The sequence below is a fragment of the Corvus hawaiiensis genome, chromosome 4 (assembly GCF_020740725.1).
Source record: "Corvus hawaiiensis isolate bCorHaw1 chromosome 4, bCorHaw1.pri.cur, whole genome shotgun sequence".
NCBI classification, from domain to species: domain Eukaryota; kingdom Metazoa; phylum Chordata; class Aves; order Passeriformes; family Corvidae; genus Corvus; species Corvus hawaiiensis.
The window spans coordinates 58049755-58173426 of record NC_063216.1 but is presented as its reverse complement, the minus strand read 5'-3'; the positions used below and the strand labels follow the sequence as shown (position 1 = coordinate 58173426).

Below are 123672 nucleotides of genomic sequence, written 5' to 3'. Positions count from 1 at the left end.
GTAAGGTTATGCAACTGCTCCAAGCTTTGCTCCTGCCAGGCAGAAAAGAAAGCCTCACACCCCTCAGAACTGTTCTGCTGCATTACAGTATGAACATGCATGCTCTCATTTGCACCTAGATATCTCTGGATATCTACACACATACACATATCCCCTTCTTCTCTTATTACAGCTTAAACAAAGCATTCCTTGAATCAGAAAAATGCTACCGTAGAATTACTCTGTTGACATTCAACAAGGGATAACCTGGTATGTTGTAACTGTTAAAAGCAGCAAAGTTAACTCCCAAAGTTAAATCAAACTTAGTTTGGGAAGCCACCAGAGGAGTTCTCCCCTCTTTCCTTATGGGACCTCTAGATGCTCCTTACTGCCTCTTGCTGTGGTATGTGGAGGGCACACGGCTGAGTAAGAACAACTCAGGGGCTTTAAACTCATTAAGCAATATGCAACAGCATTGGTTTTCCTTAGGGTTTTAGAAGGGTAGAACTTTTGTATCTGAGAAGCTGCACTGTTCCCAGTCAGTATGGTTCTTTGAAGTGTCCAGAATTATCATTTCCAACTTGTTTTTAGAGTAACCTGTGTTTTCAAACACTCCCACGCTCTGAGTCTGGCACAGATTGACAGGATTTTCCTGAAAGGTGAAAAAACAGAGAAGTTGTGGCTGCCACAGCGTCTTAAGCATATCAAAGTTTCTTTGGCAAAAAACTTTCATATGTATCCTTATCATGCATGGCGTGCGAATTTAATTCATTATCTACAACAAATGGTTTCAGTGCAAAACTGATACAATTTTTAATTTAGGAGGAGTTTTAAAAGAAGATTTGTACACAAAAAGGTGTTTATGTGCAGCATTATGAATCCAAACTGCTCTTCTGAGCAGAATGAGATTCCATTCTGTTGGTTTCGTTGGTGAGAGCTGATTGCTCCTTTTTAAACAATCCTATCACTCCCATTTGTACAAAGCCACTGACCCTAGCCGAGAACACCGCGTTTGGAAAAAGCTGATGAAACACAAAAATGCCATAGGACAACATTCAGCCAGGAAGCCTTTCTCATCCTTTTTCAACCTTAAGACTCAGTGGCAAAAGGGTGCTTCAGAAAACACGTTAAATATCCATGTTCCTGATTTGGGCCATGCCAGGAGAGTTTTACTTATCCTGACTTTGGCATCTGGTGAGGCACCAAGATGGCACTGGCATGATAACTGCAAGGAGCCCTGAGTTTTGGGGGAGTCCAGCAGGTGCCCTGACATGGCAGTATCCCCATCCTTGGACGGATGCGCTGTCGCCCATGGAGGCAGGCAGAAGGGCAGAGGCTGCCAGGCACTGCCCCTCCCCTGCCACACAGACCCCAGGGGACAGGCTGGGTGAGACATGACTGATGCTGCCAACTGCGTACCAAGACTGCTCACTCACAATATATTGTCTTGAGTGACAATTCTCAGCTTATGGCTTTGCTACCACTTCCTTGTGGTTTTTGTCCACTTCCTTAGCCCTGGCTCAATATTATGGGCAGAACAATGTGAGTCAGATAGACTAATTAATCTGAGTTTCGGGAAAAAAAGCATTGTGGGAAAGCACCTTTATTTTAACAAGGGAACTCTTGACCTGCATGGTTTCCCAATCCAGATCAGGTCAAGGGCCTCTGAGCAGCTGTGCCAGCACAAGCAGGGAACAGCACGCCATGATGGAGGGATGGGAGTGAGAGGAAAGGTTGGGAGTGGAAAGAAGATGCCAGTGGCACCTAAAGCTGGTCAAGTCGGAACCACAACCCCACACATTTACCAGTCAGATGGAAGTGGAACAAAATGAGTCCCAGCTTTTCTATATATTTATGAGTTGTGTGGAACATACATTTTATTAGGTGCAACACCCAGCTGTGCTGAGAGAGAAATAGGAAGTGAGCGTAATATTTCCCCAAATTTCAAAGGTTTTGAGTGCAAAACCAGAAAACTTGATAAAAGCTGAAAGCCTGTCAGTCTGTTGGTATTGTTTATCCTCAGCTAATTAGAGGACCCTACATCTCATCATTTAGGAAGAACTAGGGTCTAGGTCCATGATCATCTTGAAGCAGAAGTGGTTCAGATAAAATTAAACTCTTATTTCTGTTGTCTCTGGAAATCAATATCTATTTCCCAGGATCAACTATGGTTTAAGAACTGGTTCTAGCTAAGGACATCATTGTAAATGTTCTCTGCTGCTTCAAACTCTTCCTTCTCCAGGTAGCTGTACTACATATACAAGCTGGGTCCTAAGACTGGACCATAAAACCTGTATTAAGTGAACCAATTAGTTCATAGTTTAAGAGTAGTATTAATTTAAGTGTAACTGAAGGTAAAAAACTGCTTGTTACCAAGGCTTTGACTGTATTTCATGTTTCTCCATGTGGTGCATGCTCTGTGGTCCTGTCCAGCGTTGGTTTCCAGCCAACCTGGCATGATCCCACCCTGTATTCTGCCTGGTAAAGGGCACTAATGCAGCACCACGTAGAGAACTCCTCCTGGTAGGTGACCCATCTATGGAGCTAAGGAATCAAATACATCCTGACTTTGGTAGTGGCTGGTATAGCTGGTGGTCCCACATGGGAACACTCATGACATAAGAGACCTTGCATTCATCAGTGCAACTTCTGCCTGTCCTCAGTCAGCAGAAGAGCTACATCCAACTCTACCTCTTCCAGGGATATTGTCTTATGGTAATTATTGTTTTCTTCACAAAAGAAAGGGCTCTAACTTGGTGAAATAGAAAAGAAATTGTAAAATTACATTCATTTAGATGCTTGATTCGTTCAATAATTATTAAGAACCCCAGACCAAATACTGATTTTGCTCTTTTACCTAAGACAACATAGTGATGTAGATGCAGAACTGGACTAGCAGTTCTTCACAGAAATATATGATTCAAATTCAAAAACCTTCGTATCCAGATGGATGTACTACCACAGATACTCATACGCTCTTCTGTGTGAAATTGTACCCTAGGCTAAAGAAGAACCACTGGATGAATTCAGACCTGACATAAACTGACAGAGCCTTATGCACTTGTACAAGTCTCTACCAGTGTTTCCTGATACAGAATATACACCACAGACTGAGTCAGGAACACAGACACTTTATCCACAGCATTTGTTTAGTTTGCATAAATTTCCCACAAATTACCAGAACTTTAGCTGATGAAGACCTTATGTCAGTTTAATTGAATTATGCTACCCAAATAAATTGTCTATTTAAGTCTCAACATCATTTATTCTTACAAGCATACAGAAATAATGAAAACACATTATGAAGTGACACAGAACATTTTATAAACATATTTCACTGACACAGTGCATAAGCATTAAAACATTTTCACTTCAGCTCTACAGGACAGCATTGCACAAACCAGGAGCACCCAGTTTAAATACAGACCAGCATTGGTGACAGGTATTTAGCAAAACTGGGCTAATAGTTTCTGTGCTCTCAAGATACTAAAGTATATGTAGATTCCCTTGGAGTTTAACAAACTCTGAACTGAGTAAAGAGGCTGAAGCAGAATTTTTTTTTTTTAATATTTTATAAGGTAAACACAATAACTTCAATTTAAAAGCTTAGCTCTTAATAGCTGTAAATTTTTCTAAACTTTAATTTTAATCCTTTCTCTCCCCCACCAAAATGAGGAAGTTTTTTACCTTTATTTTTGCTGTCATCCATTGCTGTTACACAGTACAAAGCAAAAGGTCAGTGGCAAAGCTCTCCTGGGGCTTCTCAGCACATGACATTACCATGACCCACTATAGTGCCTAAGTCACTCAGTCTCTGCTTAACTCAAGTCTGTTCAATTTCAGTGCCTAGATTTAAAGGCAGCCTTAACATCCACTGCACATCTGTTAGGAGCTGGATCTTTGTCTCAAGTGAATCTGAGTATCACCTTTCACACCAGCTGTGAATCTGGTCTGGGCAAAGCAAAGATAGTTTTTGTTATGTGTGGTTACCATGAAGAAATGTTCAGAGATAAGAAGATTACATAGAATACAGCAGATTATAATTCATGGAGACATGTTAATGTTTACAGTAATTTAGGACAGTCTTAAGAAGGGGCCTGGGTAAGAGCCAGATTCAGACCTCCTTGCACAGCTGAGTATCTTCTCCGAATAGCCTTGCTGATTTTAATCAAACTGCTGGCAAAAAAGAAGTCTTAGACCCACATGTGGGTTTCTTATCAATGCCTGTGTCCATGATCTGGAACAATACTCAGTTCAATGCATCATACAAAAACCTCAAATGAAATTATTTTAGTAAGTCAGAGTGGTGTAGGGAATTTCTTGGGCTTGTCTTCAGTTCAGTGAAGGCATCCATTGTTTGTTACATTGAAAAGCTATGTGGAAGACAGATAGGTCTTTGATGAAATAAATTTGGTTCACACATGAACGTGAACCAATGAATAACTGCAAATGGACATGGCACAGCCTGACAGGACAGCGTGTTATGGACACTAAATTAACCAGTAATCAGTAGATCATTAAGCTATACCACCTTCAGAGAGGTCCCCATCTGAAGCCAAATATTTTGGCTGCAAGCCAAAAATATTTCAGTAAATAGAGTTCTTAATTTTCTCCTGACCTGCTGAGGGAAACACACACTGACAAGTAGGATCTGTCAGCCTGTTCTCATTTCCCACTCACTAACCAGCCAGCAGAAAGCAAAGACCTGCAGCAGCTCCAAAGGCAGCAGGGTTGCCTCCTTCCCAAGGGTTGGGGTGAGCAAAGAAGCGCTTCCCTATTTCCTGCTCAGGCAGGAGTGCTGCTGGGTGCCAGCTGCCAGTGCTGCTCTCAGAGCTCAGAATCCCCTCCCCTAAAAGTAATTGCAGGGATGTTCAGTCAAACACTATCTTGGCAAAGATGGCACAACACTAGTTCTGGAAATACCGATATCTCTAGAAGTAACATGAATCAAATTAGGCCTTGGAATACTGAAATGTATATTTTTTAAAGTGTTTGCTGGTGTATAACTCTGTACTCTTCACATTGCTTATGCAGAAGCAGTAGGATCAGTGGTTGTGGCTCTGGGCACAGTGCAGCTTCTCATACAATGTACCACTTGATTTCAGCAAGAGCTGCAGAGAACAGTTCCCAATCCCTGGTCCACAAGACTCTCCTCATCACCATGTTAAATCACCCAGCCCTGAAACAAAGAGGTTCTGTGTTCTTTTTTTTAAACTTCTACATGGTTGACTCTTTGTACAAGTTCATTCAACTTTTTTATTCAGGTAAAACTTCCACTGCAACAACAGAATCTTTATCTGTTGAACACATAAGTGAAGCACAAGGTAGGAGTAAAGGAGCTGGTAAGAAAATGCTTTCAAAATTTAAGTGTCTAAAAAAGTTCCAGGATGGGGAAATTATTAAACAGAATAAAATTATTTCATCAACAGTGCCTTTTCCCTTTGCAATAAAAATTTGCTAAGGAACAGAACTCTTAGAGGTACCGTTTTTTATTCCCTTGCACTGCCTTAGAAGACCTTAGTGTGCAGAACAAAGCAGAAGAAGCTGTATGACTCCTAAGAGGAAGACAAAAAGGTTTTCTTTTCTTGATCTACTAAACACTACATGAACCCAGTGCTCCAATAGCCTTTGGTCAGGCAATTCACAAAATATTCCTGTCCAGCCCTGGTAACACTGACAAATGAATCTCTGCTTCATGGCTTCAATACTCTCCAGGCTGGGTTCACCAGTCACCTGGAACCTGGGGCCACTCTCTGAGTGATGGTCATGGATCTTAAAATCAGTGGGTGACAAATGGAGGTAAGCAGAGGAATCGCTGTTTTTGCGGATACATCTTCCATTCTTCTTGCACAGGACTTTGCTACAGAGTTTGGCTGCTGAGGTCACATTAATGACATAGTGTCCTAAAGGTCCGTCAATGTACTGCTTCACGGTTAGGCAGCTCTCCTGTGAATAATAGAAGACCATGACACATTTCTCAGTATCTAGCACCATGTCCAAGTTTATTATATGTAAAAAGATGCCAGTACTAAACTGTTCTTGCCTAAAGTAATACATTGAGATAAATCTTGTTGGATGTACATACTGGAGTGATCTATTAGGTTTCAATGAACTTATTTCCATGGGTAAGATTAGAAAAGTATTGACCTCTACTATAGTTTCTATTTGAGTTCCTGCTAGGGCCATACAGTATGAGACAAGGGAGGAGTCCCAGGAAGCAGGAAGAGAGCTGATACGGTAATCTGAGACTAACAGGTTCCTTAAGTAGACATTTCTGGTGACTGCTTACTAAGAGAAGTTCATGGGACTAACAGGTTTTAAAGCACAAATTAAGTCACCACTTTGGCCCTGATCACTCCAATACCTTCAGTTTACCAGGGGCCACATAATTTTCATAAACCAGCACAGAAGTTGCTGCAATTGCAGCTAGAAAGTTCCAGTTCAGATTTCCTGTACCAAGGAAAGTACCAAGGAAAGTACCAAGCCAGTGGTACTTTGCCAGGGATTTCAGGAGTACAAGAGCAGACTGCATGAAACACACAGTGGGCACCAAAGGCCAGCCCAGGTTTAGGAATGGGGGCTAGCCTGCCATGCCTCCTGGGAAACTCCAGTGCTGCCTCCCATCTCCTCAAGAAGGTTTATTTGTGAAAGTCTGAGGAACCTGGGAAAAGTAACTAGGGCTTTTCTCGTGACATTATTTTCCATGTGACATTTCAACATTAGCAACCAGAGAAAACACCTCATGTCCAGACTCCATCCCTTCCCAGTGGATCTGGACAACTGCCATAGTTACGAAGAAGAACACAGTAAAACAAGCTGTGCTTATATTTGTACGGCATCTTTTGGAAACCTGTCTTTCTCCTCACCTGGACTCATTATTCCACCAAGCTACAAATGACGTGCCCAAAACAATGTGCTCTGAAGCAATGGGACTTCTCAGCCTAACAAAACTAATGAGACCTGAAAGTAGTACTGAGCCATCATCCTCAGTTGTTGGCTGATGACATTGACAAAGGTAGATAGGTGCTATGGAGGGTGTGGTGTCAGAGAAGAGGTATTGAGGTGATTCCTAAGAACTGATAAATTGGCACAACATACCTCTGAGCTGGCGTATTGCATACTGCCCCAGAGAACAACTCCAGCTGCTCCCAAAGCCGCGCTTTCCCCAATGGTATTGACCAGATCCCTCTGAAAAAGAAGGCCAAATCCACACATGAGAAAAACAAAGATACAAAAGCAAAAAAGCACTGGGATATGGGAATCACTTCTTTTTTTTCCCAGAAGCAACATTGGTCCTGTGGTATATTCTTCACAACAAAATCACTGTTTAGTTTAGAAAGCTCTGCTGTGTCTCTCCAAAAGTTTACATAGGTGGCATTCATCAGTGTGCCTACCAAATAATAAAATCCTTATAGTTTATGCACAAGGGTTCCTCCAACCAAGCTGGTGGAGTAAGAATTGAGTGATCTGTTTTATCTACCAGTCTTTGAATGATTACGAAACCTACAGAGGCAACATTTTTGGCAAGTGATGGTAAGTATCATCACACATCACAGGATCACCCTTGCAGCATCTAATTGCAGTTGATAGGCTTTAGGCAGGGGTCTAACTCATGCTGCTTTAGCCGTGCCAACTGAGTTACAGGGCTGCTGTTTCTACCAGCATGAAAGCTAGTCGTCCAGGAAACACATCTTTGAAAAATTAACCTCTCTCCTTTCTACAAGTACCAAGTGGGGGGAAAAACCCAAAAGCACACACGTTTGCATACTGATTTAACCATGTCCACTTTTAGAATTGAATCAGTAAGGAGCTGAGTTGTAGCAATAGCAACAATACAACTCTACCAGAGCAGCCTGAGTGTAGAACAGGGGTCACCAGTGCCTTGCCAACAGCATGGCAATGTATCTTGCAAGTGTCTTAAAGCCATTCTCTGAGATTATGAATTTTGTGTCTAGAAGAATGCAATTAAATCTTCAAAAATACATGGGAAGGAACTTCTTCCTCCAGATTTCAAGGCATAATCAATTACATCTAAAACCATTTCTGTCTACAATAATTGATTAAAAAGTAATTACTGATCAGTATTTGTAGTGACAGACATTAAAATATTTCTCAATTTGACAAAGAGAAAATTCCTTTAAAAAGATAGGGATGGTCTTTTATATAGTCTTCGCAAATCTTTAATGAGAGAACAATCCAAAATACCAAGCAAATTATCTCAGTATGGTGGTGGAACCTTAGAAAAGCAAAATTATAGAATGGAAGAACCATGTTATTATTGTTAATTACTACTAAATAATATATTTCTCTGTGTAAGTGGGCCTGTTGATTTATCAATGCATAGTTATGGAGTTCCCATTCCCAAAATATTTGCGGCCTGAGAGATATTAAAAAAAAGCACAAATAAATGTCGTGGGAAAGGGAGAATCCACTGAAGAGTTGAAGACAATTACAGAGAATTCAGAGCAAGCAGGGGCTTTGACCCTTAACTAAAGGTTGGACAAAACAGTGCAGGAGAACCTGGAAAAATCGGGAAGAGCAGAGCTTGCCTACTGGCTCTTAGTGCAGAGTTCAGAGTGATATAAAGTATAGCTGGTCTTGCCTGAAGCTCCTGTTGCTGCTGATCACCCAGTCTTCTAGAGACTGTCATTACTCTTGAAAGTATATAGGCCAGTAGTACTTTTTAAAGGATAGTGGTGTGGGCTGCAGGTATTCTTTTCAAGGGGGAAATAAGGAGGAGGGGTATTTCTTATGGGAATTAATTAATTAATCAGTTTAAAAAAAAAGGTATGTTAATTAAAGATCAAAATATCAAATATTAAAAGAATGTGAAATACAGTCTGATGTGTTGGTAATGAGGGTTCCCAGGCCTTCATCATCTGCAACACATTTTATGATGTTTACCCAGATACAAAGGCCAGACTGTGGTTCTACATTACTCACATGACAGTTGAGTGATTTCACACTAACACATATCAGATTTCATTAACAAATTAATTAAAACTTATCAGACATCCAGAACAAATATTCAATAAATATTTAGCATTGCTCGATGAACTAAGACCTGAGCAAACACTTACTTTTTGCAAGTAATATGCTCTGGGAATTAGACTGCTTGACCAGAAGTCAGTAAATCTAGTTTTTATAACCCCATATTCCACATCTTTCTTTTGTTATTTTTATCAGATCCACAAAAAGATTACAGTACTTCATGTCTAATTCATATGCATGTAAAACTGACAAAACTAACCCTTAAAGCCATCAACACAGAAGGGCTCTTCCCTAAATGACCTATGGACAGGAGGTTGCACCTTTGCTTTTACTTCTGCTCTCTGATCACTTGTTGTTTTTGGTCTGATGATTCCTTAACTCTTTTCTGATGCCTGACACAGGGTGCTGGATTCATCCTGAGCAGGTTGGGAAGAGAACAGAGCCAAGAGCTTCTGCACCAGAGGTAGGTGCTCTGACCAGTTGATGGTCATACAAAGAGGGAGGCACCACCACCTTCTTCCTCCTCCTGCGCTACAGACAGGGTTAGAAAATAAAGGTTTTGTTCCTCGTTTGGGTATTTTGAGAAAAGGAAAGATATGTCCCTCTCCTAATAGGTGAGAGTGGCAAATTGAGGCCAGAGATAAGGAGGTGCCTCCATGAAGAACTGAGTGAGGCACATGAGCTCCAGCAGCAGCCTCAGATACAGCAGTCCTGGTGTTGGGATGGAACCAAGTGCCTCTCCTCACACAGGACAGCTTGGCATTGGTGGGGGCTCACTGGCATGGCTCTTCTGTGAGAGTGTAAAAAATGCCTCATATGGAAGAGAACATGCAATTTAAAAAAAATTAGATATTTTAAATATTAATATCTTGGCATCTGTCTAGGTGGAGAATCCTAATTTTTTCCTTGTATCAGACATGGGCGACTGGTATTTCTCCAAATGATTAACAAGTCGACAAAGCCTCTTCCCTTTTGATGCTCATTCTTGTTCAAGCTTTTGGGGGCAGTGTGCAACTGCCTAAGGTCCTCAAGACTAGGCTGGACTATCTCCAAAGACAGCTGATTTGGCAGGCTATAATGTCTGTCAGTGTTTCTTTGTATTTAGATCACCCAAGTCACTGCATTGGACATTAAAAAAATAGGAGGTGAACTAAACCATTTCAGTTTTGGAGCTCAAGACAAAGCAAGACAGTCAGTTCTAGTCACATGTTGAGGAAAGAAAAATAAGTATGTCTGTAATCTTGAAGAGCCTTTGTTGCAGACAAGAGTTTTCTGTATTCAGCAATGGTAGTGCAAGCCTGGCATGTTTGCAGGGAGTGGTCTCTATACACATGCACACCTGGTCATCAGAGAAGACTATCTGTAGGGGAAGAATAGGATTGTTATCCATTATTAATCATTTGTCAGTTGTCATCCTGCTTTATTAATGACTTCAGCCATCTAGTCAGGAAGCACAGATTCTACTGTGTGACTTCCCTCTCCCACACACTTAGTAGTGAATTGTCTAGGCAGAAAGTTCCTAAATAACCCACACATGGCAAATTGCTTATACACATGCGTAGCAAATACAGAAACCTTTCATAATGACTTGGATCTCAATTCAGAATTTATAAATTGTTTCCATGACAAAAAGCAGGATTCATTTCTCAGACACCTTATGCACAACTCACCTGATTTCTAGATGCAGTCAGGGTGAAAGGTACAGCACACACAGCTACAGCATCTGTCTGGGACCTGGGCCTTTCATCTTTCTGAAGGTTTGATAGACCTGTGTCTCTCCCTCAGTGACTCTGACTCACAAGCATTTTTTCTGACTCCACTGTGCGATTTTACACAAGCCCTGTGTACAGAAGGGCTTGCACACAAGCCCTTGAATGAGTCAGTCTTGTTTCTGTTGGAACATAAATTACAGCTCTCGCACAGCTCAATGGAGCAAGGCTGTGGTTCTCCTGGCCCAGCCCCTGACAGAGGTCAGGTAACTATCCCAACTGCCTACTGTTCCAGTTTTTCTATGGCCATTTAGCCTGCATGTCATTGTCCTACACTGGTACCTTTCCTTGTCACCTTGATGCACATAGTTTCTGGAGCTCAGAGGTTTCATGCCTTGTTTGTAACTTTGTGAGTGTCACTTAGGGGCATGGCATGGGTCAAATGAGAAGCACCAATCTAATCTAAAACCTGAGCATACAAAACCACATTTAAATTATCCTGGTGGCTCCAGGACTATGAAAGAACACAAGAACACTATTTGCTGGATCATTCCTATATAGAAGGTTTTTAAATGCAACCCTGCAAGTTCCTGTCAGACCCCAAGCTGTTCTCACAGATGATGTGTGTAGCCTGGACACATGTTAAACCCTGTCCCATGCTGAGTATCCTGCCCATGCTGTCCTTATGAGAAAATACGAGGTGGAGCATAATCCAAATATGTTTCTCTGGCTATGCAAAGATCTTTCCTGGCTGCAGAGTTATAAAGTGATCTTTAAAGCATCCAAAAGTAAATGGCTGCATGCAAGTGGAAAACAGGCTGGTGAGTTAAAGAATGTAACCTGAGAGGAGCATCACTCTAAATTACCAGTGTACTGTTGGGAAAACAGCTTAAGGTAAAACAGTAACTATGTACCACCACAGATCTTGAACTCACACATAACTGATAACAGCATGCTAGTTTTCATAACTTTCAGTAACATTCATGGTATTTTTATACTGCTCAAGGGACTAATTAATTTTATAAAAATGTATTATCGCAGACTGCATTTGAAGAATTCTTATGTATTTCCTAGCCTGAGCTCTTCAGTGAAGGTGTTCCGGGTGACATCCTGCCTGTACTGACCCCAGTGACTCCTTGCCTTCAGGACCGGACTGGCCTATCTGCCCACAATTTCTGAGTCAGCTAGCACCTGTGATTTCCACAGACAAAATGGCTCCAGAGAGTTCCTGGTTGCTGAAAATGAACCAGACCAAATTCCTAATTACTTCTATGTAAAATATGCTTCCTGAAACATTTCTCAGGTTCTCAGGGGTCTGCTGTACCTCCTCAGCTCCAGCTCCAGGCTGAAGCCCCCCACAGCCTGTGGTTTACTGGACTGAATTTGCCTTTTACCTTGACACTTCTCTCCCTTTTTTTTGTTCTGGTTTGAGTCAAGAACTTGTCTCTGGCAGCAGTAGAAGGAATCTCCCATGCAGCTCTCCAGAAAATAAAGGGATGGAGCACCCCCAGATGCCCTTTGTCATCAAGGGGTTATTTCCATGAGTTCCCTGCCCCGGATTTTCTCCTTTCTCGTGGAATTGATAGAAACTGAAGAAAAACTTTTGGCACTTGAGACAACTACCAGAGAAATGAGTAAGTGTCTGTGTGTCTCTATCATGTGCATAAAGAAAGTCAGAGCAACAATCATCATTACAAATCCAGAAAGTCTGAGATTTACATGTATATAATTTACCACCAGTGTTGTGGCCACTACATATTTATTGCACTTGATCACTGATTGATGGAACATTGCAGAACTCAAAAACTGTGTTTCTTTGATAAAATGACTCCACAGTTTAGCACTAAATGTTGGACATGAAGATGTTGTACTTCTGAAAAGTGAGATAGGTGGCCAATACTCATCATGGAGTTAGGAACTCCAGGACAGATTACTTTGCTTGACTAGTTTATTTCTATACTGAATGAATTTACATTTGCATAAAGAAACAAAAAAGCCCTGAGGCTCCTTTCTCATGAAAGTTTATCTTTCCATTGCACTAATTAGTTTTAAACATCACAAAATTTGTCAAGTTCATTTCACAAGCTGCCCATAAGAATTAAAATATCAGAATGAATTATTTCCTTAAGGAAATTATTTCTTTGTACTTTCTTTCTAAATTACCCTCATTAAAAATATACAATGTTATCTCACAGAGGTAGACCAAACCACTGCAATATTAACCCCTGAAAGGCATAGAGTTTTGTACTGTGACTACAGTACTTCCTCTCAGGGGGCTGCCTTAAATTTGAAAAACAAAAGCGTACGTGCTTTTATACAGAAAAAGCTTTTAGAACATACTTTTTCTAAGAGGCTATTTCTAACTTCTAAATTTTGAAAGAAGTCTGTCTGCTTACCTCTGTTAACACATGAAAAGTATAGGCATAAAATGGTCTGGAGTAAACAAACACAGGCAAAATATAGTCTTTTCTAGCAATTGAGGCAACACGTATTGCCTCTTTAACCCGATAGTGAACAAATTTTAGTGCATTTGGACTTGACTTCAGCATATAATCCAGGTATATAGAAGGGTAGAGAGCAGTGCTTTCCTTCCACAGCCAAAGCAGGAGGTCATTGCGGAAAGACTCAATGGGCGGGCATTTCCCTGTGTATGTTTGGGGGTGTTCTTTGTAATCGTAATTGTAGCAATCTGGGTAAAGATAGTAACCCCACAAACCGTTTGGTCTCATATGCTCAGCCAGAAGGATGGTGTTATTCATAAAACTCCTGCCAGCATTTTCAAATTCCTCTTTAGCCACTTTCCTAATTTTGTCCTCTGACCACCGAGGATGCCGTCTCCTAACAATCTCGAGAGATTTGTTTCTATAAATGCTTTTATTGCCCCAGTTCCTATCCCACTGGGGCCTCCAGTTTTCCCAGTCAATGACTGCAAGTCCCTGAAATTTCTTCATGGGTATGCAATAGTCAATGTCAGACTTTGCTTTGCTAAGGTGTTTGATAAGACTTTCGTTCTGGGGCACCCCTCCATTAACGGGATCTCCGTTATCTGAGTAGTAGGGATAGTATCCCAAATGAGTGTGATAGAAGATTGTCACATTGGATCCACTCAGAGTCTCATTGATGTTGGATGCAATGTCAAAAACAGCAAGATCCAGGTCCACCTTGTACCGCAGCCTGCACTGCTCGGTTGGTGCATTCCAGACAACCATGAAAGGCTTGTGCAGAACCAGAGGGGCCCGTGCCGGCTTCGGCAGATGAGCATCAGCCAGAGTAAGCAGTGCCACCACTGCCAACTGTTTGACCCAAACATCCATGGTATGTTTTTTTTCTGGGAAATTGCTATGATGTGCCTTTGAAAACAAAACCAAGATAAGATGTTAGCAGGGCAGCATGGAAGCAGGTTTTATGATAAGGGAATGTCTTTTGGTTTTATTTGCTTTTGATAACATTAAACTCAGTGCAAACAGTCCAAAACTGATCTTGTAAAAGTTAAAATGAATTTCAAATGCTTTGAAAAACTTTATTATAGACTACGCTGTCTGGAAACTTCACTTCCTTTTCACCCCAACTCCTCACACAGTTGATTCAGACCTTTCCTTAACATTTATTAGCTCCCCCACGTCTACTAAACTAGATAATAAAGTAATAACCTAAAATGATAGTATAAAAAAAGAATGTGCGCTCATTTGAAATTTCAGCTTCCAAACAAGCTCTGCTGTAGTCAGTCTGACTTGCCTAGAAGATCATCACAGTGGGGTTGCAGTCTTTGCTATCTGTATATTCTAATGGTCACAACAGGAAAGGTAGTTTAAAAAAAAGTCAGACACTTCTACCTCACACAGATTAATGGAGACAACTCAGAAACTCTGCAATTTTCAGGATATGAAAAAATTATATTGTTATCTACCCCTGAATTTCATTTTCATTTTCTAAATGAATAGATGCAAGAATGATAATCAATCCTCAGGTTAGAAGAGGGATACTATTAATGACTTACTGGTCTAAGCTACTTATTCTGAAGACAAATTAAATATTCATATGTTAAAGAAAATAAATTACATTAAGCAGATCTGACCTAGCTGGAAAAACCTGCTGTATCTTTGAAAAAAGGGCTAGTTTGTAGAAATGAGGGGTATTCATGTCAATTTTTCCTTTCAGAGTCCGATGTTTTCCCTGGTAGTCACACTGGCTTGGGACTGCAGTAGTTTGGGAACTGCCAGTGCTGCAAGGCTGCTGGTACCCTGGACACACCCCCACTTTGCACCCCATGGGGCAGCTGTTCGCCCACTGTCCACAGGTCGCTGCTCCAGAATCTGCCTCTGCTCCAAAATCTGTCTCTGCTCCAAAATCTGTCTCTGCTCCAGTCTCTTCACCAAGAAGCACAACTCAGCTCTGTCCTGGGTTTGTTATTCGGGTCTCTTTGCTGACCTTTTTATGATGCAGAGGTCATTAAAATGGTTTCCCTATGAATATATATAGTATGACATAGTTCATCAACTCAGCTGTTATTTTTTATCATTCGCTGTTTTAGGCACATGTTAAATCACTGCAATCACTGTGTGCACTGCAGGTTCAATTCATGCACCAGACATGTGAATTTTAAATGCCCTGAACCTGGATGTTTCCCTATTTTTACATCCATTTTAGTGATTTCTTTCCTTGCCTGTGAAGTCTAGTTTTACTTGTCCCTTGTATTTTCTCAGTTAACATCAGTTAATCACTGAATTCCTCTTCTAGACTAGGAGAGCTCTTCACACCTACTCATGCATTAGCTCATAGCCAGGATTCTTACATTTCTTGCTTTCCAAACCAGTATGGCCAACACACCACCCTAAATACTAGATCTTGTAGTACTCCTCTCATATTTCCTTTTAATCTGTAATGGGATGCCAAATCTACAGGAAGGCTGCAGGCACCACTATCCAAATTTGTTGGCAGACTTGTTCAAGAGAAAAACTTTCCCCTGTTTGAAAATATGTTGGCTCTAATAAATTACATAATCCAGGATTTCTTCCTCTGTCATTTGTTCTTCCATGCCATTCTTCCATGCTCTGGGTTTGATGGCTCTTCTCCTGTCTGCAACTGCTGTCCTAATTTTCTCCCTTTCCCTTAAACTCTACTTTGTCCTTATGTCTCCTACAGAACAGCCCTTCTCTCCTCTATCCTCAGTTTTGTGTTTTTTCATCCTCAGTCCCAGAAAAGCATTGAGTCCCCCCACATGTGGTCTGATATGAGAGCACCTTCCCAAGATCAGAAGGAGGCAGTTTGCATGAAACAGTGGCTGGGGCAGGGAGTTAAGGGCAGGACTGCAAGAAGCCACAATGCAGGATTCCCCAGGAGCAAGCCCTCATTACCAAGCTAGAGTTATACTCCATTGTTTCCCCACTCACTCTCTGAATGCTTGTTTTGTAAACCTAAATATAGATTTAGCACCCAAGTTTTAAAATTTTGTTCACAATCCTTTAGACCCTATTAAAGATAACATCCTTGAGTGAAATGGGCCATTGCCACCAAGCTGATATTACTTAAACCCCTGCCTGCTGAAAAAGGATGCCAGGTTACTGTCACTCCACTGATCTGTTGAAGGGAGGTCTTATGCTTGCAACCGGTATATTTTTCTCCATTTTCATGCAATCTTGCATAATCATGTAAGTAATGGCATGGGCTGAGAAAAACAAACAAACAAACAAACAAGCCAGAAAAATTGCCTTTCCCTTCCTGTTTTATACAAACTGAGGAATGCACCACAGTGCTCTGCATTTTTTCTTTGATGTAGCAAATGATCTCACTACATTGCTAAGTGATTTTTCATGATTTGGACTGGATGGCTTTGCAGTACATGTGAACAAATCCATAAGATAAACAGAAATTTTCTCAAAAAGTGGTAGCTCAGATGAAATGGGAAGAGCACCAGGAAAGAAGAAAAGACCTTTAGTGAATTTCTGTGTAAGAAAAGATCTGGGAAAAGATCCCAGCTGCCTATTCCCACAATCCAAATGCTAGATTGTTCAGCCTTGTGTTATTATGTACATATAATTAGACATTAATGACTAATACAGTACAGTTCTTTCTAGATCTGAGAGCCCTAGACATTAGAACATTGCAGATAATAAATCATAACAGAGTTAGGTCAGGAGATAATATTGCAGGGTAATTTTTAGTTGTGTATTTTTAGTTCTTGGGCAATTCTTGTTACTCTTCCTGACAAGACTTTAAATAACAGAGTAGTTGGGGTTGGAAGGGACCTCTGGAGGTCACCTGGCTCACCCCCAGATCTGGTCACTCAGGACAAAACACCACAAGTGACAAAATGAAAATGTTTATCTCAGGAAATATCAAATAATTCTCAAGGGTCTTTTGGCTGAATTTACCAAATCTTTGAAATTATGAAGAATGCTGGACATGTTGCTTAATTCTAGACATGCAGATTTCTGTACCTGCAAGATGAATCCCACAAAAAAAGGCAGAAATCAGTCTAATCCTGCTCAAGCTGTTTAGAAGTTAGGGTCTGGTCAAGGACAGTCATTCAGGATCCTCTAGTGAATACTTGATACCTCCGAAAGTTGCTGTAAATTCCTTATTTAAAGCTGTGTGGAATTAGTCACCGGGATATCTCTATCAATCTAAGTAAGCTGGTAAGTGCATAGACAACATGCCTACCTTCTAGAAGGCTAAAGCACCTCATTGCAATTAAAGCACTGTATTTCATTGCAAAGCATTTCACTTTTCACATAGGAGACATTATCATACACAATTCTGATGTTATTTGCAGATGGGAATTTAATTACAGATACTTTTTCTTTAAAAATTCTTCTGAAGGCAAGTGAAACGAGTTTTCAAAGCAGACAAGCCTATAGGTCTGAATGATGAGAAAATAAATTATCTGTTGTTTCAAAAATGCATGAAAGAACCTCTAAACATGAACAAAACATCTTTTATTACAATTTCCATTGCTCTATCTTTGGACTTCATCCTTTTTATTCTCATGCATGGGCACTAATTGGACTGCTTTAATCCCTGTTTTTTAATGAGCACAGACACTAACAATTCCTCCTTGAAGCTCATTATCAACTTTGATTCGAATTCTCCTTTCTTTTTCTTTTTTTTTTTATTCAATGACACATTATCACGGTCAGTTTAACTTCTCAAAGATGCAGAGAGCTTTATGTGGCACTACAGTGTTTTCAGAGCAGAATATGCTCTCAGAGTTTCTGCTCTATATTCTAAAAACAAAAATGAATTCTTCATAAATGAAGAAAATGGGGTCTGATCACAAATCTCTTGGGGTTGATGAAAATTTTTTTTATTGTATTCAGGAAATTCTGGATCACATTTTCACTGCAAGAAATAACATGTAGTTTTTTATTTGCCTCAGTTTCTGGTATGCAGTTTATGATGAAACAGGCTATGGCTGGATTTCAATATATCCTTTAGTAAGTGTGAATTTTGCCATTTCTTGAATAGGAAAAATCAGTTAATTTCTGCATATTCCTTTCATAATCTTTGTAAAAATTAAAAACATTTACTTTTCCCAAGCAACTGCTGTTAACTTAGTCCAACCTGTATTCAACTGTGTTTATTATTCCACTCTATTTTGATTTCCAAATAGCTGAAAACAACTGAACTAGCCATCTTAATTTCACACTTTGGTTACAAAATACACCACTTAAAATTCATAAAAATATAGACTCTCATGCTAAATAAACCTGTTGGCACACCATGTGTTCCAATGCAGACTGATGGTGTTCTCTAGATGGACAGTTCTTCTTCTCTAATGGTTTTTATTGATTATTCCAGCATTTTTTGCACTGCAGCACATGACATTACACCTGCTGCTTATTATGATATTTATATTGGTCATAGAACCAGACAACACAATTTCATAACAGCCAGCAAATTCATCCTCTCATTTTATGCTCATTGATGTGCTGACTTGAAGTGTTGTCCATACAATTAGCTACAACACAACTGGTTTAATCTGTGAAGTATGGGTTATACTGCACATCTGTCATTGAACTCAATAATTACTTCAGAATTCTGAAACAAACTTAAAAAAAAAAGGCTAGTTGCTATGGTAACAGCCACTTATGATTCCCTCATTAAGCAGTATCTGACTAACATAATTTAAAATCCAGAACAGGAAAGAGTACAGTTGACTTACAGACGAAAGGTGATTTTTCCAACAAAAAAGAGTCACGTTTTGTGATCTAAACCAGATTTACAACATTTTTCCAAGTTTGTTTTCAGCCTCTCAAATGTGCTATTGACTCCTGTCTTGCAACTGCTGAGTATACTTTGCACTTTGTTCCATGGCAAATATATTCTTTTTAACTAGTGTTTCTCATATCTGTAGGAAATAATTTTGCTTGGAAAAGAAATAAAATTGATGACACCTAAAAAGGGAAATAATGAAACTGAATTGTTTGAATTCCACTGAGGAACGTATAAAATTGGCAGCTAGAAGAACTGTTCTTTTTTGAATGTAGGTTGACCACATTTGATGTAGAAGTTATTATTATGGCTAAGAAATACAGACATCTCAACTGTATTTAAGCTTTTTTTTTTTTTTTGGCCACACAATCACATTTCAAAGTTGCTTGCAAATAATTTGAAAATCTTGTGCATGGATACATTATTCTCTCAATTTGAAAATCTTGTGCATGGATACATTATTCTCTATGAGGTATGATTTATATGCATATAATATGTATTTACAGTGTGTTTATCTACACATGTATGTATATTTCTCTGTGTTCTTAGGAAATAAAGGAATGACCAAATCTGTCCAGCCTGCCTCTGTCTTGGTCCCACTCTGTTGTTGTTTTTCTGTTTCAAAATGATGCAAAAAGTCTTGCTTTTCCTGTTTATGTTTAATAATGGCTTGCATTAGTAAGCTGGTAAAATGGACAGAGAATACCTGAGTCCATCTCAGCAGAAGTATTCTATACTGAAACCTTCTGTGGGCCAAAAATGTAAAACTGCATTAGAGAGAGATTAAGCATCCACTGTATCCTCACAACTACCAGTTTTCAGTCTCTTGACTCACATATCTTTGTAATTCTCCAGTTATATTTCTCAGATTAGATCCCAAGTTAACAAAAAAAGTGAACAGAAGAACCATAATATCCTGAGGAGAAGGACTTGGGGGTGTTGGTTGATGAGAAGCTCAACATGACCCAGCATCCTGAGTTTGCAGCCCAGAAAGGCAGCCGTACCCTGGGCTGCACGAAAAGAATAATGACCAGCAGTCCAGGGGAGCTGATTCTGCCTCTCTGCTCTGCCCTCCTGAGACCCACCTGGAGTGCTGCACCCAGCTCCAGGACCCTCGATGTAAGAAGGACATGGACTTGTTGCAGTGTGTCCAGAAAAAGGTTATGAAGATGCTTGGATGCTCAGAGCACCTCTTCTATAAAGACAAGCTTAGAGAGTTGGGATTGTTCAGCTTGGAGAACAGAAGGCTCTGGGGAGACCTGAGAGCAGCCTTCTGGTACCTAATGGGGGCCTACAAGAGAGATGGAGAAGGACTGTTTACAAGGCCATGTAGTGAAAGGGTGAGGGGGAATGGCTTCAAACTGAAAGAGGGTAAGTTTAGATTAGATGCAGGAAACAAATTCTTCACTATGAGAGTGGTGAGGCTCTGGCACAGATTGCCCTAAGAAGTTGCGGATGCCCAATCCCTGGAAGTGTTCAGGGCCACGTTGGATGTGGCTTTGAGAAACCTGATCTAGTGGGTGGCATCCCTGCCCATGACAGGGGGGCTGGAACTGGATGATATTTAAGGTCTTTTCCAACCCAAACCATTCTATAATTCTGTGATTCTATGGTTCTATGTTTATAATCTCCCTTAAAGATCAAAGTTCAGAAATGAACATATGATTGACATATTACAGTTCACTTCCAGTAGGTGAGCATAAATACCAGGTTGCAAAGCATGGAGAAGCATCCCTTTATTTTCATGTAAATATATGAAAAGAAATTCAAAGACCAAGGAGATGGGGATCCAGGCATATGCTGTCGTTGCTGATGTTTTTGTGAACTGTGGATTATTCATGTAAAAGCAAATGCAAAATGCCAGAGGACATTCTTTGGTGCATGTCACAGACTTACATTAAGTCACTTTTGGGGCAGCGATCTGCTTAGGCATTTCCTGTTTGGCTTTATTGTTTCTGCTATGTACAGCTTGTGTCATGCCTTAAACTGAGAGAAAAGACTGCAAGGAAGCATGGGAATGAAAGGGGAAAGAACTGGTATCGACAAGATATTTTTCCCATGAAGCCTGCAATTCTCCTATTAAAGATAACCATTTTCATACTTCGTATGTCCTGGTCTATCCTCATCTACCTGTAATGCCTCTGTCTCTAATTATTAGAGGCCAGACTCTGACATGTTCACACACTGTTTCTTATGCCAAGTCACTGCATTAGTACCAGCAAGACTGAGGGCTACTCAACACAATGACAGAGGGAAAATAAAGATACAGGTCCCCAGTATTATTCCAGTTAAAAGATTGTGCTGCCATTTTAAATCTCTGCAGATTATTGATGACACTTTGAACACCAGGGGAAGATAAGGTAATATGGTCTAAATCTGTCTGGGCAGTAGAGGGAGATTAAACATATATGTGCCACAAGCAATTTTTCAATTGCTGAAGGATTGAGTAAAAAAAAGTATTTTGTGAGTGGAAGAAACCATGTAACATCAGCAGTATTATACCATTTTATATATCAAATACATTAATTTAGCTTGCATCTAATACATGAAGAACCAATCTAATTTTTTTATGTAAAAGCCTGATGCATTGTTATTTTCAATTCCAGTCCATTTGCTTCTGTTGCATTATAAACTGAAGACAAAGGTATTCTAAGAAAAATATATTCCAATATTTGAAGTTGCAAAATCTATGTCGAAAGTATGAACTTTTATATGCAATTTAATATTTATTTCTTCTCCACATGCAAAGAATAAAGGGGAAAAATAAATTGGTGGCTTATACATTTTAGAGGAGCCTTATTGATTTTCAGAACTGCTAAAGCCTTAATTCCCTGAATAATTAAGACTAACATCCTCAACATTGTTCAGTACACTCTTCTGGCTCTGACCTTCAATGGGTGAAAATTAAAGTGCCAACCACGAGCACTCTGTAAAGAAGTTCTCAGTTTTTTATAGATTTTCCTTCTAATTTTATTACTAAATATTCTTAGCTGAAGACCATGAACATTAATTGGCACTAATAGAACACATCCTACCTTCTGGTGTGGAATTTTAATAGCTTATAAGAATGTATGAATGAGAAATACTGTTCAATAAATAATACATGAGTTTACATTGTTGCAAAGCATTTAAAATAGTTTAGCTTCTTTCACACCATCTGCTAAATTCACACATTCATTTTCTGAAAGGTTTATTGTTATTAGAGGCACTTATAAGAGAGAAAATTAAATCAAATTGATAACAGAGAGAATGCCTACAATCAGGCCTTGGCTTATTCCTGAGAAAATGCTCTAAGCTAAATTAACTTTAGCTGACACAATGATAAATTATGCTTTCAGATAGTGTAATTCAAGAAAATTCAATTGAAATTAATTGAGGGATATAAATCTGGAAATATTCCAGTTGAATTCATGGAGTTATTAAGCATTTATAATCTTGTGAGAGAAAAATGTGTCCTTTAGTCAGCTAAAAAACCCTAATATTTTGGCAAACTCTTAAAACATTTGTATATTTCCACCATGAATCTCTACTTGCAGTAAATAATTCCTTTTCTTTGGATAGTACAAAAGGGAATATCACACTTTGGCTGCAGAAACTCAAGACAATTTGGAAAATATGCATAAAGCATTTGAGGTGAAATTAACTTTGCACTTTATTTGCATGCCAATACACAGCTTAGTCTGTTGTCTACATTGTTTCAAATAAAGAATTTAAAGTACTCTAGCTCTACAAAAACCCAGCTCAATACATTGACACAAAATATTAACGAATAGAACTTATTTTCAAACAACTAACTGCATCTTCCTTTGGGCTCCTCTTGAGATTATTTTAAAATGCACTGTTTGTAGGTGTGACTGCCATTTTGAAACAATTATCCTGAATGTTTTGCTTCTAATGAAAGAAGTATTTTTTTATTATTCATATGGGATTAAATATGTGAACAGCATATGATTAGCTGCCCCCTGGGTGAGCAGTGTGGCATGCACAGCCCAGTGCATTTAAGTACTAAATTGATAAATCAAATTCTGAAATATCCCAAAAGTCAAAACATTACTTTTTTTTTTTTTAATGTGAATTTTATTTACAAACACCATTTCAATATCACTTTTCTAGCCTAAAATTGCTGATGCACATTGGAGTGTTAAGCACCAAATAGCTATTTGACAGATAAAACTACAAACCAAGAAATAAAATATAGTCCAGAATTGACATGATACAGAAAACAACACAGAAATCCTTCCTAACTGGTAGACTACAAGCAGAAGTGAAAACTTTGTCTTTACTGATTGTTAATTGAGTAAATAACATGGCACTTACCTCTATAAAATCAAGGAATAGCAGCAAACTTTGCTGAAACAATTTACAACAGCTGATGTGTTTGTCCCAGGAATGTGCTCCTCCTAATGAGTGGGCTTTTAACTAATGAGAAACTGACGGCATTCAAAGATGAGGGCAGAATTTTACCTAAACACACACTCATCATCTAATTGTAAAATAAGTAGATAAGTTAATTTAAAAGGTAGATGTATTACTTGTAAGCATCTGGGCTTGTTCTGTAATAATTTTGTATTGCCTCCTTTTATGACTGATAAGGGATCAACTGGACTGGTATTCGAGAGGAATTAAGTTGTGTTTTGAGAGTTACACACTCTGGACTCAGCAGCACCAGGCATTTGCAGAAGGGACATCTAGGTCACTGCAGCACGGGGAGAAGCAGGGATGCTGGCAAAACCAAGCAAACAAAATAGTTCAGGAAGAGTTATTTTAAAAACTGTCTGGATGGCTGAGTCCAAAGATTGGTGGTGAATAGACTCAAGTCCAGTCGGCAGCTAGTCATCAGTGGTGTTCCCCAGGGCTCAGCATCGGGGACAGTCCTGTTTAATGTCTTTGTCAGTAACATGAACAGGGTGATCAAGGGCACCCTCACTTTGCACACAACACCAAGCTGAGCAGGAGTGTTAATATCCTGGAGGGTAGAAAGGCTCTGTAGAGGGATATGGACAGGCTTGACTGATGGCCAAGGCCAAGTATATGAGGTTCAACAAGGTGAAGCGCAATTGGGTCGCAGCAACCCTATGCAGCGCTAGAGTCTGGGGGCAGAGTGGCTGGAAAGTGGCCCTGTGGAAAAGGACCTGGGGGTGCTGGTCAACAACAGCTGAACATGAGCCAGCGTGTGCTCAGAGGGCCAATGGCATCCTGGCTTGGATCAGAAATTGTTATCCTTGGCCAACAGGACAAGGGCAGTGATAATCCCCCAGTACTTGGCACTGGTGAAGCTGCACTTCAAATCTTGTGTTCAGTTTTGGTCCCCTCACTGCAAGAAACACAATGAAGTGCTGGAGGATGTCCAGAGAAGGACAGCTAAACTGATGAAGGATCTGGAGAACAAGTCTGATTAGGAGTGGATGAGGGAACTGAGATTGCTGAGCCTGGAGAAAAGGAAAATGAGCAGAGACTTTATTGCTCTCTACAGTTACCTCAAAAATTTCTTCATGGAAAGGGTTGTCAAGAACTAGAATAGGCTGCCTGAGGAAGTGGTTGAGTCACCATCCCTGGAGATATTTATAAGATATCTTATAAATGTGGCACTTAGGGATGTGGTTTAATGCTGGACTTCGGTCAGTGCTGAGTTAACAGTGGAACTCAATAACCGCCAATGGTCTTTTCCAAACGGATTCCATGATTCTATCATTTGTTCATAATCTTCCCTAAAACTACATATGGAGTGCTCTAGTCTTTGCTATTCCTTGAATGTGACACCTGCAAGCAGACCCCAGGGACCACCGTTTCCTGATCCCAGTGTCTGCATGCCATGGGATGGTGTGAGTGACCGAAGAAGGGCAGAAGGGACCAGCCATATCACAGCTCCATAAAGAGCCTTTTAAAGTGGTTCAGCATGAAAAGAGCTTCAACAGCTACATGCCACCTCCATGACCAGTCAAACCCCCATCAGATGTATAGGAACGGACAGAAGGAGTCCCTGTGTACAGAGCTATGATGGTCAAGGGCATTTGTGTATCCTAACAATGCAGACCAAGGGGTCAAAAACGTCCCTATCTCCATGTGGGAATTGTGAAGTGTAAAAGACGGAAACCCTGGATTTCCTCATCTTGTCAAGTATGACTGTTGTCATTTAAGTATTAAATTTGAAACAAATACAGGAAACAAGTACAAAGAATTATTGGAACAACTACAGACATTTTTGTTATTTTTGTTGCCACATTTGTCTCCAAATCTGCAGAGCTATTTGAATTAAATAGGAAAGAAGTAGCTCCCTGAGTCTTGGAAATAATAACAGCAAGTTTCCTATGGGCCTGCGTCTCATCCTTGACTGAGGTCCAAACTAAGATTTCCCAAGGCTAAGGCATGTACAGAAGACCTCTCCTGCACTGGTGCTCCAGCTTGCAGCATGACTCCCGTTTTTCTTGCCTTTTACTCAGCAGGTTGTTTCCATCAATCAGTAGACCTGAGACGGTTTCTGAAACCTGAGCCACTCTCAAGCGTCTGGCTGATATTTGCTGTCAGGGAAGGACAGGCAATCGCACAGACAAACAGACAGGGTTTTGCTCATATCTGTATGGTCAGCAAGGGCTTGAATGTCACTCCTACAATGGGAAATGCTGAAAAATCTGTTTACTGACTGTAACCCACCATCATCAGTAGTTCTGCTAGAGGGTGCATTTAGCAGCTGTCCCAGCCGTGCCACAGTGCAGCCCTGCAGCCCTGTTGGGGTAGGTGCCCCCCAGCACCTGACTGCAGCCTGGCAGCGCTGTGCCGCAGCCCTGCTCTCAGGGTCCCCTCGCAGAGCACAGCCAGCAGCATCACCCAGCAAGCATTGCTCTTCCTGACCACCTGCCAGATCTCAGCAACACCACATGCAAAACAAAAGGTGATTTATCTGCCTAAAATAGATTATAGGATAAAGGGTAAAACTAAACAGATAGCTTTTCATATTTGGCCTTACATCCATCTCTTTTCTTAAGCCAAATATTATCTCAGCCTGCAGGCTCGGGAGTGGAGGCCAATCTGACACGTGTTTGAAATGCCTCTTTGTCCACGTGTTTCTAGACGGATTTTTCCTTTGGGGAGTGGCTGCTAATGCAGGTACTGCCCACCTCCTCCTTAATACATACTTACCCTTTTTGCAAAGGTTAGCATCCCCTTGGACCCTCAGCTCTGTGCAGCTCAGCCTTGCCAGATCTGCAGTGAACCCTCTCCCTTACTTTCATTGTTTTTCTGGGTCTTATTTCACTTCACTTCAACATTTCCCTTTTTTCTTATCTGCACTCAGAATATGAAGCAAACTAAGGCATAATTTGTGAGGAATTTTTTCCCATTAATCTCTTTGTTCTATCCATTCAAAAATACCATAACTTCTCAATTAAATGTTAATAAAAATATCAGTATGTAAGAGTAAAATATGCATATGCTGTCCACATGTATTTAGGTTATATACGTATGTAGGTAAAATCTTTGCTATAGTAAAAAAATAGAGCTGAACACATTTAAAATAGAGTGGAAGGGTGGAAGAAACAACTGACTAAAGTGGTAAAGAACAACAAATTTGAAATATTGTTTGTTTTACTTGATATTGCAGTTTCACTTGATAGTTGGGAAATGGAGATCACAGGAGAGGTGCAACAATTGCCATGAGTCAGCAGCTGTTGATTCCCAGCATCTGACAAAGGATGCCTGTGTGTGTATATATATAATTCTGACGGAGAGGAGAATGACACCAGGATTTGCAGTCTAGCTCCTGCCAACCTTCTTCTGTGCCATACTAAACTTCTGCTAAAAATAAAAGCCCAGAGCAGCCTTGCTCTGTTGCCCTGAGCTCAGGGGGTGAGCATCTACATCAGGAGCCTTCCCAGGTCCTGCTCCTTCTTGGCAGCCAAGCCTCATCCCCAGCCACGCAGAAAATGTTCTGGGGGACAGAAGGAATGATGGGCTGCATCAGAAGAGGGGAAATTATAAGGAGACACATTTGGGTAAATAATTCAGAGAGATGCTTGTGCTTTGGTTTTATTTGAATTAAAAAGGAAACCAAGTCCTTCGTAGGAATTTGAGGGAGAGTGCTGTATTTTATGTAAAGCAGCATTTGCTTAGAGGTGGAGAGAAAGCTCAGCTGTCCCCAGCTTCTTATTACGTATCTAATAATAATAGTTTTATTTCAAATTTTATTCCTGATAAATATAATTCAGTTTCCAATGCATCAAGAAAGAAATGTCTCAGGAAATCCCAACAGGTATGTGGGTTGAAACTTGAATAAAATGTAGTACGTTCTCAGATACAGAACTGATCTGATTTGGGATTTATTTTCAAACTATTGACAAAATAATTTGAATGCATATTTCCTAATTAATTACCAAGTAGTTATTAACATCAGTGTTTAAAGACTTTAAGAAAAAGAAGAAGTCCTAATATATATTAAAACCCAGGTTTTATGCCATGTCACAAATGCATTTGAAACAATAAATATCTAAAAAACTCACGTTATTTAACAACTTGGGTAGCATAACAATTCTATCCAGAATATGCATTTATTAACAAAATTACTTTTAAGAGTTTTAGAAAAAAAAAATTCAACACTGCCTACAGAATAACTTCTTCTGCTTCACAGCTAGGAAAAAAAGGGTGAGAAGGAGTATGGGAATAATTTAGTATTACTCTGACTTTTAATAACCATTTTTAAAATAAATGTTGTCAGGTTAATTAGACGTGTGGACTGTGGGTTTCATTTCAAGGTCATACATGTATCTAGAACTGAATTTTGCTCCTGAGTCCAATTTATTTAAAGTTCATGTGAAGTAAGAGGGTTTATCAGAGTTCCAAGTCACATCATTGCCTAAAAATGCAAACAGGCACTTAACTGTTAAAAGCAGTTGAACTGATTTGGCCTCGTAGGACTAAGGGTTCATATCTGTAAAATTATGCAAATATTTAATTCTAATTTATTGGTTATTTCAGTGCAATGAGGCATCTAGATATCATTGGGCATAAGACTGATGGCACTGAACCAGGTCTACTACTTTTGAAAGTATTAGATAGTTCATTAAGCCCTTATGAACTTTCATAGAGCTGTCCCTTCAAGGGTTAAAGGATTAGGTCCCTCTCTTGCCTTTCTGAACACGATTAATCATAAATACTACATGTTTGATTTTATGGCTAGATAAACTACAAGTAAAACATACCTTGAACATATCTAGTTAACCATGAGACAGAATAAGCTGCCTCTCCCAGTTTTCTGTTTGGACAGGGACAAGTTGGGGGTGCTGGTACTGATTGTTAGATGCCTTTTTGTCAACGCTTATTACCAACACCTTTTTGGGGAACAGCACCCTGTTGTGGCAGGCTTTTGGTGAAGTCTGGCTGAAGCTAAGGATGCTCAGGTCCCCTCTGCCAGAAAAGTATTTGGTCCCTGTTGCCAGCACTCAGCCTCCAATCCAGAGTCATATCCACCTCCCTCAACCTGCCGGACCAAATCCAACATAACCCATGTATTTTGTTCAGAGACAACTGCAAACACAACCCCCAAATGCCAAAGAACACACACACACACAAATATATATATATATATACAAACTCTTTCAAGTAGGAGTGTCTCTGAAAAACATATGCACAACCTACGTGTGAGTGGCACTTCTGCTATGCAGGAAAGGACAGTGGGTGTGCACAGCTTTAGTGTGAAAAAAAGGTCATACCTGTGTATACCAGGGCAGTTACAAATCAGTCAACACCAATGTGAAGTTTGGGCGAGCAATCTGACCTCATCAGGAGAAAGATCAGGGGTTTAACAGTGTTACAAGGAAATTTTGCAATATGGTTAGAAGTTCTGTCCAAGGAACAGCTGATGCTTACTCTTAGTCTAACACAAATCATGAGAAATTCAAGACAACCCCCCTTCACTTTCCTTATGTTTTCTAAAGAACCCAAAAATCCACTTAAGACTGAACCTCCTACATCAATGCCTCTGCATTTCCACAAACGTTTAATTCCATAGGTAAATGTAAGGAGCCTGCCCCTCAGTAACATTCTCTGGATCTATCCAGTGGTTTGGCCAATCTTAGTTTCTAGGTATTCTTGCAAGGAGCTCCTGAGAACACATTTGGCATGCTGGGCCTTTGCACTCTGGGACCTTACTCTGGCGATGGTCATTTACAATAAAAACATAGAAGATGTGTTTAAACCTCGAAGCCTGAAAACATTTATAAGCTTATGACACTCAGAACATAGTTTTGCAGAAATAAATGCTTTATTAACAACTCTCACAAAATCAGCTGTGGTGTCTCAGCTCTTTGGACATCTATCAAACAGAGAAAAGTCGGGTCTGAGGATACAAGTTACCAGGTCTGAGATACTGATGTCTGAAGAGACACTTTACTCAAAGTTTTCCTCCTTTTTTTCTGTGATATTGCCATTATTTTGGCACTAGTTTAGAAAAAAATGTGTGGATTCACTTTTTTTATGAACACAGATTAATTTTCCTTGACACACTAAAGAGAGTTGGTAACCCAATCACACAGGAAGAGAATAAGGAACAGACCTTGCCCCAGTGAAACAGAGGAATGAAGCTATATTTAAAGTGCAAGGAAGAAGAAATGGAATTTATTGTTCAGCTTCATGCAGAGAGGTGGCTGACTCATAGGCCTGTGCGACTGACGGTACTTTCAGGCAACAGCAGGAGATAAATGAATAAGGAGAAAAAAAATGTCAATTTATATTGACTAAAGAGGAAGCTAAAGAACAGCCATGACTTCCCACATACTTCTGCATGGCACCTTTCTTCTGCTTCTATTGTATAGCCAGAAAGCAGAAGCTGAGGCCTGTGGCTAAGTCACATCTCATCAATTTTCATGTATTTTCTCATATGATAAGGAAGCAAGCAGGATCATTAAAAAACCTCAGGAGAGCAAGTTATTTCTTCATATTGAAATAGAAGATTTTTAACTGCACTAATAAGTACTTTTGAATGCTAATAGAAAATAATAAGACAGCAGTTAAGAAAAAACTTTTTTTTGTGAAAAATAAGTCTGCTTTTCTCTCTCTGTGTGTGTGTGTATGTGTGCATACAGAAGTGACAGTCAGAAACACACCGCTCACAAAATGCACCTCACATTTTAGACTCATTTTCTCAAGCCTGTGCTGTTACTTGGGTAAGAAGGGAGGGTAACAGTAATCTACTGATAAAACCAAGAATCTTGGTTTTTTGAAATTATTCAGTCCTTTTCTTTGTTGAACATTCACGTTCATGAAATCTTGTGAAGAGCTTGCTTGTCAGCTAGTAGAAATATCATAAATATAAATATTTGCAGAAGTGTTCACTTTGGTCATGCCCCCTGGCCTTTTAAAAGCTCTCTGTGTAGGAGAACTGAAAGAGGAAGGATTCTAAAAAGTGCTGAAGATGAAACAGGGATGGAGGAACAGAGAACCAGCACCCAGACCCCACTGGCAGTGCACACCTTTGCTACACCACCCTACAACAGATAGCAAACAGGTCATGTTCCTGGCACCACCAGACTGCTTGGGCTCAGCAGCCCTTTGCTCCAAAGAGGCATTCCCCACCGCAATCAGTGGTGGGGAAAAAGCCTCCTCAAGCCTCTGACACAAGCCCTTTCTAATAACCATCCTTCTAAAGTATGAACTTCCTTTCCAGCTTTTTTTTCTTCTTTGCAATGTTTTTTTCTCAATCCTTTCTGCTTTCTGTCTGATTGAGACTCCATCTTCACCAGGCAGATCACCTTAACCCTTCTACATTTAGCTTAGCGCAGCAAGATAAAAACTTACCCCAAACAATCAGATCTAGGTTAAAAAGAAAAAAACAACAAGTTTTCCATGAATTGTAGAGAGGAAAATAAGAGCAAAAACGCAAATGTTTTTCCTGGCTTGAAGGCCACAGTTTGGATCATGTACTCCTAAGGCTATCCAGATACAGAAGCTGTATTTTCCTGCCTTTGCTATGCCTTCCTCCTTTCCCTTCCTAACAGAGGGCTTTATTTTGATTTACAAGGAAGTATGATTCAATTTTAACTGTGAAATACAAAAGAAATTGTCTCAAATTAATACTTTCTTTTTTTTCACAGAAGAAGCATTAATTATGACTTTAAAGAATACCAAGAGAGGTTATTTCCTCTAAAATATGGTATAATATAAAAAACATGGTATTATAGAATTGAAATATTTAGAAATATGGTGTACTGATGTTTTTAATAAGATTTAACTCAAATTCAATTAAACACTCCTTTAAAAATCTTAATTTCAAAGCTTTTTCTGTTTCCTTTTTCCCTTCCCTCTATTTACCTCCTCTTTGTTACCATTTTAGTAAAAACGAAATGCCATTTTACTTCTTACATAACTAGTAAAATCTAAGGGCCTTGCCACATAAGCTCGACTCCAGATTTCAAGGAAGTAGTACAGTCATTTTCCATGAAATGTCGTGCCTCATCTTTAAAATAATTTTTGTTTTTCAAGGATAGGCGGCATATGCATGTGGGGAACTCCCATAAGGAACAGGAGAATCAACGTGCATGACGTAGGCTGGAACACATCCTCAGGCTTGCAGCTTGCCTAAACAAATGAGGTACGGAGTCATCAGACTGCTGTGAGTCACCAAGAATCCCACACTAATCCAACTTGAATTGAAGGATATCTTTTGACACCCACTGGGATGGTGACATGCTCCAGGTGGTGAATAACTTGTTCCCTCCGGAACGTGGGGTTACCACACGGATGACACTGTATCACCTGGCCAGGGTGCGAGCGCAGAACTACCTTGGGACAATGATTTGCTTCCCGGGTCAGAGGTGGAGTCATGCTTTGACACGGGCTGCTCATATTAGGGTTTCTACATTTCAGAAGAGTTTGTCAGGCAATAAAAATGCTTGAAAGCATTTCAGTTATTCACACTGCTGTTCGTACCCATGTGAAGGGAAGCAGTCTTGGCTTACACTCTCAAATAAGTCTTACAAGACTGCCTGAGAGATGTAGGAGGCTACATGTTTTGACTTTCAGTAGGAATCACTCACACAACTCATTTGAATGAAAGGTTGGGTTTTCCACCTTAAATAAAGACTAGGACTTCCATGATAAAACACAACATTACACCTCTATTCTTAGCAAAATAAAACATAGTCTCATCATGTGTTGTACTAGTAATGATGCACATGGTCAAGTTTGTCCAACATTTTTGCATCATTACACATTATTTTTAGGGTACTTGAACCCCAAATAAAAGCAGGGAGACACTCTATGCTCTTTTGCTCCCCTGCACTTTTTTGGGGTGACCACAGAGGAAGCAGCTACCAAGTGAGTGTGAGGGGAAGCAGACAGGGCAAACAACCAGAGCAAACAACCAGAAGATTCATGGAGAAGGTCGGGGCAAAGGCCAGGGCCTCCAGAGGGACCAGTGGAGATGAGCAAAGTGGAGCCAAGCATGGGGGCAGACAACTGCCAAGGGATTGCCCCTTTTCCCATTTCCTACTCTTTCAGCATCTGACTTCAAGATAATTTTATAGACAAAGTACTGCACAAACCATAGATATTTTTCTTTCCCTTTTATGTTTTCACCCATATAAGGTGAAAAGAATAATAAACCACAGTTACTATCTCAAAAGGTCATCTTCTGAAATGGCTCTAAAAAGAATCTTGTGAATGGGTCAGATGCGTTCTCAGCCACACACTGGCAGCCCCACTCTTCCTAAATTTCAGTTGTATCTGTGCAGATCACCAATCTTCAGTACACTTCCACAGATATAAAGGTTTGAAATTTGTTAACAATTGTTTTTATGGTACACAGAAAGAATGAGAAACCCACTCAGATGGAGCACCATGACTTGCTGAAGAGCTGGCAGTGACCATATGCACTAAAAGGCTATTTCTGTCACACAAATTAGCAAATACGTCCCTGAATTCAGGCAGGATGTGTCCTAGTCTTGTGCAGAGGGCCAACACAAGGACCATATGTCATTTAAATGCCATTTAAATGCTATTTTAAAGGCACTAGTAGGACTTCTCTGCTCCTTCACTCTTTCCATGTGGATTAATTTGGTAAAAGTCATTTTGATACCGTTTTCAAAGGAAAATTGTACTTTAAATTGAGGAAGTGGCACCATCTGGTGGGTGAAAATTAAAGTGTAACTCCTTTAGCAAGTGTAGTTGTTTTTCACTTTTCTTTCAATTCCCTGCCCGCCCGCCCCCCCCTTTGTTTTTTGGGTTTTTTTAGGTTCTCATAATTCTACAGAGTAGCCCTCTGAGTCTGAAAAATAATCATTGTTTCAGAAGACTTTAGCGCAAAACTGAGATCTATTATGCAAAAAATGCACACTATTATGATTACCTACCATGCTATACAGATTTCTAACACATTGGCTAATGTCACAGAAAGATTTTTGAAAAATCCTTTTGAGGTCAGCTCCATAAAATTAGAAAAAAAACATGTTCATCAAGAAAATAATGCTACATTTGCAGTGGCAATGTGTTATTCCAAGGAGTCAAAATTCTTCATATCCACATACAGATTTGTTTACAGATTTAAGCCTATAATTTAAGCTTCAATTAAATTATCCAAACTAGATTTAAGCATAATGTGTGGATTTGCCTTTACTCACGTGTTTTCAGGACCATTAGTAAAGTTCCTAAGAGTTTAAAGATAATAATATAGCTATATAGCAATTTACTTAAAAACAGATACCCCTGCCTTCACTCTTAGAATTTACAAATCGCAGAATTTTTTTTTTTAATACCTAAATTTCTTCTTCTAAAGAACTAGTCAGAATTGTCAGCAATCTACTGTGAAGATAGAAAAAAAGGATACTGTGGAAGCTGTTACCAGATTGTTTAATACGCAAACAGCTGCACAGCTAAGAGTAAATGTGTAGTGCTCAAGCTCATTTAAAGGAGTGCTCATAATTGCTGTCAGTCACCTCAGTGGGATTCACCTCTCTTTAGATATCACCAGTGCAAATGTCTATACCTGAGCAGGTCACCAAAGCTTGTTTTGAAGTATATAGGGAGTAAGAGTTGCTTTTAAGGTGCAGTTCATCTCATCCTGTACCAGACATCAGAAGTAGATCAGCTGACTCATACTTATTTCTCTTCTTTGGTTATAAAGGGAAAATAATGTGATTAGCATAGGTGCAGATAACTCCTGCAGTGATCTGCACACAGTCAAATGAATACTACCCCTTGTGCCTCACAGAAGGAACATTATCAAGATTTGTTGAGCTCTGTGGATATTTAATTCAGAACTCCAAATTATTTTAAACAGAGAATCTTAAATACATATTTCAAGAACAAGCTCTAAAAATAAAAAACAAATTAAGAGCCATTAAAAAAGCTTTATATAGGGCTACACATGCTGTGTCAGGAGGTTGGCATGATCCTCTGTGGTGAACCTACAAGGGGAACTGTATATTATACCACCAGTTGCTTTGCATTTAGAGGCACTTTCAATTCATTTTGCCTTTGCTAAGCATATGTAGAAAGCAACATTTAACAAAAGTTAATGGGTGAAGTAACAATAAGTGCTGTTTTTAATCACTGAAATACAACAGCACCATTTAAAAATGAAGCAGCGAAAGAATATAAAGAGATATACATATAGATATATAGATATCTATATACATATATATATGTATAAAGTTGTAAAGGCAAATCATAAGACAATGCTTCCACAAAAACTTATTTAGCAAGACCATAATTACCTAGAAAGGAGGCAACATAGATTAAAAGTGTTTATTGCAAACCAGCCCAATTATACAACTGTTGAGAAAAGATACCAGAACTTTGTGCAAAAAAACCATAATTTGGCAAGATAAACTTTGTAATTACATGTCCAGTGTTTAAGGAAAGTACAATTCCTAGGCCAGCACAAAGCCCTCTAAGAATTAAGGAGTTTGCCTGGGCTCTCTGGCTCCATGTTTGTATGGAAGCAATTGCACAGACCAAAACCATTATGGAAATACTGCCTTAGGCAAGGCAAGAACCTGGTTGACCCTTTGGCCAGTTATTGAACTGAAGCTCTTTTGATGTTAGAAGCAGTCTGGCTCATCTAAATGCCAGCCACTCCACCCACCTTTTCATCTCCTGCTGTGCTTCTTCAGTTGAAAATGTCACCAAGATTACAAACTGTTCCTGCACTATCATGGGCCTGACAGCAAGTGTGATGCCTTTCCCCAAATCTCTGTTCCTGCCATTGGCATCCCATCCTCACAGAATTAAGGGCATAACTTCAGTGGAAAATCCTCTGAACATTAAACTTTGCCTCATCAATTTGAACACAATTTCGAGTGAGCCTGAGAGAACCCAGAGCCTTTTCTGTAACTGCAGAAGGCATTGCCACCATCAGTTGGTATACTGATTGCCATGCTAATTGTCACATTCTCTACACTTCCTTGATGTGCCTGTACTAGAATGAGCAACACCTTATTATAGTTTCTCTTTCTCAGTATTTTTGTTCGGACAAAGTGAGAGACCAGTAGAAACACTGGAAACAAACATATTATTATGAAAGGGAAGCCATCAGAAGATTTATCCAGATTTATTTCATCAAGATTTATCAATCAAGAATGATTTTTGTAAACATTCTAATATGGCACAAAAAAAGCAGAATAATTTGAAATTTCTTCATTAAATAATCATACATTTAAAAAATCTTAATGATCAAGTCTCTGTATCTTCACTGTCTGTAATTAAACTCAAGAGAAGCGTAAGACTTCTTGCTAATAAACTAAAAAGAGATTTCATAGAATAATTTAGAATTTTAAGTCAGCGGTGGCTGAAAAGAGAATACAAAAGAGTTGAGTACTGAGCCATGGCTGGTTTTGGGTCTGGAAATATTCCCACACCTTTTCTTAGTAAAAACCTCATCTACCTTGCTGCAGGTAAGACTACACACTGGAGAACCAGCCATGTTTGCAGTGCCCTTGAATTCCCATACATCTGTTGAACTCAACATGCACCCACTACAATCTCTTTGATTCATTGTAAATGTTTACCATAGGAAGAGATTTACATTTATAGGCTAACTGCTTACAAAACTCGCAAATACATCAGGACTTTGAGAGTGGGAGGTTTTCCACATGACTTTGGATTCAAATTATCTTGCATGACCAGCAGTTATTTCAAAAATCAATGTGAAGAAGCAGAGCTATTCAAAACTTTCCAGTAAAATGCATCTTGGAAATCCTGCCTGTCCTGAGGCCCCGGGCTATAAAACCTCATGCAGACAGAAAAGCCACATTAAAAGTTCAATTATAGCCTTTGCTGCTGTAGAAGTTCCAGTATAAAATGCATTGGAAAGGCCAAAGACAAATGATGCTCTACAAGACTGTTGAATGTAAATGGTTCTTCTCTCACGAGAGTTTTCCTCTACCCAAGTGGTCAGGTTGCATCCTTGTTGGAATAGAACTGCAGGATAAAAAAAATCTGTGACTCTATATGAACAAATAATGCACACATATATATATATATATAAAATACATACATACATATACACACATGAATGCTCCCATCTCTGCAATACATGGCAATTTTAATGAAACCAACTGTAAATAACTGTGCTGCTCTCTGGATTGTGGGCTGCCATGAGACATAGAGTGATAGAGACCTGTAAAGTGCATGTTTTGCTGGAGGGAGGGAGCTTACAGCTGGTGGGAAATTATTGCTAATCTTAGAGAGTATATTATGGTTGATTAACTTTATGGACTGCATTGGTTAATTGATGGTTTTGTTTCCAAATACTTGGAATCTCTGATTCCTGGCTCAGAAGAATGTGTTTAAACACAGCTCTCTTGTGTAGATTGTTTACTGGGTTTTGTTCATTTGCTTGTTCAAACTTTTGGCATAACTTTAGCTATTCAGTTTTACTGAGAGAAAAACATATGTACAGCAAAGCACAGACTTTGATCTTTTATTAGTGGCTGCTTTTGAGGAAGAAGATAAAGTTAGAGCAGCTGATCACTAGCAGTAAACAGTAATTTGCTTTAAATTAACAAACAAGAAATAGCATGTAGAAGTGGATGTTGACAAAAATTATTGCTACAAGACAGAAAATGTTAATAGTAACACTCTTGAACAGTGGCAGGGCCTCACTGCATTTCTCCTTCGGCACTCCTGTCTTCTGAGAAGCACAGTGCTGAGCTGCATGGGGTTTGTGTCCACACACGTAGCTTGCAACCACCTTGCAATGCCCTTCCCCAGGAAGTTACTACCAGTGCCAGATCTTAAGCAATCTAGAGGTTGTGATAGCAGGAGGCTGAAAACAAGATATAACTTGCACAGCACCATGTGCCTGACCTGATGTCACAAAGGATTATACTGGGAGTGGTGGTTTTTAAGCTCACGTAGCTGTGTAGGCTTTGAGAACCGCTCTGAGAATTGCCACCATCAAGAAGCATCTGTGTCCAAAAACCTCACCATGAGCCCAGCCCAGCAACCAGGGGCAGCTTCACAAAATTGTGATCACACACTGGCATTTATGAGTGCTCGGATTCAAGGAGAACAGGGATGCTACAAACTCCCAAAACACCTGCTGGTGATGCCTTCTCTGTTGTTCCAGAAAGCTGTCCAACATCTTTACATATCCTCTTTTTAGAATTCTTCCTTTGCATCATTACAATATCATCTGTGATCTCCCTAGTTTTCTCTTTCATGTGTATGCTCAGCATTCCAAGTGGGTTGACTGGCATTACACTTGCAAATTACTTTAGATATGGGAAACAGTTATTTCCCCTATGCATTATTTTTTTTGTGACAAGAGTGGTGTTTGAATTTTTTAATAATTTTGAACACATTTACATTTTCCACTTATAGGTTACCCAGAGGTTATAAGGGTAAAAACTCAAAATGAAGCCAAACTAATAGTTATGGGAGACAAAGTTGATGAAACCACAAAGTAAGTTTAGAGGACATTATTTTTTTGTAAATCTTGGACATTCAGAATACAGGCCAGGAAGTATTGTGATAGGTATTTTCATTTTACTAAAATACTTGTTTCAAGTGATATTTGCAAGAGCAATATCCAGCTCTAATGAGATATTGAAATAAACCCAACCATTTTTATTTACGTGGCCATTGCTTTATTCCTGTGGGAAAACATCATTTAGGTAATTGCTGCTGGCTGATGGGCTCTGCACCATTAGATATCCTGTCCTCCTGATGGAATACTACAGGTGTTCCAGCCACGCAGTTCCCAACCATATAGGTTCTCACAGCTACATAGACTCTCTACAAGCCATTCTCTGAGATACTGCACCTTAGTGCCCCCACACCCAGTGAAGGAAATTCATCCCTCAGCGTTTATAGAAGTGTATTGTTTAATAGGATTGCATTTAAATTTCTATAAAGGTTGTCAATCCAATGCTTATGACTCACAATGGAAAATTCCTCCCAGAGAGACTTTATTTAACCACTGACTTCTAGATTCAGAGAATAAGCAGTGTACTGCAAAGAGAGGTTATAAACTTTTCTTTCTTTTAAATTAACCAGCAATCAGTTCTGGCTTCAGAAGTTTTATTACTTTTTATTAAATGCAGTAGAGATTGTCTGTTATTGGAAAATGCTAAATAGAATGAAAAAGCTTTTTGACGAAACCCATTACACATATTTTATCATGTGTTTTCTATTCAAAGCAATTTCACTGCTGTAGACAAAACAGAGACTTAAATTAATATTTGACAGATTTGTTTAGAAGCTACTCTTCTTCAACAGACCCCAAAACATTATTAGTTTTAGACAACCTCAGACAGAAGGATTTAAAACTCCTTCCATAGCAGTGATTGGGTTTATTATTACTTTTTAGACAGCAAGATATCTAAAAGACAAAGATGAACAGAAACACTAAAGGGATTTTCTGAATTATTGAGTCCTGTCCTTTGGTGTTAAAAGCAGCACTGTATAGAATCACTTTGTCTTGAGCTCCAGCTTTAAAGCAGTGTAATCTTTTTGTCTCCACTTAATTCTGTTGGAGATATGTTACAGACTGTCCTCATAATTAGGAATCTGTAAATGTCTCTAGAAGTGTATCTTATTATATTCTAAACACTTTTCTGGAACTAACATCACCCTTTACTTTAAAAAATATATATTTCCTCCCTGTTGCTTATAAAGTCCTTCAGCGCCTGAAAAATGACAATGCAGTCACTGTTGATTGATAAGAAACTACAATTTCTGTTCTGTAGGAACAGAAATTATATCAAGTCAACAGAAATTATACCTATTCATTGATCACGAAGTATACTGTACTTAAATTGTTACATCTTTTCTTTGGTCTTCTGCCATTTTGTTTTACCAAGATACCTCATCTCCTCTTTCCTATTCTCCCAGACATGCTATCTGTCCTCTGAACCTGTCCCAATCTAAATAATTCTTCCAGGAAATAGGCAGAGAGAATCATACACATTATTCCTAATTAGTGCTTTAGGGCCTTGCACAATGGCACTGATGCCTCCCCAGCTTTAGAGGGAATCTCTCACCAGGAGTGCCAGGGACCTGCATTCACCTTTCCAAGGCAACATTGCCAGGGCAACTCCCAACCACTCCCATATCTCCCCTTCAGTCATGCTCAACTCAGACACTTAAGCACAGCTGCTTTTACTACTCAGTTTCATCTCATTTCTGAAACTCATCCTCAAAGCCACTGTGCTCTTTCTGTCTAATGTTCTAATCCTCCTCATATCTGAACACGATAAATAATGGATAAAAACAGCTCATACTGCAAAATTAAGCAGAATGCAGGTTATGGGTTGCATCATATTTGAAGTAAACCACAAATGGTTATAGACTTTGGCAAATACCCTGTATATTCAAGAACAATTGAGTGAGTTATTATTTCATTTTAAAAAAACCCAACAGTGTAAATATGAATTGATTTTTGTCTTCTCTTATGAAAGTTTAGAGTTCATGCTTTTGTTTTAGTCCATCTTCTTTATACTATTCCTTAGACAAACACTGGGTTATTTCAGTGTGAAGGAAGTCTCTGCATGACACAGGCCTGGGTAATATTCTCTTTTCAGCCTTGACCTTGCACATGGAAAGAACCAGAGAAAGGAGAAGCATAGATGCAGTGCAGCAGTTGAATACACCTAAACCTGCTCTGGAGATTGGAACTATGATTCAGTTATACTTGAACAGAGATTTTGGGTTACAGAACACCATAAAGCTTAAAAGACCATTCATATTCCCACAGAGTTATGCTACATTTAGAACAATGAGTTATGCTATATATATAACTATATAGAAAAGCAGGTTAATTCATTTCCTGTTACATGTTGCTAATCTAGATGACATTCAAAAGCAGAACAGAATATCTAAAGGCTGCCTCTTCTGCCATTAAATGTTTCTCATGTTTTCTTGTTCTTATCGTTCTAATTAGTAGAAATAAAACCACCTATCAAAAATAATAGTCATAATGTATCTTCATGGGAATAATCTTATATTGCCTATATGTGAAATATACCTCAGCCTACTGCAATGTGTAGGCAGAGTCAAAATAGCATAAAAATCTTACGGAGCTTTATTCCATCTGAATTGAACAAATTACTTTCTACCACAGTTAAAAATGGCTTAGCTTTTAGAAGTTTAGTGAAAAATTAAACCCCCCCACCTTAAGCAAACACTGCAGGCTATGCTTATGGAAAATTATCCTCACGTTAATCAGCTGTACATGCTGACAAACTTGTTCTTTTCTGGTTGCCTAGCTGTGTACCAACCTCCTCTGGCTCCCCGCCATGACCTCTGCTATAGCAGTAGCAAGTATGTTCTCAGAAAGCCTTATTAGCTGTGCTGTAGTTTTCTAGTTATTGAACAGCAACTCATTGTACTTTAATTTTTGTGAGAGTATTTTAAATAAAAATGCTTCATTTCATCTTTTAAATAGACACAAGAAAATTCAAGGTCAAGAAAGCTAACTGGACAAAACAGGTCAGCGTTACATGTTATGCTGTTGCAGCAAACACTACAAAACCAAATCTACATTTCAAAATGGTAGGTCGGAAGCTGTCTCATATATACACATATAATTTTAACACATGTAATGATAGGCTTGGAGAACTATGACATCTACAAAGAAAACTTACACATCTTCCAACATTTACTGTCACAAAGTAAAAACTGAACTAAATTTCACTACTTCAGGCTGTAGCACACAGAATCAGTATTTATTAAAGACTGGTTAGTTTTAGGAGGGGGACTGCTGTGGATATTCTTCAAGTTTAACATTTCCTCCCTCCAGATCAGCCACTGGGTTCTCATACATGTTTAAAAGGCAGTTGGGTACCAAAACTATACAGGGCTTCAAGCAATGCTATGCTACACATATACCAGTATTTTAGTTATAAAAGAAAAAATCAGGTAAGTTTGTTCTTATTGGACAACTTCTCCTTCAGGCAGAGTTGGCGACCATGAGCAAAGTATATATCCACATAATGCAATGACGTAATTTGTATGTGCAATCCTAACATACCATGGGAAGAGTCCTTAATTGAAAGTAATAATAGGGTCCTCACGAATATACCAATTAAAATAACTTGGTTGTCTGTGCTAAATTCCAGATAGTCCTAAGGTCTTAATGAAATTTAACTGTCTTTACTTACTAGAATGCAAGTAAAAAAAAAAAAGAAGTACTTTTAGACTTAATTCTCTCAGAGATGAAACAACTGGACAGACTACAGATTTTCTTACTGATGGATCATATGCACTAAGCAACATAGTTTTGAATAAACAATTAATTAATAGTTTTCATCCATCTTCTCAAGACAGTTTGAAGCATGTTCAATTTTATTTTGATTATATGTTAGAACTCCTACAGCATACATTTGTTAAGATTTTAGATTTTTTAAGTATATTATCTTTTTCCTATAAAAACAATATAATTCACTGTACCAGTTGCTCTAGTTGGCCTGCAGCTTATATAAGTAACCTCCCCAAACACAAAAATCAGGCTGATCAAGATATGCATGTTCTCAATCTTGCTTTATGAGGTGGAGCCATGCACCTGCAAGAACACTGATGCATAAAGACTGTTCTCTTTTCCCCCTCCCCCCCAAATATTTGCTTCAACTGGCAAAACCCACACAGAAGCAAGACAATTAAAGAAGTACCAGAGAGAGTATGATGCAACAGAGAAGCACCAGGTCTGGACTCAAATCTGCCCTTTGACAGGATCTCAGTCTTTGGCCTCCAGGAGAGCAGCAGCAGCAGAGCAGGACTGGCAGGCCACGGCCAGCCCTGACACACCACAGGGCTGCAGTAAGGAATTGCTGGTGTGAGCCCCAGCACAACCTCAACACAGAACAAAGGTGTAGTTCATGCCTATTCCTTAAGGTTGTTATGTGCCAGAGAGAGAATTAAAGAAAAAAAAGAAAATCTAAAAAAAAAGAAATAAAAACTATGTAAAAGTTATTAAGTCATCCATCAGGATCCAAAAAGCAATTGTTGCTGAGTGGCATTACATATTTGCCAGTTGCTCATTGACCTGTTGGGAGTAAACTATTGACCTCAAGGCAGATTTTAGAGGGCAAGTATGTACTTTGTTCTTAGCACTTACAGTAAAAAGGGTGGATTTTGAATGCACTTGCCTGTGCTTCCCTCCTCTCAGTAAGATGAGGCTTCCTGGTCAGAACCATGCTGATCAGGGTGGGAGGTCAGTCACGCTGCAAATAAGAACCGACGTTTCAAAGCCAGAGCAAGATTTTTGTTGTTAAGGAAATGTGCTCTAACAACGGATTTGCAGATCACAGTAAGGAAAGAACATGTTTTTCTTTTGCTTTTTTTTAACTGGTGAAGTTCTTGAGCTCCATGGTGGCTGACTAATGGCTGAAGGGGGGTTTCATTATACTGAATTCAAAAATTGTCAGGAAACTTACAGGAAGGAATAAATATTCCTTGTAATACCTGTGAATAAAACAAGACTGACTTACTTACTCCACTCATGGTCATTGCTGAGTGTAAAACTCAAGAAGTCATACCTCTGCTGAGGTATAAACCAAGCAAAGAGAATAAAAAGAGTGTTTCAACCAACCGTGCGCCATACAATTTTGAAGACAAGCTCTAATGCAAGGCTAGATGCTACCTGGACTGGGGAAAGAAAAATGTTTTCCTCTAATTTGCAGAGCACCTACAGAACTGTTGCACAGTTGCTGTAGGCAATGATGAATAAGTAAGAGGAGAGAAAGGATGCCTCAAATTCCAGCATGTCCATCTTCCTCATAGTCTTGAAAAGGAGAGCGATACAGTCTGATGCTTCAGGCCACAAAGGAATTGCTGAGGAGCTCTTGAAAAGAGCGAGATCTCCCCATAACTCAAAAGTACAATTCTATATCCAAAGCAAAATCAGTATTATCCTTTGTTGAGTAAAATGGAAGGGCACAAATTACTTTTCAAGTAAGCAGTATGATGTCCAAAATGAGGGCTAGAAAAGATTCAGCAAACAAAAAGATATATACAATGGGCACTACAGGAAAAGTTCTAGCTGGCACCTAAGACAGGATTCGTGCAAGAAATGAAAGAACTTACTGTCCCACAGCACTGGTTCTCAGGCTGCAGTCTGCTCACTCTTGCGGCAAGGACACACTGCTGCACGGCCTGCCCACCAAGGGGGAAGCTTCTTCCTACATCTGCATGGAATCAGCAGAGGCTTTACTGACCAATTAATATAAAACTTGTCATCTTTTGTTGCTAATTCATGTCCTTCTGTTATTGAAACCTACAGCATACAAATTCAATACAGAGAAAATAAAACACCATAGGTTTGATCCTCTTTCTTCCAGACTATTCCTCACCTGAAACAGATAATGCAAAATCTCTGAGAAAGGAAATGCAGTGACTGAATCTGAAACCAACCCTACATGATTCAGTTACCTCCAGAGGGGGTACCTCTCAGGGCTGTGATTCCTAAACTTTTAAAGGCTCAGAACACAGAGAGTAGAAGTGAACGAGGTTATTATCAGTGAAATAACTAATATGTTATTTGACATCAATTCAGTAACAGTGCAAATCCAATCCTCTTCAATGGAGTCTCTTGAGAAAAATGCGATTTACTCAAAAAAGAGAACTTGTGTCTTCACAGCTGCAAACCCACTTCCAACCACAAAGACACTTCCTTATTTTCAGTTACCACAAGCGGTTTTGCAGTGAGCAGACTGGTATTTTCTACAGGCCCAACCGAAAAGGGTATTGAGGGAAAGACGCTTTTCTTCCCTTTTCTTCATTCCCAGGCTGCCCTGTTGACATACCCCTCCTGTGTGGTCACAGTAATCACAGCTCTCACTCCTGAGCTCCCCCGGCCATGCTCTTGTGGTCGCTACAGCGAGGTTTGCCCTTGTCCCAGACCATTCCACTTGTCACTGTGAATGTCATGAGATGGAAGAGATGGTAGGAATTTTTTTTTTCCCTATGGAAAGGCATATTCTCTGTTACCCTTGCTTGTTCTTTGGTGTAATCAACTGTCTCTTCATTTTATGGAAAACAAGAAAACCAAACCATGACCTAAAATCAGGACTGTGACAAGATCAAGATTTGGGAAACGCAGTGATGCTACTAAAAAAAAATAAATCCTTGGATAACTATTTCTTTTTTCATTTATATAGTTCAGTCATTAATAAAATCTTGAATTATGATTCATAGCACTAGAAAAATGAACTTTAGATAGAAAGTTTTCCTCACATTCTTACTCCATTTTCAATTGTAGAATGTTACTTCTGAAATTGTGTGAATATTTAAACTGTGAAACTCAAAGTATGAACTACTACTGTAGAGGTTCACATTTAAAGACAAAATTCGATTTTCTGTCAAAGGTAACTGACAAGGATAATAAAATCTATTTATTGAGTAAGTATTTATAATACAGATCTTTAAAATCATGGCACTTGCTTATATTGATACAGATTATGCAATTTCCAATGTATTTTAGTACCCAGGTGCTATGAGCTGGTATCCTGAAATGGAAAAATATGAAAGAAGAACATACTCCCAAGAAGATCATAGACATCAGCAATGGGTATCACAATTTGAACCCTAAGGAGCACAGTGAAAAATTCAGAGGACTGCCTCCAATAAACAGCAATTGCCCTAAGTCAGCAAGAGCAGTCCAATTCCTTTAAAATACAGACAGGTAACTCTACTTGGTGGCTTTCCTTGAGAGAACTTTGCTTCAAACTGAGTGTTGTATGCAGAAATAGCAGGGTTTTGCTGAAATTACTGCAAACATAAATATCAAAGGCAAAGATCTATTTTTCAGTGGATCCCTTGGATGTATTGACAAATACTGGTATTTCCCTTTCCCTTCAGGACTTGCTGCTTAGCCATGACACAAAAACAGAAACAGCTTTTGCATAATTAATGAAACACAGGGGCTGAAAATAGACCTCTTTTCTTCCCTTTCCTGGCTACCCTTATTAAAAAAGCAAACAAAATCCTAAGAATAGAGCCTGAAGATTAAAAGGCCCTTAAGAATAGCTACCAGCCTACTGGTCTGAAAAGAACAGTATGAAGCAAAATGCATCACCTGTAACACCCAGGCAATATGGCAAGATCTACACAGGAACAATCATCAAAAATTTTTAGAGAGAAAAAATAATCAAGGAATACAAGTGATTAAAAGATGAGGACAGTACCCATTGAAGGCATACTATATTTTTGGTTATTTACACCACCAGCAAGAGGCATGTAAATTTCCTCAAAATCGCTTCGGCTATACAATAATTGTTTGGTTTATGTAGTACAAAAACCCCAAACAAACAAACAAACCTCAAAAAAACCAAAACCCACAAGAAACCTCACCAAAAATCCCACAAAATACCTTCTTGCAAAGTGCTGCCAAGTGTTTCATCTTTTTACGTATATTTGCAATGAAAGAAATGCTGCCAATATTCTATAGCTAAAATATTTCCCATTCTGCTAAAAATACACACATACTTACACAGAAAGTGTATATTTTACAGGAAGTGCGTAAAACTGAAGAACCTAGGATTGCTGAGAAGTACTTTGGAAGCACTTGGTTCCTACTGGTTTTCCTTTACACTGAGACTCACGCCACTTCTGAGAGACCTGCAGATTTAGGAATCCTGCATATGCATGCATTTTAAACTATTTTTATGGTGTAAAATCAGGATTTTCTTCCATATTCTTCCTTGCTTACACTTTTGGACACAGTTACAAGCTCTTAAGTACAGGCAAAAGGGCCTGCAAGTAGAGCAGAAGGGGCTGCCATCTGTCCTCGCCTGATCTTCATATAAAGACTTGTGTTCCCAGGTTTTCCTCCAGTCTTCCCTAGTTCCTTTCCTTTTGTACTTCTTCAGTTCTCCTCCACAATGCACAGTAAACTACAATGCAGGGATTGCTTTAGCACCTTCCACATGGACAATTAATTTATCAGAGGATGAGACGCCAACACATTCTCCACCTAAAACCACAGAAAACTAGCAAGGTGCTCACTTTGATATCTGTTTTTCACCTTTGCACGTGAGAAACACGAACATTTCTTTTGTGCAGCTGAAAGCTGGGTATAAGCAGCAGTGCTCTGGGTCTTTGGGTTTTGAAAGGTCTTCAACCTTCATCGCAGCTAGTTGCCTTCACATGGAGAGAAGCAGGGGGAAGCAAAATCTAGCTGACAAAGGCTGTTGATTGTATACCTGATTTCTCCTAAGCAGCTGGCCTCTGGAGAGCCTGAAATATCTACTATTTTGAGGTGTTTCACCTCAGACTGTGGCAGGCAATGTTTGGCCGGGTTTGCCCGGCCTCCCCGCTGACTGAGAACAGTGACACCCCGGCCGGGCAATCTGCGCGGCCAACAAGCTTCCTTTCTGCTACAAAACGAGAAAAGACTTTTTGAGTTACAAATTACATCGGGTTCTACTGACAGCTGAAGGGCTTCCAGCACACGCTGGTTCCCGCATCCCCGCGGGCGGCCCGGATACCCCGCGCTCAGGCGATGTTGTCGGGGCCCCTTCGCGCTCCGGGCGATTCCCTCACAGACCCGGGCTCCCCACGACCTCGGCCCGCAGCACCGGGCGGCACCGCCCCTCGCGGCGCTCCAGCGGTTCCCACGGCTCCGGGACAGCGGCCGCGTCCCTACGGCAGCGACCGCTTCTCCTTTTCGTCATCTTGTCTTTTTTTTTTTCTTCGTGCTCTGATCATCCTTCCCCTCCTCCTCTCGCCCCCGCTGGCCGCCCCTGCCCAGCACCGCCCGGCCCGGCAGGTACCGAGGGGGCGGGCGCGGAAGGCGACGCCCTCCCCTCCCCCCCGCACGGCGCATGGTCGCGGCGGCCGCGCGCTCGCTGGGCTCCCCCTTGGCTGCCGCGCGCCGTGGTCTCGCCCGCCCCCGCTGCCATGTTGGATCGCGCGGCCGCCGGGGCCGGGCCGGAGTTGGAAGTTTAGGGGCGGGAGCGATCGAGATCGGCCCCGGCGCGGAGCGGCTCCGGCGCGGCTGCACCGCCGCCCGGCATCCCCTTTCTCGGCCGCCCCCTCCCCGGCACCCTCCCCGCCGCCCCTGTCCTCCTCCCTCCTTGCCCGGCCCCGCGAGGGAGGCTCCGCGATGCGGCTGCTGTGAGGCCGCGGCGGCGGCGGCGGAGGAAGGGGCCGCGGGCGCCATCGGTCGCAGGGCGGCGAGGGCAGCGCCGGGCCGACCCTGGCCATGAGCGGCGCCCCGCAGCAGCAGCCCCCGCGGCGGGTTACCAACGTGGGCTCGCTGCTGCTCACCCCGCAGGAGAACGAGAGCCTCTTCGGCTTCCTCGGCAAGAAATGCGTGGTGAGTCCCTGCCAGGGGGGCGAGGGGACTGGGGCACCCCCAGCCGCCCCACCCGGACGCGGCGGGCCGGGGCCCGGGGCGGACCGGGGGCGTGTGAGGACAGCCCGGCCGGGCGCTGGGAAGTTGAGGCTACGGAAGTTTCGTCCTGCTCCGCTGCCCTGTCCCGGCGTCGGGAGCGGGGCGGCCCTCGCAGGCCTCGCCGCTCGCCCGCAGCGCAGGGCGGGGGGCGATGAACGGCGGCGGCAGCGGCCCCTCGGCCGGCCCGGTCCGGCGGGGCTGCCGGCCCTGAGCGCCGAGCCCCGGCCTCGTTCCCTCCGAAGCCGGGCGCTCCGGGCGGCTCCGAGACCGTCTCGAGCACCGGTGTGGGCGCCGTCCTTCCGCGCCTCGCTGTCCATCGGCATATGGAGCTCCCGGGGGCCGGCGGGGCTCCATCTGCCCTGCAGCGCTGCAGGGGGAACCGGCCGCAAAGGAGCAGCCGCGGAGCTCGAGGGGCACAAGTTCCATTGCTCGACGAGGCTGGGACGGACCTCAGGTGCACCAGCGGTACAACAAAGTAGTGTTGACGAAGTTGTAGGAAGGCTCGTATCAGTGCTAGGCCTGCCCTGGGTTTAGTCTGTACTTTCTTAGCCTAAACAACAGGTTCGTGTACTCAAATCTTTCATATTTTCCTATTTCTGTATCAGTAAGTTCGTTTTCAGAATACCTTCTTGCATGTAATGTAAAACTGTACTAAAACTATTTATCTGTATTAAAGAACTATTTGAAGGCTTCAAAAGATAACTGTTTTTATTAGAAAAGAAGCTTCTTTTTAAAAAATCATGTTTTCCAAAACAATGATTGTGTTCCGGTGCATTGTGTCCAGTACCTAAAAGACTATTAGGCCTTGCTGTACAGCTAGGGAGGATGTTTCATGAACTTAAAACTGTGACTTAAAGCAGGATATCCGTGTAGTCATACTGGTTCCACATAACTCTGGACTTTGAAATGATATTGTTGATCAAACTGACTTTTGCAAGGAAAACATAAGATGCAGTAACTGAACAGGAAGTAGAGAATATTTATATTGGGGTGGGTTAGATAAGATGCTGTCACAGTAACTAAGTATGTCAGAAGGTATGAGCCTGAAGTATATGTTTTGAAAAGTGTAGATTTGTAGAAATCCCTCAGTTAATTTCAGGCACATGTTTCATATCTTCAGCTTCTTTGCTAAGAAAGAAAAAAAAACTGTATCAACTTTTCTCTAAATACAAAAAATAGTGCATGAATTTGTGTGTAAATTGATTTCCAGTTTGCTTTTCTGTAACTTGATTTTTTTCTCGTCAAGTGGATGCACTTTTCATTTTTGTTATACTCATCTGTAAAACTCAGTTAAGTTCCCAACTTAACTGCATAAATAGTATGCTGAAAGCAGACTGGAGGTAAATATCTTCACAGGATCTGGGTGTCATGGGATTTATGGCTTGCTTGAAATTATACGTTCTGATTTACACTGAATATTGAATGAATTTCCAGTTGAGGTTCTTATAATTGTGGTCTGTTCTTTCCCCTTTTCCCCAGCCCTTTATGCTCTCTTAAGTTAATCATAGGCTTATTTTAGTACTGTTAAGGTTCTCTGTTCAGTCCTGAGGACTTGAGCATTGAAGGTCTAGAGGTATTTAACCCGGCTTTTTTGGCTTACTGTGTGGCATGAGCCAGAAATTCAGAAACAAATGAGCAGATGGAGTATTTCTGTCCTTTGGAGGGCATTGTGTTAAGCAGAGCAGTGGAATGAGTACCTGGAGATGGTAACAGCCTTGGCTAACTTAAAACCACAGTATCTGAGCCCAGTAGGCCTCTTGGTACTCTTGACCTTCTAGCTTGACTCAACATGCTGTGCTGATAAATGGCTTTTTGCTGTAATGTACACGATATTTGATCTCATAATATCCATGTTTGAATTACTCATTAGTGAAGCCTCAGACTGTAAGTGCTGCTTTTTAAGAAAGGAAAATTTTGTGAGTTCTGTAGGATGCTAAATGCTTGCTCTTGCAATCAGCTGAAATGTCTGGGCTGCCTGGCTGCTGCAGGTGGTGTTTCTGTCACTCTGGGGTGTGGAGAGGCTACTGGATGTGATGTGCATCAGCCACATTGACAAAATTTTAGGTGTTGTTTGACTAGGCCTCGTGTTTAGATCACTACTGCAGTGAACACCAGAGGAACAATTGAGACATTAAACTACGATCCTAGATAGTCTTTGTAGTAATAATTTATAGAGCTCTTAATGGAGGGCATAGTGCTGCTATTAGGCCTGAAGGGCTTAGTTAAGAAAGCATGTGGTGCTCTGGATCTGATTTATTTCAGTGTTTCCTTTGTTCCTGACTGATAACAAGGCAGCTATTTTGAAATATCATTGAGGATTCAGCTACCTGGTTTTTGTTCTGTGAAAAAGCAGATGAATTTATCAAGTAGTATAACTTCAATTGAGTACTCACAATCTGTGAACTCAGAAATGGACATAGTTCTAATGGCATCTTAAGTAATAATGCCTGATAGAAAAATTTCCTGGGAGTGGGGGAAATGGTGAAGAGCCATCCCTCTTTATGTTGCTGAGGTTGATACCATTTTGCAGACTACTACTTGTACTTCGAGAAACTCACTAGTAAGCAAATGTACATACAGAGGGTAATTGATCTTTTTTTTCTGCTCTTTTTTTTCCCCCCTCCACTTGCTGAGCTGTAAAATGGTTTATCTGAATCTATAAGTGATTAAAATACCTTTGCCCATGACAGATCAGGCTTTCAAAACCAAGCCACTGGCTAATAGTTAAAGCTGTAGCTATAGTTAATTTGGCTGAAATATGAATCCAGATGTAGAACTACTTACAATATGTCTCCAGTGTAAGGCAGCCCTTTAGGATTTTCATTGTTTAGGCATGTAACTAATTTTCATTCAAGTTTGTGACCTTTGTTATCTAGGTCAGGTGTAAAATTTGCTATCTGTAAAAAGTTTTCAATAACTTTTTTATCATAATGTAGAAATAAAATTCTATACTTATACTAAGGGGAGATATGAGATTAGTTTTGTGCATATTAATGGATTTTTTTTGTGGTTATGCTCAACTTAGAAATTTTTGCTGAAGTTCTGATAAGTTACAAATCGTTACTTTAAACAACAATGAGTTTTGTAAGAAAAAGCAAATGCTAGATGTTCATTTTATAATTTGTGTGATTAATATTGGTCAGAGATGTCAGTAATGAAAAACTAGCTTATTCTGTAGAAATAATCTTTTGAGAGGCCTGAGGAAAAAAAACCATGAGAAACATGTATTTGGTAGCATTAGGAGTAGGTAAAATTGAGTATGGATATTTTATGTTGCTTAGAAGTGAGACTCAACACTTGGATAAGGCGTAATGAATAAGGCTAGGAATATGTTGTTCTTTGTAAGATCTTGCCATGGTTCATATGGTAAACAGGAACTGGTGAATGATGCAGAAAAAGAAGTGACACAGCAGTAAGCTAACTAAGAAAATTGTTTTGGCTGCTTTTAAAAGTGAATGTGACCAGAATAAGTTTATATATCAGAGCCAAAGAACAAATTGCAGTAATAGTTGAGATAAAACAAAATAAAAACTTGAATGGCAGTTTTAGCTCTTAGTTGATAAGAATTAAATGTTTTATCAGGAAGGGACTTGTAAGATGGCTTGTTCTTATGAAAATAAGCATGAACTAGGACTTGAAGGTGGACTGCAGGTCTAAGTAATGGGCAACTTCATGTGTCTGAGAAGTGCTGGGATTCCTCAGTTTGAGTTTAAGCTGCAGTCTGTACGTCCAAAAAACATCAACATTGCAGTTTAAAAAAGACTTATCCCCTATACAAATAGGGAGAACTGAGTCATTAGTTCAGTGGTGAGTCTCTCATCTTTGCATTTGTTTTTAAATGAAATGTTGAGGGAGAAGATAAAGTGTAAAGGATAGGGTTTTGTGGAACAGAAGAGTTTTGAGAATTATGCCTAGATACCTTTTGGGATTTGTCCTGTTCTACAAAAGACATGTAGCATCTTTAGAGACCTCACTAGTATCCACTAGAGTGAGTTCCCTGAACAACTTGTCAGTGATAATCCTCCATTCTAGAGGGAGTGACAGTGGGTTTTTGACAGTTCCTTTGAACCAAACCTGTGCCTACAAAAGTGATTTTCACAGTAATGGATCATATCAGACTCTCCAGAGCAAGTGGTACAACCGTCGTCCTTATCATAGTGTGTTTCTCATGCTCATTTTCCTCACAGCTTGCTATTAATGTCTTTACAGCATAGTTCACTGCCTTAGCTTATTTACTCATGGATGAGAAATGCTTTGAGACCGCTTAGAAACAGTCTAGAAGGCATCTTGTAGCTGTATGTATTTGAGACAGAGCATCAACTCACAAAGTGTGGGATATGGTTAAGTGCAGAGCTGTCTGCTTCCTGACAGTTGAGGAGTAATAGATGAAAATTTAGGTGTTAAAATCCCATAATTGTCAATAAACTTCACTGTCAGTTATCTAAATCTCCTATTCAACTTACTTTATGATAGAAACTCAGCTAATAGAAGTTTTTATCTTTGCTTCAGTGACTGTAGCGGTTACATCCCTCCTGGCCATGCTTGTACCTCATGTGCTAGACAAATTGTGTCTTGATATGAGGAGCGAGTCCTGATAGAAGTTTCAGTCACTGTGTATCTCTGTTGTGAAGCCTTATGTATTGCTGAATGAAGGGTGACCTAGTAAGGTAGACCTGCAACCAGTACCTCACTCTGTTAAGGCTTCAGCATGATTGCATTCTCTTCTGAGCATCTTTGTAGATAAAATATATCTGTTTTGGAGACAGTTGCATGCCAAAAGTCTCTCAGCATCTCTGTGGTAAATCAGATGGTCAAGCATGCTACTCATGCTCCTGATAAGTGCTCTGGAATCCTATGGTATACATACACAACAGGATGAAAACAATTTGTAGTCACAAGCTGTTGTGTTGTAACTTGCTGGTTTTTCACAGATAAGAATCATATTGAGGAATTTAGAAGAGGGAAAAGTTTGAATGTAGGATTCAGATGAATGGTCGTGTTTTGACTGCTAGATTTTCACCAAGATGTCCAGATAGCCCTTGCTTAGCAGAACACCCAAGGAAGAGGTAGGTTCTTGTTAGAAGATAAAAATTGAGTTTGCTGTTTCATGCAAATATGTAAATGTAAAGACTGCTTTGTTCTTCCTTGAATGGAAAAATTAGTGTGATTTCTTAGCATTATCTGCTTGTAAATACTGTTTTGAATTTTTTATCACTAGAATGTTTTTCTCTCTGGTTATTTCTTCTGAGGTTCTGAAAGATGTAGTACAAGCTGAATTTGCCACAAGTGAAGAGTGTAAGATCTGTCTCATAAGAACCGTGCAGTTTCAGGCTAAAAACATGATCGTGGGGAACACTCTAACTTTAGATCTTGAATTTCTTTTTTTGAAGGAATTCTGGTACTTCTGCCTGAAAAACTCACCTGTTTTTTCTTTAGAACTTCTTATGACCCTTATTGCTCTGTTTTTAATAGTGCCAGCATCATCTACTGCTTTCATTGATAGTGGCTGCAGGTGCCAGCAGTGGCAGCAATTGCCACTGGCAGCTTCTATCTTAGTGCTGGAATGGGTGAAGTGAAGCATTAAAGATATTTGTATGTCCTGAGTGAGTGCCACCTAGAAACTCTGTACTAGTTCATTAACCAATGTGAAAAAAGGCCCAATCTCATCATTGACCTCTTATAGGCAGAACTGTCTGCATAGTAGATGGGGTTTGTGGAGCTTTAAGCATTCAGTTTGCTGAGAAAATTTGCTGTTGACTTAAAGCTGTGTGGTAAGATTTATGATGTCCTCTCCTCCAGTGAGCGTGTTTCATAGGCTCATCTCTTGAGGAATCTTTGTAGTATAGAAATAAAACTTAGTATAGTATGGAGACTTATGGTTTCATTACCTAATACCTAGATAATAAAATACAGGAAGTAACAAATATGTGTCAAAGGCACTAGACAGAGTTGCTTATTGGTAGGTTAGGGTACAGTTTCCTCAAGAAAGGCTGACACTGTTGCTTGTGCACAGAGGGATTTTAATAATGCAAAGTGGATTTAATGGAACTAGAAGTGTATCTTCATGGGTGGTTTTAAACAGCCCACTCTACCAGAACATGACTCAGATGCTGTACAAGATAGTTTAGTTTCTCAAGGTATTTGCTTGGGTACACTGCCACACTAAATTTTGTGGCTTCCAGACATGTTGTTTATGCGTGGATAACCAATAAAATGGGAACAGTAGGTGTGCAGTTACCTTCAGGGGCAATTACAGTTAAATTTGAAGATCCTGAAGTGTACTGTGATCATCACATGACAGGAGCAGTTTTTTAGAAGGTCCAAATGGAAAAAGAAAAGATTTAGTTCAAACAGTCATAGGGACGCTTTCTTAGAAAGCTGCTCACTTGCTTAATTCTTAAAATTAGTAGTGTTTTCTCAGACACTTTTGAGTTAAAGGTAGACAGTTTTGCTGACACCTCTGTGCAGTAAATGACACTTTAGGCACCTCAAATTAGAATGTCTGTGCTAAGAATATATGATTCTGGAATAAGTTCATTAAGTGAATTACTCAATTCCTGTAGACATAATGTTCTGTGGAGATGATCATTGCTGGCAAGGAAACTGTTGCTGCAGAGCTCCACAACATACTGACAGATTTGCAGATTGCTTCTCACTTTAAGCACTTGCTTTCATACATACATCCCCACCTTGGTGAGGCTGTTTTCCCTCTACTGTTTATTTAGCTGTCCTTAAAATCCTCACTCTTAAGGCAGCATTTTCTTTTTAGGTTTTCTGAGAAACAGTGTTAATACATTTCTTCAGTTCTCCAGTGTGTCTAGCTTGAAGCTGAAAGATCACACTAAGGTTGTGTTTCCATTTCTGTAAGACGGTTTCACACACCATTTTTCCCCTTCAGAACTTTGTGTAATTCATCTCCTTTCCGTTCAATGCAAATGTGTTATTTCGCCTTTATCTCCCGTTGTTCATTAGCCACTATGCAGCATCAGGATGGTGTATTTAGTGAGCATAGATATGTTCCCATATAAGCATATTTTGCATGTGAAGGTACTGTGCCTGCAATTTGAGAAACGCCAACCTAGCAAAAGAAAATGTGACTTTTGCCTTTTTGAACAGCTTAGAAAACTGGTCATTATTTGAACTCTCAATTATGCAAAGATAACTCTTGCCTCCGAGATTGCAAATCCTTTACAAAAACCGCGCTTCAAGTGGTATTGATGATAATGGCTTTCCCAAAAGTTAGCCAGCACTTGCTGAGATTAAGTAACCAGCCCTACTACTTGTCTTGCTGTCTAGGCTGAAGAACAAGAATATTTGAAAATGGGAATTTGGCAGTAAATTCTAAATGTCTTCTCCCCTCTCAAGGTGACAGCCAAGAGATTAATTTTTCTGTGTGTGATTTGTGGATAAGAAATTAGTATTAATTTGTTGTATTAATATTTTTTTGTGCTAGAAATAAAGAAAAGTGAGAGATTTTTTACAACCTCCTTAGTACATTTTATAACAGAAGCAGTAATTTATTGACTTAAAAATAATTTTATATTTTAGGAATCAATTTAATCACTATTTCTTTTGTAAGTCCCACCCTGCTGATGTACCATGAAGTCCTGCATAGTGACCTCTGCCCTCCAAATCTCGTGTCTCTGCTTTCATCATGTTCTCCTTGTACTCTCTTAACACACATATTCTTTTTATCTTTTTAGCAAGTTTTCTGTCTTGTCCCAGTAACAGGGTTTCCGCCTTTCCTCTTTCTCTCTTGTATCTCAAGTGCTTCCAGAATCTTCCTTTCTCCCTTCAGCTCCTGCATCCATAATCTGCACAAAGATCTCCAGGTAGGACTGACTCTCTTCTTCACCATTCTCCCCTCCACTCCTTTATTCCCCTTACTTCTCATTTCCTCAACTGCTTTGTTCTTGAGGATAAACTTTGTGTCTCATCAGACACATAGTCCTACTGTCCCGGTTTGAGACAAATTTGGAGGAATGCTTTGGGAGGAACATCCCCCTCGAAGGAAGGCAGGTTTCAGCCACCCCTCCCCCACCAGGTTCGGGAAGAAATTCCTTGGAGGAAAGTGAAAAAGGAAAAAAAAGTTATTTATGTAACAAACACAATGCACGCAGGCATGGGAAAAGAATAATGCTAAATAATAAAACCTCTTGCTGTGGAGAGAACCTGGGTAGATTTCAGAGTCCTTTGTGGATGTGGCTTTCTCCTCTTCGGAGCTGGGTCAGCTTGGGCCCCTCCAGGCCGAGGTGTAAGGTCTCCCAGCTGATGTTTTGGTGTTGTTGGACAGTCCAGAGGAGAAGAAGAAGAAACCAAAGTTCCAGGAAGACTCCTTGTTTTAGCTAACGAAGAAAAAGCTAGCTAGAAAGCAGGAGAATGCCACTCTCTTCCCTGCTGCAGAGAGCCGAGCTGAGCAGCCGGGCAGGAGAAGCCAGTGAGCTTATCTGTGTTTTTGAACACAGTGCTGAAGGAATTCCACCAGCTTCCCCCCTGCTCCCTTAGCTAGCTTTAAAGCTACAGAAAAGGCTCAGGATTCATGTCTGGGCATAGAGCAGGTCATAGGGGATACCCATAAAGTCACCCCAAGACACCTACCCATACCCAGTTCCCAGATGGACATGGCATGTAGTGTAACTCAGCAGAGCACTGCACAAGGAAAGACATGAGGAGAGGAGGCAGTGTCTATACCAGCTAGCTGTTTGCTGCTGCAGTCATGGAGTGCACTTGAGCCTGAGACCTGGCCATTACACATTTCTCACCTGTTTTATCTTCACTTGCCAAAGTCATTGTTAATGTTACAGGGAAGAGAACTTCTAGTGGATATGAGAAGGGTACACAAAAGGAAGAGTATGGTATTCCTCAGGCTTCTTGAACTGCTCCACCCTTCACTGCTGCTTCTCCAGGCAGGACCAGACTCTCCAGTTTGTAAGCTGCTATATTAAGAAACTGTATTCTGGAAGATACAGCTTCAGCAACTCTACAGGCTCAGATCTGAAACCACAGAATTGCTTAGTCCTGCTTCGACTGAACTGTAAGTTATTTCCTGCTCCTCTAACCATGTGACAGCTCTCTCTGAGCATAGCTAAGATGTGGTCATTCTTTCTAAGTAGACATTTTTTCCCTTTACTCCCCCTCAGTCAGCCAAAGCAAACAGAAACATCACTTGGCTTATGACACTAAATATACAAAAAGGCATCCAAATAGACTCCTCTCTGTAAAACTGTGCTTGATTTCTGTGGTTAACTGAAAAGAGGAAGAAAACTATGAACATCCTGTAGTGGTGTGTGCTCTGTGCAATATCGCAGGCAAAAGCTTCCCCTTGCATTTGGAGAGAAGGAAGTGGTTGTTTCTAACAAATTAAATGCAGGGCTATTTTTTTCTTTATTTGCTTTAGGTTTTAGTTAAGAGTATCTCAGGTATGAAATTCATTTTATAACTGAACACGCATTTATATTTTTAGCAACCTGATAATTAACAGTTAAAAAAAAAAATCAGGGTTTGGGCTTAATTTTGTGCAATGTTATGTGAACCAATATTTTTTAGCCATACAATAGGTATTGTAATTTTAACCTTTCTTAAACAGTGTTGGCATCTTTGTGTTACACTGTTACTGATCCTGTTAGCACTGTGCTCAGTTTGTGTAGCTGGAACTTTAAAACCTTGTGTAGTTTTAAATTTAAGGTGTGATTGCAACAGAAAATGCTGGTTGCACTTGATGTCTAGAACTCAGTAGTGATTCAACACACCATTTCTTTATTTTACAAAATAGTTCCGTCTTTAAGAGATTTGTCCATATCATATTCAGGTGCCAGTATTTCCATACTTGAGAGACTGATAATACAGCTGTTGTCTCTGCTCAGAGCATGCACTTCCTTGCCTTAGTTCAAGCATCTAGATGCAACATACCTATAGTTGTGTTACAGTTTTGTTTGATTTGGTGCTAAATGTTTCAGATATGTAGATCTCACTGCATGCCATAGTTTAAACCACATCTTTTTGTGTCATTTGGGAGGTCTTGCTTTGAATGCTTCAGTTCTTTGTTGAGACTTTTCCTTAACAGCCTCTTTGAACACCTCTGGTCTTTTCTGCCTGTAAATGACAAATCCTGTTTTTTGTTCTGCCCTCTCTTCATATTGTTTATGCAATCTGTTTGTCGAAAAAGTAAGTGTTCATGCTGCTGCTCCAGGCTTCACACTGTGTAACCAAGGAGTCCATCTCTCACACTGGCCATACTTGTCTGGACCATACCTTTATGTCCCTGATAACACTTAAGCTTGGTGGCAGAAGGATGCATCATGTCCTTTTTCTCACCTCTGGTCTGTCAGCCAGCTATGCTTACATACTGATGGCTAACAAACCTAAGTAGGGCAGTAGCATGAACTCAGGCTCTGTTCCGTGACTGTCCACGGTGTTCAGTTTGTTGGCACACTTCCTGGCAGTTTTGAGTGCTAGCCTAGTAGTTGCTCAAATTAATAATGAGTGTGGGTTTGAGATTAGAATGGTATAAACAGCTTCTGATATATCTTACGGGGTAGGACTGTCATTACCCAATTAGTGTTGGGAAGAGAGTTTGTTCCTCTGTGCATGTGTGCATTCTGCACCACTTCCAGGTGTATCCAGAAAGTGGCCCAGATCTTTTACTATCTGCACAACCAGGGAAAGCTGCTGGGAGACAAAAGCAGCTCTGGTGCTGAGGATGGGGTGATGTGAGCTGTCTGTTCTAGTGTTGTCAGTAGCACATACATCACAGAATAAGGGTCAGCTCTTCTGCTGTGAACATAACTGCTTGCTTTGACATTAAGTTCAAGTCAAACCTGGTTTTTCTGCCAGCAGCAAAATTCAGTATTGTCTTTCTGCTCCTAGAAATTGCTTTTGGAAGCCTGAGAAAATACAGGTGCACAGAAGTTTACAGCAGGCAAAAAGTGTGCCTGTGCATGTAACAACCTGCTGCAGTGGACAAATGATCAGGTCTATTTGATACTGATACTGTGAACACAGTCTCATAAGGTTTCTGATATCTGATTTCAGGAGGAAAAAGATTTTGCCTTCTGGTAAGGGAGATGTAGCTGACTTCTAGCTGTCCTTCTACAGAGTTCATGAGGTGCAGCAGGGATGACCTTAAAGGCATTTTTTTCACTTCACTTCTTGTTTGCAGAGTGCTGGCCTACCAAGAAGATGTATTCCTGTATGAAGGTGTCTCTTCTGATGAGTAGTTTGTAAGTAATTTAAGAAAAGTTCTGTGCATCTTCAAAGCCTCCAGGGATGTACTGTGTTCTCATGGAACCTTACCTGAAGCTGCATTTTGGAGTGTTTTGGCAGTTTTCCGTCAGCTCAGATGCAATAATTTGTTTCCTGATTGAGCTCCAGAGACTGTTCTAGGGTGTGAAGTAGTGTAATTAGTGATAGTTTAATCATTGCATACTCTGTCTGTTCTGGTATCTCACCTTAATCATTGGTTCTTTCTGGGGTATAAAGGTACGAGCTCAGGAAACTTTTCAGTTCTGTCTTCTATGTCCACAGGATTTGCTAGATAGTGTTTGCATGCCTCAGTTCTGTAAACACTTCTCTGAAGTTTTTATTTTGTCATTTTTTCTTCTTGAGTGTCTGATTATTCCCTCTCTCCCTTCAAGCCATATTTTTTTCTCAATGTCACTTTTATAAGTCAGCACTGGCAGGAACTGGCCCCCGGTGAGGCTTGGTGCTGTACAAGTGGTTCTCTCCTACAACAGGTAGCATTTGGTTCAGAGCAGAAGGGCGATAACAATCTGTCATGGATTTGAAGCTGAGTGCTTTTAGTCTTTATTTCAGGATGGTGACTTGCATGTCAATTCTGGCTGCGATAATTGTTTTAGCAATGAAATGATGCAGTACCAATATCCATTTGACTGGATATAACTTCCCCAAAGTCACCGCATACAAAAAATATCACTATGATGCAAGTCTGAATTAGCAAAGGGTGTTACGTAGTTGGCTTATTCCAAATAAACAAATCAGAATATGGATGTCTGCCAGGAGGTATGCATCATCAACGCTGTTTTTCAGTTCAGGTGCTCTGGGCACTTCATGGAGTGCAGCATGGTGCCTTGTTTATCAGGGTAACCTAGTCCTGAAGTGAGCTGACTGACATGTAACTTCGTTGAGTCTGGAATTCTTCAGAGAACCATTGTGTTTCTTGCAGAACTGAAGTTTTTAAGTAGGGATTGTCAGATTTAGAGATTTTAGTTCCACGTAAGCTAATAAAAAACTCTCAAACTGTGTATCATATTGCACATAACATGGTGGATGGCAGTGACCTCCTTCTGAAGGATGCACTTTTGAATAACAGATGTTCGATGGGACACTTCCATCGGTGAAGCTGACTAGCCTTCAAATTATTCTGTAGATCTGCTCTGTGTGCCCAGGAGTGGATACTAGACTATCAGGAAATCAAGATTTTATTTCCCTCTCCCCCCTAGGCTTTCTCAAGCTCCAGCTGTGTTACTGGCAGTCTCCATCACAGTCTACCTGTAGGAAGTGTTTGTACCACAATAATAAAGCTTCTGGCAATTTATCTCCTAGGTCTTTTGAGGACCCAGTTATACAGACTTAAATCTGATGTTCATAAAATCAACCATACTGTACTTCTAGCAATGTATTGCTATTATGTAGGTCCTACACCTGTGATAATTTATTCCAGGAGACTGGGAGAAGTACCCTGTTTTTATATTAATGTAAAGTCTCTCAAGTAGGGTGTAATTTTTCTTGAACTCTGTCTTAGTGAGGTAACCAGCTTGTTTTGTCTAAACTGTATACTCATGGGAGTGGTATTATCTGTCATACACTCAACATCAAGAGCCTTCTGTTTCTATACTAGTAGATTGAGGCTGTTCAGGTGCTCAGAGCAATTGATGTAGTTAGTTGACCACAAAGGAAGGGAATATCCATACAAAAACTGGAAATCCAAAGTCTGCTTTGACAAGGGGTACCTTCTTTCAGTCATTGGAATTTAAGGTGCATCAGTGCCCTTACAGAGGAATATCTTGTTTCCAAAAGTGTTATACATCTGAAAAAAATAATCAGTATGTCACTAATAACTTTTATCTGTTCAATGGTTATAACTAGCATTAATGTACATTTTTATTATGTTAGTATGGTGTAACAATTTACCTGCTGATTTTATACTGTCATAAAAGCACTGTAATTTATTGCGTAAGTGGAGGTTTTCAGAATAGCAACAAACACTTGACCTGACAGGAAGGCAGCTGCCAGTTCTCTCAAGCAACAGGAACCAGTAACATTGAGCATGTTAGCCTCTGTCAGCTCCGGAACAGACTTGGAGACTTACAGAAAAGTAGTTCAGAAAACGAAGCATGTAAGGCTTCAAATCTGATGCTTGATTAGGATAATAATACTGGCTAATTGGACTGCAGTGCAATACAGATTGATGGTTGTCAGTGTTTCAACTTCACTGTGATCCGAAGCAAAGCTATCTTAAGATCTTTTTCATTTCAGTTAATGTTTTGGCTAAACTTGCTGTATTTTGTTAATTCAGACAATACTCACCAAAAAGATTAAAGGTCAGTTTCAGACCAGATGTTTCTTCTGGATGTTCTTTGAAATAAATATTTTCTGTCCTAGGAGCTGTTAAAATATCTTAAACTACTGTGTCCATGTTAGTTATACATGTTAGTTATAAACTACTGTGTACATGGTAGTGTGACTTAGTGGATTCTAAACTCTTACATTGGTCTAATAAATATTTATTTTCTTTATTGTAAGCTTTTTCCCCCTCACATGAGTCTAATACTACTAGTACCGTTGTAAGTAGAGTGAAATAATTTTTATATTACTTGTCAATTCAGGTGGGTACACTTTTCATTTAGCATATATGTTGTTGTTGTTGATCAGTGTTCACAAGGTACAAATAGGAACACAGCAGTTATGAGGAGCTAACTATCTTCAAATGAAGATGAGGATGCTTTTGTTCTGATCATCCAGACATTAATATTTAAGAATTAAAGATTGAGAACAATATCACTGTATCTCTTCCTTCCTTCTGCTATGTGAACTTGTACTACCAGCTCTGCACCAAAAGAAAAAATAAGTATTGTATGGTATTTTAATTTTTTTTTAAAACTGGAAACTGGTGACTGGTTATGGACACCAAAGTGTTAAGTGCAGTGGAAAAATACATGCTGCTGTCCTCTTTCTACATTTTTCTTGTATAAAGAAACGCTTTATCATTAAATAAGTAGATTCTTTATGGTTTTTGCTCTTCTAGGTGTGTTCAGTAGAGCTGGTAATTTCATTATAAGAAACATTCTGGCACTCTAAAGAGTTACAGAAGAATTTTGGCTTCAGGGAAGGAGCTTTCCCGTTCAGCAGCCCTCTGTGCATTTATTTTCATATAGTGGGTAGTAAGTTCGGAAAGGAAATTGTCAACTCCATTGTTATTATCTGAGTTTCAAAATAGTTCTTAATCTGAACTTTTTATTAAGTCGTAGCTTGGCAGAGCTCAATTGTATTAATTTCTTTTTTCACCATGGAAATTGGATATTGCAAACTCAGCAATTCTTTCCTTAAGGCTGGGTGTTTTTTCCCTTCAATAAACTACACTCAAATATTACCTTTGTACTACCCACTTAGATAATCAAGGGGGAGAGTGTAACAAAAACACAAGTTTTTTTTTGGCTGGGACTTTTTTTTAGTAGTAGAAGTTGAAGGTTTGTAATACCTGACCCGAGAGTTTAAGCATGGCAAAGGCCATGCTACAGTGGAGTTTTCAGCTCATAGGGGAGTTTAGGGGACCAAGTAGCAATGCCAAAAGCTAAGCTAAACTGTCCCTAGCATTTTTCAATGGAGCCTTAATCCTTTGTAAATGAACCTAGATATATGGGGATGATGAGATTGCCCGTGTTGAAGGGCTAGTCAGAGCTAGGATAGAGTGCCTAGTTTTCAAAATGACGTCTTTTTTCTGGCTGGTTGGTTTGGTTTGGTGGTTTTTTTGTGCATTGTCTTACATCTTTTTCAATGCTTACATGCTGAGACTTTACGGATTATTGTTGCTCAGGGGTTGTCATGGAATAGACCACTGAGAAATTCCAGATACATGGGAAGTTTTGAGTCATACGCCTTGTACTCTTTAAGTTTTCCTTCTTAAGAATCATGAGTTAAATGTACTGTAAAAAAAATAAGTGTGATGGGGACTTAGAAAAGCATTAGTAAGTTTGTTACAAAGAATTTGCAGCCATGGTTTGTCTAGAATGGAAATAGGTGACTTAAATTGTAAGCGTGAGATCTACATACAGTTGGCCATCTAAGACCACCGTTCTGTGACACTGCTTCCAAACTGCTAAAGTTTGTTTACACACGGGTGAATTTAAGTGGCTTTTGGCCTCCACAGCACATTGGTAAATGTAGTGCTGGTACCTGCAAAGAAGGAGCCCCTATGGGCAATGATAATTGAAACTGTTAGCTGTAATAAATGTCACTAGACTCAAGGGGCATCTGCCGTGGTAAAAGAGTATCTCCATGTCCTTATCTAAAACAGATGTGGAAATTAACCTGTCTTAACCTTTGTTATTAGCAGAGAAGGTAATGCTGACACATATCCCACACCCTCCAAAATAATTTCTGTCTGTGACAGCATAATATTTCTTCATCAGTAGTTCTCCAAGCACTTTACAGAGGTAGAGCTTAGTGTCTCCTTTCCATGTTACGGATGAGGAAACTGAGGCACGGGGCAGAAAAAAACACCAGCATTGCCAGAACTAAATGAAAACCAGCAGTCTCCTGGGCATTCAACTGCTGTCTAATGTTTTATCCCTGCAGTAAACTTTGAATATGGCAAGGGATCATAGAAATAATGCATCTTCATGCCTTTTTTTTTCCCCCCATAGTATATCTACTTTTTAAGACTTGTCACTGGGAACAACTATTCATAGTGGACTCAGTTGGTGGTATATATTTTAAAAAAAATCTTACATGAAGTAGTTATGTTTTCTTGGATCAGACTAGAATTGCTACAAGTCTTCTCTTCAAATGTGAACTGCTGAAGGAGGAATTAAAACATGTTGAATTGTGGCACGGTGAACGTGTGAGGGGGGTTGCATGTCTAAGTACCTTTATGTAAGTGGATTGAGTCTGCTTTACAGGACAGGACACAAGTTGTATACACAATTGCGAGACCAGTTGCTGACTATTATTCAAAGAGGTTTTACTTTTAATAGCCTTTTCTCATATTTGCTAATATTTTGAAGGGAGTTCTTTGTTTTATGTTGGCATGTAATTAACGTCTTAAAAAAGAGTTCTTTTCTTTTAAAACAATTTAAGCTGGTTTATTTCAATCTTCCCTAAGTATCAAAAGTCAAAAGTCCATATTATTTTCTGTCATCAAGTGTAAAGATCATAAGTAAAGTTCACCTAAACATCATCTCTGCAAAGCAAATACTCATTTTTTTAATCTGTTTTTTTTAAATCTGGACCTGGGAGTACCAGTGGATGCTAAATAGCATTTTAAAGGGCTCATTAATGAGTGTTTCAGAGCTGGGATAATTTCTAAATTCCTGAAGTTTATGCTTCACATCCTTTCCTTAATCAATTTAACTGCTGTTCTACAGATTTTTACTTGTGAACTTCATGATACCTGTATCACTGACTTGGTCAATAAGAAACTGCAGTGGATCTAACTCTAAAAAAATGGGCCTGAATTCTAATGTTTTTTCTCAAAGCACTCATATATTCAAAGTGGGTATGAGGATTGGCTTACAAGAATCTGCATTTAATGTGGAACTAGCATGTATCATCTAGAAAAATGTTACTGTGTAGAGAATGGAATGATTGTTGACGGCTGAAGAAAGAGGACCTTAGTTCATGAGGGCAGTGAGTTGCTGTAGAAGAGAAGGGAATGTTGAGGGAAAGAAGCTGGGTTTTCTTACAGCTGGATGGGCGGTGGAACAGGACAAAACAGAGGCAAACTCCAATTTTATCCCATGCGTTGCATGAAACTCATGATTCTTGACTTGAATCTGCAATTTCTGTGTATGACCACGAAACACAGTTTTGAGAACTGGTTAATCTATGTATCTGTACAATGGTCTGGTTGTGTAAGTTTCACCCGAGTCTTGGGAGTCTTGATAAATTTAAAATGGATCAAAATTCAAAGGTAGACTTCAGCATTTCATCTAAAAATTCCCTGACCGTTGGCAAGAACAGTCTTAAATGCTTTGAATCTGAGTGTTTCTTGGGAGGCTGTAGATGGGAGTGGAACTGCAAGACGAAATGTCTTCTGTAGTGAGAATTTTTGTTCTGTGACAGTAGACAGTGACAAATTTATGGAAAGCCTGTATGCAGCGCATTCTCTTTTTCTGAAAATAACTATATGTACAGCTGCAACTCCAGAACACAAATGACTGTTCTGCCGTGTGTGCTATTTTGTGGCCAGCCTAGGTTTCAGCAGCATTAAGCAGTGACAGTGACGTGCAGCTCAGTGAGTGATGCTGTGCAGGTAAACAGGAAGTGACGGTGTTCAGTTTGCTCATCAGTGGAAGCCCCAGGTTGTGTATGTCAGCTAGTAAATGATCTGCCAACCTGAGATAGTTTGGAATATTATAATCTGCAGCATGCTTGTGGTTATGGTTATGTCATATCACAGGAAGGCTGAAGTCTTCCATGTGCTGTTCTGAACTGAGGTTGTAGGATTTTAAAATATCTTCATGCTGTGTCTGATAAAAGAATGTCTCTCTTAATCATGTGCTGTTTGATTAGGCTTTATATGCTATGCTGTTTACCCACACCTTAATTGTTGGTGTTCTGTGATCCACCGTTGAGCAGTGGGTGTTTTGAAAAGGAATTGGCCGGCTCTAACTGAACTGAGGGGTTGTGGGAGGTACTGGAAATGCAAATGAATTTGTATCTGAAGTATCTGAAGACACTTGGAAAAATGTGAGCTGTCTTAACTGGCTGGCTGAGGATTAGGAGTGAAGGATGTCTTTACTGGACAACAGCAGACTTAAGTTCAGACAAGCACTTTAATGGCTTAGATTTGCTAAAGAGCAATCCCTTGTTTCATCCCTTTTTTATATTGTGACATCACTTAATGATCACTGGTACCTTCTTCACATCACTAAAAGATCTTCAGTGGGGATATTGCAGCTGACTTGTCTGCTTATCAGGGCACAGGCAAGGCAGGGAATCTGTTCTTAAGTATTAACTTTTATTTTTTTTAATAGGTTTTATTTTTTTTATATGTTATCTGTAACTGTCTTCTCATATTTCAGAAGTGATAGGAAATACCTGAAGTGGCTTTGTTATTTCTGAAAAAATTTCTTTCTTCCTTCTCCCTTCAAATAAGAAAAAGCAGTATCTCTTACACAGTGGCTTTATTTCTAATAGCCTAACTTTGTGTATAGGTGGAAAAAAATTACTATTTTCTTAGCATCTATACATGCGGCATTTTTAAATCAGTGGGCAATCATGGGAAATTAATAAAAGTAAAAGAAAGCTTTAAGCTTGAAATTGAACACTGTTGGTAATTGTAGCAAATAATTTCACAAGCAGTAGAACTGGTGATGATGCCTGAGATGGCCACCTAAAAACAGAGACTAGACAAGAATAAGGGAATAAAGGTAGGTATTTATTTGAAGGGCCTTCAAGGTACACCCTGGGCAGGCCAAAGGCTACACCCAAGATGCTGAGTCACAAGTTCTTCACACTTTTGTAAGTTTGGTTCATTTGCATATCAGGGTTAACTCTTCAATTAAAACTTCAGTTAATGATGTAATTTCCCCGAGTTTACCCCCCATCCTAAGGTACTGGTGTACACATTTTGGGCCTGGGACAATCTTGGTGTCCTTGGAGAGCAAGCTTGGAGAGGCTTGTTATGTCAAACTAGCATGAGAGAGCAGACGTTAACAGGCTACAAGAAACTTCAGAGTTACACACTAGGCAGTACAGGATTTGAAAAATATAAAAGTTAAAACCTAAGGCATCAGTGAGGCCTCAGTGTCTTCAGCTGAGTAATTTTTAAATTTGCACCAAATAAAGTTTTACTCATGTGATTGGATGTTTACAAGAGGCTTTCTTTTGTCAGTTCTGTCGATGTGAAGTCTTGCTTTAGTTTTCCTGTCTTTGGAGCAATCAGTTGGTCTTTTGAAAACAGTGTCCTGTAAATGGCATAAAAAAGAAGATTGTTTCTAGCTGCTTAACTTACTGAAATCTGCCAGCAAACTTCTGAAATTCTATATGTGTTCTTTCTATGGGAAACTAGTTTAAAATCGTGTTGGTAACATCTGAAGAGGTAGCTTTTTTGCAATACACAATTGTCTTTAAAGAAAACATTATTAATAATTTGCCAAATACATCTTTAGAAGCTGTAATAGCTTTAAAAATTGAAGTGATCACAGTTTATCCAAATTAACGTAGTAGTCAAATCCCCAGTAGATGAACACTGTCACATTTAGATTCAGTTGTGAAGATTCTGGAGGCAGCCTGGTGTGAAAACATAAATTATAAACCAGTCTGAGAGTTGCAAAATCTGACTGACGAAAATCTAATTTTGTAGTCAAAATATTGTGGTGTCCTTGAAGAGTATTTTAGCAACAGGACAGCACATGTGTGTGTGCATGCTATCAAGACAGTATCACACTTTTTTTGTAGAAGATGCTGCAGCCATAAATAGCCTGATACACTGGTTTTTGGGGGGAAAACTTAAAAAGACAGATGTATCTCTTGTGCTTATTCTGTCGTCTGGGGCCATAATCCTTGCAAGTCCTTCAGATGAAGGTGTCAGCAGTAAGCAAGAGTAGTCTGCCTTCAGCATCAGCAGTCCTTCCTCTCTCCAGTTTCTTCCCATCTCAATCCCTTCCCATCTATAACTGAAAAATAATTACAAGTTGACACTTGTGAATACTTACTGAGATTTTTAAAATTTCGTGGTGATGTTAATTTGTGTTCTTATTTCTCGCTGCTAGGCCTGAATTGCACCTATACCATCATACTAGACGCCCATGTTTAAAAAAGTTGGCTTACCTACTCTCCAGGGCTAATAAATATTGTAGGATTTTGAACCTAATTAAACTCTTCTAAGTTTCTGTGAAAGTGCCTGGAAATCTTTTTGTCTACTCTAGCAAATGCCTCTGCTACTTAAAATGTTGCAATTGTTAGGGAAGCATACTTGCATGTTTTTTATGTGGCCTAATTAGTTAGGGGGTCATTTCAATAGTGGCAGGCTTAGTCAATTCATTTAAGATTAGCTCTGGAGGAGGCTGCATTGCATGCCTTCTGTAGGAGTGCATGGTGGAGAGAACATTCTCCCTGGAAGTGGGTTATCAGCCCTTTCTAGCAGGAAGGGAACATACTGTTCCCACGTGATAGGAGACTCCTCAATGCCAAGAAAAAAAGCTACATTTTTTCTTGAAACAGGACCACTGTGCAGAAGGAAAATTAAACTGCCAGAAGGTGCAAGTAGAGCTTGATTGTGTAGGTCACCAAAGTCTTCCCTTGAGAAGGGGGTGGAAGTTCTGGTGCATGGTCCCTACAGCAGGTTTTATGGTTCTCTATAGAGTGATGAGATAAAATGCGTATTGTGCACTGCAGAAACATTTTTGGAAGGTCCATGTATTTATAACTCTGAAGATAAAGCATTTGCAAAACAACAGAGATTTATTATCACTGTCTAATTACAATTTTGTTTGCATTGAATAACATGAATTAATTAAAGTACCAACATTTAAGAGTGTAATTGCTTAAACAGAAGCCTATTTTGGAAAAAACCTAAGATTTCAAGTGCTGTCTCTACTTGATTAGTCAGTGGTACATTTTGGTTGTTTTTCTCCTTCAGAATATTTGTCATCTGGAGAAAAAAATGTCAGCCACTGAATTTTATCTAATTGCCTAACTTTTTGTGAATGAAGCTCAATTTTCTATAGAGCACGGTCTCACTTCCGATTCTTGTCTTTCTCATTCACAAGTCTTAATGACATTGTTTCCGTATGTTCTTTCATGACTCAGCTAATGCTAGGCTATTAGAGATTGCTTTGGTACTGAAGCTTCCTGTTATTCTTGTGGTCAAGATTAGAGTTGGACCTTACTAAGCATTTCCACTGTGAAGTGGTACTTGATGTTAGCATCCCTGTGTTCCTGAACCCTGCTGTCTGAGGAAAACTATTCCTGCTGTTGTAATGTCAGTGAATAGCAACAGCCCTTTATTCTTGAACAGTCACTCTAGAAGCAAATAGTGGGCTATCTTCCTGGTCTTGTATCAAAGGAGAAATGTGTGACCCAGGAGCACCCAGCTTTATCTGGTCAGGCTGCAGCATGTTGGCTTAGCCATAATGAGGATTTCCACCAAATTAAAAATACCTGCCATGCATACTTTCTCACCAGCTCTAGTAGTGATTAGGACAATGTTTCCAGATACCTGCTCTATGGAAAAGAGAATAGAAATACTGATTTCTATTCTTACAGGGTTTGGATTGCACACAACTATTCACTATAGCTTGTTTTTTCCCACAGGAAAAAGTAGCTAATTGAGCTGAAAGTCCTCAGACTGACTTTGTGAAGAAAAGCTATGCTTACACAAAAGCCGTAGCTTCAAGAGGTTACTCTTTTTGGAAGCAACTGCTACTACTTGCATTCTTACATCACAGGACAAAGTCTTTTCTTTTTTTAAAATCATTTTTTCCTGGTTTTATTTGTAAGACACTTTCAGGGGCTGGGAAGGATAACTTAAGGAAAGCAAGCCTGTCGTGTGATTAACTTTCGTGTGTATGCAGGGTTTTGCACCTTTATGGGAAAAAACACTCTTAAAGTTGGGAAAAGATTGAAAGTTAATGCTAGTGTGTCTTCAGTAGTACTGTCAACATGTAACACATAATGATACTGAACCAGTAGAGAAATACATGAAACCTAGATGCACTTATATGAGCAACAAAATGGGAGTGGTTAAGCACAGAAGTGATTTTGTAGCCCTTAAACTTAACTGGACAGGACCTTGAGCAAATGAATCCTAGGCTTTTAATTACCCTTTTTGTGAGCCAGAGCTTGGCTTGGAAGACTTACAGAGATCACATCCAACCAAAGTAATTTTATGAGTCTTTGATCTTTGCACCATAACCTGTTGTCAGCTGTATGTAAACACTGCAAAAAACATCACAGTGGGTCTTGCTTTCTGTTCCGGTGTATACTGAGGTGGCTGAATATCTTACAGCTTTAATCTTGCTGCCACTATTTGTTGTGACTCTTGGCCAGCTATGTTTTAATGTCTGTCAGCCATAAGCCATCTATTGTAATGATTCTTTCTTGTAATGAGATGTGCCACCGTCTGTGTTGGCTTGCTTCACTGTTTTTTGAGAAACACTTGAGTTACAGCAAGTCATTAACTTGACAGGCACTGCAGCAAATGTTCACACCAGAAGCTGATCAAAGTGCACAGCTATCTGCTGCCCAGTCGGAAACTGTCAGTGGCTGCTGTGATCACATTCTACGAACTTGTGATGACTGGTTGTGGCTAAGTTTTCCAGGCAGAAAAGTGTTCTTGTGAGCCTTTTGTTGATGCCACATATCCTGCAGTATGAGTCCAAGGGTCAGACCAGATCTTCCAGTGAGAGGAGCCAGTGTACAGCTGACAACACAGACTTACTGCTTCATAGCTCATCAGCTTGAAGGGTGTGACAAGTTCCTGGAGCTTGTGGAAAAAGTAAAGGGAATGGAGCGGGATTGCTTTTCAGCTCCATGGCCCATCAGTTTTTGGTGGACTACCTTACTTCTTTCCCCTATACATCTTTTCCAAATATACAGCTATATAAGAAGAACAAGGTCCTCACCAAAACTCTTGAAAAAAGCAGTAGTGACAACTTTAAAATCCTCCTCCTGAAAATACAGTAGTAACTAAGTAACCTACTACATGTCAGAAAAAAATACACTCATTATGTTGAATTAGTGGTGTGACCTACTCCAACAAAATATTTACATATAAAAGAACCCATACTTTTAAATGCAATATTCTCTTCAAGAATGCTGTGAGAAATATATTAATTGGCTTCAAAATAGACAGTGAATACTCACTCAGTAAATGCAGTAGAATACTCAAATTATGATATTTGTGTAAATGTTCTCAGGTGCAGCAATTATGCAATTAAACTTGGAACTTTTTAAATTGAATTTGTGTGGCTAGGATTCATATTGAATCGTGGTAGGTGAAGTTTTATTTTCTCAAGTTTTACATTTTGCTGATAAGTCTGTAAATTTCCTAGTGGTGTGGATAATTACTTTTACCAACTTTGTTCTAGAAGCTGAGTAGCAGAGAGCTTGGCACCACTGCTCTACGTAATGAAAATGAACAGGGCATGAAGTAAAAGGAGTTGGATTTTATTGTCCTTTGCGCCCCCCTCCCCCCCCAAAAAATACACTTCATGGTTTTTTTCCTATATTGTCCTTTTAATAAAAAAACATGAGTGGTGTGACAGCAGAATTTGTAACTTTATATTCTAATATGCAAAAGCCTCATCGCAACTTGTCAACACTAGGAATTTGTACAGTGCTAATGAGTAAGTTAAAATGCAATTGAACTCTAAACTTGGTAGACCTCAAAACAAAATCTACTTTATATTCAGTGAAATTGTTTTCTAACTTGTAAATCAAGCTCTACTCATAGGGTAACCAAGTATACATTAAATATATTATGATTATGCAGAATGAGGACACACTCTGTGTAATATTCTTCTTTGTAGTCATGGGTTAGGTATTGGTTCAAGATTTTATAAGCAGTTGTCGAGTTATGACAGTTACTGGTTTACCCAGATAATCCAGTTGGTGCTTTTGCTATTAGATATGATAGTAAGCAATGCATTGGGAGCCCTTTCTTGACACAGATCACTGTCTCCTGTGCCTTGAATTTAAGTTGTATAATTCCTGCCAAGATTACCCATTTCTGTGAGAAGTCCTGTTGGGTAGAGGTTAGTGGAGCTGGAGTTGTTTTGGAGTGTTAAGAAGGTTTCCTGCAGGGGTGGCGAGGTAGTTACAGTGGTTAAATGTGAACTGTAAAATGGCCCACCTTTGCTCCTGCATACTGTCTTGTGTCTACAAGGTTATCAATTTAACTGTTAGACAATATTGGAGAAATGAGGGGAAAAGGCTGTTAGAGAATCAGAGGTTTTGAAAAAAATCTGCCCAGCTGTGCCCAAAATTAGGTCATTGCCTGTTTGCAACATAGAGGGGAAAATGGTATCTCTTAGCTGACATTAAGTTGCAGATGTAACTGTTTTGTTGTGGTAATATGGCTAATTCTTAGGTCCCATTTTACTCATCTGACAAGTGCAGTTATGATTAAATTACTCATATTACCCTGCAGATTATAGGGAGAGAAGTTTTACTCCACACTTAGTTGTAGAGCATTTGAGGAGGCATCTACAAAGCGCTCTTTTCATCAGACAATCATGCTTTAACTTCTTCTGTAGGTTACCAGCAAGATTAGTAGTAATCTGACAACTTCTGATGAGGTGGCTGCAAAGAAGAACAGAAATATATCTTGACTTGTGAAAGTTAGCATCACAGTTCTCGAGCAAAGGTTATATAGCTTCCCTAAGGCATAGTTGTCAGTCTGACTGTATTACATCGACTCTGTTTTAACAAAACTGAAAGGTTTTTGATTAAAAAAAAAAAAAACAATTATACTTAGGCTATTCTTTTGGGTTTTAAAACAATTTAAAAAGTATGACCATGGTGATAATGATATTTAGTAGATAATCTCATAGTGCAAGAAGACATGCCTGCATTCTAGATGTCTACTGTCTTGGCTTGGTTGGTGTTGATGAAGGCAAAGTAATCCTTGTTGAGCAGGTGAGGAAAACCCCATAGGGAGCCCATTACTCAGATTAGGTATAATTCATCCAGAAAGGTCTTGGAATTATAACAGATCTAAGAGAACATCTGCTTAATATTTCATAGTGAATAAGGAAATACAGCTTTTGACTGATAGTGAAATACGTAGAGAACAAAGCAGAAAACTATTATTGTGACCCTGTGTTCGAAGGGCTAACAAACAGGATTCATATGGGATAAGGATAAGTCTTACCCTCATTCAAAGAAGGACATAGTAGGGCAATTAATATCCATGTAAGAGTGACAAGGGTAACATGCAGCATGATTTTTTTTCTCTTGGTACAAGAATGACTTAAAACCTAGTGTTGTTTGCTAAACTTCCTAAGGAGAACGTAGAGGCCAAAGAAGTGTGTCAAATATCTATAAAACCATGTGCAGCATAAAGAAACAACTGTGGAGCCATCAATACCATCTCTTAGTATAAGAGTAAGGAGGGACAATCAACTGAAACTAGCAGGTGGCAAAAGTCTACATAAAAGGAGCTAATTATTCACACAGTGCATAAGTAAACTGTGAAACACAATCCTGTCCAGCGTTGTCATGCTCCGAATTTCACATGGGTCTGAAAAGTGAATAGACAAATTCACAAAGGAAGAATGAGGTATGTGCTGTAAAACGCATGCTGGCCGGGGAATCTCTGAGCTCCAACCTGGAATTTCCTGGGGATATGCTTCCATAGTTGTAATGGTGTACTCTTGTATTTCTACCTTCTCTTGGCATCTGGTGCTGCTGGAGAGTAGATCCTAGGCTAGATAGCCTCTGGTCTGGCCCATTACAGATCATTTAAGCTTTATGTCCTTATGACTTGGCTGCTAAATAAATATTCTTAGAGGGCTTCCATTTTCCTTCCCTCATGGGACTCTTAAGGCAAGACACATATATACTAGAAAATACGCTCCAGAACGTTCTAGTGACTGAAGCAATCTGGTGTGGAATAATCTTCATCTCTTACTAAAATCTCTCAGTTTGAAAACAGAACAATTCCTGGTTGCCAGTTGGCAATGAGCCTAGCTCATGTGAATTCTCAAACCATGCCCAGGAATTTTCAGAGTTTACTAGTTGGCATAGGTTAAAATTGTGCCAGAGACCACTCAAACAATTAAGCAATGTATTCCAGTTGCATTCCAGTACCCAGAAGTGTGTCCAGGCACTGTGTAATTTACAGTTTCATCTTGAGTATTGTGTTTGTATCCAGTTTGAAGTACTAAACAGACATTTCCTGGCACAATAGGGCTTCTCTGTGTGACTACTGTAGTTACAGATCTGCTTCTTACAGGCTAAATCTCTTCGCTAATTTTCACGAAAAAGAATGAAAAGTTCATTTGGGTTCTTAAAGTGTCTAAATATTGCACAGAAGTGAAAATCTAAAGCATAGGAGTGATATGGTGTTATTTGAACTTTATGGTGTTAACTACCTGGGAAATCAAAGTGGCAAATGTCTATATGGATATATCTATATGGCAGCAAAATTGCTGCCTGGAACAAGGAACAAAATTAAGAGATGCTTTGGGAAAGGATCAATTATAGAATTAATGATTTTTTCCTTAGAAATAATAGCTACCTTTTCTTTTTAGACGATGTCTTCGGCAGTTGTTCAGATATACGCAGCAGATCGCAATGCCATGTGGTCAAAGAAATGCTGTGGTGTAGCTTGCCTTGTAAAGGACAATCCGCAGAGGTCGTATTTTATCAGAATATTTGACATTAAGGTAAGCATCTTTTTTCTTTTTCAGACTCTTTAAGTTTGGTTGCATTCATTCTCCATTTTGAATTCAATGAGTGTAGGTTGTAGCTATGCATTCACAGAAATTCTTAGATATGTGGTCGTGTTTTAAGCAGTGCAGTTGCAGTGGTTATTAATAGGCAATTGCAACTTTCTCAGGTATCCCAAATTTAAACAATTTCATATATGTCATCTTTAATGGATGAAATAAATATCAGATTCATTTTTTTTTATAGCTCTCAGAAGCTGTCCTCTACAGATCTGATTAGTCACATTAGTGGAAATTAGTATAGTGTCATTGGTATGGATAGCTATCAAAATTCAAGCAGGTGTCACTGCTTTGGATGGTTTAAGAAAATAGATGCTGTCTTATGCGTGGGTGGAAACAATCTTTTTGATCAGTGTGGTGGTGCATGTGAAAACTGCAGAATAAACAAGTTGTATGTTCTGACTTTTTGGGGGGGTTTTGGTGGCTTTTTCTTTCATCCCCCCTCCACAATATAGACACTCATACTGAAGATCTTTGTCTTATTATAATATTCCACTCAAGAGAGTGGGAACTGAGAGACAAAGTGTCCAAGATGTGTTGTCATAACAAAAATGATGCTGAGAAACCTAAGTCCTACTGACTGTGCTGAGACTTTGGAAAGCTTCCCTTTATTTCCACAGCCAGGAAACAGCTCCTTATCTGTCAGCAGTCAGTGCTTGAAGACTCTCAGATTTGTTCAGGATTGCCAGCTGGCACTTGCATTTGACTTTGTGATTTGGTCACTTGACTGTTAAGGCTTTGTGAGAAAGCTCTTCTTTGGGTGCTGAACTGTAATGTCATTAAAATACATGAGACTTCTTAAAAAGATGAGATTTTTGTTCTCTAAGTTAACTGTTTTCAAGTCAAGCCTGAGATAAGAACAGGAGACTGGAAGCCTCCTTTATTGCTGTTGCTGTTTCGTCACTGTATTCTTATGACTGGTCACTATTACTTCTCTCAGTATCACTCTTGCAGGGTTGTAGAACTTGAAAGAAGTTTTTGGAAACATCCAGGAATTTGAACAGAACACAGCTACCTAAAGTAATAGGCTTTCATAGCTCTTCCACAAGCTCTGGTGTATTTTGATTTTGATTGAGCTTATCCATTGGGTTAATAGCAAGGCAGATGTTTAGCACTACGCTGGTTCAATTCTTAGTAGGTTCTATTGTAAAAGAAGTTAAACTCTACAATTTCATCTGACGTTTTTCAGTCTTTTGTTTGTTTGTTTTCTTCTTTTCAGGATGGAAAATTACTGTGGGAGCAGGAGCTGTACAATAACTTTGTATATAATAGTCCTAGAGGATATTTTCATACCTTTGCTGGAGATGTGAGTCTCAATGTGTTTGAACACGTTTTAAAATGTCTTTGGTTTGAACAGTATCTTCTTTTAGTGTAACTGAGGTTATTAATTAATTCTGTAAATTACTTATAAAAGCTTATTTATTAAAGGAAATTTTTTTGGTATCTCAACTACAAAATTCAATGTGTAGTACGGAAGCATAAAACATGGTTCTTTTTTTTTAGCTTTCTTTAATGAAATTACATTTTGACTTGCAGATGATGTTTATGACATATCATCTATTCTTAAAGCACTAATTTTCCTCTCCCCTCCCCCCTTTGATTTGTAGGTACAAGATTTTGCTCATATCTGTTAGCCATGATCTCTAGAAACTTGATTAGTAGACAGGCATTCCTAAGATGCAATGTTTCACTAAGACTTGGTTCCAAATCTGCAGTGATTTTTTCTGGTTATACCTTCAGAAAGGTGTAAGACAATATTTAAGAAAGCCTTTAAAACATCATCTCAGTCATGGGGGGGGGGAATATTAATGTTTTTCAGACATGTCAAGTTGGTCTTAATTTTGCTAATGAAGAAGAAGCTAAACTATTCCGCAAAACAGTAACAGATTTACTTGGACGACGGCAGAGAAAATCTGGTAAATATTCAAATTAATCTTAAATTCAGGCTTGTTTATGTTGTTGTGGGGAGGGAGAGGCAGGAAGCTACTGCTATGTCTGAAAGCCACTCGGGGCACTACTCCCATATTTATATTTTGAAGTAATTATGCTATTAAACCATGCTTCTTTCTCTATTGTGCAAAAATTAGTATTTTCTGAAACAACTCACTCTTGGTGTTCTGTTCTATGAGTCTATAAGTCTCAGTGTAAGCTGAGACCCCAAGGTTGTGATTTGAAAATATAGATCAGGGAAAGTAAAAATGGCACACCAACATTGGGAAAACTAGAAATCTTTCTCTAAGTTGTTACTGTATTTGAATAAACTCTCTTTTAGCCCTGGGTTGTTTATAACTGATTTGTGAAATTCAGCCCAAGTGGGTTGTAACATAAATTTTACCATCTGGTATGTTCAGTAGTTCGTGAATTTTTGGCATTGATCCAGCAGCTAGTAGGGAAATATCTTTTATTCAGAACTAGTGATCTTGGCTTAGGCCAAGAACAGAAGACATAATGTGCCTATGCTGTCCTTAGCAGCATGGGACAGTGAAACACAGCATGCTTTTTGCCAGCTGCAAGATGCCTTGGGAACATGGTCAGTGCTTTAAAGGGAGCTCAGGCTTCCTGCAGATATCGGTCATTTTGCAGGGAGCCCATAAACAACTTTCCTGTCTTGACAGCCGTATGTCCACGAAGGATAAAGTGATACAAAATACAGGCTTGGAACAAGTAGATGTGTTCAGGCTTGCTCAAAGATGTAGTGTGGACCTGTGTGTGAGCTACAGGATGTATTTTTGTAATCCATTCTGGAACTGAATTGCACTAGCAATGCAGTGTAAAATTACTGTAAAAGGAGGAAGCCTTCCTCCTGGAGAACTGTCCTTGCAACTGTTCTTGGGAATGTGGATTATCTGTATGTATTCACTTGGATTTCACCAAGGCATGGTGACTCAGGACCAGAGCACTTGTTCCAGGAGCTTAAATGACGAGATTCCCTCAGCTCAGAAAAAGTTCATAAGGTTTCATGAGAAGAAGTGGGATCACTAAGAAGTGACATTAATAAAGTTTCTCATACCCACACTGGAAAAGTGATTTTGCATCTACTGTTCCTGAAGTTTTACTTTATTATATGTCTAAAACACAGTGCTACAATGCACAGACATGACTTGGGAGGAGGCATGTTTGCATTATTGGCCATAGCAAACTTCGTTTGAAAATATTGGTTCAATCAAACCTTCTGTTCACAGAGTTTTTCTTCTACATAGAGATTTTTTTTTCATGGGACCACATTAAGTTTTTCTCGTTCACTCTTTGGACTTAATCTTGGTTTGTATGCTAAAGCTCTTGTTACTTTATATATTGTTTTAACCAACAACTCCACCTCCCCAAACATTTGCAACTTCAAGACAACCATTATTTTAAAAAGGAAATGAAACAAAAAATAACCCTCAAAACAAAGCACTTCAGGTTTTTCCTTGTTAAAAGCTGCAAACCAAGAATTTAAAACAGTTAGGAGATTCCTTAGTCAAGCCACCAGATGGAGTTCTGTATTTGTCCTTGTGACTATTTATTTGTGCTTCTAAAATAACAGGCTTTGCACTTGTTCAAATCAAAGCTGATTTGCTGTTGGTGTTTATGCTTTTATTTATTTTTAAATGCTTGTATAAAACATATATTAATTTACACAAAGATTTATATATAATAGAAATGATACTAAAGTTGTGTATTATGTATAATATTAATACATCTTAATATAGCTTAACACAACTTCTCAGTCACAGAGATAATAGTCTGGTAATTTTGATGTTTTTCTGGTTTTACTCCCATACCTTCCAAACTATGTGTCATTTCATAGTAGTGCCACCTGAGATGCTTTCAACTCAACTAAGTACTCCATGTGATCATTTAGCTGCCTGTTATGCTATTCAGGGCTTGCTAGGAGACTTCTCCAGGAGTCTTATGGAAAACTTATTGAAAGGTAGCAGTAACAGCAGTTCTGGCTCACAAAGCTGTGACTTGGAGGTTAGTACACAAAATACTGTCAGACAGCTAAGAGAAGACACAACAGTGTTCTGCTCTTCCTCATTCAGCGTGAAATGCACTCCAGTATACAGACAACCCCTGAGTAAGTGCATCTGGAGTTCCAGAGAGGTGAAAGTTTGGCTCCAGAGAATGTACAAAAGCTTGCAAATGTACAAAGTATCAAGTAGAGACTAGAATGAGGGACAAAGGTAGAGAAACAATTCTTGATCTGTTGTCCTAATCTTTGTAATAGTGCAGGGTTTCATCTAACTGAACTCTGGTTTGGGTTGGCTTCATTTTGGGGGTCTTGGGTTTGTTTTTTTTTTCCTTGAGGTTTTTTTTGTCAATTAAATGCTTAACCTTAGGTTAGAAAGAAATTTTTATAATTCATTAATTTGTCTGTGGACTTACTTAAATAATCTCTCCATTTACTTCTTAAAACAATCCCAGATAAGTTCCCCCAGTAAGCATTGTGAACAGTGTGCCCTTGCCACTGTAATACACTCTCACTTCAGGTATTGCACATAAATACCATTAGTTTTTATTTTTATTATCTTGCCTCAGAAATGTTAATGTGTGTACACACACAAGTGCCTTCTCCACATGCTGAGCACTTAGCCCTAAAAGGGAAGCAGATACTTTTTCTTAACTGCAGATAGTCTTTTCTGAAGTAGGAGGCTTCTTGACTAGTTTTTATGTATTGCTTGTAGCTTTATGGGTGGGAGCCCTGTTAACCTTCCATGAAACTTCTTTTTTCCTCCACAAGCTCTTAGCTCCTTCATAATAGACTTCTTAAATTTCAAGATAGATACTTAATATGAAGAGGGATTTTTTTATTTGTTTTGGTTTTCTTCTTTCATCTTTGGTCACAGTTTTTGCTGTCTGGGTGACAAGGGCATCTCTAACCTGCTCAGCTTGCATTGGATTCAGCTCTTGGCAGAGATTATTCTCATTTCCAGGAATGGTCATTGAAGGGAGCTGTGGTTTTTCGTACATAGGTAGCTGCTGATATTCATCTGTTTTAGATCAGTAGGCATGTTCCTCTTTAAAAACTGCAAAATCTGCCACTCTTGTCAGGTCATCTGCATTTCAGGAACAAAAGTTCGTACTTTCTTGTCAGCAGTGGTAACCACAGAAAAACAGAGCTAGTCTCTTTGGGCCACAAATAAATTAGCCAGTAAAAGTTACAGGATAATGTTTTGGTTTGTTACACACTATTTATTTTCTTGAACTGTTTATTCTAATCAAAATTTTAAAGGATTCCCATGATTTGACTCAAAGCCAGTTGAGTCACACTTCCTGTGAATACCTCCTGCTTTTGCCATCTTCCCATCCTATGACAGATGACTTGCAATCGAGTTGTTGATTAAAACTCTAATTATGGTCCAGAGGTTGAGGTGGGGGTTGATTTTTTTTTTTTTAAGTTCGGTTTGTTTTGTTGTTTGGGGTTTTTTTATTGTTATTATTGGTGGACAGTACAAGATGTGGTTTCTTAAACTGAATATTGTAGGAAGAGAGAGCACAGTATTTGGCCAAAAAGCCTTTTTTTTCTTTTTCTCACCTCAGACCTGATACCTTATGCTGAGGCACCCTTGCAGAGGTTCTCCACCTCTATGCCTGAAACTACCCTGCTGTGACTTAAAAATTGGCTGGCTGGCTGTGGAAGGCTTGTTCATCAAAAGTTGATTCTCAGTAGGTTTTTGTCACCTTCTCATGAAGGTTTGATGATCTTGATGGATTCCTTTATTCCTATCTGAAGATCAGTGGACTGACATGAGGCTGACTTGCCTTGCATACTTATGATTGTATATTATTTGATTTTTAAGTATTCTTAGGACAAGGTCAGCACCATCTGTGGAGGCACCTTCTCCCTTCTTATGTTTGTGAGTCTGGAAAAATACAAGAAGTTAACGGTTTTTCTGGGGTTTGCTGGAAAGCGAAATGCCCTTATTATACAACTCTTGGGAGCCCTGTTACTTACTACGGATACTCCAGATCCTTACAGAGCTGTGGGTTTTGTTGTAGTGAGATGATAAACTGCTTGCCTTTATGGGTGCTGCTAAATCCAAATTTCTTAAGAGTATGTGTATAGATACACAAATAGTGTAAATATGTACTGGGGGTGGATAGGAATTAATAGTAAGTGAGGGAAATCTTCTTTAAAGGGGAACTTACTATTATAAGCTGAGAATATTGAGGTGTGAAATGCTTACATTTTAAATCATCAAGCCAGATTCTTCATGGTCTTTGAAACACTCTGGTGCTGTGAATAGAGTATCATATTAGTATCAAGGAGATTCTAGTTCTTACCATATTGTTCAGCTACCTGTTGGATAATGTAGGTGAGGTGTCTTGCCCCTGTGTGTCCTATTTTTTATGCATAAAGCAAAACTAATTAAATTTTAGCTTCTGTGAGAGAACAATACTCTATAAAGTGCTAATTATATTTCAGATTAAAATGAAAGGACAGTTTCATTCAGTGGACATCAGAAAGCATAATGCTTCAAAAATCTTACTTTGATAGGTCATATTAAAACAGATAGTTTTTGAATACTTCACTCTACTTCATGGTTGAAATGCCTGAAACCAAGTCAGTAGCTACTGCCTTATGCTCCTGCTCAGTTTGTACAGTTGAAATCAGTGCGTAGTGTCTAAAACTGGGGGGTTTTGTTCTGTAATACTTTTTTTCAACTGCACAGGTAGACTTTAGGGATATAAATAGATTCCTAAGTTTGAGGTCAAGGTCATTAAAAGCTTCAATAGAAACTAAAATTTAGAATTATTTTTTCCTGTTCATTCAAAGGTTCTTTTTTCTTTTTCAACAGAAAAAAGACGAGACCCACCAAATGGTAAGCTTTTTGCATGAATCTCTGCATTTTATTTTTTCCTTCTGCTGTCATTTACTGTTTATGTATAGCTTTGTTTCAGATTTGTTCAGGATGATCATGTAGTGACAAAAGAGGTAAACTGGAGGTTACAGTATCCTTTTTGTTTCTGTTCTATGGTATTTGTTTAGTTGTGGCTTGAAAACTTTGTGGCTTAGCTGGAATTTGTAAAGAATGTTTCTGGAGGAGCATATTTTGTTGCAAATAGGACAGAGGGCCCTTCAGCTGAAACTGAGAAGAAAACTTTGGACCTTGCATTTGCTGCTTGATCTTCAGAATATGATGTATAGGATCACTATACAGAGTTAGTCCATTCGTCTTAATAGCAAGCAGAATGATGATGGATTTAATAGAATGTAACAGTCTTTTGGGTTTACGTCATATGTTTGTTAATACTAAACTCTTTCCGAATGAAGAATTATTTGAATCTCCTTGTCTCTCAGAAACATGTCCCACTAGCATGAAGATAACAGGTTCCTCAGAAGATCCTCTTATTAAATTGATGGAAGGAATCAAACTGTGTATCAGTTTCATACAGAACTTTTTTACCATCTATTCTAAAATCATGAAAAAGCCACATCACTGATTATCAATTTTGATGTTTTTGATTTCTGAATTCACACTGAAGTTAAAAAGGGATTTCACCTGTCATATTTCTGTTGGTGATCCAGATCATAGATCATACCCCTGTATCTCTGAGTTTGCTGCTGGAGCAAGGGTAGAGTCAACTGATGTTCTGAAATCCCTGTATGGCTTGAGGTGAAAGCCTTAAAATTTGTACTAACCAAGTCATTCAAGCATCTCTCTGTAGGTCACCAAAATGTCTAATTCCTAACTAATCCTGAATTATGGGAACTACTGATTCCTTTTATATACGCAGATAAAACCTCCCTCATGTGGAATATTTCTTAAAAACATAGCTTTTTCATATTGATAACCTTTAAGTTTTGAGGAAATTGAGGCAATCATCAGTTGAGGCCAGGTATTTTTAGTATAGATTCAACTTTGACTGGGCTGTTAAGTTTTGAGACACTCATAGTAATATCATCTGTGATGGTCTCGCCAGGTTTTCTGAGCTTTCAGAAGGTTTTAACTGTTCTGCTCTCCTAAACAGCACATCCGTGATAGCAATGTCTGCAGAGCAGATGGAAATTACAACAGCAGTGATCATGTAGTAACACCTACCACAAAAAATTTCGCCTTTGTCTCTATTCTGACACAATTTACTGGTCTAGTTTGCTATCCTTGATTAGAATAAGATTTAAGAAAACTAAGCCTGCAAAAACTTTTCTGCTTAAAATACTCTCCATACCTCATGCTGTAAGACCTTGGGAACAATATTTTTCTGAGAAAAATTCTCTCATACTAAACTTGCAGTCATTGTCCCTATGCTGGATTTATCCTGAGTATTCTGTGGAAGACATAGGGTTTATGCTCAGTGTTTCAGATTTGTAATCACTTCAAAGGTTTTCAGCATATCTGTTTTTTAATAAACTGTTTCCCTGGGACATCCACATGCTCTCTCAAAATCTGTCCGTTTTCCTTTTCTGAATGTATCAAATTCTGTAATGCCTGGCTTCTCTGCTGGTAGAAAGTTGCATAGCCATGTCCTCAAGTAGTCACAGATAAGACACAGGTCATGGATGATAGCCTTAGGTTGTTATACTCTCCACAGACTTCACATTTCAGTATTTGGAATTAAGACTGGAACAGATACATACTATCAAAATGTAACTGGAAAGAAAACCCCACTCCTGTTCTAATAACAGGTAGTTTTTGTTTTACTCTTCATATGCAGTTTCTGTTCAGAAATTCTGTTAGGGAGAAATGATGAAACACCTGCTTTTTTGTGCTGGGTATTAGTGCATTATTAGCTCTAAAACTGAAAAACAAGAACAGTCACATTTCTGTACTCACATGACCCATGGTTTAAATACTGTGGGGAATTTTGTTTTACTGGAGCTTGTTAGTCTGGATTTTCTGCATACATTGAAGCTGCATGGAAAAAGCACTTGGTCTTTTGTATGACGTTTTCAATGATACGGATTTAAGATTTTTTTTTTGTAGAATCGCAGGATTAAACTCAAATTGGCATTAGCAGTTATGTAAAATGTATTAGTCTGTAATTTCCTGGGATTTGTGTTCTACTCATTTGTAATAGCTAGGTCTCTTTATGCAAATAAAGAAGAGTTACTGTGGTTGAACTGACCTTTTAGTGAAGTACTGGATGAAATGAGGATTTGTCAGAGTATTAGGTTTTGAGGGAATCTCAAAGAGCCATGTGATGGACTTTTGTTTCAGCTGTTAACTAGAACAGTTTGCATTTCTTGTAGGGCTGTCTGTAGTCTGGCACAGATACCTAGAGAGGCTCTAAATAAAATACAGAATAGAATTAACATTTCAAAATGTTCTGTACGACGTTTTCTGGAGCCCCTTCTGAAGACGTCACAGATACTGATAACGGTGGATGCTTAAGGCCACTGTACTGTCAGGTACTTCCTAATGATGAGCTCTATATGCCTCTCTCATCTTCATTTATTGAGCTGTCTACACCTGATGGGGAAGGTGCATGTCTAATGATGGGAAAAATATTACTGGATATAAATATGGCAGTGCTAGAAGAGTACAATTCTTTCCAAGGTTCTTTTATCCCTCGTGGACATCTAAGGTCTAAACCAGACGGTAAGAAAAATTTTCATCTTTTAGTTTACTGTGACCTCTCTTGTATGAATATCATTGTCAAGGAGTCGGGCTATTAATCCTTGATTTTTAGCTCAGCTGATTAAAACTTCCTTTTGCAAATTGCTGCTGCTTTACATACAACTGACCATGTTTGGTTAGTTCAGGATTTTATATACAAAAAGGTGCATTTCAGAGACTGCTAGAAATTGAGAGAAGAATATCACAAACTTACTAGCATTATAAAGGCACCCATTTCTTTTTTGAATGTCAGTACAGCTATTGAAACTGTAAATACCAATATAATAGGTGAAAATGGGCAGAATATAACAGAAAATGTGAGTGGTGATTAAAGTGAAGATTAACTCCTAGTGTTTTTTGTTTTGTACCAAGGAAATTAAGACTGTAATTTTCAATTCATTCTGAGATTTTACTGAACTTATCGTTAAGTTTAGAGTTGATAATATTTGATGATTAGTCAATTCAGTGCTAATTTTAAGTGAAACTCCAACAATGCAGATTGTTTTGTGTTGTTGTATGTGATCAGATTATGTACTCTCAGAGGACAGTTGTCTAGATCAAAACATTTCTAGATAAAAGCATTTCTGCTTAGCAGAAAATGTTTCAGAAATTTTTCCATGCAGTTTTAAATCTTGTCCTTTAAGACTCCTAGGGTGTTGGAGAATGTTAAGAATGTTGGAGTTGTCATGTTTTAGATGAGTTTTGTCTAGCCCAATGTCATGTTTCTGTTCTTATTTCTTTTCCTGGCCAGTACTAGGTGCTTCCCACTGAGGTGTTTAACTGCAAATGTCAGCTATGTTATCTGTTGTACTGTCTACTTGTCCTTTATGATTTTTATTTTGAACTCTGAACATAAGGCTTGTTGGTTCTTTCTGAATGCAGTTATGAAAAAATAGTGTCAAAATAAGGTTCAGATTTATCAAAGTCTAATTAGACTTTTTTTATCATCTGCCCAGTAAGACTGGGTCTTACTTCAGCTGATTTGCTAACCACTGAGTCTTAACTCACAGGGCAGTAGGGAGTGTTTTCAAACTATTTCTTGCCAAACTGGTTTTAAATTACCTGCTTAATCTCATTCTTCCAAAACTGAAATTACTTACCCTTTTTGTAGGTTTCTTTAAATATACACCTGTGTGTATGTATGTATACATACATATGTATATAATAAATGCATAAATTGCCTCTTAGTATTTAAGTACTGCTATCACTTGCTTATGTCAAGAGTTATCTTCTGTCAAAGCTAAAAAACCGGAGTGGAACATGTGCTAGGTATGTTCATTTGCTAGTATTACACAAGTAACATAACATTAAAATGCTAAATTCGCAGGAGTATAATTCAGATACATTTTAAATAACTAGAAAAATAATTCAGAATTATTTATAATTAAGGACAAAGTTTGAGAACATGCATGACACACTCAAGTTTTATTTCTGGTGCCGTTTTTACTCTTTGCATGCTGTTGCTTATCTGGGACTTCACTGTTTTGAAAACCTGTCAAAGAGTAAGACATAAGAAATCCTGAACAGTTCCACAGATGTTGTCCTATATTTGAAGACAGTAGTGTGTCCAGAGCAGCCTTCTGTAGTTGTTGTGATGTTCAGGTTCTGTGTGTGATGGCAGAAGGCATTCCCACTTGGGGCTTATTAAGCAAAGGTTCTGTCCCCTGAAAGATTAGTTTAGTGTGCTGCCCAGGTAATGGCCTGCTGGCTCTTCGGGTCCAGCTGTTTATGAAGTCACATCTTTGATCTTATCTAGGATTGTAGCTATGTTGTATCTTCATGTGTCTCATCATTCCATGTGTTCTGTGCAAGCGGCAAAAACCAAGTCATAATTCAGAAAATATTTCTGTTTCTCAGCTTTAGCAACATTTTTTTTTTTCATCAAATAACTTAGTTTATGCATCTGACATCCAGAACCCATCTGGATGCACATGGCTTGTAGAGCTACAGCTCAAAAACAACCCTCAACGTTTGTGGATTGAACATGGCATTGTTGAAACACAGTAGTAAAAATCCTGTACTTTACTTTTACAGGCCCAAATCTACCAATGGCAACTGTTGATATCAAAAACCCAGAAATTACAACTAACAGATTTTATACTCCACAAGTCAACAATATTTCATATACCAAAGAAAAGAAGAAAGGAAAAACTAAAAAAAGAAGATTGACAAAGGCAGATATTGGAACTCCATCTAATTTCCAGTAAGTACATTTTTGAGTTTGGTTTTGGATGGGTGGAAGTTTTGTTGGGGCAGGGTGGTTGTTGGCATTTGGTTCTGTTTTCTTTTCTGATTTTTTTTTGTGTCAGTTACACTTGAAAATGGCCAAGTCTTGAATCTGTGTAACCTGAACTTGAACTAAGTAAATGCTAGCTGGAATGCTGTGGGGTTTAAGCAGGTTAGCTTATACACAGATGAAGATTTACTGCAGCTGTTAACAAAAAGTCACTTGCTATCCAAAATCAGCTTAGAAAACACTTCAGCTGCATAGGGTGCCTTACTGAAGTTGTTAGCTCAGTGGAGACTCATATTCAACCTCACTGGTCAACCCTTTAATACTGTTATTCCTATGCCTGCACATATTTAGCTGTGCTTTGTCATGTGAAGTACACATTTGGGTCCTCACTTGTCATAACTGCAGAAATGACTTGCCATAATTTCATCTTTGGCTTTCTGTTTACAAACTTTTTCTGATGTGTAGGCTAGGACATACATCTTGTGATGAAAGTACAGCATGTATACATCCTTCAAGAATTTTTCCTGATGTAGTTTCTTATGTATCTTTAATCTTTTGGAGTAGTTATGATGTACCACTTTAAGCTTCACTTTCATGAAACTTGGTTTTGGTCACTTTACTCAATTAACTGTTGCTTTCCTGAACATTATTGATATTATAATCTTCTGCCTTTTAAAATAAATGTACTTTATTTGCTGAAGCAACAGCAACTTAAAGAGCTTGAGTTAGTTACAGGAAAGATAAGTTTCTGTGAAGCATTAGAAAACCAGTGTGAGGTTTACATGCCAAGTGATTGTCTTGTTCTTTTGAACTGGTATGTTGCATCACTTACACTAATATGTTTTCCCAGAATAAAATTCCATTAAAATAATGTTGACATTACCAGTTACAGTAACATTACTGCACAGTGTTTTGGGATAGTGCTCTGTGGAATGGCATAGTGGATGGAACATAAAAGAGGTGGGCTAAACAGACTCTAAACAGAGTCTCTAAACTCTCCCTAAACAGACTCTGCCTAGAAAATTTAGGCATCAACCTTGTTCTTACTGATATGAGTATCAATGAAGTGCTGCATCTGTTAGTGTCACTTGAATGGAAAAATACAGAAAAGAAGGAAGAGGGGAACAAAAATGAAGAGTGCTTGGTAGTTGGCCACTGTTGTGGCTGTACTGGTGCAGACTTGAGCATATGCGGACAAAATTTGCATCACCATGTCAGACCTCTGTTTGGAATGTCTGGAAGAGGTTGTGCAGCAGCATAGATACAAAATTACTTTGAGACTTTGTGTATGAGGTCTATCAGAGTGTGACCTAGAAAAGCTGAGAGTAAGGTGATAAAATACTTCATGGAGCTCAAGCAAAAGATATGTTCCAGTATCATTAAATGTAATATTAAATTGTAAGTGGTGAACCTTTACAAAAGAAGTCTGTTGAAAGTCTTTTTGGCTATTTAAGTTCCCTGTGGAGTGCAGCGGCTATGTGTCATCTTACTGTGTAAGATAGTTTAATTGCGGGTTTTGTACAAACATGCGGAAACTGGCATTTGATATTGTTAGGCAAATAAGCTACTAGGATAACTTGTATGTCACTTGTGCTGTGATACTGGTGAAGACCAACACAGTCACTGTTCATTCCAGATCAAAGTTGCAATCAGTAGATAAAATTTTTAAATGCCTTCTGTTAGACAGCTGTGAAGTTTCAGTGTTTTGAGAGAAAAACAACAATTTGTACTCAACATGAGTACAACTTATTACTGTATACGTTCTTCTAAGTAGCATTGGAGTTTCAATGCATTTGTATTGAAAAGATCTGAAAAACGTGTGTCACAGTCAGTGTGTACAAGTAATTTATCTTACTCTGAAGGGTGAAAAATAAATGATAAATAATGCTAAAAGTATGGCATATAAAACTTCAGTATCAATTAAGCGCACTAAATTCTGAGTCGTATGCTCACAACCTCTTAAAAGAGCATCCTGAGTCACACACATGTGCTCAAGTATGTGGGTAATACTACATTAGTGGTAAACCAGTGTCAATTTACATGTGCCAGTTAATACATTGCAATCAGCTGTGAGACTCTGTTAGGAAATGCGTGTCTCATTTATGTGAAGTAAGCTGTAGCTTAGCATTCAGAATTCTGTAATCAATAAATCATCCCATATTTTGGTAGTTAAAGGCATTTAAATAATTAGGCAAAACAGGGCTTTCCTTGGTTTTCCTTTTTTATGGCATAATGTGACTTTAAACCAGACGTTTTACTTTTCTTCTTAAAATTAGTAGTTAGCTAGTCATAGTTACACCAAAACCAAAACTGATCATTGTACTTCAATATTCTCATGAAGAAAACTTGTGCTGTTGGTAATAAAAGACCCAAGCAAGAATAGGAGGTCTGGTGGGTGAGGCACTGTTTAATAGGAGCCAAACAGTCTTTGTAATTTGGCAAGCTTAGCCTAAACTGCATTGGCTACTAACAGCTCACCTGGTATTTTTTATAACTCTGAGTTGAACTTCCTCAAAACTGTATCTTGCTTCTAGAAGTCACCATATGTGAAAAGAATGACAAAACATGGAGTCCTGGTAACATTATGGCTCTGTCTTCCATATCCAACAGCAGTAACATGAAGTAGCTTGGAGTGGCACAAAACCCATCTTTGTTCTAACTGGTTATAGCATCACATAGAGTAATACTTTAGTAGCCACGTGACATGGCTACTAGAAGCTTAGGGAGATGGCAGCTGAAAATAGTCCTGACTTACCTTTGAAAGATGTAAATGGGAGAAGGGTGATAAGAGAACACACAGTGATGGTAGGGAGGAGGAGGTTTTCCAGCTGCATGCCACTGAAAAATTTGGCAATAGCTCAAGGTCCAGTTGCTCTGTAAAGGCTAAACTTTTCCTTGATCTCTGTGCAGTCCTTCCATCATCATCCGTGTGCACCATAGGGTAGCATGAAGCCTTCATGTTTTCCACAGACTGTAACTTAAGGAGAGAAATAAATTCTCGATCTTCTGGATGGGAGACAAAAAGTGGAAGTAAAGAAGTTTTACTATTCCATTCTCAAGTGGGGCACTGAGGAATAAGAATTGCTTAGAAGCTGGTAGTGATCTCTGGTTGTCTTGGTGTCTTCTTATTTTAGTTAACAAGATCCTTTTTATGCTGATTAAATGGACTTTTCTGCTTTTTTAGACACATTGGACATGTTGGTTGGGATCCAAACACAGGTTTTGATGTAAGTAATTTAATAAGTTACTGAAGACAATGATTTAAACTTTAGAGACTTTCTAATGTAAGTCATGAAGATTTGCATTAAATAAAAAGTTAACTGTACAATTAAATAGTTATAAATAGGGATTTTATGATGTGATGTAAACAGATGTTGGAGTAGAAGGGAATAGGCCGAGGGGGACTGAGGGGGGGAGAAAAGATTCAGAACCTTCAGTTTTTCATGCAGGATACTTACCCCTCCTAAAGTAGTATTTTCCAACTTGAAAAGTCAACCCAGAGACATGTACGTCACCTTGCTGTTCCTTTTAATGATACGGTTTGTGGCTATTGTTTTCCCCCAATACAAATGATATTTTAAAAATACCTCCACATTTCAAGCTACTTAAAACTAATGTATCTGACTTGCAGGTGAACAACTTAGACCCAGAACTGAAAAACCTGTTTGATCTGTGTGGAATTTCAGAGGCTCAACTAAAAGACAAAGAAACTTCAAAGGTCATATATGATTTCATTGAAAAAACAGGAGGTGTGGAAGCTGTTAAAAATGAACTGCGCAGACAAGGTGGGATTCCTTTTATTTCTACGTAAAAATTAACAGGGCATTTTTTGCCTTAACGATGTTGATGCCTTAACTGTTGATGGTGAGCAGTTTTTGATTCTCTTCTCTGGGCTTCATGTCACTGCAGTTGCCCTGGATCATGTTTCCATACACTATATACTATGTAAAAATGTTCAGGCATGACCCATGAGAGTACTTGTCCCTTAGGAATAAAGATATTTATGCCAATTAAATATCTTCCAGTAGCACTTAGTCTGGCTGCAAAGCTACGCAGTATGTTTGATAAAGATTTTTTTAGACTGCGTGTGTTAAATATTTATTTGTAATCTCAATCTTATAAAGAATATAAAATGTTGGAAGCCATAATGCTGTTGTCAGCTGTAGTGGTAGTACATGGCTGGCAGGTATGTATGGTGCCCATTTACCCTGGCAGCACTATGTAGTGAGCCTTCCAACACCTACAGACCTGCAAATATTAATATTATTTTTTAAAGTTAGTTTTTTTCTAATTTGAAATTAAAAATACTAGTTTTAAACATGCTTCTGCTGCAAAAAATTTCTCAAGCTGCTGCCTGCCTAATCTTTAAATGTGACCTCAGCTGATGTATTATCTAGTGGAAGATAGCAAGTCAGTTTAAAATTGCCCTGCCAGTGCCAAACTTCCAAAAATTTACTTAGAGCTCTTCTCAAGAGAAAAATTATGTAAATTGAAATTAATAGCAGTTTGAAAGCAATGAGTAAATTGTTCAGTGACTGAAGAGATACAGAATCGGGGTACAATGACTTGTTAACATTTATTCCTTAGGTCCCCCGCGGTGGAGCGGTATGTACTTGAGCTGGCATCTAAGCATATGCTTCAAAGTATTCATGCTGTTGTGTGATTTCTTTCCTCGATGATATCTTAGTCTGCACCTGTTTGACTGCAATACTAAAAATTATGTTTGAACTTCTTAGTTAAATTGTAAGCAAAACTTCCAGTTACAATTTTTTTGTCTCAGTAAGATATCTGTCAGCTTCTCTATAGAATCTTAACTCTGTTTAAATGTTTACAGTGTTGTTGCTCCCAGATTGCTAACTGTAAAACTAGATTGAGAAGACTTGCCTTGGAGTCTTATGACTAGTTTAAAATATTTTTAAAATGCCCATTTTTTATTTTGTATGTGTTAACTTCACATTATGGCCACTTGCATGTATGCAATTAAAAGAAAAACCTCATCTAGAACATGAGTGATGATAATCTACCTCTGTGCTTTTTGATAGAGGTAGATAAAATACTCCAGTATTTCAGTGAGTTTATCCACAATTGTGTTACTTGACATATAGGCTTGACTGCTGTTTGAAGTGTTCTTTCTCGACTGAAGCACATTTTTCTGTGTTTATTGCAAGAATTTCTGTGCTTACATATTCACTCTGCGAGGATGCTGACTAGAGAGTTGCAGACAAGCCGTTCTGCTGAGATGGAAATTACTTTCCTGTTTTCCCTGCCCTTTCCCTAGTTTTGGTACTGGTGGTTGTTTTTTTGGTGACAGTACCATCAATAGAAGATTATACAAACTTTATTGTTAATAGCAGTGTACAGATTAGCGTGCATTTATAAAAAAGAAAAATTATTTTCTTGCTTTACTTGTACCATCTGAGAGGGAAGGGAGAGAGGATGAGTTAATGTGCTCTCTCCCTGCTGCTCCTCCCTCATTTCACTACAGTTGAGTACAGACGAGCTGAGTGCTGTTTCCACAGATTAGATTTGGCATCTTTCTCTAGATATAATGCAAATAAACCATTTCCCCGCAGGAAAACCTAAACCTTGTGTTCAAAATCTACAGACAGTGCAGACTGGAGCCATGACCACGCTGAGTATCTCCTCAGTATTGCCAAAATCCCGTGCGGAGTGCTTGGCGGGTTGTTACGCTTGGTAATGCCGCCCTCCAGTGGCCGGAAAGGGAACTACAGTCATATCAGCCAAAAATGGTGGCAGTTTTTAAAATCGAGAACGTTGGCAGTATGTCTCTTGGAAAATATATGACATTTCAGAGGCAATTCTCTCCGTGTTGTTCTTGTGAAGGGGTAGAAAAAAACCAGCAGCTTGTGGAACTTAAGAACATAATACTTGATTTCAAGAGTAGTATCTTCTCTAAAGATGAGCCGGGAAGGAGAATTTGAGGTACTAGTGACTCCTGCTTCTGCAGAATCCCATTTTTAGGGATATTCCCTTCTCCATGCCAGTGCAGCCAGCCTGCTTTCTTTGCAAGTAACATGAAGGGGATAGTAGAAGATGTAAAGAAGTATCTTCTTGAGTGTAATACCCTTTTTGTTATAAAGGCATATGAAATCAAACATGAATTTTCCTATTTATGTGACGGCACCTGGATTATTAAGTAGTTATGTGCAGCAGCCACACAACCTAAAGTACCATGAGCCATTAGATGCTTAATGGAAGAGGAAATGAAACGGTGCTATTTAAAATGCCATTAGCAAAGCAAGTACGTTTCAAGGCCACTTCACAGAGAAATGATCCTGTGTGTTTAGCCCTAAAGTTGTTTCCTTTTGGCCGTCCTTACCATGAAGATATTGTTGGAAGTAATTTTCAGTAAAAGAGACTAAGAGTCAGTTTATGCTGCATTATAATGCATTAGTAGGGGAATTTCTGTTACTAGAAGATATTGCTTCAAAAAATGTTTCTGCAATTACCTAATAAAATAATGGATAGACTAGAAAGTGGAAAATTCATTTTAAGTCTGTTTTCTGAAAAGTTTTTCTCTTTTGTTCTGTCCTAGGTCAACAAAATTTTACAGGATTCTTCTGAATTTTAATCAGTCTTTCTGTGTATTGCATGTGCTTCGTGCAGTGGGTGACTCTTTTACAGAATATACAACTGACATAGGCTATGTTTAGCTTGGTTTGCCATATAGGCATAGCTTATATTCAGCTGTATCCAGTTTAATCCAGAATTGGTAAAATTTGCACAGGCACAGAGATCCTTGCAAAAGGCAAGGCACAGCCTGTTTTCTTTTTCTGCTAGTCTCTGAAAGACTTTCAGGTATGGAGTAGCATGTAATTCAAAGTTGTTTTGTTTCATTTCAGCTCCACCTCCGCCACCACCGTGCAGAGGAGGACCCCCTCCACCTCCACCTCCTCCTCCCCATAGCTCGGGCCCTCCTCCTCCCCCTGCTAGGGGCCGAGGGGCACCACCTCCACCTCCTTCAAGAGCTCCCACAGCAGCACCTCCACCCCCACCTCCATCTAGACCTGGTGCAACAGTGCCCCCCCCTCCTCCAAACCGGATGTATCCTCCACCACCACCAGTGCATTCCTCATCTGCACCATCCGGCCCTCCTCCGCCCCCACCACCACCAGCAAGTGGGTCATCTGTTCCTCCACCCCCTCCACCTCCTCCACCCCCTCCTGGTCCTCCTCCACCACCAGGCCTTCCTTCAGAGGTTGATCACCAGCTTCCAGTTCTTGTGGGAAACAAAGCAGCACTCTTGGATCAAATCAGAGAAGGAGCTCAGTTGAAGAAGGTAGAACAGAACAGTCGACCAGTGTCCTGCTCAGGAAGAGATGCACTGCTAGACCAGATACGACAGGGTATACAGTTGAAATCTGTGAGTAAAAGCTCTTTCTTATCCAGGTCCCCTTGAGACTTGCAAATGCAGTGTGAACAGTAAATTGTGGCTCTGCTTTGGGGCCAAGATTGTAAGTTTTAGAGTTCCCGAAGTGATGACTAAACAGTAGTACTGAGAAAATGCAAAAAACACATATTTGCTACAGATGAGTATTGGTACATGAAATTATCCTTTCAAACTCATTTCTCACTTTTGAGTAAAGCTTTAAGCGTAAATCCTACAATGATGATGCCATAGTATCATGGCTGTACAGAACTTCTGCAAGAATTATGAAAGATTACTGCTCTCCTGAGTATTCAGTAAAATAATCTAAACTGCAGGGGATGAGTTTAGGAGTAATGACAGCGGAAGGCAAACACTACATTTATTAGTTTTATTTTTGTCTTAAAACAGACCTGTGTTCTGCAACTGTTGAGGCTTGTAAGAAGGTGGCTGCCTGTGTCTGGACAAGTGCTGCCCATGAGAGAAGCTGTAGCTGTCCCTGCTGCAGTACAGGCTGTTACTGTTTCTTATTGATGCCACTGATTATCTTAAAATTAATTTCTTAGAAATAATTTTGCCTGTTGGTTCTTATTTTTTGCCACTCCTCTGCACTTGAGGCTTCTGCTGTAAAAAGTGTAAGGGTGTGTTCATATTTATTTGCCATTAGAGGTATGCGTTCTCAAAGTTAATTACTTCAGAAAGGATTATCAGCCCAAAGCAGTCTCAGTTTACAAACCCAAACAATGAAAAATGTTTTGTGGTATATACCAAAGACAAAATAAATAGTGGTTATGCAGCCACACAAGTCATGCCTGTACAATCATATTAAGAAAGTTTCCTTTAGATGAATGCTCACTTCATCAGAGCTGAAATATTTAACCTTGGGTATGGCTAACTGCAGGTCTGTTACACGGTAAAAAAGTTAACTTTATTAATAAAAGATTTTGCAGTTTGAGCTAAAGGAACACACTTTCTTCTGGTGGAAAATAAACTCATTAATCTTAAAGGAAGTTTGTCTCAAAATGCAGAGGTTCTGTTTAGCTAACTGCATCTTTCTATTGTAACCTTTTTTCCAAGGTATCTGATGGTCAGGAGAGTGCGCCACCTACACCTGCGCCCACCTCAGGAATTGTGGGTGCGTTAATGGAAGTTATGCAGAAAAGGAGCAAAGCCATTCATTCTTCAGGTGCGTCTTACGGAATTTTTGTGACCTCCCGGTGTCGGGTTTTCAAGAATTAACACTTCTATTTATCGAAAAGTACTCCTGGAGAAAAGCATGGATTCCAGCATATAGTGCAGACCAGGATGCTCTCAGCAGCGCCCTGGTGATGGGCTGAATGGGTCCTTCATGCTGCTTTGAATTACTGGGGTGTAGCAATTCGTGGTAATCCTCAATTAAGTTACTAAGCAAGGTTAATATCCTTATAAAGACTTTCTTGTTGCAACTGACTCATTTTTATTTACTAGCTGTCTGATGAAATAAGTTGTCAAAATATTTTGGAAGAAAGTTTTTCATGCTTTGTGTTTGTTGATGCTAAATCTCTTGCCAGTATTCAGCTCCTGAGCTGTGGCTCCCAGTGGGCTTTGGCTGCCACCTCCTGGATAAGGAGCAGATATCCAGTGTTACTTGACTAGGCCTCTACCAGGATTGAATCAACTTTCCATGCTTAAGTGCTGGGAAAAATCAGGGCTGCAAGAGGATTTGCATTTCTCAAATACCAGCCTGTAATAAATGTGGTTCAGTAGCTGCAGTGCAGCTGTTCGAGTACATCTGTTCTGTTTAGGCTTTGATGCATTTTTTTTCTAGAGCTTGCCTTGGTATCAGAACTGGGTATGCAGTCTGCAGAGCATTTGACCAAGTGCAGTATGGTTTGTTGATATGCTGTGCTATGTAGTAATTGCCAGTTTTGGTACTTAACATAAATTAAATACCTGAAGGGAGCTAAATGCAGTGTTTTCCTATGGGAAGGAAATGCTCTTGTCCAACAAATAAGTAGTCTAATTTTAACAGGCTACTTTTTTTAAAAGTATTTTGCACATAAAAAAGTAGAAGGCTGAATAAAGTCAGCAACAAGCATTGACTTTGAAGTTGATGTTCATTACACAGCTTTGAATATTCCAGTATCCACAATGGTCTTTAGCACACCAGACCTTTTTTGGGGGCGCTGTTTTTTATCTGTTTGTAAAGTAAACGAATTCCATTATGTAGTAAATCTGGGAAAGCAGTTCTTACATTCTAGAAATAATTGTGTTCCTGAAGTTTGAAATCCAGTCTGGAACAAGCTGGTAACTCTCACATTCTCTAAGAAAGAGTAGTAAGTAGTAACTGTTAAACAAGAGCTTCTGATTCTTTTTCTCCTAGAACAAAACACGTTTTTCCTATGTGAGAAAAAGAGTGAGAAAAGAAACAAAATAGATTTAACTTATAGCAAGTAACTGTCTAAACTGGATGTCATGTCTAGCAATCTTAAAATAGAGTATTACTAAATGTATTGTCATGACAACCTTGAACTGATTGTTCTCTTTTCAAAAAACTGACAGAAATCAGTAACACTTTTATCATGTTAATTCTGTGCATGCAAGTGACTTGCTTTTCTTGTCTTACAGATGAAGATGAGGATGAAGATGATGAAGAAGACTTTGAGGATGATGACGAATGGGATGATTGATCATATATTATTATATATATATTTTTTAAGGTGAATGATATACTAAACACTGCTTTCTGTCTATGGATTCTGTAAAATTATCATGTAAATGTTCTACCAATTTGCTGTATATTTTTGTTGCCTTTTGCTTTTTTATTAATCTGTGCAATACCTCATTTAATCTGTAAAGGTTTGTCATAATCCTCTACAAAGCTACTCCCTGTTAATGTGTGCAAGTTTACACCTGGATGATCATGTACATGTGAATACTTTCCATTCCATCAATAAGGGAGTTTAAATGTAATATGTGAGACTGACAAAAACCTTAATGTAATTTAGTTATAATGCAAGAAGGAAAACACTATTTTCATACCCTACTTTTTCTGTATCTAAATTTTCTTATTAAAGCCTAGTATAGCACTATGTTCTTTAAGTGATGCAGCTCTTAGTTTATTTAGCCCCTTGATTTCAAATGCAATGCTATATGAATGTTGAGGCTGGTTTATACTATTGCATGGTTTCAAATACATCAAAACAGTATTGCAGTTCAAATCTTAGCAGTATGCTTTACATAACACAAAAGCACTACAGAAATGCACAGCTAGTTGTGAAAATTACCTTGCCCTAACTATAGTACTGACTGCCATTGAATGGCATTAGTAATTAAATTCTTCAATTGGAGACCTCTATCTGAAGTTAAACAGGGTGGCTCTATATTGTCTGAGTTGTGAAGGCAACTTCGATGCAGACAAGTTCAACTTTTGGTTGGTTTGTTTGGGTTTGGGGTTTTGGGGAGGGTTTCTGGGGGATTTTTTTGGTGGTTGGGTTTTGTTGGTTGGTTTTTTGGTTGGGGTTTTTGTTTTTGGTTTTTTTTTTCCTTCCCTGCTCTTACTTTCAGAATGAAGATGCCTAAATTACTGGGGGCTGTACTGGGGGCTGGCAATCGCTACAGCTTGATTTATTTTTAAAACCAATTTTTTGTGGTTTTTAGGCTGAAGGGCTACATTTAAGGCTTGCTTCAATAGCATTTAATTACTTTTTAAATTTTGTAGGACATTGGTGTACTAATAAACACAAGTGGTATTACTTTGCAGTCTTTGCTTTATGGTACACAGCAGATGCTGAAACATCAATCCTTCATCCTTTAGGTTGGAAAGTCATTAACTCAGAATGACACTTGGATAAGTACTGAATTTTATGGCAGGATTTTGTCTTCATATGTTGGCTTTAAGACTGAGGGTTGTGATGAAGATCAAGAACCTGATTCACAAGAATAGTATTTGAATAAGTGGATAGAAAATGGGATTTTCATTTCACAGCTTGCACATTTTTATAAGTTGTACTTTGTAGTGCAGTAAACATTGGCACATCTGCCTATTATGAGAAACTAATCTATGCTACGTGGGTATTTAATATCTGCAGCATTAATTACTGTACTTACTGTAATTTTCAGGTAGAAAATCATTTTAAAAACCACATTATCTGACACAGAATGTTTAGTTAAATCAGTTACCTTTGGAGTGTAGTTAATACATAGTGTCCTGGGTCTTTGACTGTAGTCAGGGTATCAAACGAAATTTAAGTTATCGAAATTGTATTGACTGAAACCCAGTGTTGACCTGATCTTGACAGGCTGGACCTGCATGATACGGCTTGGATTTCTAACCCAGTTATAACCTAGTCTTCAGCAAATTAATTTAGTCATATGAGAAGAAAAGAAAGTTACTGAAAAGTAGTGAGAGAGGTAAGGTTGTAGTTAAATTATTCAGAGGATGCTAACTTCTTTCCAAGAGTAATTTAAGCACATAACTTGAGAAAAAAAAATTGCCAAGTGGTCTCACTTTCTTGCAGTAACTTTCGCATTGGCCTCTGCTGCTGGAAACACTTCCTGCTAGCTTTGCTGCTGTCATGGCTTGAGCTTTGGATCAAGTGCAAGTGCAGCCTGGTGTAGCTAATGGCAGTGGAGTTAACAACTTGTGTATAAGGAAAATATTTGTATGGCTTTCATATAACTTCTGGCACTGCTCACTTATTTTTATTGCATATAGGGAATTTTAAAATTAAGCAGATGAGGCCTAGAGGTTTTCCTAACATGCTACTTACTAGATATGTTTAGCTGTTATGTTCCCAGAATTGGAATTTCTGTAATATAGTTAATAATTAAGCATCACAGTTTATTAATCAAATTTCTGTTCTGGATTTTGGGAGCTCTGAAGTTACATTATTGAATAAAACTTTGATTTGTAGATACTGGCCAAAGAAAGTTTTTGGGTTTTCTATTTCTTCATACAAAAAGTACACTCACACCTGTGGTGTCCAGGTTAATATTTACTTTAAAGTAGTGTTTGTTCATGATAAATGTCAGGCATACCGACTGCGATGGCAGTTAAGTTAGTCATAGCTGCATGCTTCAGCACTCTGCCACTTGCACTCCGAGCAGAAGATAGCATTTCATGATACTGGTGCATTGTTGCTAAACATTGTAATGAAGGCCTCTTATATATTCTGGTTAATTGACTGTCCAGATAGCCTTAGCAATTAACAAACTAGCATGAGGCTTTTGTATCTCAACACTCTATGTGCATAGACAATATCAGCTAGCCACTTGTACGTATGAAATTCGTAAGAACTTCTCAATCATTCAGTTTTCCATTTATCGAACTGAAATTTTTAGTATGTGAATTTTTGAAATGTACAGTGAATAGGATGTTGCACTGGTGGCAATTCATCATGAAGCATAATAAAATTAATTTGATCCAACTAGTGTAAAACTGTGTGGTTTTTAAGTGCTGATTGTGGCACAGGTTTTTAAATAGATCTGTAGATTGATGACACACTTTAAAAGTAACTTTGGTCACCTGGTCAAATTCACAAAGCAGTAAATAGCCACGGTCAAATCGCAGTAGTTTCATGTCTCTGGAAAGTTGGATTGTGCTGTTGAGTAAACACAATGAGTAAGAATGTGACACCCCATCCTCCTGGCAGATCTCACCGCTGCTAAGCAGCTTCCTTGGAAACAGCTACTGCTGCAGGCAAGTGTAATAAGCCAGCAACATTTCAAGGTCAAACAAACATGGTATCCTTAATAAACATTCTAGAAGAAGTACTAAATAGTTAACTCTTGTCAATGAGTGCTCTAACTTAACCTGAGTTTGAGTTCAGGACACTTCAGAAGTTTGCTTCTGTCTTCTAAAGCATCTGAAGAGTCCAGCATTTCAAACTGTTACCTGGCATACGCTTTGTTTTGAAGTTTAGTGCTTATCTGATTTCTAGGCCTTAAGTATGAGGCAAAGTTGAATTGTTAATTGCAGGATGAGCTGAGGTATATAATCATTTCCTTTCCACTTCATAAGCAGAAGGTTAAAATATGCTTTTGAAAGGAGGCTTTTCTTTTCTTTTTTTTTTCTTTTTCTTTTCTTTTTTTCTTTTTCTTTTCTTTTCTTCTCTTTTCTTTTCTTTTCTTTTTTCTTTTCTTTTTTCTTTTCTTTTCTTTTCCAGTGGTTACTTTCGCAAGTAAGATTCTTGTAAAGAGGAAAAAGGAGGAAAGACCCTATTGCTTTTAAGACTGTTAGCAGTCCCACTGCAACAGCCTTTATCTAATCATTAGAGGAATTCTTGGTCTAATTAAAGTTCCTGAAGCTTAAGTACAGTGATAAGCAGCTTTATTTATAGAAAAGTGAAAATGGTTTAGGGAAGCTTAAAAGATAGCCTTTGTCTCTCAAAGGACCAGTGTTACCCTCTAGCACTGCAGTAAGGACTCCTGTTGCTATGTATTTGTTTACTGCCTGGAGTTTCCTTGTGAGTGAGAAGATGGAAAGGATGGGGTAGTAAGAACTAGAATGTGAGCTGGGAGGTTTAATATCCATGTTTTAACTATCTTGTCAGTGACTCTAGCCTGACACTTCTAAGACAGTCTTTGAAAGTTTGAGGATGTTTGTCCAGCTGTGAAGGAGCCTTTTTGGTTTGTTTTTTTTTTAATTGCCAATCTGCTATGGCATGTCTGCTATACTGTGCTTGAAAAAAAAAAGCATTGGTTGTTTGAAATCACAGGTTTGAAAACAATTAAGATACATGTTGAGAAGTAGAATCATTGTCCAAATATAATTAGTGGGATGTTTTTCTGACTAATTTTATTTTATGCTGAATTTTACAGTATTTGCAGGTTTAACCTGCTGTAATGAGTTAGACTAGTAATCTGTCAGTTACTCAAATTTTTCTCTGATATAGTTTTAGGTAATAACTGCAGGATTTACCCATCTATAAACAGTGCCTCAAATTAGGAAGCTTGATATGTTACATTTATTGTGGGGTTTTTTTAATCTATTAGTATCAACAAATATAATTAAAGGCCTTTTTTCTTGTGCTCTAAAGGGTTTTTGGAGTCTCTCTGGAATGAAATTCTTGAGCCATTACTTCATGTGTGTGCTTTTTCCTCCCTGAAGCTTAATCATCTTGAGTTTCGTTACTTGAGCAGTATGAATTCTAAATTTATTACTGAAGGACTAGATGGGGGAGTGCAAGTTTTGCTTAAAAAACAGCCATTACCAGCATTATATTTTTATATGTAACAGTTGGGAAACACAATGAAATCTGGTGTTTAAAGCTTAAGAAATAGGATAATGGTTGTATCGTATATCAGACACAAAGTACTTGCTTAATTGACATTGGCAGGCACACAAAATTGGGAACTGGCTCTTCTGGATGTTGATGCCAAAAACCAGGGAACTGCTGGAGCATCTGAGCTGGATTTGGAGCACTTTGTTGGTAGATGGGTCTTTCCCAGATGGTCAGGATACAAGGAACAGGGACTGACAAACTGTTGAGAAGCTTGCACATTTTCTTTTCTCTTTCTTTTCTAGATAATACTACAAGATTTTTATGGTTTGAATAGTCCTTGGGACCAAAATAGTGCTTATTTAATAATCAAGAGAAGATATAATCCTCAGAATACAGTCTTTCTGAGTTACGGCAGTCCAACTGTCAGCAGAGAATCTGGCTTTATTTTTAAATTCAAAAATGAAATGGAAAAAGCAGTCCACACCCTGTTAACATAAAACATGTTTTCTGTGGTTCATCTCCTGAGGGTAATGTGTATGAATGTGAAAGGCCCATGGTTAAAGCAGAAATCTGCTAGTTAGTAGTCTTTTTCACCTGTAGTAGCTTCTAGTATCTAATCCCTAGAGAGTATGTTACTGAGGCTCACCTGCTGTCTCCGAGACAGGTAAGAAGTGTAGGAGCTTTTGGGGAGCAAACCGCTCTGCTGTCAGTTGTGTTCACAGTGCTCAGGCCTGCAGCTGGTAGAAGAAAAAGAGTATGAAATAATTTTGTAATGTTAAAGGATCCCTTTTGTGCTGCAGTATCTTCTATGCTTGCCTGACAGGAGCTGGGATACTCTTCTGACTCATACTACAATAACGTCCTGCCTAGACAACTGAGATGTTAGCCAGTCTCAGCCCTTACTACTTGGCCATTCTAGTCCTCACTAACAATGCCCCTAAACCTCTTGGTAGAAATACAGTTAGCACAAATACCTTCAGCAGCTTACAGCACACAGCTGTTTTTTAACACATCAGCTATTTCAAGAGAACACAAGTTGTCCTGATGTGGATTCCTCTTTGGGAAAAAAGTGGTCTTGCCTATGTACCAAGGTGAAGAACAACAGAGATCCTAAATGACCAGTTGAGAAATGGTCGTGCTGGTTGCTCTCATGAGCCCTGTGGGAGGTGGGTGGCTGGTTAAAGGAGAGGTGTAATCCAAGAAGCATTCTTCAAGGAATCAACCCAACACAGATCAGTGCTGGCACAGAAAACAACAAAAATACTGTAGTCTTTCTTTGGTACTGGGCATGTTGCCTGGTTCATTGTGTGTGCTCACTCTCCTGGCTACGAACCTCAGGAAACCATGCAAAGCCTGGGCAGCAGCCACTCAGGCTGATCATCATCATTCCAACATTGTATGTATAGGATAGGCGTCCTCAGTCAAGCTGCCTGTCCAGTCTAGAGATGATGCCTGGATTGGGAATGACTCAGAGCAGATTCCTGGTACTTTGTGCCCTGGATTATAGGTTTTGCAGGAGTTACCTTCAGCTGCACTGCAGTGGGGAGGATTTGGTGAGACCTGTGTATTCTGACAAGCAGAAGTGAATTGTCACAGTGTTACTTGTAGGCACAAGGTATCTTTGTTTTCTGAAAGGCTGTAATTTCAGCCTCCTGATTGAAATCAAATACTGTGGTAGATCAAGTTGTTAGTTGCATTCCTTGTGTTTTCAGTCAGAACAGCCTTTCTGTTTGTCCTAAAATCCTCCAGAAGAGTGATGCAATATGAAATCATTACAGATCTTCATCGCTCCTGACTTTACACCAAAACTAGATTATATGCTTCCTTCTGTTCTTCCCCAAGCCATTTTCAGCACTAAGGCTCTTAACCTTCGGTCCATTCTTCAAATATTCCTCCTCTGCCTCGGTAGAACTAGTGCCTTCTGAAAGACAGTGAAGAGTCAAGCTGTCTGTACATTTGCTGTTGTGTCCATTCTTTGCCATAAAACAAATTCATGTTGTTAGCAGGAGTACAGAGCCCTGAATGAAACTGCTGCTGTGTGTGACTGAAGCATCTCGTCTAATCTCAAGCAGCACAAAGTGGAATCCTGCATTTGTCCAATTCAGTCACTCTTCTGACCCTTATTCTTCTCCACTTGCTGTAATGAGCATGTAGACAATGAGCAGGTGCCATCTTGCACTTCAGACACTTTAGATGCAGGTGTTTTAACAGAAACCAAATCTGTCTTGCCCTGTGCCTCTGTTGCTCACTTGTGTAATGGTGCTAATAGCACAATGCATATAAGTGCATCTAGTCCAGACATGTACTGCAGTCCAGACATGTGACACTTAAAATACTTTTAAATGCCATTTTCCTTATTCAAATTTAGGTATCTCAGTTCTCAGAACAAAAACATTAGGTAAGACTTCTTTATTTCTACAAGGTCTGGTTTTCAGAATCAGTAGCCATTTTTAAGCTCTCAAGAAGAAAATCAAAACAACACAAATCATGTCTAGAGCAGAGTTAATCTAAGCAGTTTGATTACTTGTGTGTGCAGCTATTGGGTCATGCTCTAGTGTTGCATTAAAACTGATTTTTGATTTAATATTTTGGAAACCAGCCACAGTGTGCAGTTCCCCATGGATTTAGATTTAGTAAACTAAAAATGTTTCAATACACTATGTGAAAGACATGAGTTTTGGGACCTACAGAGTAGTTGCTAATCCCCTGGTTTACAAGCCAGGTTTGCAGCACAGCTCCCATCAGGAGCACTTCACTATGAGTGACGCTGTCAGAAGCTTAACTGATCCCGAACAGGGAGTCCTGCCGCAGTGTGTGGGCAGCCCTATCGTATGGCCGCGCCTGGGGCTGCACCAGGCTGCCTCCCTGGCTGCCCACCGACCTCCCTGAACATGTGAAAAGCGTTTCTTTCATGGGCGTGACTCATTTAAAATCGCCAGAATCGTCGCTTCTCTGACTCCCTATAGGTCTGCAAGGTCGAAGGTGCAGCAGTGCTGCTGCCATGCTTTCAGAAAGTGCAGGGGCCTTGGCAGATTTGAGCTACAGGAGGCATTCTGTTTATGGCTTGGATTTACTGCAGCTCTGTGTGTGCTGGCTCCTGCTGGTTTCGTCTTACTGCCTCATCTGTCTCTATCATCTCAGTTTGAAAGGGGCCATCCTGTTTTCATCAGGGTGCACGTTAGAGCTCTGACTTTGTTAGAGGAAAGGCAGCCAGTATCTTTGAAGCGTGTGATAATATTTTTGCTGCTGGATGATAGTCACACTATATTCCCCAGCCTCTTGGATCATCATGGAACATTAGGAGAAATTGTGACATGATGTGGCTGAAGTCAGATTGATTTACTTTCCTCTATTAAATTTCTTCTTTTACAATTTGCACTTGATAATTACGACCATAAGGTAAAAATGTGTCAGCTATTGCATCTGAACAACATGATCCACGCTTACTTAAAAAAACTTCTGGAGTTGCCATACATTTTAAGATTTCAGCTAAGATTTTATTAATCTTTCTGCATAATTTTCACTGGACAGCTTCACTGTCGACTTGGAGAAAGAGAAGGCTTCCAAGAAACACAAGGGCAAGCACTGCTCTTTAAATCTGACCTCCTGCTTTATTACTATGAAGACAGTGGGGTGCTTATTTAGCAGCATCTATTTTGTTGCATTAAAGAAGGAAAAGAAACCAACAAAACCTTTGTCCTTTGTGTTGCTACTTCGAGTGAAACTGGCAAAATGTTTCTGCCCTACACAATTTCTTAAGGTCTTGCTGAGCAGAACTTCATAGAGGTACTAACACCCAATTTTTTCACTTACTTTAAATCTTGGTTGTTCTCTGCATGCATGTGCATGCTGGTGGGATGTTCCAGAAACAGACAGGATGGGAGCTCTGCAGCAGCAAATGCAGTGGTACAGTTGTTACTTCCCTAGCAATAGTCTCAGTCCCAGAGAAGAATATGTGTTTAATTGGTGTGATACTTCAACCACAGGAGTAGAGTTATTGGTCTGCAGAGAGTGAGTCCCTGTAGGATTAGTCTTCATAATGAGCACTGAGCAGCTGTCATGGGCCATGGTTACCTGCTGGGGACTCGTGCTATGAGGCTGTCTCTGCAGGTCATCACTGTTTCTCCTCTGAAGTGTATGTTAGCAAAGAGAAGCTGATACACAACAGACAAGATTTACACTGCAGATGGGAGCATCTGAAGCAATCTGCACACTATGCACAAAGCCCCCTTCTCTCTCCTGTGGCACGCAAGGGTTTGGCAGCATTCACAGGGTGAAACAAAGACTGGAGTTACAGAGTTCAGAAGGGATGTGCTAGGCTGTCTGAAGCAGTGCCCCATCACACAGAAGGGTATCAGTCTGTATGAGGTTATATCAAGAGTTCCACAAGTTCTTGCTACACTTTTGGTGGCTCTTGCAAACTGGCAAAACAAAACATTTGGCGTTAGTAACAGGGGTCATTGCTGGGCTGACCAGAGACTGGAGCTATCTATATAAAGGACATACCTCTGTGGTACTGGAGAAGGCATTTTCAAAAAAAGCCTGATTCTGCATGCTGCACTGTATTCATAAAATTCTTCTGATAGAGAATTTTTATTACCAGAACAAACCTATTTTGTCCTCCAAGATACAATTATGTATTTTTTATGTGGTGCAGGTGATTATGTAACTGCTTTCCAATAAAATCTATAAAAAATAATTTTAGACTACAGAACAGAAGCAAATCTATATTTAAAAAGCTTTGTGAACTTTTTGCTTTTGAGAAATTAATGCTGAAGAACATTTATTTAGATTCATAGTGGAAGTTTCAGTTTTATCTTTATATACCAAGGAAACCTCTCATTTATGTTTATCACATACCCAGCTGTTGTTCCAAACACAGGCTTGTTATCAGGTGTGCAGTGCCAATTCACACCGAGATGAGGTATTTCTACTTTTTATTCTAGTTTGTGCAAAGTAGGGAGCTGGGAGGTAACTCACAAAAGGCTGGCTCCTCAATCATCAAAACTTTATGCTATTTATACATTTTAAAAAGGCATCAGCATTCATTGGTTACAGAGTACATAAGTTTTTCATTAATTAGTACTGAACCTCCTATTTCCTAATTATATCTCTCACTTGTCACGCTAATTGTTCTGCATGCACAGTTCTTCCCTCCTTTTGAGTTGGGTTCATTTTGAGTAGGTGGTGAATGGGTTGGTGGTCAAGACCTCCCACTGCTAGAATTACCTTTCCCCCAGTTACTGCTCAGTTCTGCTGACTTCACTCCTGGTGGCTCTTGTCCAAACAGCCCATTCAGCTTGGGATTGTCTTCCCTTTCCCTTAAAAGATTAGCCAAGCACACAATGTTCACAATGCAATTGCTTTATCATAACTGTCCAACTCTAGCTACTGATTAACAACAACAAAAAAATTCAGTTTGATTCAAATTTTGAGAGGCTCAAATCTTGACAGGCTTGATATCACAACCACAAGGAGACGACCCTTTACCTGAAACACACGAGGGATGTCAATTGAGGGATTGTGTGATATCTACTAGGAGAGAATATTCTTCATCAGTAGTGAGATGTGAGATGAAAAGATGTCTTATTCTTTGTTTTGGTTCAGAGCCAGTGGGAAGGAAAAAACATCTTGATGAAGCTTTGATTCAGACTGTCTTCATGGGTTAGGCTTGGCTTTTCCTTACCTCATGTACCTACATCTCCCATTACCCGAGCAATGCCAGATGAGGATTAAAGAGGGGGAAAAAAGGTTGCAGGGTGTCTTTTGACATAAAAATGTGGACTTCAGCAGACAGACATGTGAGGAAAGGATTGACACTGATGAGAGCCCCTAAGCCCAAGCTGATACCACTTGAATCACGCTGATTACATCTCTGAGAGAGTTATTAAACAGACAAATGTCCCAAAGCAAACATGGAAAAAATCAAGCCTCTTCTATGCAAAACACTGCAATGAAGGGAAGGGGCAGCAGGAGAAAATGGAAAGGATGGAGCATGCTTCCTCCATAATTTTGAAAGTAGTAATTGGAGGAATGGCAAGAGATATGGAAAGAAAAAAGAAAAACTGACCATAGTCAAGCTTTTCTTGGTGCTGTGCAGCATGAAGGCCAAGCTGGTGAGAAAGCCCTTCCAGTGAGAAGTCAGGTCACTGGCAGGATGGTGCTCACCTCTGCCCTTCAGCAAGGTGATCCTTCACACACGACTTGAGGGAAAGGCAAATAAAATCAGAGTCATAGAGCCTGAGTTGGAAGGGACCCTAAGCATCATTTAGTTCCAACCCCCCCGCCATGGACAGGGACACCTTCCACTGGATCAGGTTTCTCAGAGCTCTATCCAACCTGGCTTTAAACACTTCTAGGGATGGGGCATCCACAAATTCTCTGAGCAGCCTGTTCATGTTTCACCATCCTCACAGGAAAGAATCTCTTCCTAATATCTAATCTAAACTTGCTCTCTTTCAGTTTGAAGCCATTCCCCTTGTCCTGTCACTACCTGATCTACAGAAGTCCCCTCCAACCTTTTTGTAGGCTCCCTTCAGTACTGAAAGGCTGCAATTAGGTCACCCCAAAGCTGCCTTTTTTCTAGGCTGTACAGTCCCATTTCTCTTAGCCTTTTCATGTAGGAAAGGTGCTACTTCCCTCTAATCAACTTGGTAGCCTCCTCCGGACTCACTTGAAGGTAGATGTCCTCACTGTGCTGGGGTGTAGCATCCTTTCTTCCTCATACATTGAACGCAGCCTTCCTCTCTGCAGCACAGTGTGGGCCCTGCTCAAGAGCAGCTGTACAGATACCGTGAAGGAAATTCTGCCAGCACTGGTTAACTCAGGGTTTTCATTTTGAAGAATTATAATATATCTGGTGTAAGAGGCAGGAGATCAGAGTAGAGCTAGAGCTTCAACAGAATTTCCAGACTAAATCCCTAATTTCACTTAGAAGCTAACTGTAATTATGCAACTCCTGATCTGCCTTCGGGCCATCCCCAGCTGGTTTCAACTAAACCAGATGTTCTGCTTTTAAACTATGATATTCTGTGTCAGAAATAGCTACTCAAGCCCACTGCTTGCTTTTAAATGGCAGGAAGGGCCCTGGAAACCTCTCATGACCTCAGGACCAGCAGGCAGCATCTTTTGCTGACTAATACTAGAACAAGGTGGACACATTTGAATCTTCTTTTCACAGATCATTGCAGCTCCCCCAGCCCAGCAAGAGGACTGAACAGTCCTGCAGAAGTTTTCCACCTCATGGCTTGTTGAAGAACTGAGCAGTTTCACCATTTGTTCCAGAAGTAATGAACTCTCCAGACTTGTTAATTTAAAAGCAAATGAGAGAGAGACCCTGAGTCTGCCCAAGAGATACATTAACCTTGAATTTCAAAGAAGAAAATATCCTATAAACAAAGCTATAGTCAATTTGAAAATCTTTTGAGACTACTGCTTGATTTGGAGGGGGGTTAAATATTTATCATCTTGGAAAGAAGCTGATTTGGAAAGCAGGTGTTTAAACATTCATTGGAATATGACAGAGTGAAGTTCAGGTCTTTGCTTTGAGACATCTCAGTCATGTGAGTCCCACCACAACAGCAGCACTGGAGACCCAGAAATTCCACCCAGGAAGTGATGGATTGACCCATCACTGATGAAAGAACCTCTGCATCTATGACTCCATTGCCCCTTTATCCCAGGTGGCACCACTAGTGTCAGTACAACGATGAGACAGTATCAGAGAACCAACAGGCAGAGCAAGAGATGGGAGAGCAGTCTTGGGTAATGCACATCCCCAAATGTGATAAGGACCCCACATTTCACCGTGTCTCCTCCGGTGGGGAATAAAGGTGAGAAGCAACACACCGCAGCAGGGATAGTTGGCTGCTTCAGAATCGGTCTGTAGGTGGGATCACAGCTGTCTGACATGGGCAAGGAGCTGAGGGCCCTGAGGGTGGCTGTCTGAGGACCTAGTGCCTTCTGCATTGAACAGGTCTGCTCACCCGGCACTTAAATAAGCATTAGACTGAGACACAGCAAGTTGTTGTACTGACGTGCTATACAGTCACTCACAGATAAGGCCATTCACTGCCACTCTGAGGTAGTCAAATGATAGCCATCCAGTGTGAATGGTCCTCCATGCCCAGCGTGGTTGATATTAATGACTTTACTTCTCACCTAAGAAGATGACAAAGTACTAAATAAGACTTTCAAATGGATAGGAGCTCCATCTACTGTGTATTTTTAAGGGACGGTTTAATTATGTTTGATGCTTCCCTGGAGCAAAGGCCAGTCTGGAGTTTTTATGCTCTACAGACAGGAAGCTGACAAAATGTGCTCAGTGTCCTTGAGGTAACACCATGTCTTGTAACAGGGAGCTGTCAGAGCAGGATTAGGGCTCAGCATTGTCTGACACCCAGCTGTGAGCTCAGCTCTCCATGTGACCTGTGGGATTCTTTGCAGTGGGAGACCAGTGGTGGGGTTATTCAGGCTGCTCAGCTGTGCTGGGCTATCAACTATCAACATCTGTGGCTCCTTTGTCACAAAGACCTAGAATACTGATCCAGAAAAATTTAATCCAAGCTAAATCCTTGCTGCCCAATTCTGTCCTCCCTCTGTTTCTAGCTAGAGGTTCCCAGCATCTCCTTTGCACCAGCCACACAGCTCTGAAACTGCAATGAGAGGACTAGGGAAACAAACTGGAACAGTCTTCCTTTTTGTTGTGATTTATTACTGCAGTGCACGTCCAGAGCTGCAAAATTGTCTGTGAGCTGTACCAGCTGGTGTCACACCTAAAATCCAACTACTAGGATGTTTGGAGTGATTGGATCTCAAACTGATTTCAGTCACTTTAAACTATAGCAGAGACTGAAAAGTTTAGCTCGTGAGTGGCTAGACAGAAGATAATCCTGGCATGGGATGACATAAATCTTGTAACAAGGGCTTGTAACACACCCAAACCCATGCTACACTGGGATGAAAGTTTGTGTCACAAACTGTGCAGTCACAACAAACCTTTTGGAATGGTGCTGGTGCCTGTCTCACCACTCACAATATGGGCAGAGTTTGCCTGTGCCTGCCCACCCTCTGCAGCTGAGACTAACATGCCATGGTCAGGGCCCACTTGGTGAAGAGGAAAACAAAGAGCTGGAATTTGGCAGAAGTGATCAAGAGCACATGAAACCCGAGCGCTGTTGCCCTCCAACTTGTTTGTGAAACACAGCAACACGTGCATGTGTCACAGATTTAGAGAGCAGTAAGCTGAGACCCAGCGACAGGGCTGACCCCACACTGTGTACACATAAACACTTCCTTCAGGTGCCTGCAAAATTCACTGCTTTAACTGTAGCTCATTGACAGCCCTCAAGAACACTCATGAGTATGGTAATTAAAAAATACAGCTATAGCTCCAAATGTTTCTTGGAAAAAAAACCTGGAAAGAAAAGCCCCAGAAATATTTAGTCCCTCACGGGTGGGCTGACCTAATGCTCTGAGCAGAAGGGCATAATGGGGTGCAGAAGGCATTAATTTCTTACATATAGAATTGAAACTTCAAGTACATCCCACACAAGAAAAATCGTCTCATGCGTAGAGGCTGTACCTGGTTAGTTTGGTGAAATGTCTTCTAGGCCACTCCTGGGAATCATCCCAAATTTATCCTCCTCAGAGTTCATAAGCATTTCTGACTGTCAGTTCCTTATACACTTGTTTCTTAGGTGAGGAAATGGCAGAAATGGCATGTTTTCCTTTCCACAGGCATTCTTTCACAGCCAGGTCAGCTGTGAGACTCCTGTCCTCATGGCTTGCCTCATCTGCATTTACAAAATTTCCTGCATTGGATCATGGGCTGTGCTTCTCTCACCATTTAGAAATGCACTGACAATGATCATAGTCACTTATATTCCACCAGTCAAAGCATTCTGTTAGCAAAAATAAAAATAAAATAAATATAGTAATAATGAATCTAATGGTATTTGATGCCTGAGGATCCTGGAGCACACTTCAGTCTATGTGAACATAACCTTGCAGTACTGTGAGATGGATCAGTACTGATGTCTCCAAGGCAAAGTAGAGGCACAACAAATTAAAAAATATACCCCAGAGTACACAAACAGCCCAGGACATAACCCTCAGTCTTGGCTTTGAAACACATGTTTGGGCTCTGACCAGACACTCAGTAAGAATTTTTACTGTGACTCTATTTTAATGAAAGAAAAACATCTTTTCCTGTGTTATAGTTCTGTAGAAAATAACTCAATTTTTTTTGCCATTAAAAAGGCTTTATAAAATTCGTATTAATTTGAAGCTGAAAGTAGTCAAAGGTTATAGACAGAAATAAATACATCTGGCAGATAGACTGTTTCCTTGCTTTCCACAGTGACAGAATTTTTTCATATCTCCATTTTTCTTTTGGACTGATCCATCCTTTTCACACAGAACAGTTACATCTGGGTCTGATAGTGCCCCAGCTACCCTGCAGCCTGTGCATGACAGTTGCCCTATTTTTCCACTACCTCCACAGAAAGAAAGCCCTCAGCTGCTGTGCTCTCATTGCAGTTCTCTCCTTCGCCTTCCAGTTTCACCACAAGGTTGCATCCACCCAGCAGACCCAAAACCACCACGGACCTTCAGCCCATGCTGCCCTTGCAGGACAGCCCTGGAAAGGCAGGGAGCAGCGTGGAGCTGGGGGAAATGGTCAGTCCATGCTGGGAGCTGCCCCATCCCTACCAGTCACCCCCTTGCTTTGTCCAGATTCACACCTTCACTTTGCCCACCCAAGCTGTGACAGCACCCCTTGACTCTACTCTCCTCCTTTCTGGCTTCAGGTCTTGGCAGCTCAGGGTGAGACTGAGGACTAGGAAGCTCAAATCCCACCCAAGAGGTAGGATATTGAGATGTTTTCCCTTGATAATGGTATTTTCTGAGTTAACAGCTTTTAAACATGAGTCCTCTGTACTACCTGGAGCAAGAGAACTGTCAGATAAAATAAAATTACCAAAGTACTGCAAAAATCACAGTCCCGAACGGAAACTTCATTTAGTGCCTAACTTGAAACACTGTGAGTGGGCAGATATTTTACATGTATGAAAAGAAAAATATCTCATGCTATTACATAAAAGGGGCCACCACAAATCACCAGGTGCTTGTAAAAAACATCTTCTCAGTGACACAGGCACACAATTTATTTTCTAAGCAAGGCTTTTTTTCCTGGGTGCAGGAAAATTTCTCCTTATGTGTATGGCACAATTATCACTATCCTATTTAAGAACTTCAAAATCAAGTAATTGAATTGGCAAGTCAAAGTAAACTTGTGTTACAACTTTTGGGGAATGACTCTAAAAATTTATTATGTTCTAAGTGCAGCATTGGACACATGGATCTGTCAGAACCAGAGAGTGTATGTACAGTGCTGGGCTTATCAATATGTGAACCAAATTTTACTCCCTCTAGTAAATTATTAGTTTCCTGTCAGCATCAGGTGTGGATGGTATTAAGCCAGAATCTAATAGAAGACTTTGGTTTCCATCTGATAGTCTTTTTCTAAAGTTACATCTGACTTACATGGATTTGAAAATAAAGCATCTTACTACAAATTGTAGGAGAATTTTACAACTTTCAGTACTATTCCAGGTTGCAGATCCTGTGGAGTTATCACATCTAAGAGCATTAATTTAATAATGGCAGAGCTTCTGTGTTACCAGTTTCAGGCTTCTGCTTCTGAAAACACCAAAGCACACTACCATTTTCACAAGCTTCTTGCATTATTGTAACAGTAAGAATTTGCTCTTTCTTTTTTAATGGGAAGGCTGTTCCAAGAACCTTCTCATTTTAAGAGTTTGGACATGTCATCTAATTTCTGATCCAAATGCAGTCATGCACAGTTTCTGTCTTTCTTTTTTTTCTACTGCTAACCGTGTCCTGTAGCTCTTTCTACGCTGAGGTATTTATAGACATGAGCTGAAATCCCTTTGAGCCTTTGTTTGGCTAGATTGATCCCACCACCTGTTCTCATCTCTCTCACAGGACAGCCTCTTCAGTTTCCCAATTATCCCAGCCATTTTCTGTCCCTCTTCCAATTCAAAACTATTTTTCCTGGCTGTTAGTTACTGAAATTGTACACACCCTTCCAGATGCTCTTTCACTTGGGCCCGCACCTGTGAAAATAGTGTTTGGAGCTACCTCTCCGCTTACATCCAGGGACTGCAAGTACTCCCTTCATGGCTAACTCATGGTGGTCATTCCTGTCACTCTCTAAACAGCCTGCAGACAAGTCCTCTCTATTTCGGGTGTGGAGCTGCTCTGCCTTAAGCATTACTTCATTGAACTGGAGGACTTCTGAGGAAGCTGTACTAGTGGTGGCGTGGAAGTCTGCAATACTTACAGCTTCTGCTGTGTTCTTCAAGTTGTAACTGTGTTGTGCTACCATGTGGGCAAGGGAGAGGCCTTGGCTACAGCTGCCCACTCCCCTCTGCCTCCCAGCCTCTCAGGACATTCATTCTCCCACATCATGCAGGGACTGTCCCACACCAGCTCTTCTGGCTCCCCCGTTCTGTGCAGCACAGACTCGGCCTCCAGAAATGGATGTGGCTTCACCTGGCAGGAGACCCTATGGCCACCTGCCCTGTCTGGTGGGAAGGAAGCACCTCTGCAGGGCAGTTGGACCAGCACCTTTGTCCTCAGCCAAGCCCCAGCAAGGTGGGTCATTGTCCAGAACATCAACAAGGGACTAAGAAGGAGACAGGAAACTTCCAGAAGATGTGAAAATAAAATTTAAAATTTCTTGCTCTTTTATGAGCTCATTTTCTTTCTATAATTTCAGACACTTCCCTTGGTAGTGAGACATGAACTAAAGGGCCACGTACTGGAATTACAGGTAGCAGTCAGGCTCTGATATTTCTGGTGCTTTCAAAGGTCAGCTCTTTCACAGAACCACAGAATCATTAAGGTTGGAAAAGTCCTCTAAGATTGAGTCTAACCCTTAACCCAGCACTGCCAGGTCCACCTCTAAACTATGTCACGAAGCACCACACCTACACATTTTTTGAACACTTCCACCACTTCCCTGGGCACTTAATCACCATTTTGCTGAAGAAATTTTTTTTAATAACCAGTCTAAACTTCACCTGGTGAAATTTGAGGGCATTTCCTCTTGTACTGTCACTTGTTATCTGGAAGAGACTGACTCCCACCTGGCTACAGCCTTCTTTCAGGTAGTTGTCCAGAGCCTCCTTCTCTCCAGGCTGAACACCCCCAGCTCTCTCAGCCACCCCTCATATGACTCTCTGTCTAGACTCTTCACCAGCTCTGTTGTCCTTCTCCAGACATGCTCCAGCACCTCCATGCCCTTCTTGCAGTGATGGGTACAGGATTCGAGGCGCGGCCTCACAGTGCTGAGCTGTTCCATGTTACACATGAAACACACGGATGCTGGATTTTGATGTGTTTGTTTCTCTGACTGGTCTTCCACAGAAAATGGATGTCCACCCACTGCAGGAGCCTTAGGAGTCCAAACGAGGAGCATACCTGCATCCTGGGGCTCCCGTGTCCAACTTGGATGGGAGCCTAGCACAGGATGTGCAGGAGCTGACACCTTTCCTGCAGGCCAAACAAGAGGCCTCCAGCAGAGATCATTTATCTCCCTGTGACCAAAAAGAAGTGAACTGAGCTTATGGGCAGGACCTGGGCCCCAGGGGAAATGGCCTAGGGGTGTCTGTTCCCAAGCCGGAAACATGCCTTGGCACCTCCTGGCTCCTGCTAAACCATATTGCTGCCCAGGAAGGCAGCACAGTAGCTCCCAGAGGAGTCTGGATGCTTGTCATACTTGCCTGTTTGAATGGAAAAGAGATTGCTTCTTGGACACATCTGTGAGGAAGCTCAGGACCACTGGCAGCAGAGCTGACACCGCGGAGGGAAGGGGACTGGCTTTCCCTTCAGTGGGGCATCAAAACCTTAACAAGGTGTTTGGGGATGCCTTGTGGCTCTGCAAATAGGAGCCATGCCTTGAAATGCCTCCAAGGGAAACTGCCGTGAAATGTATGTAGGCAGAAGGTAATTGCCCAGATTAGACTTTGGCTAAGGCACAGGACTTGACACATGGTGAGGGAGTGTGCTGCAGGAGCTTCGACAACTGCACGCGGCCGCCGCTTCCGCAACTGCTCAACACCTCAGAGCAGGGCTCACACCTGAGAGGGCCCATGGCCACTTGACAGCCACCATAGGCAGTAGCTCTGGACAAATCTTCATAGGAGCTGTGCCCATCATCCTCCTTCCTCAAAAGGGTAATTCCAACAGCTCTTACCAACCTGAAAGATGAATTCTACCTTCCCTTTTCCTTTTTCTCAAGGCTTTTTCTTCTTCCACATTTTTCTCTTCTTTCATCTGCCACTTTTCAATATTCATTTTCTTCTTTATCACCTTCTTTTTCTATATAATTTTTTACCTCTCATACAGTTTCCTCCCTCGTCACTCTACTTCTTTCCTCAAAAGTATGGTATTGTTCCTTAAATACATTCACTTGTCTTGTCCAAATCCTCTCCACTGTGCTTTCCCTGAGTTACTTCATTGCCTTTTATTTTCCCTTGCAGCTGCTTAGATGCTTTTGCCTTTTGATTAAACACCCAGGATGTTTCTCATCCTTCACAAGTTTCTGTGGACAAGGCCTGGGGTCACAGGTCTGTATCCTGACTGTGATCTGCATTCCAGTACTGCTTCCATTCTCAGAAGATCCCAAGCCTCAGCTTCCATTTGGCCATGGGAGATTGACCATGGGTCGATTTTGATGCTATGGGAGCCTATGAAATTATAAAGGCAGCTAAAGACCAATTGTACATACCATATTTCCTGTAATACTGGATCTAGAAATACTCATGAGTTGTTGTGATCCTGAGCAAGAAGAAAATTGTCAGGAAGTGTTTCAGTTAGTTATAAATTGCTTTTGGTATGTTCTGGTCAATAAATACAAAAGAAAAAGGTGTCCACTGTTTTCTTGCCATGGCAGTAACATTTCTGACAATTCATCGGAAGATTCCCTCTCCATTATGCTTAATTTCCCTCCAGTAATTTGTTCCTATTTCTGGGAAAATCTGTCTCATTAATACTTGCAGGTACAAACTTACCCATATTTTTTCAGTACCACTACTGGGTAACCTGAAGTAATTCTCTTTGATGTGGCTTTATATAAAAGAAATACTAATTCTGTTATTTATAGTTGCAATGAGCTAACTAATTAATACTTAGTAGTGCTTCTGAACATATCTCTCTTCTCGCCTTTCAACATTTTGGCCACTACTCAGTTTCCTTCATGTTATCACTGCCTTCACACTAGCTGAAGCACCCAGAACCATAACTAATCTGACAGGGAGATGTCTAGCGCTACACGAAGAAGGGCTATTCGTGCCATTGCCTGCGATGTGATACCTCCAGTCGTGCATCTCCAAATGATGTTGGCTCTGCTTCCACTCTATCATATTGACAGTTCACACCCTGCTTGTTGTTCAACTGATACCATAGGAAAGCCTTTTTCCACCTGGATGGTAGACTGCTTTTCAAGTTTCTGTGTCTGACTGGATGTCTGCACTGGGGTTAGGTCTGACTATAGACAGCACTTGTACCAAATGGATCTCACTTGAATAACTCTGCTGCATCCTTAAAATACTGACGTTAACTTTCAGCCTGTAAGTCAAGGTGAACTACAGCTCTATTCATCTCCCAGTTCTTTAGGCCAATGTTCAGGACCTGGTGTGCAACATCGGTGACCTGACACAATCCCTAGCTTAGTTTTAGTGGTATATAGCCTTATGAACCATTTTTTCCAATGTCAATATGAAACTGCACTAACATATGGGCTCAGGTACTATCCTCCACACAGGCTCAAGTGCAGCTGAGAAAGATCTCAGGTTCTTTCCCAGGAGACTTCCCAAACGCTCATGCGCTTGATGCAACCATCTGGTGGGTTTTCACTCACAGAAATCCTGGACTATGTGTCTGCTTGAAAGCTTCAAACCACATTTATTGTAAATTCATGGGAAAAAAAAAAAAAGAAACCACAGGCTGGTAAACTATTACATCTCAGTGTAAAGAACTTGTCCAGTGATGTGCAATCAGATATTGACAAGAATATCTAAATAAGCAACAGCTTCTCAATATAAATCTCATTAAATAAAAAAGAAAATTATTTCCATATTTACAGATTACAATGCAAATGGATCCTTAAAGCATTATTTTGTATTTAGCAGGTTTATTTCTTTGAAATAAAAGAGAAATGGCTTGAATCTAAGAGTGTACTTTGGAAGCAGCTTTCTAGACAGTCTATGTCACCAACAGTGAAAGGACAAGCAGCCTCCCCCTCGACCACTGCTCTGCTTCTTTTGTCATCCAGGCTTTCACCGAAGGGCTTCTGGTACCTCGACCTATAAAACAGGGGTGAGAAGGGCATTCATTACATTTGTTGTACGGTCTAGATGGCAAAATTCCTGAAATTCCAGCCAGACATACACTGCCAAGAGCTCTGTACTACACATTATCTCCCATAACAAGACTGAGCCTGGGAAAGTACCCCACTTTCTGTTAAAATCACAGTCAGACAGAAATTACTGTGCTGAGAAAAGCCCAATCAGAGGCAAACCTCCTCCCAAGTGCTTTATTATACTTACGTTTCTAAGATTTTTTTTTTTTTTTTTACTTAATGTGTGTACTAAAATTAACTGAGCTTGTGCTATAGTCAGGCCACAATCAGCTGCTGAACTAGGATCTCTTACTTACCCGCCTTAATTGCTTTATGCTGCTTGCCCGAATTGCTTCCATAAGGTTGTCATGGAGAGACCTTTGTGGGGTGGATGGACGGGTGGAGGGTCGTGAACCTTCCTCTGATTTTCTGTCCGAGACTGATTTTAGAGAATCTTTAATTTCTTTCAATATGCTATTCTCATGTTTTCTGCTTTTTTTGCCTTTTTTCTTTTTCTGTCCATTATGTAAGGCTTTTTTTGAGCTTTCTTGCTGTTTGATGACTTCAGCTATATTCCTGGTTGGTGCCTTCTTCTGTGGAATAACTGGAGGAGGAGGAGGGGGAGGGGGAGGTGGGGGGCAAGGGGGTGGGGGAGGTGGGGGTGCAGGTGCTGAAGGCTGGCATTTCACTGGCAGTGCTTTCTTAGGGAGCTTTGGAGAAGACCATGGTGAGCTTTTAGGTGACACATAAGGTGAGGACCGAGGTGTCCCCTTCTGCAAAACTTTGGTCTTTGGACTGACGGCTCCATCACAACCTGACTCTTGTTGCCGCTGCTCCTGCATACGCTTTTGCCTCTGTTTATCCATATTTCTTGTCAGGATACTCGTCATGCTCATTCTTGGGCCAGCAAGGTCAAAGTGGTACCCCAGCTTTACCAGAGTGGTGTTCTCTTTCAACAGTTTGACTATGTCCATTTCCACCTGGCTGCCCATGATGTGCCTTTGATTGTGGAACCGCAGTTCTGTCAGAACCTTGTTATGCTGCAAAGCTCTCATGATGGCCAGCACGCCTTTGCCTGTGATAAAATTTGACTCAATATTCAGACTAGTTATATGCTGATTTACCTTTAACATACCAGCAATAGCTATTGCCACATTGTCATCAGCGTGGGTGTTAGCCAGGCTGAATGACTTAACCACTGTGTTGTCCCTCAGGGCTTGAGAAAATTGTATAAGCATCTGTGAAGTGATGTTTTCAATGTTGTTCAGATTGACCTCTGTGGTGTCAGGGTCATTGCTCCTAACTTTTTCCAAAGCATCTTCAATAACTGTTGGATTTCCACAAGGGTGGATGGCACTGCTTTTTAAGCTCTGATTATCGCTGTCTTTTCCATCATGGCCATTGAGGAAGTTTTCATTGTCCTTTGCACCATTACACTTTTTGTGTCTGATGTGGTCAGAACGCTTGCCATAATCAGGTCTTTCACCAGCTGCAGCATTTTGCTCTTCCTCATTCTCATCATCACTCTCATCTTCATCTTCCTCATCTTCTTCTTCATCATCCTCTTCAGTATATGCCTCCTCAGACACTTCACTATTGCTTTCTGTGAAACACTCTTCTTGAAGTTCTTCTGAATTGTCTTCCTCTTGCTCGGAATCCTGAACAGGAATGTAGGTGTGCACGTTAAACATGATTGAAGTAATGTAACTACTGTCTTTTGGCACAGGAACAATTATAAGAAACTATATAAGTTAATGTAGAAAGCTAAAAAGAAACAGATACAGTTAGGAGAACAGAAAATGTTTCACCTAACACCTTTTTGACATTATTTCTTTTACATTCTTTAGAAAATGCTTAGCATAAATTGCAACCACTTTACCAATGTCAGTGATTTCTGCCAAGAGAAAACTTGATACAAGGTATTACGACACAGATATATTTCATGTTTTCTATGTGTTGGCATATCCACAAGGGGATATAATTTGGATCCTTGACAGCAGAAACATAAGACAACAATTTCAGAATGGACAGGAGCAACAAGCTTCTTCATTTCATGAGGAGCAGGCATCTCAGGCTGCCTTGCATATGTTAGTATGCCTAGAAGATTAAAGGTTGCCATCCTTTAAAATACAAATAGTGTCTGCATGCATAATCTTGTATACCAGCATGCAAAACAATACAGAATTACAGAAGTCATGTCAAAAATACTCTGGATGCGCTGCATGGGCTGTACGTACTAATGAACTACTTGTTAAGAAAGGATTCAGATGCATTCCCACAGGTAACATGTAACCACATGTCAATAACCCCTGAATTTCTTCATGTTTGTCAAGAGCTAAGCTGGTGCTCACTGCCAGCTGTTGCAGGTCAGCTGCCACACTGTAAACTGTTATAACTCATTGTCTACAGAGCAAACACATTGTTTTTCTGAAATACGAGGTTATTTTAGTATGTTTGGTGAGTACCTGGAAGGCAAATTCGGAACCATGCCCCAAAGTTCTGCTTGTTGCCTTCAGCAGTTACGGTGGCAAAAGAGAATTCTCTGCAGAGGAGCAGGAAGAGGTGTTCGCCCCAGGAAAGCCTCACTCTCCACATGGAGGACTCCAGTAGTGCGGTGGGGATCTATGGGGTGTGACTGAACCCAGAATCTACAACAAACCTTAAACCTCTTGCTCAAAAAGATCTTCCATGTCATGTTTTGTCTACTGGAAAAACTATAGGCATGTATTTTTCTTTACAACTGTAAATGTTTATAAAATTTTGGATGAATCGTAGTTGTTCTGTATGCACTACTTTAGCAACATTTGTGTTTTAATCTTTGTAAAACACTAGAGTGTATTTTCCAAAGTGAGTACACTCTACAGAGACACAGCGGTTCTGTTTTGGAATCCAAAAGTGTTACTAACAGGACAGCCTATTTTTAGACAACCTGTGCAGTTTTAGGTTTGCTTAATTATCTGGCTCTGAAAATAGAGAATTGTTAAAATGCATGGTACTATTTCACAATCTTCAGCAGAATTCTGTGTTGGGACATATGCAGAAAAGATGCTAACTGTAATGTTTGCAGAACTGTGACAGGACATTGAGCTGTTTCTGCCTGATGTTCCTGAGCATTCAGTGCCTGGGGGGCTGACAGGGTCTGATTGCACTGGGCTGCACACAGAGGTCTTGCAGGATCCAGCCCCACTGCTTCTCCTGTAGAACAGGTGCAGCAAGGCCCTTATGCTGAGAGATACTGTGCTACCTATAGGCTTATTATGGGACTAAGACTTATATCTGGAGCTTCTATATATGTGTAGGGCTTTAAGACCTGAAAATACCAGGTACCTAAAACCCTGTCTTCATGGCTTTGGTTTTATATCTCTAGGAATATATACTACAGATGAACAGAAGGAGGTGCCTTTAAATGCACTGTTGATATGTTTAATGATGCTAGATTAATAAAAAAACACTTTTTTTTTTTTTTTTTTTTTAGTGGCATTTCTGAGGTCAAAGGTGGAATTTCATTTCCTGTCACATACATTGTCTGGTGTCATAATAATCTACATGATAATTTTGGAATTTGATACAGAGATGTATTCTTACTGTGGGAGCACTGTGGTACAGGACTGCTGCAGGTAGCCTGCAGGGCTTCACCTTAATTTGGGGGAGAAATTTGATGAAAAGTTAGGACTAAGAGAGTCAATGCAGAGGTAAATATTTCTGGAGGACAAGTTATTCACCCTAAAAGGCTATCTGCAAGTTGTTTGCCTTTTGGACCAGCTGATCTCTCACCACTAACTATAGAAGGAGCATGAATAACCATCTTAGATAAAGGTGTATAATTTCCAGACAGCTGAAAGCAAGAAGAAAATTGCTTTCAAGGAGCTTTCTTATTGCCTTCAGTGGACAGTTTTTGTGCCCTCTATATCAGCATATTAACCTTTTCTTATTTAAGGATGCATTTAGGGAGTTTTTTCTCAGATCAAAAAGTACAAAGTCTTTTGCCAGGACTTTGAGGTTTAGCCAGTACCCATCATTAATGCTATATATACATGGAAAAAGAAAAAAAAGAATGATCCTGCCATTATATAAGACACCAAACTAGACCTGTTCAGCAGGTTTTTTAGAACTGCCCAAATTTTGAGTTCCAGGCTAAGCTGGAAATAAACATTAATCTTGCCATTTACTCTCTAGGACTGACAAACAGGGAGTGAAGTCAATGTCTGCAAGCTGATACTAATGGTCTGATGACAGCTACTGGTCTGTGCACTTGCCTGCAAAGACCTTATACCACCATTCACAAGCAAGAGAAAACACTTACATATAAAAACACGCTGGATATTGCAGGGTAATTTAATCCATCTGACTTTCCTTTAGGAGGATATTTTATCTAATGTATAAACTGCAATTATTTCCTTGCAAACGAACCAAGCTCCTGAATCAAGGCTGTTATATGTTTTGATTCAGTTTTGCTGTCTTTGCCTTTGTTGTATTACTTTCTGCTTAAACATGGGAAAATGTGTCCCTATAAACAGAGTAAGAGCTTGGTATGAAGCAGTGACTAAAAATTCCCAAGTCCCCACTCTGCTTTGAAATTACACGGAGCCATCATGAAAATAGAAGTTGCTTTTTGATTTGGCTCAGTCTCACAAATACTTTTAGCGAGGATCAGGGTGCCAACATGGACATCAGCTGAGACTGAGAGTGCTCACTGCTTGCCAAGACTGAGCCCTTCACTCCTGCCCAGCTGTACCGTTCATTTGCAGTTCAGGAAATGGCCTTTATTAGTAACATTTTTATTTTGGGGGATGAGTTGCCTAACAAACACTATTAGTTGATTTTTTGGAAATGCAGTTAAATGGTTTGACTGATGACTCTATCCCAGGCCACTTTTCAAATAATGTACAGCTGCCCTCTGACAACAGTTGCCAGAAGACTCCTGAACCATGCCAAGGATCCTCAGCACGGACAAAGCAACACAAGCTGCTGACTGCAACGCAGCTTTCTTCCAACAAGCACAAAGCCTGGCATCCACTTACTCAACTTCTGACATAACATGTATTCAAAATTATCTTCCTGACATGCTTCTCAGCAGGCAATACTGGCTGTTTTTTAAGGAAAGGAAAAGGCATTTTGTGTAGCTATCTTAAAAAACCAAATGCTATCCAAAAGCCCACATCTCTACATATTAATAATTTCTAACATGCCCTTTGAATTTTTTCCTGTCTTGATCACTAGTGATAGTTTTTATGGCACTTTCTTTTCTTCTGAACTGAGCATTTAAGGTACCTCCAGAGAAAGCAAAAACTCTCTGAGCTAATACTCAGCGCTTTAGCAGGCACAGAGGTGTGGCTAACAATGTTCTTAAAAACGCTACAAGAGACTGAAAGGGAATTAAATCACTCAGTGAGATCACCAATGAAGAATAAAACCAAATAGCATCTTACCTTCTCGCATGCACCCAACCTCTCTTTTTCTAGGAGTTTCTTGGTCTCCCTCTCCCAGTAGGCCATCAGCGCTTCCCTGCTGAAAGTCCCTGTCGGTGTTTTCTCAGTCAGGCTCTTCTGCCGTTGTCCCACGGGAAGGTTACGGTCTGGCTCTATGTCCTCTAGCTCCCGCTCCAGCTCCTTCAGCTCCTCTTCAGTGAGAGAAGCGAGGAGCTCATCTTCATCAATGTCTTCATATTTACTGAGCTCTCTTCTATACCCAAAGGTAGACATGATCCTGCTTGGTCAGGCTGGTACAGAGGTAAAGTGACCAGGCATTCAAGAAGGCTGCAGCAAGCAAGCTGTGTCTCGTGTGGTCAGCAACTGTTTCCCTGCATAGCCAGAGGCACCCTTTTAAGAGTAATCATCGGGGGCTTACGACAATGCATGAAGGGATGAAAGCATGCTCCGTTTTAAGCATCAGACGTCAGCTAGACATCTGAACAGCAAGAATGTCCCAACACTAATGTTTGCAGGTCCCTTAAAGAGGGGGATTATTGACACACTGGCCATGGCCATATTTAGAGCAGGCAGCTAGTGGGAGAATACCAGCCTTGCAGACGGGGGGGGCGGCACCAAATAAAACCCCGGGTGCACTTACACTGGCATTGTGTCCAAATTGCAGTAGGGAAAGAACAATGAAAATCCATTTAATCCTGAGCTGTCACAGGGGCTGGAAATAAAACACCCCTGTCATTGCTCAGTGGACTTCCTCTCACTTTCACAGTTTTCTACTGGAATGCTGTTATCCCGCCAAGGTGTTTGCAGGCACTTGGGATCTGTGGAAAGGCAACCAAGGGGAGGAGGTCAGCATGCCAGCACCTGTGGGGAGCACTGCTCCTGCAGTGTCACATGTTGCCTGGAACAAATCACACAATTGAATTTTTTATTAATTCCTTTATTTTTTCTAGGACTATCAGAGGGAGAATCAGCTTGACATGTCCATTTGGAGCACCTGTGAGATTTTTTTTTCACGTGGAGAATTGTGCTCTGCTGGGGAGAAAGGACAGAGTCACCCAGAGATTTAAGGGCAACAAGCCCTGGGTGGGCAGGGGAGCTGTGCCTTCAT

At 39.8% G+C, this 123672-nt stretch overlaps 3 protein-coding genes and 1 long non-coding RNA gene across 5 annotated transcripts; 1 reads left to right on the top strand and 3 right to left on the bottom strand.

Annotated features, from left to right (window-relative positions):
• Positions 1 to 5221: 5221 nt before the first annotated feature.
• Positions 5222 to 23594, bottom strand: LOC125325418 (hyaluronidase-1-like). Its single transcript, XM_048302443.1, has 4 exons — positions 23208 to 23594; positions 13076 to 14029; positions 7078 to 7167; positions 5222 to 5925 (listed from the first exon to the last, which is right to left on the bottom strand). The coding sequence occupies exons 2-4, from the start codon at positions 13991 to 13993 to the stop codon at positions 5497 to 5499; spliced, it is 1437 nt and encodes a 478-aa protein (XP_048158400.1). The 5' UTR covers positions 13994 to 14029; positions 23208 to 23594; the 3' UTR covers positions 5222 to 5496.
• Positions 23595 to 34606: 11012 nt separating this feature from the next.
• On the bottom strand, positions 34607 to 47081 carry LOC125324570. The gene is made up of 3 exons (XR_007203038.1): positions 45802 to 47081; positions 43398 to 43498; positions 34607 to 36293 (listed from the first exon to the last, which is right to left on the bottom strand). It is a non-coding gene; the product is annotated as an uncharacterized LOC125324570 (long non-coding RNA).
• A 104-nt stretch (positions 47082 to 47185) lies between these two features.
• On the top strand, positions 47186 to 98912 carry WASL (WASP like actin nucleation promoting factor). 2 transcript variants are annotated; one of them, XM_048300585.1, is made up of 11 exons: positions 47186 to 47628; positions 74142 to 74276; positions 75559 to 75645; positions 76159 to 76255; positions 81122 to 81145; positions 85916 to 86084; positions 89302 to 89344; positions 89749 to 89902; positions 92981 to 93501; positions 94582 to 94690; positions 96112 to 98912. In XM_048300585.1, the coding sequence occupies exons 1-11, from the start codon at positions 47515 to 47517 to the stop codon at positions 96171 to 96173; spliced, it is 1515 nt and encodes a 504-aa protein (XP_048156542.1). In that variant the 5' UTR covers positions 47186 to 47514; the 3' UTR covers positions 96174 to 98912. The 2 variants fall into 2 exon arrangements, with proteins under 2 accessions (XP_048156542.1, XP_048156543.1); XM_048300586.1 differs by lacking the exons at positions 47186 to 47628; positions 74142 to 74276; positions 75559 to 75645; positions 76159 to 76255; positions 81122 to 81145 and adding an exon at positions 83248 to 83863.
• Positions 98913 to 116674: 17762 nt separating this feature from the next.
• Positions 116675 to 123072, bottom strand: LMOD2 (leiomodin 2). Its single transcript, XM_048302629.1, has 3 exons — positions 122565 to 123072; positions 117453 to 118793; positions 116675 to 117100 (listed from the first exon to the last, which is right to left on the bottom strand). Exons 1-3 carry the CDS (start codon positions 122835 to 122837, stop codon positions 117074 to 117076), a joined length of 1641 nt encoding a protein of 546 aa, XP_048158586.1. The 5' UTR covers positions 122838 to 123072; the 3' UTR covers positions 116675 to 117073.
• Between the last annotated feature and the right edge of the window lie 600 nt (positions 123073 to 123672).

Bases quoted from the DNA above. Each gene is read 5' to 3' on its own strand.
- LMOD2 (XM_048302629.1), bottom strand. From the start codon at position 122,837: ATGTCTACCTTTGGGTATAGAAGAGAGCTCAGTAAATATGAAGACATT. The intron at 118,794-122,564 runs GTAAGATGCTAT...ATTCCTGTTCAG, and splicing joins GGTTGGGTGCATGCGAGAAG to GATTCCGAGCAAGAGGAAGA. The intron at 117,101-117,452 runs GTAAGTAAGAGA...CCTGTTTTATAG, and splicing joins GCATAAAGCAATTAAGGCGG to GTCGAGGTACCAGAAGCCCT.
- LOC125325418 (XM_048302443.1), bottom strand. From the start codon at position 13,993: ATGGATGTTTGGGTCAAACAGTTGGCAGTGGTGGCACTGCTTACTCTG. The intron at 7,168-13,075 runs GTAAGCAGACAG...CTTCTTTTTCAG, and splicing joins CTTTTCATGTGTTAACAGAG to AGGGATCTGGTCAATACCAT. The intron at 5,926-7,077 runs GTATGTTGTGCC...TATTATTCACAG, and splicing joins TGCAATACGCCAGCTCAGAG to GAGAGCTGCCTAACCGTGAA.
- WASL (XM_048300585.1), top strand. From the start codon at position 47,515: ATGAGCGGCGCCCCGCAGCAGCAGCCCCCGCGGCGGGTTACCAACGTG. The intron at 93,502-94,581 runs GTGAGTAAAAGC...CTTTTTTCCAAG, and splicing joins AGGGTATACAGTTGAAATCT to GTATCTGATGGTCAGGAGAG. The intron at 94,691-96,111 runs GTGCGTCTTACG...CTTGTCTTACAG, and splicing joins CAAAGCCATTCATTCTTCAG to ATGAAGATGAGGATGAAGAT.